Raw genomic sequence first — 144,179 nt, forward strand, 5'->3', positions numbered from 1 at the left:
ACGGGAAAAGTTCCTGAAATGTATTGAATAATAATTTTTTTCATCTAGCTTCATAGACTTTGCTTAATGTAAGTAAAATTTCAGGCACATAGGCTTTATGGGCAAAATATGATCAATAACATTAGCAAAAACTAGAAGCAATTAATTGAATTATTTCCACTTTCCATAATCTCCACTGAAACATGACTAATCTAGAGATTATGATTGTGTTATAGAAACAGTTCAGAACAGACTCTCTTGTGTCAGTTTTCCTCATAAATAAAATATTGTTTTCATTATAAATAAAACATTATAAATACCTTCCCAATAGTTGCTTACACTTTGTTTCCACTCCCATGATCAACAATAGCATTCTGGAAAAATAAAGGAAGTCAAATATTTTTACAACAATTCCATAATATACTTGGATCTAGCCCGATATAGATACAAGGAGACAGCAATATTGGAAATAGAAGTTATTTATATCTGATTTGGAGAGCAAGAGGGGGTGGGGAGAGAGAACATACACGCAGAAGAGCAAAATCTGAGACTCTGTTATATTTATCTTCATCTCCCAGCCCCCACATGCCCTTTTTAAAAAATATTTGAGTTCTTTCCAAAAACACATGAAAATAGATTGAGGAATTTTCTGGATAGACTGTGACCACTGGGGGCATTCTGAAGTAAGTACATGATCAAGAACTGAAAGCAAGAAGAGAAAATCCCTTTTAACTGAATGGAAGGACTCCTAAATCTTACACAGGTTTTTTTCATTGTCAATAAATAACCAATAGAGTCAGTTAAGGAATTTAAATGAAAAGGACATCTGCAGTTTACAGCTTTCCTGGAAAGAAAAATTGATTTTGAAATACAATGATCTCACTATAATCGTTTTATTTTTTTTTTTTAATTTTTTTTAAACGTTTATTTATTTTTGAGACAGAGAGAGACAAAGCATGAACGGGGGAGGGTCAGAGAGAGGGAGACACAGAATCTGAAACAGGCTCCAGGCTCTAAGCTGTCACACAGAGCCCGACGCGGGGCTCGAACTCACGGACCACGAGATCATGACCTGAGCCGAAGTCGGCCACTCAACAGACTGAACCACCCAGGCGCCCCTCACTATAATCGTTTTAATAGAAATTACTCCAGTGGAGCGGGGGGAAGATCTAGATTATAGAGAATGGTCAAATTAAAAATGCTTCCTAAGGGTGTTTTGGCAGCAAAGAAAATTTTGGTAGAATTTCCTTAGGACTCAGGTGATGTGGAGTGGTAGGATTGGATGGTGTCCAGGTGAGAGATTGCTCTTTTCTTTGAAAACATAATAACTGGTTTCCAGTTTTCTATATCTTGGTTCTTTAAATTAAGTCTTAGAAAGTTCTAACTCTTCCATCTTCTTTGTTTTCAGATAAACCAAACACATTATTTTTTTTCTCCCACAGATACTGTTTTCTAACCATCATTTAGTCATCAATCACTTTTTAGTATTTTTTCTTTTTTTCTTTTTAAAGAACAGAACTTTAATATAGTATAGACAAAAGACTATTTGACTCAGAATTATCAAGATTCCCAGGCCATACACTGGACCTACTGAATAGCAATGTTTGGAGATGGATGGGGCCTTATCCACACAACAACTTGAGAACTACTGTCTTTAAAAAATTTTTTTGTAATGTTTATTCACTATTGAGAGAGAGAGAGAGAAAGAGCAAGGGGCAGAGAGAGGGAGACACAGAATCTGAAGCAGGCTCCAGGCTCTGAGCTGTCAGCACAGAGCCAGACATAGGGCCCCAGCTCACAAACCGTGAGATCATGACCTGAGCCAAAGTCAGGCGCCCAACCAACTGAGCCACCCAGGTGCCCCAAGAACTACGATTTTAAAGAATTCCACATCTCTCTATTTGAATTGAAACATTTGAATTGAATTTGACAATTATTTTTTACCATGAGGTTTACTAATTTAGTATAGAAGACATATTATCTTTCTTATAAATTATATTTATTCTCATACTTCCTAATATCACTTAGTCATACTGAAAAGCTATCTCCCTTTTAGTTTTGACATGAGTTATTCCTAAAATTACTGAACTAGTATATGGCAAGTCAATTTCAAAATATCTCACAAATGAAATCTGCTAAGAAAAACATGATCCAACAAGTCAACTTCTTTCTTTGTTTCTTTTATGGAGAGGTCTTGAACAGCCTGTTGGTGGTGGTGGTTTCTTTTTTTTCTCTTATATGTAGAATTCTAAAACTGGGAACTTCTAAAAAGAAGTTATGGGGGCACCTGGGTGGCTTAGTCATTTGAACATCTGACTCTTGATTTTGGCTCAAGCCATGATTCCAGGGTCATGGGATTGATACCTGTGTTGGGCTCCATGCTGATGGCAGAACCTGCTCAAGATTCTCTCTCTTTCTCTCTGGGGTCCTGAGCGTCTGACTTCTGGTTTTGGCTCAAGTCATGATCTTAGGGTTCATCGCATCAAGCCCCAGAGTGGCTCTGTGCTGACAGCGCAGAGCCTGCTTGGGATTCTCTCTCCCTCTCTCTCTGCCCCTCCCCCCACTTGTGCTATCTTTGTACCTCTCAAAATAAATAATAAGCATTTAAAAAAAATTCTCTCTCTCTCTCCCTCTGCTCCTCTCCCCTACTCATGTGCTTGCGCTCTCTCTCAAAAATAAATAAATGAAAAAAAAGAAGTTACGACATATAGCCTATGTAATCTTTATGACATTGGCAGGTATCATTGCAGTAATACACCAAATCTTTCTTTATGAAAGAGCCCAAAGTAGTAGAACTTTATTTTATTCTAATTCGTTTAATTAAATGTTCTACCTACCTAGAAACCAAGTGAAAGTTCCTAAATAATTTCTGACATGAGCTAAATTTTACTTCTGATTCATAATGACTGATTATAACACTATGACAGTTACAGAAAATTAATTAGTTATGAAGAACAAGAACTCTAGAAATAAAAATGCAGAGGCTGAAAATTGAATTATAATCTTTTTTATACCGTGTGGAAATAGTCATATGGAATTTAAAAACTCAGGTCATGGGGCGCCTAGATGGCTCAGTTGGTTAAGCATCCAACTTGGTTTGGGCTCAGGCCATGATTTCGCAGTTCGAGAGTTTGAGCCCTGCATTGGGTTCCACACTGACATCTCAGGGCCTGCTTGGGATTCTCTCTCCTTCTCTTTCTGCCCCTCCCTTGCTCTCTCTCTCTCTCTCTCTCTCTCTCTCTGAAAATGAGTTAATAAAATTTAAAAATAAAACAAAATGAAAATAAAAATTCAGGTCACTAAAATAATACTAAGGAAGCTCTTTGTTACACATTTTCCCCCAAAATATGTCATGTTAAAGCAATATGAATTACATAAAGTACACACACACAATATTTTAGCTGTGATTACAAACTTGCTGAAAAAGCCACTTCCTGTCAAGCATGAAACTTATAAAACTCAAATTTTAATTCTAAAGATTTTGAATCATTTGGGGTGCAGATTAAGAAGGTATATTTTGGGCTCTCCCCAGATGAACTGAATCAGTCTCTAGAGGGTATGTCTTGGGAATCTGCATTTTCATTGCTAAACATTTACTTATTACCCACACCAATAATAGCATTCTGGAGAAAGTGCCAACTTCTTCATTATCTGTGAGATCCAGACCCCCAAGCCGTAGTGCTTCATCCCATCTTAGAGGTGGACATGGGCTGTTTACCAGAAGTCCACAGCTAAAATCTGTGCCACTATTGGGCAACTGCCTTAGGAGGCAATGAATTTTTTTCCCTTTTTTAATCATCTCTTTTGGTGTAGAAATTTATGAGCTGGTGTTATTATCCAGTTACAATTGTTTTACATCCTCTTGGCAAGTTTAATGGTGATTTCAACTACAACTTTCTCACTTCACTGACCTACTGATGGACAAACTTTTTCTCTATTTTCTGATGGATGGAAAGATAGAAAGCAAAAACTTTTGTGTATGATGCGAACTTGTAAGATCTACTCATAGCAACTTTCAGATATACATTACAGTATTGTTAACTTTAGTCATCACACTGTACATTTCATCACCAGAACTTATTCCTAATTTAAATATTAATTTATTATACTGCTGCCTGCTCCTTTCTCTACCAGATGCTGCTGCAGGAAAACACATGTATCTACCTGTTTCTTTTAGCCACTTTTTATAGTGCCATCCAAAATTAAATCAAAATGAATGTGGTTAGAAAAAAAAGTCATTGTGCAAGAGGCGAATGCACACCTCACACTTGGACCAGGAGCTCTGCCGTTTCTCTGTGGACAGTCTGCAGGGTCAGACAAGGTGGCAGTTTCATTAATAATAGTTTATTCGTAAAACTCATCCCCTTTAAGAATTCCTTATAAGGAGATTTCTGAACTTCCCAAACCATCTGTGGGTGCACACACGGTGCCAGGAGTTTGAGGACAGTTGGTTAAACCTTACTTTGAAGCCAGGGTAAGCCTAGTCAGTCCTACTCATACCTTTAGGGAAAATGAAGCTAAGTTATTTTTAGAGGATGATTTCTGTCACAATTGGCTTCCCTGAGGTACATAACCAGAAGACCAGAATTAGAAAAGAGGAAATGAACTTTTGTTCTAATAAGTGTTTGGTATGAAATATTGAATCACCTTCATGGGTTTCTAGGGCCTGAGAAAGTTCCGTTCTTTAAAAAGAAAAAAAAACTACAGTATATATATTACTTAACTGCAAGTTCTCTACTAATTATCAATATTAAAGCCACTCAAGATATTTTTCCCAGTTTTATTGAGATAATTGACATATAATATTGTGTTAGTTTTAGGTGTACAACATGATTGATATATGTATATATTGCAAAATGATCATCATAGTAAGATACATCACCTCACATAATTACAAAGACTTTTGTGTATGGTGAGAACTTTTAAGATCTACTCTTAGCGAATTTCAAATAGACATTACAGTATTAACTTTAGTCATCATACTGTACATTTCGTCACCAGAACTTATTTATAATTGTAAGTTTGTATTTTTTTGAACTGTTTTGCACATTTTGCCCTCCTTTCCCCACCCTCTCCCTGTGGCATCCATCAATCAGTTTTCTGTCTTTTTCTTTTTTTAAATGCAAGCTAATTTAAGACATGCTGTATTGGTGAGGGACCATTTTACAGCCTCTTTATACTGAAGTGTGGTGTGTTGATAAGCTTGGACATATAAGTGTTACTTAAGCAACCATATTGCCAGTTTGTTATTGTTACATACACAAAGGAAAATGGGAGAAAAAAAAGGAAAAATAAAGAAACTTTGATTTGTGAAAAAAAAAAGGTGTGGGGGGGGCGGGGGAGTTGTTCCTGAAGGGCCCTTCAAGAGGCATCGCTCAGGAGACCTCTGAGAACTGAGACCTAAAACTCCGCAGGTCACCGGTCAGGGAAGTTTTAGGCAAAATTCACAGAGGAGCTCCCACCCCTCCCCCCGCCGCCGTTTCCACCCTGGCGCAGGGACCGACGGGACTGGGCCACGGCCCAACTGCCTCAGGGGAAGACGAGGCCCGGAAGCCCCGAGGCCGGTAGGGGCCAGAAGAGGGTTACCGGGAGCCCCCAGGCCTCTACCAGCCGTCGCCCGCAGCCTAGAGCTAACTCCTCTGCCCCGGAAAGGCGGGGCCTCCGCCTTTCCCGCGTACGGGTCTCGCCGCCCCGCTCAGCCTCCTCGTAGGCCTTGCGCCATTGCTACTACTATCGGCCGAACGGGGGCGCGGAGCTGGCCCCGGGGCGGGATGCGGCCTCCCCTGGGTCGGTGGTGGCTGCTAATCTGGCTGCAGCCCTTGTCCGCGCCGCCCGCTGGCGCGGTGCGCGGAGAGGAGGAGGCGGCGGCGGCGTTGGCAGGTAACCGCGGGCACTCGCGGCCGGCGCGCACGCGCGCTCCCGGACTCCTCGGTTCGTAGGCCTTGGCGGCTCGAGGGCGCTCTCCCTGCCCTCGGCGGCGGCGGTAAGGCTCAGGCAGCCCGGTGGGCGCTTTCTCGTCCCCTAAGGCTCGCCGGGCGTGGCCGGCGGCAGGCCCAACATCCCTTATCGCCTGCTTGGGTTTCCCTGGTCTTCTTGCTGTCACTTGGACACTTTTATGATTTTAGGAGTAGAAGCAACCGCCAAGCTCAGTCTAGCCCAGTTTCCTCGTTTACGAAGCAGCAACCAAAGCTCCGAGATGTTTTGATTTGTCTGAGGCCACACAGCTTGTCACTGGCACAGCTGACCCTAGCTAGTCTCCCGACTTTCAACACAAGACTTTTGTATAGTACATCGATTTGTGTTGAAAACCTCAGTATTTCTCTATATAGCTATTACTTTGGACTCAATAGAAGAGCTTTAGCTTTAGAATTAGACCGAAATTCCCCTGCCTCTGACTAGCTCTGCGACCTTGAGCAAGGCACGCTACTGGTCACATGTAAAGCAGATCCTATCTGACGGGATTGTTGTGATGTTTAAAGTGTGCCCGATGTTACATAGGAAACAAGAGATGGTAGCTCCTCATGTTGTTAAGGGCTATCTGTGGAGTGCTCTCAAGATCCTGGCACGGAAGGGAGGTCGCGAGTGCCGACTCCAGAACTTCTAGTAATATGCTATGAGCTTAACATTTCTAGCTCATCCCCACTCCTCGCGTAAAATCCTTTAAAAGATTTCCTGGAATTTCTGTCCACCAGCTTCTCCTCCTCTCATTGGTAACCGCTGTTTGCAAGGGAGGCACCCAAGTGTGATCCTTTAGCCCCTCCAACGAGATCAAGGTTCTTTGTCTAAGGATGAAGACAGTTTTCCGATTCTGCCAGAGCTGCCGACTCATGGGAATCTTGCAGTGCGTTAAACACTTGGGGAACTGTTCGGTACCAGTTTTCATTGAATGGACATTCCTTGAGTGCTTCCTATGTGTTAAAAGTGCTTTAAATGCATAATCTTTTTTAATACCCACAGTAACCCTATGGGCTTAAGTACCATTTACATACCCATTTTACAGATGAGGAAAGTCAGGCTTTAGGAGTAAGAAATGTAACCAGTCTATATACTGATGAAAAAATAAATGACAGATGTTTCTAAGAGGGAGGGTTTCTGGGCATAGCAGCAGCCAGAAAATTGTAAGTAGCCTTGGACCAACACCCAGAACCTTGAGTTCTAGTTACTCATTACATTTCCCCACTCACTTGCAGAATTTACTTTGGTCCCGGCACATAATCTTTATGGACAATGGTTTTCTCATGAGTAAAATAAAGTTCTTCTGTTGCTGAATGGCTTCCAATATTTTCCTCACTTTTTTATTTGCTTCAGACCACCCAATATTTCTCATATTTCTATTACATTTAGTATTAACTATTCTTCCTTCTATTTTGTTAGCCAAAGACCCACGGAAATGCTTATCAGAGCTACTGTTCTGCCCAAGACATGCAGGATGCCCACTGAGTTGATAGAATTCTAGCCCATAGCTAAGAAAAATGGCAATTTACATAGCCTTATAGTAACACTTGCCATTCCAGATATACTATACAGCAGAGGCTATGGAGCATCCTGGATCCTATGAAGGTTCTAAAGACACCACATTGGAACCTCTGGACTAGACTAGGTCTAAGGAACATTGTTGCTCCAAAAGTGGTTTTATGAGTATCCCTGCGGTCAAACAGCTGGTACTTCCTTTCATGAAATAGGGCCCATCTATAACATGAGAAGCTTGGATTAGATGATACTTACTGTTGTAAAATTCTGTCTTGAATGTACACACCCTTCCGTACAATAGAGAACGTTTAGAGCGAGGCCAGCTTTCTGTCACCCTATTTGGATGAAAGTCGGAGGCAAATGACACAGGAGAAGCAGATAGTTGTCTGGCTGAAAGGAAGAGTTATTCATAGTTTGCAGCCAGTGGGAGAGGGCCCTAGAGACCACATGTCCTATGATAAAGTTCAGGCCGCTGGGTTGAATTCCCAGGCTTGAACTATATAGCAATAGGCCATTTGAAACTACAGCTTTCAAGGTTCTTCTCTATGGAGAAGAAAAATCAGTTCTCAAAGTTAAAATTAGCCTGAATGTACATCAGCATGTGCTAATTTCAGATTCATTCTCTATGCACATTCTTGGAGAAATAAAAATCCAGATTGATATTCAAGTCCAGTTAAAAAAAAACTAGGGTTACTAGAATAGGAAAGTTACCTTTGTAACTTTGGTGCTCCATGCTAACTCCTTTGAAACTAGGAATTTATAAAATAATACCCAGAAAAGTCCTTCTTCCTTTGACCTTTCAGGAGCTAAGTTTTGTTGGTTTTCCTTTTTGTTTTTCCTATTCTTCTACCTCCCCTTCTTTGTCCCAAAAGAAAAGCAGTGATAGGCCAGATGGAGAAAATGGCAGTCTAATTTAATAAGTGATTTTATATTATAGTTTCATCTGAAGATATTTATTTCCCATATGAGGGCCATGTAAGGTTAAATTTTTAGGAAGAACGTTGCTGAAATATTTTTATGTTGGAGGTTGTTTAAGATCTGCTAGGATTTGAGGAGTGTTTGTGCTTTTTATTTTTAGCACATGCTATAAGTAGGTTTAAGTACTACCTGCCCTTTTCTGAAGTTTTGACTGAATATTTTTACCTTACATATGACTAAATTCTTTAACTTAAATATATCCTTTTACATTAGGAAAACTAAAAAATGACAAGAGTAGTACAAAGGAGTAATTTTAAATGTAATTTATTAGTTAAAGCAGGTGATACCCATCTGTCCCTTTTTTATATAAGCTATGTAATGTTAAAATTAGATTCATTGAATATTTATAAATTGAGTGGCACTTTTTAAAACATTTTTTTAATATTTATTTATTTTGAGAGAGCAAGCGAGCACACATGTATGAGCACCCACACTGGCAGGAGAGGGGCAGAGAGAGAGAGGGAGCTGTCATGACATAGAACCTCCATCTCAGGAACTGTGAGATCATGACTTGAGCCAAAACCAAGAGTCTGACACTTAACAGACTGAATGACCCAGGCGCCCCTAAATTGAGTGGTATTTAAAATGAACTAAGGGGGCACCTGGGTGGCTCAGTCTGTTGAGCCTCCAACTTCGGCTCAGGTCATGATCTTGTGGTCTGTGAGTTCGAGCCCTGCGTCGGGCTCTGTGCTGACAGCTCAGAGCCTGGAGCTGCTTCGGATTCTGTGTCTCCCTCTCTCTCTGCCCTCTCCAGCTCGTGCTCTGTCTCTCTCCCTTTCTCTCTCATAAACATCAAAAAAAATTTTTTTAAATAAAAAATAAAATGAACTAAGGAATCTCATTGGGTAAGGTAACCCTGACTCAGATCCTTTGGTAATGTAAATAATTGCGCTTCGTCTTAGCCGTTTGGGCACAATTGTCCAGAAATATATTCTACGGAAGTCAGGTTTATTGCAGAATCAAGAGAACCTGCTGAGGACTGCATAGAGTTACAGAAGGCAATGGTCATTTTGCGACTTAGAGTTGCAGACTTGCTGGGGTAGGCATTGTGATGATGGCATGCTGGGCTGGCCCTGTAGATACTCCCTAAGTGCTTAGGAGATGAGGCAGAGCTGGGATAGCCCACACTTCCAGAACTTTCTCTGCCTCTGGAATCAGGTGTGAGGATGTGAATACCCAGGTTATGGGGCACCTTCTAGGGTGGAAGCATATTTCAGCCTCAGGTGGAAGCAGTAGCTGTCCCTAGACAGGTATTGTTCTCTTCTGATCAGATGAATGATTATTATTAAGTTTTTATGAAGCCCCAGAAATTCCCTTTTGTTTTCTTGATTATATTGTGAAGGGATTTTGTTGGTATCATTGTGATATTTTTGGGTTTCCCTACATCTGCCTCCGGGAAGTTCCATCCTAGCAGAATGAACCAGCATGACTGAGGCCACATAAATAAATGATACCTATAGACATCTGGCAGCTTCACAGAGTTCAGGTCTTGAAGTGTCAGGGCTTGAACAGCCAACAGAGTTCAGATTAGCTGGCTATGTTTTCTATTTCCACCCTTAGGTGGAGATGGAGGAGGAAGAAACTGAATAATGAAATGTTTCTAGAAGATTATTTAAGGGAGGAGAGACCTAGGAAAGATAACCTTTATAAACAATCTAAGATTAGAAGATCTTGTTATCTCTAGGAAGGCAGTAGTCCAGCCTACTTAACAATCTCTATTTATTTATTTATTTACTCGCTTATTTTTTATTTTAGAAAGAGTGTGCACACTTGGGCAATAGATAACAATCTTGATTGCTACAGTATCTTACGCTTAGCCTAGCTAGCCCATGGCTTATGGTTTACATGAACTCACTTGAAGTTAGGCATGTTCTTCCTTAGATATTTCGGAGTTCTTGTGTGGATTCAATGAAATTCATCTCAGAAGAGAGTTAATAACAATGAGGGCAGCCAGTGGACACCATGAAATACAAACACCTTATCTATCATATCTCATGTATTATGTAAATTCGACATCAACTTGACCTCAAAAGCCAGAGGCCACTCTGGAGAATTCCAGGGGGAACACTTTGCAACATGCTTTTAGTAGTGTTTCTATTGAAATCAATAGCCAGAGCAACCTACCTCCTTCTGTACTTTACTTAATCCTGTTGAGGACCAAGGAGAAAGAGCAAGTTATTCTCTTCTAACTGGGAGGCCTCCTATGTAGAATACACTGATGTACCATATATGAGTAAAACAAAAACTTATTGCCTCTTGCATCTCTCTGCCCTTCTCTAACCAGTGAGGACAAAGAAGAGAGTCCCTAGTCCAAGGGATCTTAAGGATTACAGCTCTCAACCCTCTAGTTAAGGTATATTGATGATGGAGTAGGGTAGGTTCTGTAGGTCCTGTGCGTTCTGTAGGCGTGATGGCAATGACACAGACTGGATAGGATTTTGTTTACATCATGTTGCTTCAAAGGGAGGGACAAAGTGTACCTCCTTTTATTGTGCTGACTGGTGCTGGCCAGACTTTTACAAAGATTGGTCAGGCTTTCACTGTCTGGGCTATGCATGCCCAAATAACTCACTAACCCTCTGGAATTACAACACACACACAGAAGACAGATATTTAAAGGCTGGAGATACGGTAATGAACTTGCTGTCCCTAACTTCATGGAGAGACAGAGTATAAACGAATAATAACATGAAGAAAAAATAAAGCAGAGTGAGAAGAAAGTAGATAAAAGGGGCTGGAGTGTGCCATTTTAGACAGTGGGGTCAGAGAAGGTCTTCCTGAGAAGGTGACATTTGGGCAAACATATTATCAGAAGGAGCAAGCTCTGCCAAAATCTGGGAAAGGCAGATTTCAGGTCAAGGAATCGGCAAGTAGGAAAACTTGAGGCAGAAATGGTTCAGCATCTTGAGGATGGGAGGATTGGTGTGGCCTGAGTAGCTGAGAGGGGGAGGGATAGAGGAGAGAAGGTCAGAGTACTAGGTCCTTGGAAGGGAGGGTGGATTTTATTATGAATGCAATGAGAAGTCATTGGTTTTGAGCAGGTAAATAATCTGCTCTGATGGATGTTTTTGAAAGATCTATATGCTGATGGGAGAATTGGTCTAGGGAAATGTCATAGGAGCAATTCTGGAAGCAGGGAAACCAGCTAAATGGCTATTACAGTAATCCAAGTGCAAGAAGACTGGTTTGGACAGCAGAGAAGCATTTACTTCTAAATTCAGATCATTGCACTATATTTAAATTGCACCATCTTGCTCTTAAAAGTTACAGATACCAAATGATTTAAGGAGACAGTCTTAGGACCAAGGGGGAGCAAACTCATTTGAAGGCAGTATTTGTTTGTAAAGCTCAGGTCCCAGAAAGAGGATATTCCCTCAAACTACTAACAAGAGTAGTTCACTGTTCTTACAGGAATTGATTCCCTGAAGTAGTGGAGCCCACTAGGAGAGGCGATGCAGGGAGAAGCTCCTGGCATTGAGCACAAGTGTTGTATTAGGAGTAGCCCTGTTTGGGATGAGTACTGGGTGTTGTATGGAAACCAATTTGACAGTAAATTTCATATATTAAAAAATAAAATTAAAAAAAAAAAAATAAAAATAAAAAGGAGTAGCCCTGAAGAAACAACTGGCTGGAAGTTAACATTCTTACAGTGGTCTGGGGCTGCTGGGGTCTGTGGACCTTAAGCCTCACCCCCTTTACCTGCCTGGTTGGAATGCACTCCCATTTCAACAATAGGTAGGGATTCCCCTCTTTTACTGAGGAATATAGATGTCAGTATAAAGTTGTCAACTCTAGCCACCCGGTAGAGACCTGTTCCTGCTCAGAGACCCAACAGGAGGGCTGCGTAGAGGCAGAACATAGGATACCAGAAGGCCAGTCGACAGCCCTCCTTCTAATGCTTGTTCTCACTAGCTGAGGGCTTTTATGTGTTTTAGTTGCTTAGGTGCTCCCAGGTTCTACACTGACTTTGACATTGTCTCTTCTACAGCTAGCTGCCAGCTCTTCAATGTCCAGGAGTGCTTTCTCCCCTGTGTAGCCCTTGGCCAGGAGTCATTTGCATCTCAGATATATCCAAGAATTCGCCTCAGCAGTTGGTTGCTTTGTGTGTTGGTAGCACTGATTCTGCATTCCCCTTTTGGTCTTGTATATAAACAGGCTGTGCCGAGGGATGCATGTTTTAAAAATGTTTAAAAAATGTTTATTTTTGAGAGAGAGGGAGAGACAGAGCGTGAGCAGGGGAGGGCAGAGAGAGGGAGACAGAATCTAAAGCAGGCTCCAGGCTCTGAGCTGTCAGCACCGAGCCTGACATGGGGCTTGAACTCAGAGATAGTGAAATCGTGACCTGAGCTGAAGTCAGCTGCTCAACGGACTGAGCCAGCCAGTGGCCCCCTCACCCCCAGGGCATGTAGTTTTAATTTTTAGTAGTTTGTATTTAGCAGAGAGCTTCTAGAGCTTCCTTTACGTGCCGTTTTGAGACCTGCCTCTTCACCTGGATTCTTGTATTTCCATCTCAGACTCTCAAACTCTGCAAATTTGTTGGTATATTTAAAAAACTGTGCATTTCCTCACAATGTTAAGAGTATAGATTTGGGGTGCCTGGGTGGCTCAGTCGGTTAAGCGTCCGACTTCAGCTCAGGTCACGATCTCGCGGTCTGTGAATTCGAGCCCCGCGTCGGGCTCTGGGCTGATGGCTCAGAGCCTGGAGCCTGCTTCCGATTCTGTGTCTCCCTCTCTCTCTGACCCTCCTCCATTCATGCTCTGTCTCTCTCTGTCTCAAAAATAAATAAAGGTTAAAAAAAAATTTTTTTTAAAGAGTATAGATTAAATGATTTGGCAGTGTCACACTGGAAGATACTGGGTTCTCATGTGACTTTCCTGCTTTGTGTAGCTTTGTGACTTCCATGCAGTTGCATTGGTGGGTATTCTCTGCATCTTCTCCCCAAGTCTGTCTTCACTTCCTTTAAGCTTAATGCTTAGGATGCTTCTAGCTAGGACACAAACCTATGTGGGCTTATTCGATATCATTCCCTGAATGGATGTAATTGTTGACTAGTTTTTAGTTACTTGGTCCTTCCCCAACTGTGGTGCAGCAGATTATTCTAACTTCACTTGATGTTTTTATGGAGCAGCTGACCACACTCTCCTTAGAGGAGTTGGGGGATGGGCATGAGGCCCGTTTCTCTGTGTGCCCATAACATTCTCTGTGCCTGTTTCCTGTTGACACGTGTAGTGGTGACAGACACCCTGTCCTGGATCCAGAAGAATTTATGACTTTCATCTCACTTCACTTTAAATTCGGATACGGAGGCAGCCACAGAATAAAATGAATCCCATTACTTTACAGTTTTCATATGGCATTTACCCTCTCATAAAGCACCTGTCTCTCTTCCTCTGTACATTAGATTATGTTGTGTTGTATTAAATGTTATTTATATGTTGTATATAACATACAGATGCACATATATTTATATATGCAGACACATATGTATCTACTTCTGTCCCCACATTTCTCCTGTGTTGTAGATCTATCCGTCTTCACTTAGTCCCACCAACCAAAACTCAGTTATGTCCCAAATTGAACTCATCCCCCTTTCCCTGCACAGGCTTGCATCTTCTCCAGTGTTCCTTTTCTGGGTGAGGGACCTCACCATCTTTCCACTCACCAGAACTTTCAGGTCGTCTTCTTGCTCTCCCTCATCTAATGAATCTCCAAAGTCTGTTGATTTCAGTCCTAAGTGGTCTTTTATCTGTTCTTTCTCCCTCCTACCTAGTTCATTTCTTGCTTGGGCTCCTTGAGTAGCCTCCTTAGTGGTTCTTCTACTTTTAGTCTTCCTCACCTCTAAAATTGCACATTGCTTTAGAATTCTTTTTCTAAAACACAACTGTGTACCTGTTATTTCCCTATTAAATTGGTTATTCTCTGTTCTCACAGATCCGTTCTGTGCCCCTCTCTTCCCTGCTCGGTGTCTGGCAGTGGACATCTGTGGACTGCATCACCTGGGCTTCTTTGCCCTCCCGCTTCCCATTGCATTTGGCCAGTGAGAGGCACTGATGGGAGGGCAGGAGAGAGAGGTTGAAGTAGTCATATCTTCATCCCACCGTTCCACATTTTGGCAGGGATTGCATCCCATGACGCTACTGTCCTCTGGGCTTCAGCAGCTCTGGTAACGTTGGGCCCTCCCTTTGCCATTTCAGGCAAGGATGTTAAAGGCTTCCTGCTGTTGTTGATGTCTGGGAAGTTCACAGCGCCTTATTGTTAATGCCTTAACTCTGCCCACATCCTCACTGAACTCTTCAGTTAAACCCTTTTGAGTGTCATCAGTTTCCTGCTGAGACTTTGATGCTTACCTAAAATCCTTCAATGCTCTGCTTTCAGCATGAAGTCCATACTCCTTAGAGTAAGTAGTAACTACTGCTTACCTCTCTAGCTGCAGGTGTTGAAGCTGCCACCAATTCTTGCCCTCTACTTCAAGACTGAAGTACCCATTCTGAGTTCTTTTTTTTTTTTTTTACTTTCACTTTTTATTTGAACTCCAGTTCGTTAACATAACAGTGTAATATTAGTTTCAGGTGTAGAATGTAGTGATTCATCACTCACATACAACACCTAGTGCTCATCACAAGTGCCCTCCTTAATACCGATCACCCATTTAACCCATCCTCCTGCCCACCTTCTGTGTTCTTATAGTGCCTTCCATATATCACAAGAGTACTGACACTAGACTAATTTTTTGCCTGTCTCCTGTAGGTTGGAAAGATGGAGGGACTATACTTACTATGTAGGAGAATTCATTTAGAGAATGTAAAATGCATTATTATTGTGAATAAAAGGGGAAAAAAAGATAAGATTGCGGGAAATTAAATATTTAGGAAATATAATCGCTTTTCGATCTCTCAGTTCCAAGGTGTAAAGCTCTGAAGGAAATGGATTTAATTAAAACTTCTGAGTCAGACTGTTACTGCTACAATCGAAATTCCCGAATGGAGTGGAAATACATGTGGTCAACTCTGCAGGTAAGAGCCTATGTTTAAATTATGTCTGAGGAGCTGGGAATTAAAATGTACTTCTTCAAGAATACAAAATCGCTTTTATATGACATAGAGCTGTGTATCAGTATGAAAGCTAGCTTGGGAATCACATCCAGTGGCCCAAGGGAAAGGGATATGTGGAAGGGTACATTAACTCTTCATACGCTTCATCAGCCCTTCCCCAAACTACTCCAAATAAATATGGTTTCTAAGTGAGCACAGTGTGCTTGCTATTCAGATACATACTTTCCAAAATCATTGCTATCCCAAGCCCCTCTCTGATTCTAGGTATGGCCAAGATAATAGTTAATCTCAATAGCCCAGTACTTTTCCTTCATTAATAATACTTATTAAGCACTAGTTAAGTGCCAGGAACTATTATAGGCTCTTAGGATACATCAGTGAACAAAATAGATCCCTGCTCCTGTGATGTTTATACTCCTAGGGATAGGAGATGGGCCATAAATGTAATAGAGAAGAAAATTATACAACTAGTAAGTGCTATGAAAAAAGAAAATGTAGAGTAAGGTAAGCGGAATGAGGGAGGTGAGGGGGCAGTATAAAAAGAGTGATCAGGGTAGTTCTGGTAGAGAAGGTGATATTTAAGAAAGACTGTAATTTTTTTAAATGTTTATTCGTTTTTGAGAGAGAGACACAGAGAGAGAGAGACAGCACAAGTGGAGAAGGAGGGGCAGAGAGAGAGAGAGAGAGACAGGATCCAAAACAGGCTCTAGGCTCTGAGCTGTCAGCACAGAGCCCGACGTGGGGCTCAAACTCATGAACCAGGAGATCATGATCTGATCCAAAGTCAGACACTTAACTGACTGAGCTACCCAGGTGCCCTGAGAAAGATTTTAATGAAGTTAGTGAGTTACCAAGATAATATACCAAGAAAGAGTGTTCTAGGCTGAGGGAAAAAGATGGGACAGCATATCAGAAGGCATATGATGTTGATTTGTACTATTACTGATAATATACACCATTTTGATCACCTGCTTAAGGTGGTGTCGTCAATTTACAATTTTACCACTGGAAAGTGACCATTTTCCCCTTTGTAATAAATGAGTATTTTGAGGAGATACTTTGAAACTATGTAGATACTCTTTTCCTTACCTTTCACCCTGTAGTTTTATTGTCCATTGATGATGCTTGCATGAACCAGTTATCATCATGCTGTTTTATCAAATGGTGATTTTCTAATTCCATTACTCTTTCCTCATTCATCAGTATTCTTCAAGAAGGAAGACTTTTTCCTTCTCCAGTTTATTTATATTCATGTAATATTACAGATTGCCAATTCATTCAGTGGAGTAGAATCTATTACCTCATAATTTATTTTGATATTCAAATTATCCTAGATTTGGCCAGTAGGAGTTCCTTCAAAGTATCTCATGTGGGAGCACCTGGGTGGCTCAGTCGGTTAAGCGTCTGACTTCGGCTCAGGTCATGATCTCACAGTTCATGAGTTTGAGCCCCGTGTCAGACTCTGTGCTGACAGCTCAGAGCCTGGATCCTGCTTCGGATTCTGTGTCTCCCTCTCTCTCTGCCCCTCCTCCACTCACGCTCTCTCTCTAAAAATTAAATAAAAACATTAAAAAAAAAATTTTTTTTAAGTATTTCATGTGTCCTTTTAATTTGTGCCTATCATTTGAGCATCTCTGGCAAACAGGATGCTCCAGGCTTATCTTGTAATTTCCTAAACCCATCTCTGGAATCCTACATTTTTTCAAGGAGCATTCAGAGTTAGGTGTGTTTATTAGTGCTGGGATACCATTGTCATATGCATACACACAGAGACACAGAGACAGATACACCCCTACACCTGCACATGTATCTATTTCTGTCACTGTTTTTTTTTTAATATGTGTTTTTGCAAGAGAGAGAGAGAATCCAAAGCAGGCTCCACACTATCAGCACGAAGCCCACTGTGGGGCTTGAACTCATGAACCATGAGATCATGACCTGAGCCAAAGTTGGATGCTCAACTAACTGAGCCAACCAGGGGCCCCCTGTCACTCTATCTGTTAAGAAACATGCATTCTGGGGCACCTGGGTGGCTCAGTTTGTTGAGCTTCCAACTCTTGATTTCAGCCCAGGTCATGATCCCAGGGTTTTGGACCCAAGCCCTGTATCGGGTTCTGTGCTAAGCATGGAGCCTGCTTGGGATTCTCTCTCCCTCTCCCTGTGCCCCTCTCCCCCACTCACTCACACACACACACACATACACACACACACACACACACACACACACACACACACACATTCTCTCTCTCTCTCTCTGAAATTAAAAACAAAAACAAAAAAACATGCTTTTTGATATCTCCCATACTACTGGGTTCATTCTAATCTCTCTCCTTGTCGTATTTGTAACTTTCTTCTCTGATAATGGGGAACCTGGTTTTCATTATCCTCAGTATATTAATTTATTTGCTTAATGCTAGGGTAGTAATTTGTTTATTTATTATTTCTTTGTCAATGTTTGTTTAGAGTGTTTTATCTCTAGTTTAAGAGTACATAGTCTAATACTATGCCCCAAAATTACTTAGGTTAATTCATTCCCACCCATCCTCCTTCAGTATGGTTATATTATTCATTTGAAATATATTTGGTTTCATTCATTTCCATTTTCATTTGAAATATATTTGTTTTTATTTTTAAGGGTTTTCCCCATCCTAGTTGATTTTCTTATAATTATATTTTAGTATGTGCAATATTAGTATGGTTTAAAATCACAGGTCTACACAGAAGTATCCTCAGAGAAGTGTCACTCCCCCTCATTTCTCTATCCTTCCTATCCAACCCTTGTGGGTAGTCAATATTACTAGCTTCTGTCTTTCCTGTGTTTCTTTTTTCAAAACTAAGCAGTGATGCATGTTTATAGACAGTGCTAAGGAGTGGGTTTAGATGGAGGACCAATGGCTGAGCCTGGGTCAGTCTTATATGAAGAGGTCAGGGAGGAGGAAGAGGCCAACAGAGGAGAGAGAGAGAAGGAGCAACAGGTGAAGATGTCCAGGACGCTGTGGGAAGAAGTGTTACAAGCAGGGCCAAAATGCCATTGGTGGATCAAATATGATGACGGAGAATGCATTTAGCAACATGGAGGTCCCTGGTGACTTTGTCAGGGACAGCCTGTTGGAAACGACACATTGGAAGAGGGTTAAAGAGAGAATGGAGAGGAGAAGAACTGAAGACTGCAGGTATGGGCAACTTTTTAAAAGAATCTGAGTGCACTGGCAAGCAAGGGGATAGCTGGAGGGGAAAGTGGCTTTTTTGTTTTTAAATGGAAAAGCTTCAACATGTTTGTGTCCTGATAGGAATGGTCTAACAGAGAGGGACGAAGTGCTGGTAGGCTGTCCTTGAGTGGACAGAGGTGGATCTGATTCTGTGCCTTGAGAATCTTCTTTAAGTCTCCTCTGTGGCAGAAAGTTCCTCCCCACAGGCAGGAAGCAGAGCACGTGCCTGCAGGTGCTGCCGGGTGGGTGGAGGTGGGGATAGGAACCTGTTGATGTTCTCTTCTGGCTTCTTTCATTTTCAGTGGAGAGTGAGGAAGGGGAGGAGGTATTGGTGTTGAGGAAGGAAAAGCTGTGAAATCTTTGTTGAAGAGAGTGGAGAGTAGATAGGAATGTGGTGTGATCGCCTATAGCTGCAGGTCCCACTTCAGGTTCCCATTCAGGGGCTTGAAGTCAAGCTACTGTGTGTTTATCTAGCACCATTGGGTGGTACAAATGCCAAGAGTAGAATGGGTGGAGAGTTGGATTTTGCAGGTGGATGTGACAAAGCTAGAGCAGTGCAAATGAGTCGGGTACCTGCAAGAGAATGATTTGTAATGATCGATCGTGGAATTTAGCCGGATTAAGAAGGGGCTAAGGACATCAAAGGGGTGAGGAGCAGGGGAAAAATGGCTTGATCCATGGTGGGGTCAAAGGCTTAGTGGGGTCGAGGTACTATACAGGGCATGCTAGAAAGGTAGGAGTTGGTGGTCAGCCAGTGGGATGCATGAAACAACCTGTAGAGGGGCTGTAGTTTGGTATGAACAAGGTCCTGGGTGTGGCCGTGGGAGTAGTTAGCTGAGGTGGGGCAGAGAACAAGCATAAGAGGGTAGGAGCTCAAGATGCTGAGAATCAGAGCATTGGAAGGAGTTTGGCGTACATAATAAACACATTGAACCCTGAGAAATATGACAAGAAATAGTATTAGAGAGAGAGCATCAGTGAGCCAGGAACTAAAGTCCAGGAGAAATGAGTGTAGGTAATGGGTTATATCACCTGATGCCCTGTCTTCAGAGTTGGTGATCTCACTATCCTTTTCAGGCTTGCCTTACTCTTGGACAGAGAAGAGGAATAGAGAGGGAGAAAGGCAGCAGCAGAGTTGTTCTTTAATGAACACTGGATTGTCACTGTTTGCTGGGTACTGTAGCCAGCACTTTGTTGTGAGACTGGAATAGGACCTGTGGTTGGATTCTGGTCCTTCTTCAGGAGGCATGGGGAGAGAAGCCTGAATTACATATGCTCAGCTGATCCAGAAGGAAGTGCTTTTTCTCACAACACAGTAGAAAATGGTAGAGACATAATTCCTGCTCTCATGTTTATAACCAAATAGTTGGCCACCTATTACTTTTGTCATTCTTTTTCACATGTCCCTTGACCACAACAACTTGCTACAGGAGGGAGTTAAGTCACCTACAACTCAGGGGAAGAAATAACCACTTTCAAAAGTCTCTGTGCTCAGTGCGTTTGAACTAAACACAGATCTGTAGGTCCATCCCTGGGATCCCTGGGATCCCTGGGATCGTGTATATCTGAGTGTTCTTTATCCAGTTATCTTGGGCTCTCTTTACTCCTCTGCTTATGATTTGAAGGAGCTTATGAGAAGTTTTAACTTCTGTGTTTATGGATTTCTTTGTTCTTATTTTATAGGTGAAAATTACCAGTTCAGGCCTGCTCAATATTGCATATATCACAGGAAGACATAATTGTCAGTATCCAGAAACCATTCTATCTTTTATCAAATGTGTGATTCATAATTTTTGGACACCAAAGGAGTCTAATGAAGTTACCATAATCATCAATCCATATGGAGAGACCATGTGCTTCTCTGTGAAGCCTGTCAGGAAGATATTTATCTATACAATCAGTGTGAATCGAAACAGTAAGTCTGTTTTCATTATACTTGATTTTATGGATTTAGTTTTTCTGGAGTGACATTTCAATAAAGTGACTTTTCTTTTACCAACTACATTGACACAAAGTCTTTGTTGTGTGTGTGTGTCTTTTTTATTCCAGTTGTGGATTTCAAACTCTTCCTTGTGTTTGTAGCAGGTATTTTCCTCTTCTTTTATGCAAAGACCTTGAGTAGGTAAGTATCCCTTTTTATTGTGTTAATTTTGTAAATTAAAAAGAGTATAGGACAATTTTGACCCTATGCTAAGTATTTCCACACTAGTTTGCAGTTCTTGCTTTAGGTTTTACAAACAGTAGTTCTGAAGATAGTGCTTGAAAGGCCTTTTAAAACCAGAAACAGTACACATGATATGTAACGTATATATTACAGCATGCTTTTACATGCATCATTTTGTGTTACGTATTAATGTACATTTTTTATTTGATCCTCTTAATTATGTGAACTTTGCTAGGGCCGAGATTTATATTCAGGTTTTCTGATGCCAGATGCTTGCTCTCTCTATTAGATTCAAGCTGCCTCCAACATTTGTGGCTCTGATACAGAAGGTTGAGTTTAACAAATATTTGACTCTTGGATAAACATAGCATCCTGATATTTTGTTTATTACAACTTCTCTCATGAAAAAGGAGTCCTTTGCCAATAATATTTTACTTCTTAGCTTGCTATTCTTAATATTGTTCATCTTTCTTGTAATGCAATTAAGTATGTTTAATGTAATCCATGGCCTTTATAAAACCAATATTACTTACATAGCCTGAAGAGTAAAGCTTGGACTCAGAGGAGCTGGGCTATAAGCCTGAATCCTCCAATTGGCAGATACTGACTTATGGAAGGTCTTTAACTTCTTGGTGTCTTAGCTTCCTCCTCTGTAAAATTTTGACATGGATAACTATATTACAGGGCTGTTGTGAATGCATGCAGAGCTCTCAGACAAGTGCCTGCTACATGGTAGGCACTCAGTAATTATTCTTGGATCAGATTCTAAACATAGATAACTCAGACATTTTGTTTTGAGTTAGTGGCAAGCTATTGACTATAAATTTCAAGTATAGAAATTTCATTTTTTTAAGAGCATAGGATCTAATTAAAACTAACATCTGAGTTTTTCTTCTTAGTATTCTTTATAGTTGCTATCGTCAGGTTAAACACAGTTTTTAATACTGAAAGTGCTGCTTGGCATTTAAATGGCTTTTATTTGCTTGTTTTGACAGAAGTCCTATCTTCTTTTACTCTTCTGGGACTGTGCTAGGTGTTCTAATGACGTTAGTCTTTGTCCTGCTTCTGGTGAAAAGGTTTATTCCTAAGGTAGGCATACTGTGTATAAATGAATAAAAGAGGGAAACCATGATCTCATAGACATGAAAAATGGAACAAAGTTAATCACGTTGATTATGACAGTTCCAAATTCAAACTGTATTTCTACACTGTATTACAAAACTGGCTTTAAAATGTATCTTTTTCTAGAGATTCCATTTTTATTTGTTATTATGTATACCCTTAAGTAAATATAACTTTTGGTGATACTTTTTTGAGACCCCATTATTTAAAAACATTTTTTTTTAATGTTTACTTATTTTTGAGAGACAGAGAGAGACACAGTGTGAGTGCGGGGAGGGGAGGGACAGAGAGAGAGGTAGACACAGACTCTGAAGCAGGCTTCAGGCTCTGAGCTGTCAGCACAGAGCCCGATGCAGGGCTCGAACTCAGAAGCTGTGAGATCATGACCTGAGCCAAAGTTGGACGCTTAACCAACTGAGCAACCCGGTTGCCCCAAGACCCTTTTATTTTCAGGTAGTAGATCTTTCTTAGGAGTGGTGGGGGCTGATTCTATGCTGAGTAGAAATTTCTCTTATCTTGACAGAGCTGAGGAATGTCGTGATGCTGAACCATCAAGGCCTTGAGTAACAGTATTGCTACAACTGGGGATTTCTTCATTATTATTAGTTCCGCGAAACACCTTTAATGAAAGAATTCCCTGCACTTAGTTGAGGATAAATATTAGTTAATGTTGATAATGTTGCAGATACTCTGATTAAAGCTTGCAACACCGGCATTATTTTGAGATAAATTTATTCTTTAAAACAGTGCCTCTCCACCTCCACCTTTAGTATACATGCAAGTTACCTGAGTATTATCCTGCTGAAATGCAGGTTGTGATTTGGGAATCTGCCATGGGGCCCAAGAGTCTGCATTCCAGCAAGCTCCCGGGTAATGCCAATGCTGCTGGTTCATGGGCCATAACTTTAACAAGACACCAGAGAGCACCTTGAATTGACCTCAGTGCAGTGTGATGTAGAAGTTTCTAATAATATAAAGGGTTTATTTGTTTCCTCCTATTTTTGTGAGAGTGAATGTGTCATTTATTCTCTTTTATACACAGTATAGCACCTTTTGGGCTCTAATGGTCGGTTGTTGGTTTGCTTCAGTTTATGTTGTATGCCATTTGATGGAAGATCTGAAGTGGCTATGGCATGAAAACAGAATATATATATTAGGTAGGTAATTAAAAATATATATATATACATACATGTATTATTGACAAAGCTGAAAGTATAACTAAGAGGCCTTCCTTTGGAAGTATGTTTCTCTCTACCATCTAAATTTTCCTTTTGAACTAAGGAGAAGTGCTGTTAAAAACATTTTATTTTATTCCCACAGTTGATGATTTCAGTTCATTAGATCTCTCTTTTTCTTTAAGTTTGTTTATTTATTTATTTGGAGAGAGCATAAGTGGGGGAGGTACAGAGAGAGAGAGAGAGAGAGAGAGAGAGAGAGAGAGAGAGAGGAAGGGAGAGAGGGAGGGAGGGAGAGAGGAGAGGAGAGAGACAGAGGGAATCCCAAGCAGGCTTCTCCCTGTCAGCATAGAGCCTGATGGGGGGGCTTGAACTCACAAACGGTGAGATCACAACCCGAGCCGAAATCAAGAGTCGGACACCCAACTGACTGAACCACCCAGGTAACCCTTTTAGATCTCATTTTAGTCTATTTCCCAATGACATCTTTCTTAGTTTTCTGTACTAATGATGAAAAGAGCAAAAAAGTATTTGTCCCTTTTGACTGCTTTTATGCTTTGAATCATGACTCTTTCTTTTTCTTAATGAATTCAGCATGAAAGGTGAAAAATCCTAAATATAAATTACTAATGAAAACTTGAATTTTCAGAAACAGAGAAGCTATTAAGAAACCACTTGTTCTTATTTCCTGAAAGCAAAAACAAATGAACAAGTTTTAAAAATTATTTATTTGTTTTAATTGGGGAATAATGGAGAATGGGAGGGTCAACTTTCTCCTAAGCCCTTAGTGCCAAACTTCTCACATAAGTCCACCCACCCAAAACAGAAGCAATCAATTTTTGTTTTAATTGAAGATTTTTATGTCTTTAGCTCATTTTTCTTTTTATGCTTAAGTATTTTTAAAGTAAATTACAGATATCATGGTATGTTCTTCTAAATATTTCAGTAAACATCTCTAAAAAAAAAAGAGCATTTTCTTCTATAGTTAAATAACTGTTAAATCTTAAAAAAATCAATAATTACATAAATTACTCAGGCCATGTTCAGATTCACCCAGTGTCCTTGATGGTTGGTCTGTATAAGGTGGGATATAGTCCAGTACCATATTTTGCATTTATTATGTCTCGTAGGTCTTTTTTAATCCATAACAATTGCTTTTTTCATCATAGTGCTCTGGTGAAGAGACTAGTTGTCCTGTAGAGTGTCCCAACTGTCTGGATTTTTCTGATTACTCCTTTGTGGTATAATTTAACTTGCTCCTCTCTCCCCTGTATTTCCTAAACTGGAAATTAGATCTTGAGGCTTTCTTAGACACAAGTGAACCATTTTTCATAGTATACATCAGAGGAGATGTGTATTTCACATCAGATCAGAGGGAGGATGCAGAATATCTCATCATCCTGCCATTATTAATGTAGAAACTGAGCACTGTATTAGGGGGGATATAGACTGATCCCTCCACTATATTTTCCTTTTTTGACTAGAAAGTAAAAATGAAAAAATAGGGTTTGTAGCCAACTGTGACATATGCTGAGGCTTATTCCTGACCAAAGGAACTATGGTAACATTTGCCCATCTAGGACTCTGAACTAAAAAATATACATATCATAATAATTTATTATTAGACAACCTTAATTATCACAAAAAGTCAGCACAGTATCTCACATTGAAGGAATAACTACCCCTCGATGTGTTTTTCAGCCTTACTTCTTTGGAAAAAGAAAACACAAATGAAGGTTTTCTGCTTAAGTCAAGGCTCTACCAGGATCTTTCACATAACTTTTCGGGTTCAGATTTTCAAGTTCTTCTGCTTTTACAGGCTATGTTTTGGTAGCTGGATTGCTCAGCTTTGCTGTTTGTTATAAGCATGGGCCCCTGGTTGATGAAAGGAGCATGACTCTTTTGACGTGGACACTGCGGCTCCTCGCCCTGGTTCTGATCTATTGTGGAGTCACCGTGCCCCAGGGCTCCTATGCAGCTCTGATCCTCATCCTGGCTTCCAGGAGTCTACGCTACCCACTGAAGGCGTTCACTTATATGAGGTGGTGCGTATCTTTTTTCTCCTTGTAAATGTGACATTTTGAGTTCTGGTTTTCTTTATTGTTTGGGGAAGTTTCTTGGATGTGTCCTATTTAGTCTCACAATTAACTACATTTCATCTGGGGATTTGGGAGAGAAAGCGGATAGAGAATTTAAGCATCTAATCCCATCTCCATTTCTAGTCTTCATTAATCTTTCAGAGGTCTCCCCCCAAATACTAGGTAATTACAGCTCACCTAGAACTTACTGAGATCAGGGGCAAAATTACTTGGGTTCTGGGTTGCCTACAATTTCTACTTTTATTCTACATTTCCTTTCATTAGGACCCAAGATTGCTTTAAAGGTATTTGTTGTGCTTATGAAATAGAGCTAAATGAATGTATTGTTTATGCTTAGACTTTTTGGGTTTTTTTAGGTTTAAAGTTAAGGCTTAAGGGGCGCCTGGGTGGCTTAGTCGGTTAAGTGTCCAACTTCGGCTCAGGTCATGATCTCCGGTCCATGAGTTTGAGCCCCACGTCGGGCTCTGTGCTGACAGCTCAGAGCCTGGAGCCTGTTTCAGATTCTGTGTCTCCCTCTCTCTGTGACCCTCCCCCATTCATGTTCTGTCTATCTCTGTCTCAAAAATAAATAAAGGTTAAAAAAAAATTTTTTTTAATAAAGTTAAGGCTTAAGCCCTTGAAAAATACAGAAAGAGAGATGAGGTAGCTTCTGTTGTCACAACTGTATTATGTCTCTCCTTAGTCACTGAGCCTGAACACCTGTTTTTGTGTCAGGTGCACAGATGAAGGAGATAGTCCCTACCCTTGAGGTGTACTTGCTGCGCCATCAGCATGCGTTTCTGTATCTTTGGAGTGTTAAAAATATGCCTGTTCAGGGACTGTGGCACATAGAGAGAGTTCAGGAGCATTCCTGAAAGAGATATTACTGGGCTGAATCTTAATGAATTAAAACAGCCGGGTGAATAAATGTGGGAAGGACCTCCCTGACAGGGAGAAAGCCCAGTTTGGTAGCATCATGAGGCAGGCAAGGGAGGTGGCCGTCGGCCAGGTTGTGGAGGCATCACAGGCTGTGTTAAGGAATCTAGTCGGATCCTGTGCACAGTGGAGGCAAGAAGCCATTCTGCAATGCAGTCAGCATTCTCTGCCTGCTGCCTAGACCAGACTTACAAATCCAAATGCTTGGGGCTGGTCCTGACTGGGTGATGCTGAGCAGGGGTGAGTCAGTGGGGCCATCATGAGGACTGTGAGAAATTCTACAATGCAACCTCATCAGTAAGGGGGCAGTTACTACTCAGCTTGAGCTGATTATTACCACATAGGAATATGGGCTCTGCCTTGCCAGATCTTTTGGTTTTTTTTAGAAAAGCTGGAAATATGGATTTGAATGTGAATTCTTATTATTTTTAAATGTTGGCAACTAATCTAAAAATAAAAATACAGTTAACACAATCAAAGCAGAGACCGTGAACCTCACTGGGTGGCAGAATGTGGCCCATCTGCCTTCTGGCACAGAGGGTGGATGTAAGCGGGAGGCCCTGGGACAGTGACATCATAGCAGTCCAGGCAAGAGGTGATGAGGGCCCAGAGTCGGGCAGAGAGACAGTGAGGGAGTGAGGGTGTTAATAAATATTTATGAGGTAAACCTGGCTGAGAGGAAGGAGACTCTGGTAACTATAGTCTATGGATCTGCTACTACACATATAGCCAGTGACAGGACAGGGCCCTTGTGCAGAGAATGTTGGCAAGACTGCAAGGTAGCGAGGCTGGGACAGAGGGGCTGCTGCTAGCTGCTCTCTGCACTGCCTCAGAGGCCAAAGGTGCCTGGGACTATCAGAGGTCCCTCTGCTGGGAGGAGGCTAACCATCCACATTCCCCAGGCCTGGGTCCTTTGCCAGGCTTGTGGCTTGAGGAACGCGGGTTAGCATTTGGGCCCCTTTTGTTTTAAACCTCCAGCTGCCTCACCAAGTGTAAGGTGTGTTCTGTTACCTGTGTGATGGTCCTTTTATGCATTTGCTGTGCGTTCTGTTAACACAAACCTAATAAAATGTTTTGTAACTTCTTTAGCTTTTCATTTTGCTAATGAATAATTATGTGAACAAGTACAAGACAAAACAACAACAAAACAGGAACATAAATAACAAACCAGAGAAATAATACCTTGATTTGTACAGTATTTTAGTTTTACAAAGAGCTGTTTGAATATATCCTAATATATGGTAGCTACTCTCTTGATTATCCTTATTGAACACTTACTATAGGCCACTCGCTTTACACAAAATATCTCATCTAACCTGTATAGTGACCTAATGAGGTTTAGATGTTATATTTAAAAAAAAATTTTTTTAAGTTTATTTATTTATGACAGAGATGGCAAAAGTGCACAAGGGGCAAAGAGCAAGGGAGACACAGAATCTGAAGCAGGCTCTGGGCTAAGCTGTTAGCACAGAGCCCAACACGGGGCTCGAACTCACAAACCACGAGATCATGACCGGAGCCAAAGTTGGACACTTAACCCACTGAGCCACCCAGGTGTCCTGTGAGGTAGATGTTGTTGCTTTCACTTTGTTCATATGAGCCAAGTGAGGGTCAGAGCTGTTAATAGTTGCCTCAGTTGATACAGTGGGTGAAACTCAAAGCCAGGACTGTGTCCAGTCTTCTGCTCAGAGACCAGAGGTTTTCCTCTAGGGAGACCAGGCTAGGTGTTCAGACAAGGAAAAGGAAACAATATTGGTGGTTCCTCAATCCGACTCATCATCCACCACACAATCTTTAAAAGACTTTTCAGGTCCCAACACTCCAGAAAATATATGTTTAACCACCTCCTGGTAATTCTTGTACTTATCCAGATTTGGGAATCTCTGGTTAAATTTTAAACCACCCAAGAACATTTTTAAAAACTCATTGATAAATGTAACATATGTGTTAAAACCTTATCATCATTACCATCTTTATGAGATTCTCCCCTTTAGGACTTTCCTGATTCAAAAAGAAAATTCCAATAATGAGCCCCTTAGCATGTAAGCAAAGGAGGAATTATAAATTATTGTACACAAACGACCTTTGTATGGTATTTACTCCCTGTCTCTAGGATTAGTCAGAATCACCACCACTAGGTGGAGGTGATATCCCACAAATCTTCCTTTTTTTTTTTTTTTTCCCTTTAGGTCTAGCAAGTAAGTGGCCATGAATTCTACCAGGTCTCTGTAAAACGGTATCTCAAAAGATTTGCTTCTGTTAGTGCCCAAGATAATGAGCAGGCTAAGCATAAGGAAACCAGACTTTTAATGGTCTGATTGTGTGATTAAAAATTACTGAGAATACAATTAACATGTTTATCAGAAATTGAGTCGCAAATTCCTAAGAACATTATTTAGGATGGTCCAGGAAGAGAAGAAATGTACTATTAGCCCAAACTGCATGTTCTGTATTCCATAGTCACAGTAAGAACCATAAAAAAGTATAGTGTGGTGTCAAGGAAGTTAAGTATTACTGTTACTTTCTAAGAAATGTAGTTTTATAAATCTTAAGGGTTGAATTGAGCAGTCAAATATGACCAGGAATCTAGCAACCAAATGCCACATGTTTTAGGAAAATGAAGAAATGGTGGACATCCAAGAAGCCAGTGTTTAAGTATCTTACTGAAGATGAATACCGGGAACAGGCTGATGCTGAGACAAGCAGTGCCCTGGAGGAGCTGCGTGGAGCCTGCCGCAGGCCCGACTTCCCCACGTGGCTGGTAGTCTCCAGACTCCAGGCTCCTAACAAGTAAGCCCTGCTCAGCTGCCGGGACCACACTGGGGTTGGGATGATTGTGAAAACACTGTGACGGTTTGCTACAGGTACTTCACATTAGGAACAGACTGCTGCCCAGGAGAACCCATGATGCGGAAACTGTCAGTGGCCCTGCTCTTTCTTCAGTGCTCTGACTTGCACAGAGCTGCTAATGTCAGGACAAATAGTGACCTGATGTTTGATAGGGAAGGTCATAAACATAACTTCCACATGAGAAGTGACCGGTGTTGAAAGTAATTGTCAAAGCTTACCAGGAAAGACATCTTTGTCCCAAAATCTTTTTCCTTACTGCTTCCCTTCCTTCATAGTTTTATCTAAATAACAGTGCCCTCAAATTAAACATTGAAGGGGGAAAGTATTGATGTACTAAAATAATGAATGAATAATGACTCTAATAAGAGAAAAGGAATTAGAAAACAGGACTCGTTAGGAAAGGCAGCAGTCAGTGCTCGTAAGTCGGCCTCCTTCTCTGCTCTTTCTCTGAATATCTACAGAGGGATCACCTAAGCCATTCCCATTTTTACACCCAATGTATAAATGCCATTCTCTATTGATGTAAAGTCAAATTTAATTAAAAAGAGGATAAATAGCAAGAGAACATGTTATCTTCCACATAAACCTTTCTGTGATAACATTAACTTTATTTAAAACAAAAAAACTACTTATTAGATTTGCAGACTTTGTTCTTGGAGGAAGCCACTTGTCGCCTGAAGAAATTAGTCTGCATGAAGAGCAATATGGTTTTGGGGGTGCCTTCTTGGAAGAACAGCTTTTTAACCTGAGGACTGCCTGATGACCACTGACTTCATTTGGACAAGAAATGGGTTAAGGGCAAGGATCCTATTAACATTGGGCAGAACGGTTCTAGGGAACAGTGGCAAAAGCATTTGCTATGGAGAAGAGTCATACTGGAAAGGAAAACTAAACACTATTGAAGATAACTTCTCGTTCTTGGTGAGTTCTGCTACTTATTGTAGTCATCAAGATTTTGTGAGAGTCATTGCCACTTCCCTTGAATGAAGACTTTCATTAGGAGCAAGAGAATCATGTTGATCTTCAAAGAGCAAGTTAACATGAACATCTGCCTTGTCAACACCAGGCATTAAATCTTAACCTCAGAACCTGTGTCTGAAGACTGCATATAAGTGTTGGAAGAGACCTGAGATATGCTGGACCAGTGTTTTCCAAAGTATAATCCACAGGGTGCTAATAAGTGCTAGTCAGTAAAGGGTTTGTGAGGTCAACTAAGATAGAAACAAAGTTAAACAAATGTACCGCAGGACTTCTCAGAGCCTTTAATACTGACGATGGACATTGTCAATCTCCTGGATAGAAACTGTGTGCTGCCATTTCTGACTCAATTTGACCACAGAACCCTTTTCCGTGAGATTGATATTCCTTGGAGCAGTTTGGAAAATGCTAATGATGGCAGAATTGAGATTTGGGGAGGTTCAATAACTTGTCCAAAACTACAAAGCTATTTAGAGGCAGCACTGGGACTAGACATCAGCCCTAATGTTACCTACAACTCAGGGTTAAGAAGAGACCTTCAGAGGTGAGCCTAGGGGCCATCTCCCCACAGCCTTGGATCTCACAGTATTGGTGACTTTTTTATTTTTTAATAATGGACAACTATCTATTTGGTAACTATGATAGAGAAACATTTCCTAAGATTATATTTTAAAGTTTGATAAGATTTTTATAGACATATAAATTTTAGAAAGAATTATTTTCTATAATTTTTTGTATATTGCAATTGAAGACACTTAACCTCTTGTGACATTTTGAGTTGACTGGTCCATTTTTAAAATTTAGTTATATATATTTGTAACAGTTTCCTACACAACAGACTTGTGATCTTTCTTCAGAGAACAAATATTTTTTTCTTGATTCTCCGGAGTGAAATGACCCTGAGCTTTGACCCTGGGGAAAGAAGGCCAAAACTAAGAGCTGAGAAAAGATCTGAACATGGCAAAACAATCTAAGGGTTAAGATGTGCTAAATTGATTCACTTAAAGAAGGTTTTGCTGTGTTGAGTTCTTAAAGAGGCATACAGAATGAGGAATCTCTTTTTACTAGGAGGGATGTGGATACGGAGGAAGGACATTACAGAAAATTTAGGAGCTGCTTTCCTGAGCCAAGATCAGTAGAGTGTTTCTAATTGTTAAAACGAGAGCATGGCTACCCATTTGGAACTTTCTAGGTTGATTTTCAAATAATATTTTCTCTTTGAAGCAGTGTGTCAGTATTTTACAAGTTCCTCTTTTTACAAGACACCTTTCAGTATTAAGAGCTCTGCAGTCTTTGTGAAATGCACTAAATTCAATCTGTGCTTTCACATAGATTGATTTCAAATATCAAAGAATCTTCCATTCAAATTTATGATGATTATGATGATGACTGTTTTGTAAGTGTAAACAGGTCTGACACTTTTGTTACAGTTTTATCTGAATTTTTTATAATTAAATTTATTGCCGGTATATTATGAATGTGTCAGATGCATCAGTGCTGTGCTCACCATGTTCACCTCCCAGGAGGCAGTTTTTGGCAGAATGTGTGTCTGAATGATGTGTGCACAGTCAGCTGCAGTCTGGGCCTTACCTATGCCATGTTGAAGAGGGGCTGGCTGCAGAAGGAGGCCCTAGTGGGTCAAGCTGGGTGGGACCATCACAATAAAAACAGCTAAAGAGAGGAAGAGTACAAGAGTCTTCTGGGATGCTGTTTTTCAGGTTTATTTTAGAGGAAATCATGGATTTGTCAGTTTCTGTTATGTGAGTACTGTGAAAAGCAAAACAGTTACAAGCATTAGTTGTGATACATTTGGTGTATTTCTGTTGTGTTCATTTGATTTGGGGTTTATTATAGTGCTGATCACAGTTCTAATCCCTGTGAAGCAATACACCGATGACTCCCATAGGAGAGCTTTTTTCTCTTCTTTCCTTTCTCCCTTCCCTCCTCTCTCTTCTCTGTCTTCCCCCTCCCACCTCCCTCTCCCTCCTTTATTTAAAGTCCTTTAAACTGTTTAAATGACCATTCAGTAAAATGGCTCTGCCCTTCACGGTTAAAAGTTGGCTTCGTGCTTCATATCGCCATAGGTGTGCAATTATGGAACAGAACAGACGCTTTGTATTAGTGCTTATGCAAGGTGCCTCATAAAAGCTTACTGTTGTTAGCAAGTTGGGGCTATTTGACACCAAAATGTGTGGGTGAGATTTAGCGTAGGGGGCCATGCTTAAACAATTATATCATTCAAATGTTATTTTTAAAATGTTGTAAAACACATTTTACATATCACAAAAATTGCTTTGTGAATTGGTTGTACACTTTGCCAATAATACTAAGGGCTGAATCAGAGGGGAATGTCCATCTGATATTTAGGACAGTATTTCAATTTATGATCTTTTTTAAAAAAATCTAGAAATTTAAGAGATTTCAGTTTTTAAGAGGCTTGGAATAGATGATGGATTATATCAATATATCGAAACAAGTTCATAAATTAAGACCCCTGCAGTTGTGTTAAGAAAAGAAAAAGGATTATTGTGTATGAGGTTATTTCCTAGAGAAGTACAGTCTTTTAAATCAGCCTTTTTTGTCCAGCTGTTGCATAAATAACATAATGGGTGTAGAATTTCGAAGATGCCTGCATTAAGATAGAGAGGTGTTTGTAGGTGACCCCACTGCTGCCTTCTGAGACCCCCACCAGGAGGTATGACACTGATGAGTTTACCACATGAGTTAGCCAATTCATATAGTGTATTTAGTGACTCACAGCCAAAAATAAAACTAGCATAAGAATAAAAACACTTGAATTCATAAGACCAGCAGATTCTCTCCCAGAAGGCAGATCTATGAGGGGTCAAATAGTAGGAATAAGGTTGCTTGAGCAGAAAGAGAACAAAGGGAGTTTGTTACATAATTCAAGTGTTTGATGTCACCAGGCCAAAAAGTCTAATTTAATCCCTCAGTGGGACTATCCTAACGTGATGAGGTACTAAATCTTTTGGCACAGGCCTCCTTTATGCAGACCCTGCCAGCTTTTCCTCTCTGTGGCTGTTGTCACTGACCAGCATCTCCACCCCCTTATACTGGGCATGTTCTTCATTCAGATACGTTCTTAAAATCTTCAGTCTTTCTCTGGCTTAGGAATCTAGTTACCATTTTACGGTAACTGCATATTTTTGCTATGGTGTCTGAATGTGATGCCTTCACAGGTCACAGGAGATTTGGGCTGAGTGTATATTTAGTAGGATACATCTTGGAAGACACATTCAATGGGATAGCTGCTCTTTGTTTACTGTTTCAATTTTTTTTAAATATTTTTAATGTTTATTTATTTTTGAGAGCAAGAGAGACAGAGCGCAAGCAGGGGAGGGGCAGAAAAAGAGGGAGACACAGAATCTGAAACAGGCTCCAGACTCTGAGCTGTCAGCACAGAGCCCGATGCGGGGCTCAAACTCCGGAACAGCGAGATCAGGACCTGAGCCAAAGTCACTCAACCTACTGAGCCACAGAGACACCCCTTGTTTAAATTTTTTTTATTTTGAGAGAGAGTGCGAGCACACACACATGTGAGCACAAGCGGGGGAGGGACAGAGGGAGAGAATCTTAAGCCGGCTTCATACCCAGCAAGGAGCCCCACAGGGGCCCCCCACACAACTGTGAGATCATGACCTGAGCCGAAATCAAGAGCCGGGTGCTTAACCAACTGAGCCACCCACTATTTTAACCACTATTATTTAAATAATTTGGGAGAATCTATTTTTTACATTTGGTCCATTTTCCAGAAAGGAATAATCAAAAGGAGAAAGGGGAGGAGAACCAGCATTTATTGGTGATCTGTCAAGTACTATACTGGGCACTTTCTATGCCTCTTCATTTTGACTTACAATCACTGTAATATACTTTAGCATTATTTCCATTTTTCAACTGAGGACAGACTCGGAGAAGGTTGCTAAAGGACATAGGTAGCTAAAGTGGTATAATCAGAATGTAAAGTTCAGTGTGTCAGGGCCCGTGCCCTTGCTATTTCCTTTCCTGCCATCTTTAAAAAAACAAAGTCAAGTGGCTGATCAGTTGAAGAGATGACTACATCTCCTGAATTTATGTGTGTGCCAACTCTGGGGCAATGGACCAATTCCCCCGCCTCCAAACTACTGCAAATCTGTACTTTTGTACACTAAAAGTAAATTAGAATTGAGTAGCACTGGTCTACACGTTATTTTTTTGAGACCCTTCCCCCCTACCCCCATTGAGATTTTCAGGGAACAAAAAGTTCCTGACCTTTTTAAAATACAAGTTTACAGGTGAAGAGAATAATATCAGCTGACAATTTGGAAAGAGGGTATGTAACTTGTTAAATGATTATAAAACTCTTGCTTACATCTTTTTGACACCTTTTAGACAAAAAAGAAATATTGAAACTGTGGAACAGATATCCTATAACCTCTCCTGTCTATGGCTTTTGCACACGATAGATTTGGCCCTTGTTACTTGTCATTCTTTCCCAGCTCCTCAACTTATATTTTGCTTAATTTTGTCCCTTAATGAACTCATATCTGCAACCAACTTAATGATTATAATTCACGTTGGAACCAAATGCTTGACTATACAACTTACTAGGTGTCGGCAAACATCGTAACATAGCACTGTAGTCTGGGGGAATGCGATCTTATTATAGATGTCAGTGTTAACAAACTATGAAGAGAACGGGGTGCTGGTTGGGGAGATGAGACTGCACTCCTCTTGCCATGGGCTCTTGGCCACACAACGATGGCAGTATCTATAGTGCACACTGTGTCAGGTACCTCTGTGTTTCAACATCAAAACAACCTGAAGGCAGATACTACAATCACCGTCATTTTACAGTGCCTCTGAGGCACAGAGAGGTTGTGAATATATGTAAATTTCCTCTGGCAGAGCTGAGACTCAAGTCCAGACAGTGGCACTCCAGAACCCGCAATTTACCCCCAGCGCTGTCAGGTTCCTGGGTTGCCATCTAAAATCTTCCTGGAGCCACAGTGGTGCAGATGGTCTTGCGTTAGCCACTTGAAGCAGATGAGAGCTGAGTGAGAGCCACCTGGACTGGGCTCATTTCTCCCCCAGTCCAGACGTCAGCATATTTCCAGTTACTCTCTTAAGCCACGGTTTGTCTGGCATAAGGTAAATTACTTTCTGACTTGAGAAACCAGTCTCCCTTTCTCTCACCCCTTTATTTGGTCCCACTGTCTCCCCATCTGCTTGATGGTTTGGAATTCTTGAGTCAGGTAATCTTAGAGCTTTGCGGAAATGGCACAGGAGCGTTTTGGGGCTTCCGAAGTAGCTTTGTCTTATCCCCACGCACCAAAGGACAGAACTTCTAAAGGGAAAATCACTTTTCACTTCCCTGTAGTCAGCTCTGACACAGCATGCCTCATCTTCACAGAATAACATAATTTTAGGGTCCAGCCTCTCATACTGAAGATGAGAGAACGGAGGCCCAGAGATCACCCCAAAGTGATCTCTTCCTCTAGAACTACAGTGTCCAGGTATGGTAGCCATGAGCCTCATGTGACTGTTTAAATAAAATGAGAAATCTAATTCCTCAGATGCACTAGCCACATTGCAAGTGCTTAATAGCCACCTGTGGCTAATGACTACCATACCAGACGGTGCTGCTTTACCAAAGCCGTTGCTCCTGGGTACTGGCTTGTCTTTCCTGACTCCTGTGACATGGGCCTTCAGGGTCCCGGTCAGCCTCCCAAATTTTGTCTACAGGGTTGCCAGACTATCCAAGTCACCTCCAGAGTATAAGGGGTATGACACTCACAACTAACAAAACACCAGGGGTTTGAAGTTACTGGATTTCTAGGTATCTTGGAATATCTAGAAATCCTAATGGAAATAGAACCACATACACGAATCAGGCACAGGTGCAGGCCAGGGCTGCTCTGTAGCTTGTTCTACCACAGCAGAAGCATGGAGTGGCCTCCCCACCTTCTGGGGGAAGGTGCTGGGTGGACCTGAGCTTTGGCATCAGGCAGGTTTCAGTTTGAATCCTGGCTCTGTGATCTCGGTTCCATGAGGTAAGCTCTATTAGCTGCAGACTCTTCCTATTATAGGAGTTCCTATTCTAGGAGCTACACTGGGTTGTTTTAAGGACAAAAAGTTAAATCTCCTCGGCACACAACCAAACCCAGTAACTGTAGATGTGGTTCTCCTTTTCCAAGATTCACTGCTTAACTCCAGATTGGCTTGAAGGAATACTGCTTAGGTAATGGTCCCAGTATCACCAGCAGCCCCCACCCCACTTTACTGGAGGAACTGCAAATCTGGGAAGTGTTGAGGCAATCACTTCCTGTGGCCCATGGTGAGAGTAGTAAGCCAGTAAAGTAGTGTTGTTCTTCCTATGAATAACTTAGGCTATTCCTGAGGTTTACCGGCTAGTGGATCTATGTGTGTTATAATCATCTAATATTCTACTTGAGGCTTTGAATAAATAGTTTGATAATTAGCAACTAGCCTTTTTGGATCCACACAAGCTCAGGACTCCGATAATTTACTCTTTCTACACTCATAAGAGAAAGAGTATGAAATAAGACTTAAGACAGTGATTATATCAGCCCAGGTTTTGTGACAACTCTGGGGATTCCCAAGGAATCTCAACTGGGGTTATAAAAGTATCAATTTAATTTGAATACACTTTAATATTTTTTAAAATGCCACATGGCACTTTGAGGACAGCAAGAAAAAGTTACAGAGTGCAGAACCCCATGAAGGTATCTTCCCTAAAAAGGCTAGAAATTACTGCATCAATGCATCAGCGTTCATAGTAAATGTTCCATAACAAAGGCCTGTTGAATTTGGTCTCAATTATTCCACAGTAAAGGGCTTTTATTTGTTTGGTCACATCTTTATCATTTAAGAAATATTTAAAAATGATATTTATTTTTATTTCAACATGTCAACTGTGCATTTCCAAAACAGCAGGCTTTTCAAAGGAATAAATCAGAACTGTAAACACAAGACACAGTATAAGTTTTTGACTTCCTAAAGTCAGTGTCACAAATCCACATACTGTACATTCATAGGTGAGGTTCAGCCTGTCAGCCACTTCTTTATTTCTATAGTTACATAAGCATAATAAATACATCTGATTTTAAAGGTCACTTAAAATGAGTCATGATAATTTACAGTACAGTACGTTTCAGTTCAAGTGCAAAAATAACTATTTGCTTAATTCTATTTCTTTCCATTATTTAATTTTTAAGCTGTGTTTTGTGGCAAAGCTAAACATCCAAGTATAGACTTTCTTCTCCCAGATGCAGTATTGGGAAGAAGTATGGTGTCGTGGAGAGGCCCTCACTTTACAACTGATCTTGTCTAATCAGGGTCAGGAGGTAAGGTGAGTTTCTCATTTTTAATTCTGTTCTTTTCTTTCCTCTCTCCTGTGCTCACTCACAGTTATTACACATACCATTGACCTTCATTCAGCTAAAGCAGTGCTTTTTCCACAGCCCTCCCCCAAGGCTTCTTAGTATCCTTAGCTTTTCATTTTTAGCAGCAAGCTTTATGCGTGAGTCACCTAGCCACTGTTCTGACTATAGGTATAATATTTACAGTAGCACACCCCTGTCTCATCTGTCCAGTGTCTGACTGTATCTTCATGAAAAGGAATACACTGAGATTATTTCTTTAGTCATTGGAAAATATAGTTACTTCTTAATCCTTTCCATTCCTGGCTTCCTGTTCACCACCTTTTCCCTTCACCAAAAACAAAACAAAAACTTACCCATTGTGTAATTTTTAAAAATTATAATCCCTCTCCCAGGCACTTAAATCTTATACTGTTATTTGTAAATAGTACTGCTTAATTAAAGAAACCCTTAGGAATTCAGTGATTTTTTTAAGAATTCCATCAGCTATTTAGAGCCCAAATCACTATAAAATTGTGAAATAGTGATAGAGGCTATTTACAGTATCAATATATTTGGTAAACCCTTGTCTGTCAAGCCATAGGATACTGAGTTGGTTGGTTTATTTGAAATATTCTGTCCTCTTGTCTTAAAGCCCATTTAAAAACAAAAGGCATTTAAAGCTCAGCTTAGTTTGTGGTAGTCAGTACGGCTTTTGCTGCTCAAAGAATGGACTATTTTCATTATATACGATATACATATAAAAATATATTTGCTAGAGATATGCCAAGTTTCTGATGAAACTTTTTCCTGTTTCTCTGTTTTGTTTTTTAAACAAAAGCATATAAGCTAGTAACTTTTATCTGGCTACTTCTTAAATATGTCTTGTAATTTTTTAAATAGCTCTCTTCAAGAGAAACAAAATTATAGATATATTTTATTTCTTCCCAGTTTGCATTAAGAACCAAATAATTAGAATAAATAATCAAAAGAGGGAAACTGTATCAGCATTCACCTTGAAACACTTTCTTTCCCTCCACTTACTTAGTGTAACTGCTGCTTTCAACCCTAACTGCCCTGGCAAAGAAGTCCTACAGTTCTTAACCTAACCAACCAAAGAACTGAAGTCCTTACCGAACTCTTATTTCCCTTCTGTGATTCCAGTGGGATTATAGAAATTTACCTGTTTCTGCCAATATGTACTGTAGCTTCTGTGTGTGTGTGTGTGTGTGTGTGTGTGTGTGTGTGTGTATGTGTGTGTTTCCATGTTGATGAGTTCAGGTATTTAGAAGAGTATATAGTGCTATGCTTCTCAAGGTGAGGCATGTCTTGGGTTCAGGGAGCCTCTCCCTCTGTCCTGGCAGAGGGGCCCAGTTCCATGCAGGGTGGGAGATGAGTGGGAGCCCTCAGTGTCCCCCAGCGGCAGGCTGAGCCTGCTGGTCCTCCTTCTCCACACGCTGGTCCACACTGGGGTGAGTGGGGCTGCTCTGTGTCCGAGATGCTGCTGCTTGAGGGGATGGCTGGTTTCTGGATGGGTCAGAATGAGTCTCACATGGGACAGGCCGGACTCCACCAGCTAGAGAATTTTCCCGATTCTCACTGGTCCCCTGGAAGGAAAAAAGAAAAGATGTTTTGTAGTCGGTGCTAACAAATAAATCCAACACTTTTTATATGCTTTCAAGTAAGATATAGGGAACATGAGGAGATCATCCTGAAGTAACTTCAAGGAACAAGTAAGAGGAATAAAGATAGAATGTCTTACCTTTCATCTCTTTTCCTATGTGCAACTGCCAAAGCCGCATGAAAAACACAAACACTGTAAGTAGACGTATCTTGTGGATAACGGAACATCACTACCAAAATGCCTGTTACTACTAGGAAAATAATTTACATCGATAAATGTTTACTGAGCCTCCATCACTGTGATAAGTCACTGAGCAAGCAGCATAGAATTGAAACTCAGGTCATTTGCTGAGACTGCAGAATTCAAGAGCTGGAGGCACTTGTCTGACAGAAAGTAAGTAAGGCTTCTCAGCCTCAGACACAAAGCCAGGAAAGAATGTCCTGAAATTAAGAGTCCTGATGTATATTTGGGGATTTAAAGTGCACGCTAAAAGTCAAACAACACAGAACATCTGCATGAAAAAAGAGAATGGCAACAACCACTTAGGTCATACACTGTAAGAAACTAGGAGTACACGCATACCCCAGCGCATCACCCACAGCATGTCTGTAAGATGCCATGTTGCCACATTCCGTGATACATTCTGACTTATACAAATCAGGAAACATGTTTTTCTAAAAACAGATTTTCCGGGGCACCTGGGTGGCTCAGTCGGTTAAGCGTCTCTTGATTTCGGCTCAGGTCGTGATCTCATGGTTCCTGGGATTGAGCCCCGCATTGGGCTCTGCACTGATAGTGCAGAGCCTGCTGGGGATTCTCTCTCTGTGCCCCTCACTGTGAGTGTGTGCTCTCTCTCAAGATAAATAAAGAACCAAAATGGATTTTTCTCTGAATTAGTATATATCATTTCAAATAACTGAGCACCAAAAAAAGTTTTATTTCTGTGATTGATTCTAAAATGTAAAGAAATCTTAATATAATGACTTCTTATTCATAAGAATAACCAAGCCATACCAGCCAGTTTTTATTGATCCTAACATGCCAGAAAAAAAAAAAAGTGCAATGATATATAAGCCTAATAGGCTTCCATAAAAATAAGGTTGAGTACCCAAAGTAATGAAAACATTGCTATTCAACCAGAAGATCTCATCCTTTCTCCTGCTTCACATCCTTTATATGCTCCTCCCACCCTGATACTCTCCATTTTGACTGGGCAGGGGATTCATGTGAGTTTATAATCTTGATAAATGAATAGGATCATGTATACACCAGGATGCATTATGATTATGGGTGAAGAAATCAGATTTGGTTTAAATTATAGAAATATTACATGTTAGTTTGCAAAGTCATGAGAAATTGAACTAACATAGTTCAAACTATTTTTTAAAAAGGAGATTATCCAAATTACTCTTTATTTTTGTCTTTCTTATGTGTCCTCGGAAGCTACTCTAATATATATAGCTGACCATGACTCATCAAGTAAAAGGACATGATTAAACACAAGGAAGTAGACTCATTACTTTAGCCAGACTATTCATAGAAGTCACACTTAATCATTTCCAAAGGCAGTATACAGCTTTAGTTACAATTACCCCCAGTTTTATCAACATGATTTGACTTTACTCAGGAGAGACCACATCTCCAGGGATAAGAAAAATCATACTTTTTATTTTTCACATGAGGCCACCAGCAAAACAACACTTCCACTAAGTTGCGTATCCCATTAGACTCATACAGAATTCATTAATTCATCAGATTATTTATTGAAGTCCTATTATATATAATGTCCCCACTAGAATTTTAGAATTACAGAAATTAATAGTTAACTGTCTCCCATGGCAAGAACCATATATGCTCACTGGAACTGGTACCTGTCAACACTGAAATTTTAAAGAAATATACAATTTATTGGATTTTTAAAATTTTCTTTCTTTCAAGAAATGTCTTCTCTGTGAAGCCTTCCTGTGCTCCATAAGGTGAAATTTTCCCTCTGCACAACCTTGTATACACCTCTATGATGCACTTGTCATAGAATACTAAAATTATTTGTGTGTCTTATTTTGCCCACTAGACCTACCATAAATCTTGGTGAGTGAATAATTAACACAACTGAGCCCACTTAAGGTAGGGACTTTACCTGCAAAGGCTGTATCTCAGGAGCACGGTTGTCTCTTGTTAGCTGCATCATCTCTTTAATTTGGTAGAGTGCGTAGACAAAGGTCACCCAGGGGGAGGAGCTGACGCCCCAGGCTGGCTTGTTCACGTCCTCCTGTTCTTCCTGGTGCTTGGTTTTCTTGGGAGGAAGTCTGGGCTCAATGCGTGGCATGACGTCTTCGGTCTGTTGCTGTACCAAGTCAATGGTGGCTATGGGAACAGGACTAGAGGGCACGGGAATCCTTTCTGCCAACATTGTCTTGTCTGGAGAGAAAATCATGTTTAAATCATTTTTTGGAGTTTTTGTCACAAAATAAGCAGACAATCCCATGAGCCCATGCTAGTGTACTTGGCAACATTAATAAATTGCTATGTATCAGGGGCCTCTTGGTGCAGGTACTGAGCAACAGATGTGATGTTCATCTTGCAGGATCTCTTTATAGGGATTAATAGACATTAACTTGTATTTGTTTATGAAATATATTTTTCATTAAACTTAGATATAACTTAATCTGTGGGCATGGGTTATAATGAATGTGGCCTTAGGCCCACTTACAGGACTGAGTTTTTAAAGATAAGCATCAAAACAGGAAATGCCAGAAATAGCTGCTTCTGTTGGCCTTTTACTGGAGGCATAGACCATTTAGGATCATGAGGAAAAAAAATGTGAGAAAGACCAGTATTGGTCCTCTTTTCTGTATAGCTCGTTAGCATTAAAACCGGCCTTGGAGTTTTCTGTAATAAGCTAGTTTTTCCCTTTACAGAAGCATTTTAGGTACTTGAGGCAAACAAATGCCCCTCAAAGGGTAGGACAAAGAAGATGAGCCTTGTTCTGGGACCCATGAGTTAAGCAAGAATATTTCCATTCTACTAGTTGGCTTTCTTCATTAAAAAAAAAAAAGTTGATTCAACTTGTACATTATATTTGATATAACCTCCTTTGTATATAACAATTTTAATGAAGGCCATGCCTGGTTAAGGGAAAACTTCAAATTTAAATTTTAAGACACTTTTTTCAAATGAAGGCAAAAACATAGTAAGTAATACCACTCCCTATCCCTAGTAGTAAAATTACTGCATAGCTTTATATGTGCAAAATCCCTTTAGAATACCAGAGAAATTTAAAACCAGTACTTCCTATACTACTTTGTACTATAAAACAAAACAAAAACAAGAAAACCCCCAAGCTACTTAAAATGGCCAGTATTCTTTTCAACATAGGACACAGCTTCTCTCTAACAATGGTACACATCAATTCATTTTCTCATACACCACTGAGAAAATCCAGCCAGGCAGGTCTGCTGTGTATTCTGTGACCACCTCTGGGTTTCTCCATGGCTTCAACCTTTAGAACCATTCAGAAAGAATAGACAGGTTTACCTTCCTCCTCACCGGGCACTGCCAGCCACTGGATCAGGGCAAAAAGCAGGAGGATCACCAGGCAGGCCATGCCGATTCCTCGAAAGGTTGCGGCAGCCCCTGTGAAAACAGAGCACTGCATAGAGTAATTCCAGGAACTGCAGAGAGCCCTCATCTACAGCTGTCAATGTGCTGAAGTTCAGGGCAAAGGCAGCAGAGCTTAGGACAAACCAGAGAATGACGAATAGCCAGTGGCTTCATAGAGTGGAAAAACACAGGCCTGGTAGGTCCCAGGAGACCCAGATGCTGGTATTGGATTGGTCATTCATCAAATTTTAAAACTATATTTATAAAGGATTATCTCTGAGTGCCTCTTACCATAAAACTCAGTGGTGCTCTCTTCTTTGAGCACCATTTACCTAACTATTAAACAGCCCTACTAATCTGTACTTGGGATAGCAGAGCTCAAGTAATGCTATAAATTCAGATACCCTGGGCCCACCTTCCATAGATGACTGATCAGTCCAGATCCCTTGAGCAGGGTAATCTTATCTCCACCCCACCCTGTGTATTTCCGATAAGGGAGACCTGACAGGGCAGACAGATTGTGTTATCAAGAGATGTAGTGACATTACCAAAGCCAGAAAATAGCTAGATTTTTCTGGAATAAGGATGAGTTTTCTTTCTTCTAGCATTAATATCAGCAAGGTTAGGGTACTTTGCTTCAATCCAAAAGCACATGCTGTCCATTCATTTGTTTGGCTCCTTTGAGGTATCTGTAGCATCTCATTAGGCTGTTTGTCACAGACGTGTGCACAGTTACAGGCTGGCTCTAATCATCTTAATGACTTAAGAACTCAGCTTTACAATTATGACTACCATGAAAGGGAGGAAGATAATATGAATACTGGAGTTTTAACTTCTGGCAATCTTCAGTAATAATTTAAGTGTTTACTGAGGTGTTGCTAAAAAAAAAATCATGTTTTCAACAACGAAGGAAAGGAAAAGGAGAAAGTCATTCTTACCAAAATAATTGACTAATACGCCTCCGATCATGGCACCACAACCTCTCCCCAAACCTAGGTGAAGGCCCTGCAGGATGCCCTGAGCAGACGTCCTCAGCTCAGGGGGAACTGCTGCACTGAGATAAGAAATGCACGCTGCCCAGATGGCCGCATGTGTCACTCCTGGAGAGGAAGAAGAGTGGGAATGTCTGATCAGCATTGCCTAGGTTACTCTTTTGTGGAGAGTGAATTATTTATTTAATTACACACACACACACACACACACACACACACACACACACACACCCCTACCTAATAAAGACATATATCTGATTTATGGTAAAATATACATAACATAAAATTTACCATCTTTAACCACTTTTAAGCATTAAAGTACATTCAAAGTGGTATGCAACCATCCATCTCCAGATTTTAACACTGCAAACTGAAGCTCTGCACCCATTGAACAATAACTGCCTCTAGGCCCTGGAGACCACTATTCTACTTTCTGTCTCTGAATCTGACTACTCTGGGTACCTCATATAAGTGGAATCATTTATCAGTGGAATCGCTATTTGTCTTTCTGTGTCTGGCTTATCACTTAGCATAATGTCTTCAGAGTTCATCCACGTTTGTAGTAGGTGTCAGAATTCCCCCCTTTTTAATATTCCATTGCAATATTCCATTGCAATAATTTAATATTCCATTCCATTCCATTTGTTTACTCATCTGTTGATGGACATTTCAGTTGTTTCCACCTTTTGGCTACTGTGAATACTGCTGCAATGTTTATGGGTGTTCAATATCTGTTTGAGTCCCTGCTGTCAGTTCTTTGGTGTGTTATACCTAGAAGTGGAATTACTAAGTCATACAGTAATAATATGTTCAACACTTGGAGGAACTACCTGTTTTCCACAGTAGCTGTACCATTTTACATTCCCGTCAGAAATGTGCAAGAGTTAGTTCCAAGTTCTCCACATCCTCACTGGCACTTGTTATTTTCCGTGGTTTTTTTTATAATAGCATTCCTAATGGGTATGAAGTGGTATCTCATTGTGGTTTTGATCTGCATTCCCTACTGGCTAGTGAAGATAAACATTTTTTTTTTTTAATGTGTTTACTGGCCATTTGTATATCTTCTTTGGAGAAATGTCTATTCAAGTCTTTTGCCCATTTTAAAAAATAACTTATTAAAAATTATTTATTTATTGATTTGAGAGAGAGAGATAGAGCATGAGTGGGAGAGGGCCAGAGAGAGGGAGGGAGGGAAAATTCCAAGCAGGCTCCACACTGTTAGAGCAGAGCCTGACGCAGGCTGGAACTCACAAGCCATGAGATCATGACTGGAGCCAGAACCAAGAGTTGGACGCTTAACTGACTGAGCCACCCAGGCACACCAGCTTTTTTTTAAATGTTTATTTACTTATGAGAGAGAGGGAGAGAGAGGGAGAGAGAGGGAGAGAGAGGGAGAGAGAGAGAGAGAGAGAGAGAGGACGAACAAGTAGGGGAGGGGCAGAGAGAGAGAGAGAGGAAAACAAAGAATCCCAAGCAGGCTCCACAAGATCATGACATGAGCCAAAATCAAGAGTTGGATACTTAACCAACTGAGCCACCCAGGCGCCCTGGCCAATTTTTGAACTAGGTTGTGTGGGGAGTTTTGTTGAGTTATAGAAGTTCTTGATATATTTTGGGTTTTAACTCCTTACCGGACACATGTTTTTACCTAAAATTATTTCCATTATGATTAGCACCAAGAATAACATTCTTAGTGGGGCGCCTGGGTGGCTCAGTCGGTTAAGCGGCCGACTTCGGCTCAGGTCGTGATCTCGCGGTCTGTGAGTTCGAGCCCCGCATCAGGCTCTGTGCTGACAGCTCAGAGCCTGGAGCCTGTTTCAGATTCTGTGTCTCCGTCTCTCTGACCCTCCCCCGTTCATGCTCTGTCTCTCTCTGTCTCAAAAATAAATAAACATTAAAAAAAATTTTTTTTAAAGAATAACATTCTTAGAGATACAGCTTTTTACATAATCTGAGATTATTTATTTGGCTATAGTTCTATAAATAAGGCTAATGACTCAAAGGATATAACAATTTTTATACCTTTTATATATAGTTCCAATTGGTTTTCTGAAAGAGTGTAGAGACCATTTGCAATGCTCAATACCAGTTTTATTATATTTTCACCATTTGTCGGAGGGAGGAAAGGATAAAGATAACAGGTGAAAAATAATTTGGGTCATTATTTTAAATGTACAGTAACTGTGCATTGTCTAAATTTAAATCTCTATTAGAACACTGCTTTATATTTAATAAAAAAATAATAAATACATAAATACATGTAATAAAAAGATACTGTCACAAGTTTTACTGAGAAGGGGTTAAGAAATCATCTGATTCTGCCTAGATTAAGTAATGAGCTTGCTGCCTGAAAAATAATCCTAGTTGGAGATACTGTCATCAGAAACTCATAACCTAGGTTTTGAAAAATTAAACTAGAAGATTAATATTCACTTAATATTTAATCTGACATTAGTCTGCTTCTGACAAAAACGGAATAATGGACTGGATTTGCCCTCCTTCTGAAACAACCAAAAATTGGACACAATATATGAAATATAGTTCCCAAGACACTGGATATCAACAATAATGACTGATCTCTGATTGATGGGAAACAAATGAGGAGCCCCAGCTTACTGCCTGGTTAGAGTTCAAAAGCCTCAAGGCAGGGGCGCCTGGGTGGCTCACTCAGTGAAGCGTCGGGCTTTTGGTTTTGGCTCAGGTCATGGTCTCATGGTCATGAGTTAGAGCCCCACTTTGGGCTCCACGCTGGGCATGGAGCCTGCTGAGGATTCTCTCTCTCCCTCTCTCCCTGTCTTTGTGCCCCCGCCCCTTCCCTGCAACAAATAAATAAACTTAAAAAAAAAAAAATAGCTGCAAGGCATAGAGGGGGAGCCACTGAGTTGAGATGAAGCTAACAGTCTGGAGAGACCAAGGCAGCTAGAGTTCTAGGGCAGAGTACCAGAGAGGAGAGAGCTTTACAGAAACTAGAGGGATTGGCAGGTACCCTCAAGGTACTTGAATACCCTCAAGTATTCGGCAGAGTGCTGCAGCAAAAACATAGGTACAAACTATCCACAGCCAGGGAAGAACCATCCAAAAGCACCGCAGACAACAGTACTCAGAACCCATACAGGGCCAGGAATAGTACCTATTTCAACCACACAGGGAAGTTCATGATTGGTAGAGTATTCAAAAGGGTCTTGTGTTAGTATTATGAAAGAATTAGAATTACTGGGAACACTGCTCTGGTCCCACCTAACTAATCTTCAAAAGCAAAGCCCAAAAGGATCATACTATTTCCAAGTAATTTATCTGTGTCCCAGAACAAAGCTGAAGAATATTTATAAGAAATACAAAAATATCTAGCACCCAAAAAAGTAAAATTCGCAATGTCTAGCATACAATTAAACTACCAGGATGATCTGCACTTAAGTGGATTCCACTATTCAATAATGGAATAAACACTATTTTTGCTGGATATGTTAGATTATATGCTCTATAGTTAACTGAAACAATAGAAATAATTTTTATGAAGTTTATATATGTTTCAGTAATCATTTCAACCAGGTTATTTAGATGACTAGAAATAGTATGCATACTTAATTTCCACAGAAGTCAAATGAAATATTTGCTTTATCTGACTAAACAACTGCAGTACCTTAGATAATGCCAGCTTTCTCAGAACTGAGTAATTCCTGGATAGTCTTAATTATAAATGTTGACACAGTAGTACACAATGGAAATACTTTTAAATACTTCCCTTTATATTATTAAAGATCCTGCTAAACTCCATTTCTTCTCAGATACACGTTTTTCTTCATTAACAACACTAAAGAAAAACTCCTATATTCCAAGAAATAAAATGAATGTATTCAAAAAAATTTTTTTAATGTTTATTTTTGAGAGAGCGAGTGAGCACATGAGCAGGGAGGGGCAGAGAGTGAGGGAGACAAAGAATCCCAAATAGACTCCATGCCGTCAGCACAAAGCCCCATGTGGGCTCAAACTCATGAACCACAAAACCACAAGATCATGACCTGAGCTGAAACCAAGAGTTGGACACCTAACCAACTGAGCCTTCCAGGCACCCCAGATATATTCAAAATTAATTAGATTCAATGGTAAAATCCAACACAGAGGTGGAAATCATTTCTTAAAAATGAATCATCAAAGATCTGAAACCACATCAAATGACTGTAAATTAACTTTAATAGTGAAGCCAAATCTATCGTTTCGTCTGTGTCTGAGCAATCAACTGCAGGATTTACAAGCAGACAGAGATGGGCCTATGTATTTATGTGACCAAAACAATAGCAAATATATTTTTGCTGTAATTCTAGATCAACTTTAAGTCTAGCAGTAAATAGGGTTTCTTTCTTTTTGTTCAAAATTCTAAGTGTTTTCTAAAACACTGACTCTTCTAAGATAATTAAAGCATCTTCCAGCAGGATGACTTAAGTCAGGATTCTTAAAGGTTCTAAACTATTAGAATTTAGGGGGTGGTATTAAGTGGCAGTTGTAAAAGCTTCTCTATAGTTAGATTTCTAGAGTTTCTTTACTGCTTTTGAGGACTAATAAGATAATTGGGAACCACATTCCGTAAAGCAACTCAGGGCATTAACTTAAGGCAAATATAGTAAACCTTACAGTAGAAATTTTTTCTTTGGAACCAAATGCAAAAGAATGAAAGCCATTCTGCCTGTATGCTCCAACATTTTCCAGGGAAGATATAAAACTAAAATTGGTTTCTCTGAGATACCTTATTTCAAAATATCATGTAAACAGAAGAATCCATACCACTTCCTAGAGAAGAAACTAGCAAAACTAAAAAATCCACAAGAGGGGACTGGGTTGGTTAATAACACCTTTGTATATAAAAGACAATTATGGAGTTGTGATTCTTATTCTTAAATATGCAGACTTCTAGTAATCATATTAATTATCTGAAACTCTTGACAGTGTTTTTAACTACAGTTGTATTCTGGCCCTCTAATTTCAAAACAAGGAAAAAGCAATCTAGAAACTTAAAAACCCTCTGCCATTTTTCTTATTTGTAAGACAAAGAAAATCGTAGCAATTGTGCTACCTGAAACTCTCCTGTAAGAAGATTTAGGAGGTAAAAGATAGAAGCCGAGAAAAGAAAATGCTTCCATCCACTTTACCTTTTATTAGAGAACTATGAAAAAAGTAGTAGCTGATTATTCTCTATATGATGAAATAAATTATTCAGTGGCATGGGTAAAAGTGTTTTCACACGAGAGCTTTTATAAGTTTTTAAACCTTTTAGCATGAGATAACTAGGTTGATGGATTAGTCTAAGAATAAAAAGATGTTAAAAAAAAAAATAAATAAGAATAAAAAGATGTTGCCCCCTGACTGGTAATAGTAACAAAGGTACTTGAAGTGACTCTCCTTCCTTGGCTACTTGTCAGAAAACTACTGATATTTGTGAATGGCAATTCAAACACCCAACTCACATAAGAGGTGCTTAATATATATGTTTGAGTGGCAATTCAATACCATATGTTAATTGGCAGTGAATGACTCTCAAAGACCACACAAGTCACAGAAGCTTCTTAGTCTCTCAGTCAATTCCTTACCTTTACTAGCGTCCCACACGATTACTTACAAGGCCTAACAGAAACACAGACATAGCTTCACAGGACCTACATCCAAGACCTTAACTGTTTGGGAATACACTACATTTGAATAACCAAGAACCACTGGAAATAAGTATGACTCACATTAAATTTTTTCATTAATGATATAGTAGTCTACCAGGAATTGTGCTGTGTTTTTTTTTTTTTAAGTTTATTTATTTTGAGAGAGAGAGAGCAAGAGCATGCGTGGGCAGAGAAAGAGGGAAAGAGAGAATCCCCAGTAGGCTCTGCACCATCAGCACAGAGCCCAGCGTGGGGCTCAAACCTACAAACCGTGAGTGAGATCATGACCGGAGCCAAAATCAAGAGTTGGACACCCAACCAACTGAGCCACCCAGGTGCTCCTGTGCTAAGTGTTTTATATAGATTATCTCATTTATTCTTCCCAGTAGTAAGTACTATTTTTATTCTCCCTTTTCTAAAAAAGGAAAGTAGGCACAGAGAGATTAAAGTGCCTTGTCCAAAGTCACATAGACAACAGGGTAGTAGAACAGGATTTGAACCGAAGGTATAGAAGTATAGTGCTTAAGTACTATACTATATACCCTCATAACAACTATTGTAAGTATTATATAGTAAACATAACTATTTTGAGAAGCTTTTTGATAATATCAAACATGCCCCCCAAAATCTACTAATTAAAAAAAAATGTATAATCTTACCACCTACTTCCCCTCCTTTTCCAAAGAGCTCAGATCATTGATATTATCAAGTTTTTTATATGTCTCAAATAACTCTTTACCTTGTAATAGTCAAGATTGGTATCTGATCCTGTAACATGAATTTCAAGATTGTTCAGTCTTGTCCCAGAAAAATGCTCTACTGCAATAAATGTATGTAGGTATTAGCAAGAAAAAAATCCTTCCTTCACCAGTAGACAGCTGCTCCTTGTAAAATGCTGCCTGGCTTTTACAAAGCCATCGTAATGGCTGGGAGGGGTGAGAACTGACAATCAAAATACTGGAGAACTGGGATTTTTTCTTTGGTTTTTCTTGCTTTGCCACTGACTTATGCTCACTAAACAAAACATAAGTATCCCCAAAGCACTGGCACACCGAATCAGTTGTGACAGACCCTTTCCATTGATGGACCAAAGCATACATGTCAGTTACTTCAAGGTACTTCTCAAATGCTGGGCTTAAAAAAAAAAAAAAAGTTAAAAAAAGCTTCTGAAAGATCCATATAGTGAAAAGTAAGAGACCGCTCTTTCTAAAAACAACAACAACAAAACAAAAACCAAAAACCAAAATCTCCACTGGGCTGGCAATAAAAGGAGTCTGTATTGGTTAAGGTAATGATAGCTGTTGTAATGGATAAACCTTGGAATCTTAGTGGTTTCATACATTAGATGTTTTATTTTCTTGCTCATCTAAAGCTCAATGGGCATGGGTCAGGAAGAGTAACAGCTGTGCTCCATGTAGTTGTTAGGGATGCAGCCTACAGAGCTTCAGCCATCTTCAACACCTGGTTACCCTGGGTACATATATCCAGCTGGCAAAGTAGGGAGTGGAGGAAGGCACATGGAAAATTTTATGGTCTGGGTTTAGAAGTGAAACACATCATTCCTGCTCACAGCCACTGAACAGAATTAGCCAAATGGTCATACCTAACTGCAAGGGAGGCTGGGAAATAGAGTCCAACTATGTGTCCATGAAGAAAAGGATACATTTCATATCAGGTGAAAAGGATACATTTCACATCAGGTAAAAAGCAAGCCCAGTGTCTCTTCCAAAGTAAGGGCCACCAACAACAATGGACCTTTTAAAAAGAGCACAGAACCTTACAGAGAGCAGTTGACCTATCAGCAGCTGCATGAACCATACGTGTGTTGCACAAAAGACACTTTAAATAAGACATACAACAATATTGTTAAAGATCAGTGCTCCCATATCCACCAACGTATAGCACTACAAGAATCACCTTCATGCTACTCATTCAATAGCACTTACTGAGCACCCAGACTATGTGCCAGAACCCCTGCTCTGCTTTGAGAATCTGATAATGTACACATTAAAACACCTCTTTAACCACCATGGAGTTTATAGTCTAATAGGTGAAAAGGGCCTGGATTTACCTGAAAGAAAAAGACATTGAATTCCTTGAGGAGAATAAACATATCCAGCACCTAGCACAGGGCTTGACACACAATGGCAGCTGAGCAAAAGAATGGTGAAATGAAATGAAGCAGGCAGTGGTCACATGTTGCGGTATAAGGAAAAAGCATTTGGAGATAAAAGGTGCCCTGGGTAAGGTTGGAGAAAGATTCCAAATCCCATGTATGAGTAAAAATGAACAGAGGAGGGGCGCCTGGATGGCCCAGTTGGTTGAGCGTCCAACTTTGGGTCAGGTCATGACCTCATGGTTTGTGAGTTTGAGCCCCGCGTCAGGCTCTCTGCTGTCACTGTGGAGCCCACTTTGGATCCTCCATCTCCCTCTCTCTCTGCCCCTCCCCTGCACATGTGTCCTCTCTTTCTCTCTCTCAAAAATAAATATTTTAAAAAAGAAATGAAGCTTCTGTAAGTCTCTATAAGCTTCACTTTACAAGTTAAAAAAAAAAGACATGTGAGTTGCTTTTTTTTTTAAAAAAAAGGTCTATAACTGATATAACAATATTTTATGGGCCCTTGTGAATTTCACATGGAGGCACCATTGCCTCAGCATACCTTTAAAAAGGTTTTAGGAGGTTACCACCAAAACTGACTGTGTTTAATGTCAAAACTTGCCAACCAGTGTATGCCTCATGCTCAGTGATTCCCCATATCAAGCCACACATGAGAACTGGTGTTACATCAAAGACAGTAAAAATTTCACTTCCCAAAGAAAGCTTTAAGAACAGTGTGCAGTGACTAATCATTTATGGCCAGGCTTTAATGCATAATTGCAATTTAACCTCTTTGAGGAGAATCTTCTAAATTATATTTCCTTTGGTCCTGATTTTTATTTATTTATAATTTTTCATTTTACTTTTGTTATATTATCTAACATTTATTGAAGGTAACTGTGTGCCGTGTAATATGCCAAATACTTCACATGCATCAGTTTATTTAATACTCATATGAGTTTGTTCCATAGCACAAGAGTCTAAGGCTTAGCATCTTGCCTCAAAACACATAGTTTATAGGTGAGAGCTGGAATACAAGACAGTCTAATTCAAGCCTAAGCACTTTATAGTTTCTATATATTATTATATTTTGGTAAGTTGTCTTAAATAATTTATAGAATGAGGTGGGAACATAAGTAAATGATTAAAAACATACTGATGTTTTTATAGATATGCAATGGAGACAGGATGGTATTCTAGGAAAAAAGTTATCATATTGAAGATTCAGCTTTTAAATTTAGTTTTCAATTTTTCTTTACATATTTATAAATTTTTGACATAGAACTTCCTGTATTATTCAAGAACTTTAAAAATTAGAAAATACAATTACAGTACATTTTGCAGATTATAACATCAAGTGTATCTTCCCTATGTGCGTGTTTCTTTGGAGAATTCAAAAAGTGTCAGCATGGTCTTTGAATTTAAGATGTAAACAATATATCTGAACAAGAATTTAGAACAACAGTCATAAGACTACTAGCTGGGCTTGAAAAAAGCATAGAAGACACCAAAGAAGCCCTTGCTGCAGAGATCAAAGACCTAAAAAGTAGTCAAGATGAATTAAAAAATCAATAGCTGAGATGAAAATAAACTAGATACAGTGACAGCAAGGACTGAAGACAGAGGAGAGAATAGGTGAAATAGAAGATAAAACTGTGGCAAATAATGAAGCTGAAAAAAAGAGGGAAGGGAAATTACTAGATCACTAGGGGGCGAATGAGAGAACTAAGTGATTCCATGAAACAAAGCAATATCCGTATCATAGGAGTCCCAGAAGCAGAAGAGCAAGAAAAAGGGGCTGACGGTTTATTTGGATATAACTGAAAACTTCCCTAAACAAGCATCCAACTCCAAGAGGAACAAAGAACCCCCTTCAAAATCAATAAAAACATGTCAACACCATGACGTGTCATAGTGAAATTGGCAAAATACAAAGATAAAGACAGAATTCTGAAAGCAGCCAGGGACAAAAGGTCCTTAACCTACAAGTGTAGACACATAAGGTTGGTAGCAGACCTGTCCACTGAAACTTGGCAGGCCAGAAGGGAGTGGCAGGAAATACTCAATGTGCTGAATAGGAAAAATTTGAAGCCAAGAATCCTTTACCCAGCAAAGCTGTCATTCAGAATAGAAGAGATAAAGACTTTCCCAAACAAAACCTAAAGGAGTTTATAACCACTAAACCAGCCCTGCAAGAAATTCTAAGGGGGACTCTCTGAGTGGAAACCAGCAAAGACTACAAAGGACCAGAGAACATCACCAGAAACACGAAATCTACAGATAGCATAATGGCACTAAATTCATATCTTTCAATAATCACTCTGAATGTAAATGTACTAAATCCCCCAATCAAAAGACACAGGGTATCAGAAGGGATAAAAAAACAAGATTCATCTATATGCTGCCTAAAAGAGGCTCATTTTAGTCCTGAGGACACCTGCAGATTGAAAGTGAGGGGATGGGAAAAAAAAAAAAAAAGTGGGATGGAGAACCATCCATCATGCCAATGGATGTCAAAAGAAAGCTGGAGTAGCCATGCTTATATCAGACAAACTAGATTTTAAAACAAAGACAGTAACAAGATATGAGGAAGGGCATTAAATCATAATTAAGGGGTCTATCCAACAAGAAGATCTAACAATTGTAAATATTTATGCTCCCAACTTGAAACACCCAAATATGTCAATTAATCACAAACATAAACTCATTAATAATAATAACATTATTGTAGGAGACTTTTAATACTCCACTTATAGCAATAGACAGATTCATCTAAGCAGAAAATCCAACAAGGAAACAACAGCTCTGAATGACACACCAGACCAGATGGGCTTAGCAGATATATTCAGAATATTTCATCCTAAAGCAGCAGAATACACATTATTCTAAAGTGCACATAGAACATTCTCCAGAATAGATCATATATTGGGTCGCAAATCAGCCCCCAACAGATACAAAAAGATAGAGATCATACCATGCATATTTTCAGATCACAATGCTACAAAACTTGAAATCAACCACAAGAAAAAATCTGAAAAGCCTTCAAATACCTGGAGGTTAAAGAACATCCTACTAAAGAATGAATGGGTTAACCAGAAAATTAAAGAAGAAATTAAAAAATACATGGAAGCAAATGAAAATGAAAACATGATAGTCCAAAGCCTTCGGGGTGCAGCAAAGGCAGTCCTAAAAGGAAAGTACATTGCAATTCAGGCCTATCTTAAGAAGCAAAAAAAGTCCCAAATACACACTCTAGCCTTACATCTAAAGGAGCTAGAAAAGGAGCAGCAAATAAAGCCCAAAGCCAGCAGAAGAAGGGAAATAATAAAGATTAGAGCAGAAATAATAGAGAATCCAAAAGAGCAGAACAGACCAATGAAACTAAAAGCTGGTATTTTGAAAGAATAAACAAAATTGATAAGCCCCTAGCCAGACTTCTCAAAAAGAAAAGAGAGGACTCAAATGGATAAAATCATGAATAAAAGAAGAAAGATCACAACCAACACCACTGAAATACAAGTTATAAGAGAATACTATGAAAAAACTATATGCCAACAAATTGGACAATCTGTAAGAAATGGACAAATTCCTAGATACTCACACACTACCAAAACTCAAACAGGAAGAAATAGAAAATTTGGACAGGCCCAAAACCAGCAAAGAAATTAAATCGGTTATCAAAAATCTCCCAACATCCCTCTCTAACCTTTTTTTTTTCTTCCCCTCCCCCATAGACTTGCGTTAAGTTTCTCAGGATCCACAGAAGAGTGAAAACATATGGTATCTGTCTTTCTCTATATGATGGGGGGTGGGAGGGAGGGGAGGGTGGGTAATGGGTATTGAGGAGGTTACCTTTTGGGATGAGCACTGGATGTTGTATGGAAACCAATTTGACAATAAATTTCATATTTTAAAAAAAATGCAAAAAATAAAAAAATAAAAATAAAAATCTCCCAACAAATAAGAGTCCTGAGCCAGATACCTTCACAGGGTAATTCTACCAGACTTTTTTTCTTTTAAAGTTTATTTATTTTGAGAAAGAGAGAGAGAGACAGCCAGTAGAGGAGGACCAGAGAGAGAAGGGGATAGAGGATCCACAGAGGTTCTGTGCTGACAGCAGAGAACCTGATGTGGGGTTTGAACTCATGATGAGATCATGACCTAAGCCAAAGCTGGACACTTAACCAGCCGAGCCATCCAGTTACCCCTCCACCAGACATTTAAAGAAGAGTTAACACCTATTCTCCTTAAACTATTCCAAAAAAATAGGACTGGAAGAAAAGCTTCCAAACTCATTCTATGAAGCCAGCATTACCTTGATTCCAAAATAGACAAAGACCCCACTAAAAAGGAGAATTACAGTCAATACCCCTGATGAATCTGGCTGCAAAAATTCTCAACAAGATACTAGCAAATGGAATTGAACAGTATATTAAAAGAATTATTCACCATGATCAAGTGGGATTTATTCCTGGGCTTCAGGACTAGTTTAATAATTCACAAATTAATCAACATGATACATCACATTAATAAAAGAAAGGATAAGAACCATATGATCCTTTCAATAGATATAGAAAAAGCATTTGACAAAATACAGCATCCATTCTTGATAAAAATCCTCAAGAGGATAGAAGGAACATACCTCAACATCATAAAAGCCATATATGAAAGGCCCACAGCTAATATCATCCTCAATGGAGAAAACCTGAGGGCTTTCCCCCTAAGATCAGGAACATGACATAGTTGTCCACTCTCACCACTGTTCAACATAGTACTGGAAGTCCTAGCCTCAACAATCAGACAACAAAAAGAAAGAAAAGGCATCCAAATTGGCAAGGAAGAAGTCAAACTTTACAGATGAAATGATACTCTACATGCAAAACCCAAAAGACTCCACCAAAAAACGGCTAGAGCTGATCCACGAATTCAGCAAAGTCGCAGGATATAGAATCAAGGTACAGAAATTGGTTGCATTTCTATACACCAATAATGAAGGAGGAGAAAGAGAAATCAAGGAATCAATGCTATTTACAATTGTACCAAAAACCACAAGATACCTAGGAACAAACCTAACCAAAGAGGTAAAAGATCTATATGCTGAAAACTACAGAAAGCTTATGAAAGAAACTGAAGACAACACAAAGAAATGCAGAAACATTCCATGCTCATGGGTTGGAAGAACAAATATTGTTAAATGTCTATAGTACACAAAGCAATCTATACATTCAGTGTAGTCTTTATCAAAATAGCACCAGCATTCTTCACAGAGCTAGAACAAACAATCCTAAAATTTGTATGGAACCACAAAGGACCTCAAATAGCCAAAGTATTGTTGAAAAAGAAAACCAAAGCTAGAGGCATCACAATTTCAGACTTTAAACTGTATTACAGCTGTATTACAAAGCTGTAATCATTAAGACAGTATGGTACTGGCATATAAACAGACCCATAGATCAATGGAATAGAAGAGAGAACCCAGAAATGGACCCACAGATACATGGCCAACTAATCTTCAACAAAGCAGGAAAGAGTATCCAATGAAAAAAAGACAGTCTCTTCAGCTGGGAAAACTGGACGACAACATGCGGAAGAGTGAAACCGGACCACTTTCTTACACCATACACAAAAATAAATTCAAAATGGATGAAAGACCTAAATGTGAGACAGGAAACCATCAAAATCCCACAGGAGAAAACAAGCAACAACCTCTTTGACCTAGGCCACAGCAACTTCTTACTTGACATGTCTCCGAAGGGAGGTAAGGGAAATAAAAGTAAAAATGAACTGTTGAGACCTCATCAAGATAAAAAGCTTCCGCACAGTGAAGGAAACAATCAACAAATCAACAAAACTAAAAGGTAACTGAAGTAATGGGAGAAGATGTTTCCAAATGACATATCAGATAAAGGGTTAGTATCCAAAAACTATAGAGAACTTACCAAACTCAACACCCAAAAATCAAATAATCCAATTAAAAAATGGGCAAAAGACATGAATAGACACTTTTCCAAAGAAGACATCCAGATGACTAACAGACACATGAGAAAATGCTCAACATCACTCACTGTCAGGGAAATACAAATCAAAACCACAATGAGATACCACCTCACACCTGTCAGAATAGCTAAAATCAACAACTCATTAAACAACAGATGTTGGCAAGGATGTAGGAAAAGGGGAACCCTTTTGCACTGCTGGTAGGAATGCAAACCTGTGCAGCCACTCTGGAAAACAGTGTGGAGATTCCTTAAACAATTAAAAATAGAACTACCCTATGACCCAGCAATTGCAGTACTAAGTATTTATCCAAAGGATACAGGTGTACTGCTTCAAAGGGGCACATGCACCCTAATGTTTATAGCAGCACTATCAACAATAGCCAAATTATGAAAAGAGTCAAATGTCCATGGACTAATGAATGGATAGAGAATATGTGGTATATCTATATCAATATCAATATAGATATACACATACATACATACAGTGGACTATTACTCAGTGATGAAAAAGAATGAAATCTTGCCATTTGCAACAATGTGGATGGAACTAGAATGTATCATGCTAACCGAAGTAAGTCAGAGAAAGACAAATATGATTTCACTCATATGTGGAATTTAAGAAACAAGACTGATGAAGATAGAGGAAGGGAAGGAAAAACAAGATAAAAACAGAGAGGGAGGCAAACCATAAGAGACTCTTAAATACAGAGAACAAACTGAGAGTTTCTGGAGAGGAGGTGGGTGGTGGTGGGCTGAGTGGGTGATGGGCACTAAAGAGGGCACTTTTAGGGATTAGCACTGGGTGTCATACGTAAGAGATAAATCACTGGGTCCTACTTCTGAAACCAAGACTACACTGTATGTTAACTAATGAATTTAAATAAAAAAAATAAAGAATTAAAACTAAATCATGAAGTTAAACTAGTATTTGTAAAATAATTGGATAGCAATTAAGTACTAAACTATATAACACAGTCCATAAATCTAAGAACAATTCAGAAAAGGAAGAGCCAAGTATGGGATAAAATGCCCAGAACAGGATTCTTGAAGCAGAAGACATTTAAAGTGAATTTTAGGTGGACAAAATAATGCCTATTTCAAAGAAAAAGTTATTTAAGAGTTTTAGTAACTAAATAAACCACGGGAGTGACACAGAATAAAATTGCTCTACTGCAATTTATAAGACAATTCTGATTTAAAAAATGATTTTAACAGTTAATACCAGTGACTTTTATATGTTAGTTTATGAACTGAAAAGCTAAACCCAGAGCATTTTTTCTTTTTTTTTTTTTTTTCCAGAGCATTTTTTCTATCCTACATATTCATGTGGCAAGCGACTTGTGTTTCAAGGGTTAAGCCAGACAGACAATTTCCAATATTGATGCTAACAGACTAGAGTCATGTCTAGAATTGCTGCTGTCAGATAAGGACTGCACTATCCTTTCATAATGTCTCCATGATCTTCCAGAACATAAGAGGAAGGAAAGCACAGTTTTTATTTGGCTGAATTGGCATACTAAATAAGAGCAAAACTTCATAAATATCAGTTCAAGCCCTCCTACTGGTAAAAATGAAGAACATCTTTCATCAAAATCTTAACCCAGCTCCCACTGATAGAGCATCCTGCAGAGAAGGACCTGACACAGACCTCATTTGCACCTGTCAGTGCTTAAACCATTCAAGTACCTCGAAGGACCTCTTTTGTTAGAGCAGCCCTACTACACTGGCCTTACTCGCCTTAAATGCATTCTATAGCAAGAATAATTTTGATCACATTCATCTCAAAGTTAGTAAGGATTCACAACCAATACCTGCATAGGAAGGAGCATAAAATATCTGTTTTTGATCTTTATAACAAATAGATATGCTTGATCACAACCATGAATGTTTAAATGTTTCTTGTACAAAAGTAACAGAGAAAATTCCTATAGGTCTTTAAAAATGAGATCTTGAGAAATATACATAAACTCTCCTACTCCTTCCACTGTACCCAGCAATACTTTTAGGGACTTAGACCCACTGTCTCTTTTTAAAATAAATGGCAGGCTCCTTATGGGCAGGAAATATGTCTTCTGCTTCTCTATATGGTGCTGCCAATTGCTTACAGAACAACATGTTTGCTGCAGATGGTAGCTGAACTGCTAAAAGGATAAGCCTGCAAGAGAATACAAGAATACTGGCCACTAAATATAAAAGATCTTGGGAAAAGAAACATCCTCACAATTCCCACCATTATCCAACAGTCTTACCTGTTACATTCAGTCCCAAAGAGGGAGAGACAGGCAGTGGAAGATAGGGAATAAAGCACATCCCTTGTCTCCTCCTATTCTGTTGTCCACTAGGTGATACTAGTTCTCACGGTGTTCTGGAGATGAGGCAAGGGGTAACAGGATGAAGAGATAGACCTCACCTCTATTTTTTTAAAAGAAGATTGTCTTATATGGCACTGGCTGGGAATGGAAGTGCTGACTATTCACTGTCAAGATGCTCTGCCCCCCCCCCCCCCCCCCAGCCAAGACTAGGTCTCTGGTAATCATCAGTAACAATTGCAGTCAAGGAATGAAGGAGCATCTATTATGATAGTGGGCTTGTCCTATAATTAACTCAGTGTTTTTTCATCATTTTTTCTTGTCTTTCCTACATCCTAAGCAGAGCTGCCTTAAGCACAAAGACTTGAAAGCACTTGGACAACACCTGTAAAGGTGGAAGAATCCAGACTGGCAAAACAAACCTCTTCAGTCAGAAGTGCATTTCTGTGATGCAGGATTTATTCCACGTGGGTGATCCACTATTTTCTGTGGGGAGCGCATGGGTCTAACAAAGGCAAGGGATTTTGTTTCCATTGTACAACCAAAACACACTCAGCACTCACTTCTGCTAGGGTATCAAACGGTCTCCTCCAGTCTTAGACACAAAGAACTCTTAGAAGTGGTCACAGAGCCCTCTGTGAGACAAAGTGACTCTAGGTATTTACAGATCCCCCTTTCACTTGCTTCAGATCAGGAACTAGATTTCTAAGAGCACAGGGGAAAATAAAATGAACGACAGAGGTATAAACTATAGCCTGCCATGGGAAGCAGAATTCCTGTTTGGATTCAAACATGGCCAGCTCCCTAAATCCTGGGATAACCACTCTGAGGTATCCATAGTATTATGTAAATATGTCCTGGATTGGCAGTTTGGGATGATGATGATAAACCCATCAAGCTCTAGCCATGGCATACACTTAGTTTCCCTGAAGTTGCCATTCTGCTCTCCATGTCTTAGCTCTGACACATGGCTCTGTGGCATTTTCTCTATGCCAGAGTGGATTCCTATGCACCCTTCAAACTCCAGCTCATAAGTGATTTCCTTGGGAAATCTTTAAATAATATCTTTATCATTCCACTCCCTGCTCCTTCCAAGGAGCTTCTCTGTTACCTGGTACATTTTTCTGATTCCATCTAACATGCTGTGGTAATTATGTGTTTACATATCCAGCTTCCAGAACAGATGGGGAGACCTTGGGGCCCTAGTTAATATATTATTTTTTATTACATTTTATTACCTTTATTACATTCCCAGCATGCTACCTGACTCTTGTAGTTATTTAATATACCTTTGATAAATTAATAGGAAAAAAGTTTTTTGATTCATACCAACATTTATTTTTTCCCTTTTATAAAATTCCTCTTTTGTTCCTTTAACCATTTAATTAAAAAGCTTCTCTTCTGCTCTCTTTTCTTGAGTCACTTATGTAATTTAATTCACATCAAGTTAAAAGGAGAAAGAAAGATATATGCATATATTATTACAATATGCTTTGTTTTCTGCGGGCATACCAGTTAGCTTTTTAATGTAGAGTCTGCACACTGTGGCATACCAATTAATAAAGAGGCAAGAATCCTGCCTCATACAATAGGACTAAAAATGGGATATCAAAGAACTGTGTTGCATTTGCCATGTTATTACACAAGTCTTTCCTGCAGTCCATATTTAGTGCTTTGTTATTCTTAAATGACACAATGCTGAGATACGTGCTCTGCCTCAAGACTTTCAGAGGAGCACCTGTGTGGCTAAGTTGGTTAAGCATCTGACTTCAGCTTAGCTCATGATCTCATGGTTCGTGAGTTCGAGCCCCTTGTTGGGCTCTGTGCTGATAGCTCAGAGCCTGGAGCCTGCTTTGGATTCTGTGTCTCCCTCTCTCTCTGCACCCACCCCCCCCTCTCAAAAATAAACATAAAAAAAAAAAAAAAGACTCTTTCAGAGTTCTAATTATTATGAACAATAATTTCTTATAAGACCAAATTTCCATTTCCTATTACAAATAAAATCCCCTTTCATCAATTATACTATTGCGCCAGACCTGAGAAAAGCACCTTTAGATTATGTATATATTTTAATTTTATTATAATGTGAATATAAATTATGTTTCCTTTCAATAAGGATAGTTTTTTTTTCCAATGCCACAATGGGATTTGGTGTTTGCATTTTATACATTTTGTTTCATCTTACAGATCATGATGAGAAATTATGTTGATTGTGCTATATTTGTATCCTCAGTGTTGGAAAATAATAATGGCGGTCTCTAAAGCTAATGAAATTGTGTATAATCACATACTATTTAGTACAATTAATGATTTAGGAGCCTGGGATGTCCCAGAAGACCTCAACTCCAATCATCTTGTCCTGAACCTTTATTTTAATCATAATGCCAACCACCAAATGGCTCAGCCAAGCAGCTAACAAGGGTTTTCAATACACAGTCTAGATTATATGAGCTAATATGGCAATGAACTTTGTATAGAAATCCAAGTTTTCATTGCTCCTAAGGCATATGGCCAGAGGTTCCTAAAAATTTTTTTTTCGAAGTTATATGTTGAAGGGAAACAGTCCAATGAAGCAAAGAGAAGAACTCACATCAGGATATTTGAGCAAAGCTTTTAAAAGTTCATGGGAAAATAATAGCTTGACTGTAAAGCTTTAGTTGTAAATCACTAGATGTGATCAAAGTAACTGAAGAAATAAAATAATTATGACAACCTTTTCCAGTATCTATAGTTAACCTACAAACACCAAAATACCAAAGTCTTTAAAAGATAAATCCTTTTATACTTAAAACTACCTTTGGATGTGCATGCCTAACAATTGTACATAACAGTTTATTCCAGAGTTCCTTTTTCTTTGTTTAATCACAAGGGTGTGGGACAAATCCAGCTTTGTTTGGCTCAACAAACACAGAACACTCAGAGTAACTGAAGAGCCAACTCCCCTGATGTCACCTCTTCCTTAACAACCATTTCAAAATCCTATAAAACAGTAGGTCTGCCCTTCCTTCACAGAGTCACATGCTGAAGGCCACTCAACTTTTACACAGTCATAGCTCAGTCAGGTAGAAAAATAATTCTAATTCCAGCTGTTAACTTACCTTGAAGAACTTCCATGGGGAGAACAGTCCAGGCATTTTCCAGGTAGGAAATATAAATATAGCGAGCCGTATTGCAAGCCAGGCCAATGTACAGAACCCTAAAAAAAGGGGGGGTAGGGGAGAAGAAGTTGAGGCCCTGGAATGAGGTATAAAGCATGCAAATATTACCTACGTCTTCCCCTGCCCAAACCATCCATCATCCAGCAGTGTTCAAACTTAGGAGTGGGCAAGCTAAAAGACAATTCAAGTTAACCAGGAACTCTTAGGAGAAAGAAGGCTGCTTCTAACGTATCTGCCGTCAGCCTTTTCAAAAACACTTGTTAATATAAAAGTGACCATCACCCTTCCTGAAACTTAATTAGGAGCAGAGCTGATGCTTTTTTAAGATAGCCTGGGCACACTGCCATGTCTAATGACATTACTGGCTTCCTTCCAGGTGGCCGTAGGGTAAACATGCTGGGATTATAGCTACTTCACTCTGATGGGGGAAGGACAGGATAAAAATGAGAACATGAATATGAACTTGGTCTCACATGCAATATCGAAGACACCCAAGTTTTATAAGGAGACTCTCAAGGTCATCGAAAACTATCATCCGATGATGAATAATAAACAATTTGGAGATCAAATACTTTTTCCTGTCAGTTCAATTGACACATCTTCATTATTTACAAATAAATCCATGATATCATATGCTTACCAAACTAATAAATATATATCAACATCACTTTCCCCCCTCATAAGTACCACCACCAAAATTCTGAGAAAAACAAAATAAATAAAGGCCTTAAGTGGTACGTTACATTCTCTGTCTTTCTGAACTGGATGAGCTGGTTTGGAAGTAAATGGTGGTTGTTTCTTTGTATAAAACACAGCCTGATGGTAGAGATTTCTCTCTTTTTTTTATTTAATCTTTTTTTTTTTTTGAAGTTTAGTTATTGATTTTGAGAGAGAGAGAGAACAAGTGAGCACACACAAGTGGAGGAGGGGCAGAGACAGAGGGAGAGAGAGAGAATCCCAAGCAGACTCTGTGCTGTTAGTACAGAGCACCATGTGGGGCTTGATCTCACAAACCATGAGATCATGACCTGAGCTGAAATCAAGAGTCAGATGCTTAACTGACTGAGCCACCCAGGCACCCCTAGGGATTTCTCTTTCTAACTTGTTTTCCATTTTCTTTAATTTTCTAATCTTAATGCTTTTTTTTTCTTAATTCAAGTGAATGAAAATTCAAAGGTAAAAGAAATAAGCCGATATAACAGTCAGTGGTATTTTCCTCATCTTGCTCAACTATATTTTTATATTAAAATCATCCAATAAACATTGTTCTCTTTTCCCAACACTGGATCAAGGAAAGGAAATGCTTTGAGGCATCCAGCTGATATTAACCACAAATAGGGAACAGAAGGATGGGAAGAAAGACAAAAATGGTTGAGGGGCAGGGATGGGATAGGAAATAGATATTAAAAGAGATTTAGGAGATCTTCAGTGTTGAAAAGGTCTGGGTTATCATATTCTGTGGACATTATGTTCTTTGTACGTGAATGTTTTGAGGAAAAAAGCATATGTTTAGATCCTGTTTGATAAAAATTTCCTGAAGAAACTTGCTATACAGATCCATCAACAAGGGTCCTTCTGCTGGGAAACAACAAAAAGCCCACAGGAAATTAAAATGCAAAATACATCACACAAACATACAAATGACACAACCCATGTCTCCTTTTTAAGTTCTAATCTAACTCTGTTGATGACCTTGACATAGCCTCAGGGGTCAGTGAACATTTTCTGTAAAGGGCCATACGATAAATAGTTTAGGCTTTGTAGGTCTGTTGTCACTACTCAACCTTGCCACTGTAGTGTGAAAGCAGCATGGACAATATGTACATGAGGGAGCATGGATGGCTGTATTCCAGTAAGATTTGAATTATGAACAGTGAAATTTAAATTTCATAGACAGCTGACCTCTAAACAATGCAGGGATTAGAGGTGCCAACCCCCTGCATAGTAGGAAATCCACATATAACTTTTGATTCCCTTGAAACTTAACTACCAATAGCCTACTATTGACTGGAAGCCTTACCAATAACATAAACAGTCAATTAATGTATTTTATATGTTATATGTATTATATACTATATTCTAATAAGATAAAGGAAATGTTACTAAGGAAAACATAAGGAAAATACATTTGCAGTACCATACTATATTTATTGAAAAATTCTGTGTATAAGAGGACCTGTACAGTTCAAACCCATGTTGTTCAAAGGTCAACTGTAGTTTTTATGCAACACAAAATATTATTCTTCTTTGACTTTTTTCAACCACTTAAAAATACAGAAACCACCTTTAGTTCTGGGCCATACAGAAACAGGCAGCAGGCCAGATTTGGCCCAAGGGCTGAAGCCTGCTAAGCCCTGATCTAGCTCATTAGTTCTTGGCTATACATCAGATTTACTCAGGTAACTATTAAAAATGACAGATGTCAAGGCCCATGCTAGTCTCAATAAAGATCTCTCTGGCTGGAACCCACGCACTGTGCTTTAGAAACCTCCCCAGTTTATTCAGATACTAAGCCAGGGTAAAGAACCACTGGTCTAGGTCATGCCACACAGCTTCCCAGTGATATGTCAGTTTAAATATCCCTTTCATGTATTAAAGAGATTCTTAGGTTGCTGAAATACTTTTCAGTGACTATTCAATAAATACATATCTAATTATTTTCCCTTTTCATGGGTCAAAATGCTGCCTTTTTGCTCACAATTCACAATTTTACTCTTGCTGATTTCTTGAAGCAACGGCTACCCCAGAATGGTTGATGAGGACAAAATGATAGTGTTCCTCTCTCTTTTGGAATTCTGGAATAAAAGTACTGTCAGAAAACAAGAGGGTACTTGGATGCTTTCCTTTAAAATAATTACTACTACTACTACTACTAACAACAATAATAATAATGCTACAATTTATTGAGTGCTTATTTTGGGTGATTCACTGTGTTGTAATTATCACAACAAGCCTGCAGAGTAGATGTTATTATCCCTGCTGAAGTCAGACGCTCAATTTTAAGATTAATAACAGGCAGGGGCACCTGGGTGGCTCAGTCGGTTACATGTCCAACTTTGGCTCAGGTCGTGATCCCACGGTTCGTGGGTTCGAGCCCCGCATCAGGCTCTGTGCTGGCAGCTTGGAGCCTGGAGCCTGCTTTGGATTCTGTAGTTCCCTCTCTCTCTGCCCCTCCCCCACTTCTCAAAAATAAATAGACATTAAAAAAATTTTTAAACTGACATTTCATTCACTGTTGTGGGCTGAATTGTGTCCCCCTGAATTTCATATGTTGAAGTCCCAGGTCCTAACCCTCAGTACCTTGGAGTGTGACTATATAAGGAGATACGGCCTTTAAATACGTATACGTATCATTAAATACATATCATTAAATACGACATTTAAATGATATCGCATGGGTGGGTCCTAATCCAGTATGACTGGTGTCCTGATAAGAAGAGAACAGAACAGGTCAGAGACAGGCACAGAGAGAAGGCCGGGATGAAGACAGTGGAAAGTTCCTCGGAAGAAATAAAACCTGCTGACATCTTGATCTTGGACTTTTAGCTTCCAGAACTGTTAAGGAAATAAATTTCTAGTTGTTTAAGCCATCCAATCTGGGGTGCTTTATTGTGGCAGCCCTAGCAAATGAATTCATGCACACCTATGAAATTAAGGATTTGGAATAAAAAGAAATTAAAAATGTTTTACTAGATCATCTTCTGGACGGTCAAATTCTTTATACTGAATATAGAGCACATGTTCAGAGTCCTAGAATATTCCTGAGCACTATGAGGTCTGGAAGTACAGAAGAATAGGGTGAAAAATGCTTCTCACTGAGATACAGATACCTAATGAGCATCTATAATGAAGAAGCTCAGAGACAACCTCATCACTTTCCTATTTCACAACAGGAAGTCAGTAAGTATAAAATTAGGCAAGAAATAAAGGCTATTTTAGAATAGGTGGTTGATATAAGTGAACTTCTCTATAAAGAGGATGAACACGATTGGTAGGAAGCAAATGCTTTAGCAGAAAACAACTACACCATGGAAAACCCAAATCACTTGTCAAACGTGTGACAAGTGTCACCTTGACAAAGTGACCCTGCACCTTGATTCTGTATTTGAGCAAAATATAACAGGAGAAAAAAAGTGTTTATGACATTATAATTTCTTATACAACCACAATTCACAGTATTGGAAGGACAAATTGGTGGTTATTTTATAAAAAAACTAGTACTTTTTTGGGCTCCTGGGTGTCTCAGTTGGTTAAGCATTCAACTCGACTTCAGCTAGGATCATGATTTCACAGTTTGTGGGTTCAAGTCCCACATTGGGCTCTGCACTGACAGTGTGGAGTCTGCTTGGGATTCTCTCTCTCTCTCTGCCCCTCCCGTTCTCTCTCAAAATAATTAAAATAAACTTTTAAAAAATTATGAAAACAATATGATATCCTAGCTACTATTCAATATTATTGCTATCTTTTGAATTTGTTGTGAGATTGAATGTAAGTAAACCATATAGACACAAATAGTTAAGAAAAGGACATAAAAAATCAGCATCACCATTACTGTATTCTTCCTGGACAAAGGAAATGGCAGTCTCTCTCTAGAGACTTCAGGAAAGTGCTTATTTACTCCAAGGACCACTTGGATCATCAGAAAATGTATGTGACACAATGGGAACCTTTGAAACAAAGCAGCTGATAGAAACAAGATTCTATTATAAAACATGTTTCTCTGCAGCCTATCTGGTACAATGTTCTGCTTAGCTCTCTGTCCTCCAGCCACACAAATGCCAAATGGACCCACTGGGCTACTGTCCCAACCTATCCCTCAATATGACCTGATGTCCTACCCTTCCTTCTGATCTCACTCAATTCCTTTATATGTGACCACAGCTGTTATCATGTGCCTCTCCTCATAATTCTTATCTCAGTTGTACCTGTGTGTCAACAACCTGGCTGTATGCTTCATGCGGGGTGAGATCAATCATGTAATACTGGCTAGGTTTTATCCCCAGTGCTTGGCACACAGTAGGCACTCAATAAATATTCAATAACTAGAGGGAAAATATAAATACTTTAAACAGAACATCACTCAACAAATATTTACTGAACACACTGTGCTAAGTGCCAGGGATACGGTGATGAACAAGATAGGAACTATGAAATATATTATGCTTATAATTTTATGTGTGTGTGTGTATGAGAGATAGGTATGTGAAAGAATGATTTGATTTATAAAAAAGACCTGGAACTAGGATGATTAAAAAAATGGATGTCCATATTTGTCACCATTTGTGATTAATGTTAATAGGCTATGGTTGAAGATAATATTAAGTCATTTCTGTGAACAAGCAATAGTTCAATGAACAGCTGTCTGTTGTTTGCTTATCTGAGGGCCTCCTGAAGCATCATGCAGTGAATCTTCAACACATGTGCACTAGCAGATAACAGGGTTCTTGGGTACCCACAGACCCATCTCACTAGAGGACTAAGAGTTAGCATACATGCCACAAAGCTCAAAGAATCAGTGGCACTCTCGTACCAAACACAGCACAGCCAAGGGGATCATCAATAGAGACACCAAGTCACCAAGCTCCTATCACTAAACAGGCGTAGCTGGCTACGGACCCATCCTTGTAGAACAGAGCATAAGAACCATATTGTATGTCCGAAGAGTGATTGAAGGAAAAAGACTATTCATTTACCTATGGTTTGTACAGCTACCAATACTTCCTTTTTTTTCTGCTAGAAAAAGTGAAGTCTGAGCCTCTGTTGGTGTTAAGTCATTCTTTATTTAGCTGCCTTCAAATATTTCCTCTCTCAGTGATTGATAAGCTAAGAGTATAATTATGGCAATCATCAGCTGGCTCACTGTGCTGGTTCCTGGCCATATTTACTCCTCTCTATTGTCCCTTTAGTTTATCTGTCTACTTTTTCTTAAGGTTGTGTGTATCTTAGGTAGAAAAATAAGGATGTTCAAAACAAAACAGAACCTTAATTAATGGAACCCAACTACTTGGAAGACACAATATGCTGTTTTGTTCTAGTTTCCATTTGGGTAAAAGTTAGATGACCAAACACACACACACACACACACACACACACACACACACACATGCACACACCCCATGTAAGTTTTTGTTTAAAAATTTTCCATGAGATGACCTGAGGTATATATAAAATACAAATTCTATCATTTCCAAACAAGAATCATTGACATTTAGTATAGCAGTTAATTTGAAAAAGGCCTCAAGAGTTTTAGCTGACCCTAAGCTAAATTTGAGGGAGTTAAACAAGTTCATCAAAATTCAGGCTGAAGGAGTATCATGACCAAACCAAAAGGAGATAACAGTCTCACTGTTCTTGACTTTGGCCAGACCACAGGAGGAAGTGGGAACAATTAAAGAGATCACTGGCAAAAAAGAAAGGAGCCAGAATAAGGAGGGGAAAGAATAGTGGGGAGTCTGGGATAAGTTGCCCCGTGGAAAATCCATGAGAGAACTGGAGAGACAAAGCTGTATGAGGGACATTCATAAAGGCCTTTTCTGCTGAGGAGGGAAGGGGCTATGTTAACCCTAAGTCAGACCTGTGAGCAGTCAGTACAATAGAAATTGTTTTAGCTGCTAAGCAGAAACTAAGAAAATAAAGCATTCTCTCTTTTCAGCTGGATCTGATCCTGGACCGACCTGGGACTTCCAGCATAGGCATAGGAAGCCTACCCAGTAGAAGGCAGAGCTGGTAGACGAAGAAACCCAGGTTCTGACTGCATCATATGAGCTCTGATTAAATCTACCCCAACAGGTATCTGCTAGACTTTGCAGTTGGACAGTACATTCCTTGTTTTCCTTAAGCCCCTTTGAGTAAGGTTTTCTGCTTCCTCAAGTGAAAGAGTCCTAAGTGAGACAAGATCTTAGCTACCTTGTGAGGTAGCAAGTTCCACATCACTAGAAGCGGCCAAAGACTAAGTAACCATCTGCCGAGGATTAGGGGGAAAGAAATCTAAACTGGGCTCAAGCTAAGCCTATGTGATGGTATTAGTTTGCTAGCTCTACCATAACGAATACCTCAGACTGGGTGATTAAACAGCAGAATTGATTTTCTCACAATTCTGGAGGCTAGAAATCTAAGATCGAGGTATCAGCAGTATTAGTTTCTTCTAAGGCCTCTTTCCTTGGCTTGTAGATGGCTGTCTTCTCCTTGTGTCCTCACATGGTCTTTCTTCAATGTGTGCCTGTGTCCCAATCTCCTTTTCTCATAAGGACACCCATTATATTAGACACTGGTCTACGCTAATGACTTCATTTCAACTACCCTTTAAATTTTTTTAAATGTTTATTTTTGAGAAAGAGAGAGATAGCCCAAGTGTGGGAAGGCAGAGAGCGAGGGGGACAGAGGATCCGAAGCAGGCCCCACGCTGACAGCAGAGAGCCCAACATGGGGCTCAAACCCACAAACCACATGATCATAACCCAAGTCAAAGTCAGACGCTTAACTGACAGAGCCACCCAGGTGCCCCTCAACTTAACTACCTCTTTAAAGACCCTGTCTCCAAATGCAGTCACATTCTGAGGTATTAGAGGTTAGGAGTTCAGTATATGAATTTGGGGGAGGGGACACAATTCAGGCCACAAAAATGATCTCCAAGGTTACTTAGAATTCCAACAAAATTTAGTAAAGAATGCCGTGTTTTACTCAAGAGCTATTTATTCCGTGGATCAGAAATAAAATGTATGATTCCAGTGGTAGCTGCCCTGGGCTTCTGAAGTCAGCATGAGGCTGCACCCTTAGAAAAGAATTGTTAGCAGTTTGTACAACCCAATCCAACTATATTTATTCATTTATGTTATCTAGGGGACTGCTATTTACTTTTCCAGTGGTTGATGTAGAGTGAAAGGCTTTGACAAACAGTGCTAATTAATACGTTTTTACAACAGGCAGCATGGTGGGGCCTAGGCTGCACCTTGTCTGAAGTGATGTCATCCAGGGCACAGACATACTGGCAGTAGACTTTTCTCAGGAATGGTCATAACTGCCTTCACTAGCATTAAATAAAATGCAAATAAAATAAAATGCAAACATCTCAGCAAGGGCAGCCAAGTCTTTTACAAATTCGGAGCCAGTACATGGATAAATGTCCAAGTTTTATAGTTCTAACTTCCATTCAAATCTACTGGCCTTCCAGAAAGAAAATCCTCTATACAGATCCACTATCATAAATCACATTGCCCATCTCTGACCAGACAGTCTGTTGTCATGGCATCGTCTGGATGAGTTTGCATGAATGGCAGTGTGCACATTTCTGATTTCTCAGCAAAACCCATTCAGAGTCTGAGTCCTTGCAGGGGTGGGCAGGGAGCAGTGAGGTCTGATGTGTGGTTTTTCACATACTAAAACCAACCACAGTAGAAAGTTAGATCATTAGAGTCAGAACTCAAAGAAGCCACAGCCATTAAGTCCAACCGTCTTATAAAGACAAGGAAATAGAGGTCCAGACGGGCAGAATGGGGGCCTCAAAATCCATTAGCCAGTGAAAGTCAAGGTCCCTGCTCCCTTGCCCTTTGGCTCTTTTGCTAGATAACAACAATGTGCTGTGTTCCTACTCCAGGGTTCCTACATGAAGTCAGACCTAGACTTCTTCACAGGGCCTGAAGAAACGCCTGTGGATTGGACCAGTAACGACAGGGCCTGGTGACGCTAGTGTGGTTATGCCTATGGTATGGTATGGTTACCATACCATAGCTATGGTAACAGCTATGCGTTTGGATCAAGGAAGTGGGATATATGTTTGAGTTGACTTTAGAAGACAGTTAACATTTTAAACTTTGATGAATCATTAAGAGGAATGGCATAAGAGGAAAGTAGTAAAGCAATGCCAGTCAACAGCTGCCCAATATCCTGGATCAAAAAAGAAAAGTTAAGAGGAAAATTTTGTTATGAGATAAAATGGGTCAAAAACCTATTTCTCCTGAGGTAGCCCCAGAAAGTTCAGGTGTCAATGCTAAGGCAGCACACAAGGTGAGCCAGGATTTCTGTCCCCAAGCAGACAGACTTTGAAACCAAATAATCAGAAATTGACTATCTGGCTTGGGCTGGGTAAGGAACAGAAATTAGGGAGGGGCACCCCCCACACACACACCCCTAACAGGATTGTAAGGGGAGAGCAAAGACAGGGGCTAAGAGTCTCCATCTTGTGTAGGTCCAACCACCGACTCAGGCTGTGTTCATCAACACTTCAGGTCTCTAGACCCGCCTGGGAGGTCTTTGAGATGGGCTTAGCCCACCAGGGGGTTGAAAGTTGCCCGGATCTTTTCCTTTCCTTGATCCCTAAAGTAGCTCCACAGAACCCACTGTGAAGAGTCAACTACTCTACCTACCAACACTGAATTTGAGCTATCTCCCACTCTTTCTCTCTTTCTTGAACTTTCACTAGCTTTCAGACTTAATTCAATGTAATCCCAACTCACAATGCTCAACACTTTCCCTGAAGTGAAAATTAGGTTATGGGTTTTTCAAGAAAGAACAAAAAAATACAATTTCAGTAAACTCCTGCCCCAAACTTGTCAATTAATACATTTTTATGACTAGAAATTTTGTTCCATTCTTTTTCAAAATAGGAAACTGTAACTGAATATTAGACTCTGTCCAAACCCACTCCTCTTCCCCCTCTTTTGTGACATTAAGGAAAAAAGACCATCAACCTCAGTGGCCTTGAGACCTCTGCTTACTGCAGGCCCCTCACCATGCCTAACCCTTCATACTAGTATTTCTATAATGTTCTCCAATTCTTTAGCATTTTTCCCACTTACTATCTCATTTGTTCCTGCCAATAATCTTCTGAAATAGGAAGGGCAAGAGTTCTCATGAATCCTATTTTGCAGCTGAAGAAATCAAGGCCCTGAAAGGTGAACCAAGTTGCCAGAGTCACAAAACTAAACAAATCGCAGAACGAAGACTCAACTTGAGGACTTCTGCTGTCAAATCCTACACCCTTCCCATAGTCAGCAGACCTCCTCCACCCTGACCATGAGGATTGGAGGCAAACAGAGAAATTGAAAGGGTACTCTTTTACACACACACACACACACACACACACACACACACCAATGACCATTCTACCTTAAAAATCTTGTTTCACAAAAATTTGCTGTGATATTCTACTTGCATTTGAAACATACTAGATTTCTAACAAAATCTTGTTGCTAGAACTAAGAATAACTTAATAGTAATAACTTAGTAGTAACGAAAGAGTATTCATAATTAAGAGTAACTTGGTTAAGAGTAATCAAGTAATAATGAAACTAGTCTTCATCTACTTTGATGGATGCCAACATTATTATCTGATTCACTGAAAAGAGTATGGGATCTACCAGCCAGAGACCTGGGCTGAGTCCCCACCCTACCATTCAGAAGGGCAGACCTTGGGCAATCATAGCAAATCTGTTCCTTCTTAGTCATGCATGGTGGATCTGCCCATCCAACCAATGTAAATGCCACCAGGAATGGAGTACACATGCAGAAAAAGAAGTTTACCACTGCTTGACTCACTCTCACAGTCATCCCAATGTTAAGCCACACATCACTCCTACTCCGGTATCCTCTGACTCTTAAGAATCTTTGGGAATCCCAGCCCTCTCTATCCTTCTCAGGCTCTCCTTGCTCTGTTAGGACATAGGTCTTAGTCACCTCAGGCTATCATAACAAAATACTACAGAATGGGTGGCTTAAACAAGAGAAATCTATTTTCTAACAGTTCTGGAACATGGAAATCTGAGAACAGGGTGCCAGCACTGTTGGATTCTGCTGAAAACCCTCTTCCTGACTTGCAGATGGCCACCTTCTCACTGTGTCCTGCCATGGTGGAGAGAAAGAGCCAGAGCAAGCTCTCTAGTGTCTCTTCTTATAAGGGTACTAATCCCATCATGAAGGCCCCACCCTCATGATTTCATATAACCTTAGTCACCTCCCAAAGGCCCCATCTCCAAATACCATCACACTCGGGGTTAGGGCTTCAACATATGGATTTCAGGGTGGACACAATTCAGTGCATAGCAACAGGCTTCTCTGTTCTTTTTTTTTTTTTTTAATTTTTTTTTAAGGTTTATTTATTTTTGAGACAGAAAGAGACAGAGCATGAGCAGGGGAGGGTCAGAGAGAGAAGGAGACACAGAATCTGAAACAGACTCCGGGCTCCGAGCTGTCAGCACGGAGCCCGACGCAGGGCTCGAACTCACGGACCGTGAGATCATGACCTGAGCCGAAGTTGGACGCTCAACCGACTGAGCCACCCAGGCGCCCCTGGGCTTCTCTGTTCTTAATACCCATGTTCTCTGACACAATTAGGAACCTACCCTGGGGCTCCATGAACCCTGGCTGCAGGTTCTCAGGTGCTCCACCCCAGGCCCCCAGGGAGTCAACATGTCTTTTCCACCAATGGAGGTTATCCGGCTCTCATCAAGCCACTGTAAAATGAATATAACAAAACTTAACTGTTTTGTCAAGTGGCTATAACAATAAAAATATTTATGAAAACTGTATAAATTGTAAAGCCTACAATATTATTTCCATTTATTTTTATTGGTGATCTAGAAATCAGAAATGGAAATAATGATTTTCTAATGTAGTCTAATTAGGAAACTGAGAATAAAATGGTTCCCTCTAAAAGATACAAGAATCTGTGGAATAAAGTATATTCCAGTTATCAGTGGCATTCCTCAGTTAAGGCAATAAAAAATAATTTTACCTTCAGGCATGTGTATTAAAAAATAGTAATTGATTTGTTTGCTGGTCTTGATTTGCTTTCTTAGTTTAAATTGCACTTATCAAGTAAGCCCTAAGCACAAAAAATCACACCTAAGCCATTAGGCTATTTGGGGCATCATATTCCCTCCAGTACTATGTTTCTCCAGTCCCATGGAAATGCAGGGGCCACCATTCCTAAGGGTGAATAGTGGCTCACTCTAGGATGAAGGCCTTGAGTTATGAGTGAATAACATCAAGAGAACATTAGAGAAATAATCATCAAGACTTCAGGTTCTGACTTTAGGATATAATTTTCATCCCCATCTTAGAAGCACTGCGTTTGCCTCTTTTCAATAGTCCTGCTCTATGATAGGCACTGCTTCCAGAAGTAACACTGATAGTAACACGTTCCTTATTTGGGGTAAATGGTTTCCCAAAATGGATCTACTAGCTGAAGGGAGGTAGAGAAGGAAGATGGTTACAGAAAACTGAAATCATGGGATGGAGCTAGTTGTCCTACTTACATGCCAGTCAGTGTTCCCCAAAAGACCTCTCTCCAACCTCCTCCTCTCTTCCAAGATCTAGACTTACAAATACAACAGTGGGCATCTCCACTGTCTCAGAGGCTTCACACAAGGTCCATACTCCAGTATCCTCTCCCCGCCTCCCTGGGTTCCCTTCCTTGGTGGGTAGCACCACCACCTATGTGGTATCTAGCTCACAAAATAACTTCTCCCTTGCTCCAGCTACAGTAAATCCTGCCCAAAAGAACTTTCAGTTTTACTTGCTTTATTCTTTTCCCATTCCCAATGTCTTAGGTGCCTAAGTTAACATTTCCGTAGCACCCAACACTTTTGTTTGTTTTATGGTCTTCCACACTATGTGAGCCCCCATGATAGAGGTGCTGTGTCTATCTTGTTCAACATTGTATCCTAGAACAGGATCTGGTCTTTAATAAAGCCTTCTTTTAAAAAAACATTGAGTGAACATAATATTTGTGAATTAACTCTATATGATACACAGCCATCATGAGAAACATTAGTTTTTTCCACTTATATTCAGTGTGAGTTTTATATTACTCTGATCCTCACACTACTGAAAGGCAGCTAATCTGGAGAAATGTGAATTTCATCGGGGGCAAAAGGAATAATTTGAGAGAATGGGGCATTTTAGAGGAATGGAGGTCTTACCAGGAAGATAAAGGAAGGTACTTGAAACAGGTGAAAAAATTGTACTGACACTGGTCATCCACAACAGAAAAGAAGAAGACTGAGAGGTAAGACTGGGTTGCATAAAGGGGCAATACTTGCCACTCTAAGTCTGTGCCCATGAATCTATAAAGTAGCTGAGATCATGAGCTTTGGGATCTGAATGGCTTGGGTTTGAATCTTACCTCTGCTGTTAACTAACTGTGTCACCACGGGCAACTTTTTAACTACTCTGAACCTTTCCTCTTTGAAATAGACCTACCAATGCTTAACTCACAAGGCCACTAAAAGAGTTAAATGAGGGTGTGGCATAGAGTATTTAGCACATGCCTTCGTAAGCACTTTTCTATAATAAGCACTCAAATGGTAGCATACCAACTATTATTATTTTTGTAGTATCATCCTATAATTATATTTTTGTTAAAGTTGGAGATTTTTAAATGTTTAATGTTTATTTTTTGTTTATCCTCTAGATTGCATGGCTATTCTGAATTGTGAAGTTGCTAAAAAAAAAGAAAGAAAGAAAGAAAAAAAAGAGAAGAAAAAGAAAACCCCACAAAAACTCAAAACCTTCATCTGGATTGGTGGAGGGCATTAAATCAACAAAGGTAGTGCATGGATTACCAGTTTATGACTCAAGAAGAAAACAACTTATAATTTCTCTGTAACTCAGAGACTGAAGTAAATTGGGACCCTTCTAAAGTAGAACAAGGTAAATAATGATGATAAATTTACCACTCATATAGATATTTTTAAAAAACACAAAAGCAGAAATCTGTTCATATCACCACTTGCTCAAACTCGCCAATGGCTCCCACTTCTCTTAGATGTGTCACATGCTATCCTTTAATGTGGTCCTCAAGGCCTTGCAGGATCCCTGTCCACCTTGCTGACTTCCCGTTAGTCCTCACTCTCACATTAGGCCATTCACACTTGTGGTTTCCTCGGTGCCCCAAATCTTCACTGGGTGGCTTCTATTCAGGACTCTACTCAAATGTCACTTCTTCAGAGAAAGTCACTTCTTCTAGCCCACCCAAGCTAAAACAGTCTCCTCTACTCAGTCACTCTGTGAACCCTCATCCTGTGTTATTTTTGCCATATATTACTCATTATCCTCAGAAATAAAATAATCTGTTAACTGCTTATTGTCTACCCCAACCGTATGTTAGTTCCTTCCATGAGGAGCCTGTGTTTATCTTACTACACGCTTGATATAGCTCCAGGGTCTAGGAAAGTCTCTGTCATCTAGTATGTGCTTAATAAATACTTGTTGAAGGAGTCAATTAATAATAACAGTAACAATACGACCTACTGTTTATAGTTGAGCACTTAGCATTGCTATCCATTATGTCATTTAATCTTAATCACAATGCTATGAAGCTAAGTACAATTATTAACCCCATTTTATAAATGAGGAACCTAAAAGGCTTAACAAAGCTAAATTGCTGCTTAACCAAGGTCAGACATACAGTAAGTGTGAGATCTGAACCTAGGTCATGCACACACACACACACTCCCTATAGGTAGACTGGCAAAAAGAAGAACAAAAGGAAACAGGATAGCTACCAGACTGCCCCACAATTCTACCAGGGCTTGAAAAGGTGACTGAAGTCAAGGCTAGACCAATTTGCTCCCTTCTCTTTCTCATTCTTCTAAATGGAATGAAATGTCTGGCCAACATTCCACAGTCACAGCCAAGGACTATGGCCAACACTTCATCCATGAGGATTCCTCACGGTACCCAGTGGTCAACTTCAAAACACTGTGGCATGGTTCAAAGATACAGTACCTAGACAAATGTAATAACATTTACTCTTTTTGAAAATGTCTGAGCTTCAATCTGTGGATTATCTTTTTCAGGAAAAGTTAACAAATTACTTTTTGTCTGCTTATAGATTACTATTCAGAGATGCTATTTTCAGCAGAGAAAAGGTGAAGAAAAGACGCTTACTACTTCAGCAATAAGAACGGAGCAGTATTCTTCCTTCCAGTTGGAAAGGCTTTGGAGAGGTATGCTTCGTAGTAAACTTCTAAGAAAATTTCTTTTCTTATCCACTCTTGAAAGTATCCTACACAATTATATAATTGCAGTCTGGTAAATATTTCCATGGAGAAGTAGAAATATAATTAGTCAGATTACTTAGATTTTTGACTGCACACAAAAAAAGGCAGTAAATGGGCACTGTATGACTCAAAATAATTAAACTGCTGGTACAAACACTCATACTTGGGCTTACTGCCTGTAATAAACTGTATGGTCTTTGGGATTTCACTTGTCTTTTTGGTACCTTAATTTCTTTTTGTATATAAAGAAATGTACTTGCTACCCAAAACATGGTTGTTGGGCAGTTTGATATTAATTCCCAATAAGATAGTATAAATTTGCATCTGATCTCATTTGAAAGACCTGAGGCCATGATACTTATATAAAATACACTTTTAGTCATTTATATATATGCTACTTAGGAGTAAACACATGGGCAATGTACATATCAGGGGCACAAATTCTCAATGTTTGACATATTGGTATATAATACGTGTCTATAAAATATATACAGTTACACTAACACACAGTTCTATATAAGTATAATTATAATGATTCACTATAAGTAGACAAGCTTTCAGCTGTTTTCCAACAGAAAATCCAGAAAAAACCTGCAAGGTATATATCTAGCACCAAGAATGGAAAATTATGAGTATTTTTCCATATTTTCTTTAAAAATTAAATATTATGGATAAAGTGGAGGTTCCTCTTGTCCTCTTTGTTCCCCATCCCAGTCACCTCCTTTCTACATCCTGTCCAGGGCTAATAGGAATTTGAAATATATTTTTCCTCTCCAAATTTAAATGTCTTTTGATATAGATATACCCATAAAAATATGTGTAGCTTTTATTTTTTTTTTAATATTTTTAATGTTTATTCATTTTTGAAAGAGAGAGAGAGAGACAGCGTGCCAGTGGAGGAGGGGCAGAGACACACACACACACACACACAGAATCTGAAGCAGGCTGCAGGCTCTGAGCTGTTAGCATAGAGCCCGAATCTGGGTTGAACTCATGAATGGTGAGATCCTGACCTGAGCTTCATGAAGTCAGATGCTTAACCGACTGAGCCACCAAGGCGACCTTAAAATATGTGTAGCTTTTAAAATGCATTGTGAAGGGGCTCCTGGGTGGCTCAGTCTGTTACGCGTCCAACTTCGGCTCAGGTCATGATCTCACGGTCTGTGAGTTCGAGCCCCGCGTTGGGCTCTGTGCTGACAGCTCAGAGCCTGGAGCCTGCTTTGGATTCTGTGTCTCCCTCTCTCTCTGCCCCTCCCCCACTCATGCTCTGTCTCAGAAATAAATAGACATAAAAAAAAAATTAAAAAATAAATAAATAAAATGCATTGTGAAGATATGCATAAATGTACCAAACTATGTATCATTCTGAAACTTGCTTTTTCCCCATTCAATATATTTCTTAAAGATTTTATTTAATGTTTATTTATTTTTTAGAGACAGAGAGAAAAAGAGAGAGCGGGGGAGGGGCTGAGAGAGAGGGAGACACAGAATCTGAAGCAGGCTCCAGGCTCTGAGCTGTCAGCATAGAGCCCTATGTGGGGGTTCACAAACTGTGAAACCTTGAACTGAGCCGAAGTTGGACGCTTAACCAACTGAGCCACCCAGGCACAACCCCCCATTCAACATATTTTTGAGAGCTTTCCATGTTGGCATATTGATCTAGTCCATTCCTTTTACCTTTTGCATAGGCTTCTATCTTATGACTATACCATATTGAACATATTTATTCTCCAGTTGATAGATATTTAGACTCTCTTTTCCACTGTTAGAAAGCTGCATAAGCAAGTAAGTGTCCATGTACATGTCTTTCTGCATGTGTTTAAGTTTTTCCAGATAAGGCTATACCTTAAAATGCAATTTTCATTCCACAGAAAATGTCTCACTTGAGCACCCCAGGGGCTGCAGAACTGGTCCCACAGTGTGGTCTAGGTAATGAATTTGCAGGAGCGGTGTTTACTCTTGCTGGTGCACACCCTGACAGACATCACCTCAGCCTGTGAGATTGCAGGGGCAGGAGGCTGTCCACAACCACAAGTTACAGCTCATACAGAGTGAGTTCTGTTCTCTTTAACTTAGTGAGCACCTGGGTCAACCCAGCCACCAGAGGTAGAAGAGAAAATAAACCAAATATGACACCAATAAATAAAAGTCCTGGATTCACTTACACTACCTTACCATAATGGCCTTTGTTCTGAACTATGAATGGCTCAATTATCAGTAATGCTGTTATTAACAAGTCAGCCTGGTAGCTATAACATGGTAATGCATTTCTTTGCAGAGTTGCTCTTTTCAAGGGACTATAAAAAGCAAATTACTCCCTTTCAACTCTTGATCGTAAGTTCTACTTTTGAGATTCTATAGCTCACAGCTTTTTAATAATGAGAATCTATACTTGCTTGTAACAGCTCTAAAAGGCTTTTCCTATAAAAATGGATATCAATGTCTTTGAAGGTAAAGTGGGAGAGAAATAGAAAAAATAGAAATCTATCACATATAAATAATGACAGTTACAATTATAATCACTCTGTATGTCAGCTATTACAGAAATGGTAGCTTATACTTACCAAACCCTAAAAAATGGCACCAGAGAGTATATAAACAGTCTATAGTCATAAAATGGGGAGGGGGAGGCGGAGAAAAACTCAGTTTGATCAAAATGTTTTTGAAAAGAGTGTTAGTTTTGAAAATTTTGAAAACCACAAACATTTGGGCTTTGCAGGCTTAATGACCTGTACACTTGTGATACTGTGCTAAGCCCCTGCGTTTTTGTCATAGTCAATGGCTCTTGTATAAGCAACATGATATAGCCGAGGATTGACCAAGTAATAATTTTAAAAAATCAACTGAACTCCTAATATATGCCAGCCACTGTGCTAAGCACTTGCCCTACTTTATCTCATTAGTCTTCATTAAAAGAAATAAAAACAACAATTAAGATGTAGGTACTAAAAGTATCCCTATTTACAGATGACAAAACAGAGATGCAAAAACTTACATAACTTGTCCACAGCCACACAGTTCCAAAAGGCAAAGCCGGGCTCTGAAACCAGGCAATGGGACTCTAAGCCTGTGTCTGGAACCACTATGTGGCAGTGCCTTTCATGAATAAGGACAAGAAGAAACCATCCCCTCCCCTCGAGAGAACAGCATTTCCTTTCTCTACTTTTCTTTCTTTCTATTTCTGCTCCTTACATTCCTCTCCCTTTATTTTTCTCTCTTCCTTGTTTATGTTTTAAGTCCACTTATAAACACTCATAGAGGGTGCCTGGCTCAAGAGATGGGATTGGAGAAGAGCTCAGAAGGTCATTTCCTCCTAAAGCAAGATGGAAAAAGGTTACAGTGAATACCATACCGCACACTCCCCCAGCACAAAATATTCTTAAGCATGAGAATACACACTTTAAGCTATAGAGCATAGACCAACATTTCAATAAGAATAAATCTTGGAGACCACCGTAATTGACTTTCCTCAGCCCAATTCTCTTCTTTGACCACAAAATTTCCTTGCTGATCTTATCTGTGTTCACAGTTTCAACTGTCCCAAATCGATATCCCCAATCCTAAGCTTGGAGATACAGCTTAAGCTTCAGGCTTGGAATAATCAACTCTCTGTTAGACATTCCCAAATAGATGTTCCAATTTCAAGCCCAATTATGATTCAGATTGCATTGCCCCGAATCTGCATCTCCTTCCTGAATTTCCTGTTGGATTTAGAGGAACCACTAAACTGGACACTGGATACCCAAACTGGAAACATGGGGAACTCTACTTTATTTCCCACATACAAACCATTCTGTTAATTTTACCTCCCAAATCCATCCCTTCCCTCAATTTCTGTTGGTGCTGCTGTAGTTCAGGTCTGTATCATTTCTCCCTGTTCAGCTCTCCCTTGGACTATTTTAAGAACCCTCTCAGTGGGTTCCCTGCTTCAAAGCTACCTACTGCTTTGCAAGTAAATAAAAATCTATGACGCTCCCCTGCTCTGAACCTTGCAGTGATTCCCTACTGCCTCCAGGATAAAGTTTGCATTCCTAATCCCAGCACCCACCTGGCCTCGAATCTCCCAGTCCTTTCAGTGGTAGGCCCTACATCCCATGAACCAGCAGTTCTCTAAGCCTAAATAGCCGTTCCGCTAAACTGAACAAATATGCAGGGTTTTGATCTTTAAATAAGAGAAATACTTGCTCCTGTAGAGAATGTATTACTTAACTACAAATTTACTGTGAAAATTAAGTCTCCTTTAAAAAATGAGAAGACAGGGGCACCTGGGTGGCTGCGTTTGCGCCCCACGTCAGACACTGCACTGACATTCGGGAACCTGCTTCGAATTCTCAGTCTCCCTCTCTCTGCCCCTCCCTCGTGGCGTTGGTCGGTCGGTCTCTCTCTCTCTCTCTCCCAAAAACATATGAACATTGAAAAAAATGAGAAGAGGAAAAAGTTGCTTAAGGTCCACACTCTTTTTTGCATTTTCACCAAGAACTGCAAGGAAGTGTTGAGAAGCCCAGTCTGGTGAGGGAACTCAGGCAGCCTCTGGCAGGCCCATGGTGGAAGGCTGACGGGAATGGGCATGTTAGCAGGGGTCAGGGCCACCCATGGTGGTGGGCCACAGGGAGGTACAGCAGCTCTGAGAGATGCTGCCTGACAGGGCACAGGGGTCTTCAGAGCTGAGGAGAAAGACTGAGAGTCTGGGGGGCAGGGTAGAGACTGAAGAGGGCTGTGCGGAGAGCCACAGTAGCTGAGCACTGATCTGCCTCTGAGGAAAGTCCCCAAAGCTGGGAAAGATCCACCTGAAAGGACTGAAGAGAACAGTTGCCAAAACTCACAGAAGACACTGCAGGAGCTAAAAAGAAGGAAATGCCCTGGATTTTTTCCCTTCCTCCCTCCCTCCCTCTAGTCCTCCACTTGTGCCTCTCACCAGCTTGGTGGTTAGCAATCTTGGTCACACGATGAAATCAACCAAAACCAACCAGGGAACTTGAAGAAGTGTGAATGCCTGGGTTCACCCTAGGGAGCCGTAAGTAACAGGTCTGAGTGCAGCCTGAGCAGCAGGAGTCCTGAAAGCATTCCTCCTATGTCTGCTGGTTGAGAACTACTGGATGGGCTGAACCCACGCAGAAGCCAGGAGACCAGGTCCTGGGAGAAGCAGCCTGCAGAAATCAGCACCCTGCCACGGAGGGTGAGAATAGGATCTGACAGCCAGCAGATCTAGACTTAGCTAATATAATGGTAGAACAAGGGAGAGGAGAAGCAGCGAAACAAGTAAATAAACACGATCTTCTCTAAATCCTTCAATGGCAGGCTCGAATTCCGCCTCCTCTGTGAAGGCTTCCCCGAGCACCCCACCTCAACAGTAGTGTTTCCTCCTTCTTATAATGCTGATTGCTGTTCCTCCAATGACAAAACTTCACGTCCTATGTCCTGTGTCCTCAGCTGGTAGCCCAGCGTCTTGTTCTCTGTTCTTGGTCTTCTTGCACCAGGAAAACCTGTGCTTTCTTCCTCTTGCTGTTTGCTTCTTTCCCAAGCTGACTGGCTAGCTCGTTGGGATACTTAGCTACTATTAAGTAGTAATTAATGGCTAAGCATGGTTAATCTATAACCCCTTCCAAATGACATTTGAATGGCAAAACTGACCTTGAGTGCAAGAATTTTAGGGCAAAGTCAGAGTTGATTGAGTAGATTTTTGTATCCCTTAAAATTTAAACAAATTTAAATCAAATAACATACGTGATGGCCTAATACTGGATAGCAATGATTTACAAATTTACAAATGATTAATTGCAATGTATTTTGATCTCAGCTCTACTCACAGCTGTTAAAACATTCAGCAGCATAAATGTATCCTTAAGATACATTTATATTTCTAGTTAAAGAAGTCTAGTTATCACCTTTACATAAATTAGCCTAGAAATATACTTGCTGTAAATTCCAAAGTCATGTGATTTCACATCAAAAGAAATTTACCTCTTTTAGTGGAAATAGTCAGCATTATCCTATTTGCCTGAGAAAGCTACTTTCCAGAGAAGAACAAAATCCAAGATCAAAACCAGAAATCACTTCTGTGTGTGTGTGTGTGTGTGTGTGTGTGTGTGTGTGTGGTTAGACTGATAGTTTATCCCCTGAAAAACTGGACCCAAACTGTGTAACTATTAAAATGCTAAGTACTTCAAAAGTGGACATGTTATTTTATTATTTTTTACAATATTTTTCTTCTAATGTTTATTTATTTTTGAAAGAGAGAGAGACAGACAGAGTGAGAGTGGAGAAGGGACAGAAAGAGAGGGAGACACAGAATCTGAAGCAGGCTCCAGGCTCTGAGCTGTCAGTACAGAACCTGAAGCAGGGCTTGAACTCACAAACTGTGAGATCATGACCTGAGCTGAAGTTGGGCACTTAACAGACTGAGCCACCCAGGTGCCCCTGGACATGCTATTTTAAAAAACTGTTTTCTGGTATGATATTTTTCTTCATTATGAATCTATATTAAAAAGTTGTGGAAAATCCACTTTGGGCTACATTAGGGTATTTACCATCTTTATGGTGGTTCAGACTCCTAAAAACAAACAATAAGACAGTCAGAGTATTGAAAAAAAAACTATATGTGCATACATAAGAGCCACAGGGAGATCCCTCCTTATGATCCTATAAGGAATACATAAAAGACTATCAATTCATAGAAACATAATCTCTTTGTCAACTATTGACTGTATGGCAGAATTCCAGTGAAATGTTTACAACTGTCATCATCACACTTTCAAGCCCCCAAATCTCAATCACCACCACCTGACTGGGCTCCCCAAATTCTCATCAAAAGAAACATATCTGGGCGCCTGGGTGGCGCAGTCGGTTAAGCGTCCGACTTCAGCCAGGTCACGATCTCGCGGTCTGTGAGTTCGAGCCCCGCGTCAGGCTCTGGGCTGATGGCTCGGAGCCTGGAGCCTGTTTCAGATTCTGTGTCTCCCTCTCTCTCTGCCCGTCCCCCGTTCATGCTCTGTCTGTCTCTCTCTGTCCCAAAAATAAATAAAAAACGTTGAAAAAAAAAAATTTAAAAAAAAGAAACATATCTGTTTACTTGAACAGTGAGCATAATCTCGCTACAGCTATTAGGATCTTACAAAAGTAGTGAGGATAATACATTTAATGGACAGAATCAAAACCCAAAAGAGGTAAATGACCACAAATTAATGAATGGAATCCCAGGAGACTCTTGGGGGCAGCAATGTGACCACAAGAGCCTTTTTCTTCCATCACATCATTAAATAAGAAAAGGAAGATGTTTTCTGTACATAAAAGCCAGAAAATTAAGGTTAACTGAGCTGTAGGTTTTTAAGTAATAAGTAACTAGTAATGCTCAGGAAAAAAGGAAACACAACTAAAAATGCTCAGGAAATACAAGGGTAAGTTTCATGTAATTACCAAAATTAGTAGTAAATCTCCCAGGATTTTATCATGAAAATATACACCTTAGACAAAAGGCAGAGACAGAGAAGAAACTTCTTTTCTTAGCATGTGAGAAGAGCCTAACAGTTTTTTTGAAAATAGAATGCACACTCATACTCTGTACTGAGTCAATATTCAATTATTCAAATTAATATTCAATATTCAAATTAATTGATTAAACCATGACATCTAGGAACACCACTCACTCATAAGGCCTGAGTACCTCTCTGGGAATAAATGACTGTTATTTTTTTTTTTTAACATTTCACCCACCCCCCCACCACCCCAGGGGGCCAGAGGGGAGGAAGGGAGGCCCGGGTGGCCTCGCCTCCTGCCCACACGTGCCCAGTCCAAATGACTGTGATTTTAAAGATGCTATTAGTTGAGGAGAGAAGTCACTCATACACTCCTGCTGAAGACAAGTATCCTATGCATCATGGTGAATCCACACAGCTCAGAGAATGTAAACACTACCTGGACAAAGTTAAAGGACCTTCCAAGTCTTTAATATTCTAAGACTCTTTTCACATTGGACCCACTGAATATGCCTTGGGGACCCTGTGGGTCTGGGAACCATCTATACAATGCTTGGCTTTGTTTAGTGACAACAAAGGGGTCAAAGATTTGAGAAACAAAAGCAGTAGGACACAGCCTCCCAAAGCAAAAGCAACCAAACAAGAAAAAAATATTCACAATTGTTTGGGGGAAAAGAATGATTCTAGGTTGAAACTTTAAATCAAATTACTTAAGTTATTAACTAATTAAAATCTTCAGTTAATAGAAGAGAAAGGAAAGGAAAAAAGGTCACTGTTTCTCAAATCTTGTCAGTGCCTATTTCTCCTTTTTAATTTCTCACAGAAATAGATTTAATGATTACCACACAGACACACGCAAACACGTGTGGTTGCTCTCTTTCAGTCATAGCAACTTCAAATTTTAGGGTCAGACATGCCATACTTTTCTACTTAAGAAGGCTTAAGTGTAGCTAGCTGTACATTTTAGACCAACAACAGAGAAGAAAGACTTATAAAGAGCAAGGTACTGTTCAATCAACTTCAGACAAACATTAATGGTGAGGAAAATTACACAAGAAACAGCAGGCATTTATAGATTTTTTTTTGGCTAAAAAGATCATACGGGAAATTTAGGTGAAAGAAAGATTTTTAAATGTCCCATGTCTTCAGGGCAGACAAAAATGCAGAGACTGATGTAATAATCAGGGAAAAAAATCATGTAAGAATCTTCTCTATGTAGTATCATGGATTAGGGATTATGATGGGTCATATCACAGCCTAATTAAATAATTTGGATATCTTCATAAAACACCATATATAACAAGGGCTGAGAATAACTGAAGGCTGAAAAAACCTAATCCACTTTATCCACTTAAACCCTCCTTCACAAATGCCTGGGACAAGTGGACCCTTCGAGGTCCACAGCATAATCTAGTTCACTACATTGGTGCTCCTATACCTGAAAACATTTATTCCAAGAGCCTCCTGGCATACAAAGAGGAAGCAGCATTTTTTGTTTGTTTTAGATAATCCAAGTAGGTTCATTACTTCCTTCATTTTGTTTGTATTTTGAGGAGGAAGAGCAACAGGAAATCTCATTCCCGTTCCAGCCTTACCCCAACACAAATTACAGTTTCTATGTGCTAAAAAGAGCTGTGAACTAAAAAGATGAGGTTCAGTTGCTGAGGGGCAGCAATAATAAGCATGTTCTTACCTGATATGGCCAATCAATTCAATAAGCTTGTGACTAAAAAAATAAGCTGTCAGCTCAGACACATGACTCAGGACTGAACAGACCCCAAAGAGAGTTGTAGTTCCATTCAAGTCTTCCAAATGCCAGTAGAGAAAGGTGAACACAAAGCCATATCCAAAACCCATAAACCATGCCACGAACAACACCGAGCCATACTGCACACTGCAAAGCAGTCTGATTAAGTCCCAAAAGTTGAAGGCTTGTGAGTGGCTTGTGGTGGTTGGTGTCTCCTCAGAGGACTCTGTAGAGCTGTTTCTCTCCACTTGAGGGATCTCCACCTCTTTTCCTTTATTTTCATTGTTTTTGAAATGGTTGTAGCGGAACCGGAACTGAGTGGCAACAATCAAAGCCATGGTCATGAGAACCCCAAAGACAATAAAGACGATCTGGTAGTTCCGATATTCAGGGGGTTTACACCCCTTTCCATCAATGATCACTTCTATGTGTGTGTAGTCAATCCCAATGCCCACAGACAGCATCGCCAGGCCCCAGCCCAGGGAGCCCCACATACGCTGCAATCCATAGCGATCTCTGTGTTTTCCCAGATACTGAAGTGTTACAGTGTCCACAATGGTGACAGAAGAGGCACTGAAAAATTCTCCTATTATGACAACTACCAATATCACCAAGAATATAGCCTCAACTTCTTGTTGATCATAAACAAGAGTGACTTGATCAGAAGGTAAAGATTTGGTGGTAGTGACAATAGCGGTGGTCGTCTCTCTGGTTACATTTCCCAGGAAGGCAGGGGTTGCCGTGCTCGGATTCAAGGTCAAGTCCATAATATGGTCAGTAATTTCATCTGTCTGAGGTTGTGGGGTGGGTGCACTGGTCTTGTTTGGAGCTGTCGAAAAGATGACAGTTTCGGTGACATTGGGCTCTGTTTCTAATATCACTGGCCAAGTGGAAGGGAGCAGGCTCCTTTTCTCACGCATTCTTGGTGATGTGGTAATGGAAGAATTGGTTGGCGGGATAGTTAACAGATGACTTGAGTTGGTGGGACGAGACGTTGGGGGAATCTTTGGTACACATCTCAAGGTAGCAGGTTTGACAAATCCAATGCCCAAGTTGAATAAAACCCAACACAAAAGAGAAAAGAGGAGGACAATTTTGCCTTTTCTAAAGCGATCTGCAACTACACCCCAAAATGGGGCACTGCAGAATTCAATGAAGTATCGGATACCTACTAGCAATCCACTCTGGCTTGGTGACATTCCCAGCTGTTTATAATACACAGGCAGAAGTGGGTAAAGAGAGCCATATGCAGAGTAAAAGAAAAAATAGAAGACCTTGGATATCAGAAGATCATTGTTTATTTTAACACAATGTTTCTCTATCCAGTCTACTTCCTCCTCAGGAAGAGCAGATGTTTCTGTGGAGGTGGGTGTTTCATTTGAAGGTGGTTCGGGTTCCCTGGAAATACCATTAAAGGGATCAGCAAGCACGTATTTTCTCTTCTGTTCCTCTTCATCATCGGTTAAGATGGCAACTTTATCATCTGCCGCCATGGCTTCTCACCACCATCAGAAAATTTTAAAGTTTTGTGACTTTCAAAATTTTTATTGTTGATCTGTAAAGTAAAATTTAAAAGATGGCTTAGTATGAAAATAACATTTAAGCACAGAGCTTCATCTTGCAAGAAACTGAGGAGTTTCAAACTACTAAAAATAATAATTATGAGAGAGAATTCTCCCATTTGTCACTTGCAGTCATACAATACTAAAAAAGAAAAATAGCTTTCAAAACATCAAATACTCTTTGTGGCCACTGACTGACAAATTACATGTTCTAATGGCAAGTTTATGGCTCCGGTTCAATCTCAAATCTTTTTCATCGATGTCTAGTGAAAATGTACAAATGACAGGGATTATGTCTAAACCAAATATAGAGAATTGAAAATAAATAGTCCTTATAGTTTATTGGTTTTACTTTTCAAACAAATTCAATGCACTATGAGGTACAGAATTTTTAGGAAATAAAGGTAGCTACAACCATTAAGTTTCTATAGAAAAGTAGAAATAAGCTTTTAACCACAACCACAAATGTAATGAGAATGAGGGAGCAAAATGCACATTTGCAATTGGAGTTGGTCACTACAGCCATGACAGATACCCTGGTAAGGAGACAGTCCTCACACTGTTTATACTGCATATGTTTCTCCAGCTGTGCTTTTATGGATTATAGTTTTTAAAAATGTCAGGAAAAAAATGGCAGATACCATTTATTGAGTGAGCACTTACTCTATGCCAGGCAACACATAAAGATCTTTAAATGTATTAATTCATACTGATCACAAAGTCCCTACTATCTTCTCCATGTTGCAGATGAGAAAAATGAGGCATGGTGAGCTTAAACAACTTGTGTAAGTGGTAGAGTGAGGATTTGAACCCTAATATTATGGCTTTAAGTGTGTGCTCTAATAACCACAATAAACTGCCAAATGTTACATTCTGGGCAATAAAATGTTGCCTTTTTATAAGACAGGGTGTTTCATACAAAAGATAAGTAATATATCAATAGTATAAATTTATAGGAACTGTGCCACATTCCACCAGAATTTCCCTTTCTTCCATTATACAGAGAATTAAAGAGCCAAAAGGTCCTGCTTGCATCAAGATCTGTCATGCTGCAATGAATATATTCTGATGTAGGAGGCATATACATTAAATACGTATTACTTCCTTTCACCTTCTAAGCCAGAGAGAAATAACTTCATTTTGCTACCCCTTGGAATAGATCTTGCTTTCCCTTTTCCCAAAACGAAGACTAACTTTCTGAAAATCTTCCAGAATCATGCCTGTAAACATTTTAAAAATAACTCCTAGGCAGACAATAGAAACACAACTTAATGAGACCCGTGTAGTAAGTCAACTTATCTTTTACCCCCAAAAGCCAGGTGTCAAAATAGCTGTTAAGTTTTGAAAATGTTTGTGTGTTTCTTATGTTTAGATTTAAGAAAATTTTTTATTTGAGGTAAAATTCACATAACATAAAATTAACCATTTTATGTAAATGATTCAGTGGAATTTAGTGCATTCACAATGTGGTGTCGCCCCCACTAGTTCCCAACTCATGTTTTTCCTGGAGTGAAAGGGACCTTTTTTCCCTGCAAAACTTGAAGGAAAAGCAAAATCCAATCTTTTGCTGTCCAGCTGAAAGACTTTCCTCAATGTTCTATATTTATTTTTTTCATCATTAGTGCTTTCACCCATCCCAGTCGGTTCCAATTCCATCTCATCACCTGAAAATAACAATAATTCTCCTTTGGACTTATTTTCTAAATTATTTTCATTTCTGAGCTCAAACTTTAAAAGAAATATTTGTTCTTTTTCAAGTGTATAAAATTTCATGGCACTTCGGGGTGAAGATGGCAGGTTGTGTACATCTGGCCTCCAACCCTAAACCCCACTAAAATGACCACACACACACACACACACACACATATATTTTTAAAGTCAAAATCCAATAGTCCAAGCTAGGAGAATTAAAGCGCCTGTAAATGGAAAAATAAAATAAGATTCTGGAAGCCAGAATACAGTTAGACAATTGGTAAATAACTTAGTAGACCTAAGAAAACAGAAACCTTGGCTGACAGTGGAATAATTTATTACTCAGAATCCTTCAAAAGCTCATAGGTTGGCCATATCAGGTTGAAGTGCAAGGAAGTGTGTGTGTGTGTGAGTGTGTGTGTGTGTGTGTGTGTGTGTGTGTGTGTATGTATAGAGGCAGGGAGGGGAGGCTGCTGTCAATGGAGTTGACTGAAAATCTGAACACCAACTCAGGACACCCAATCCCCTTCTCCACTCCACGTGGCTCACCAAACAAGTAGAGGTTTTTTCCTCTGGAGAGGATAAAACAAGTTCTGTTGTCATACAGAAATAGCTGGAGTTGAGAGTAGGGGTACCATACTGAAAACAGGGCAGGAAGTGAACATATACATGCTGATTCCAAGCCTTAGACCTGTCCCAAATCTCCATCCCATTTCTCTCAGAAGGTTCCCAGAAGCTGGCAAGGCTTTCATCCTCCAGGCAGGAAACTGGAAGGTTCTTCTCTGGAGATGCTGATACTGAAGCCTCCCTAACTAAACATCCCACCAAATCCCTCTACATGGAAGCCCAGCATCATCAAGCCCTGTCACTAGATATGATCAGTCACCCAGAATTATGACATTTGAGGAAAGTATCTTACATGAAAGAACCATGGGGACGCCTGGTGGCTTAGTTGGTTGGGCATCTGACTTTGGCTCAGGTTATGACCTCACAGTTTGTGAATTCAAGCCCCACATTCGGTTCTCTGGTGTCAATGGAGAGCCTGCTTGGGATTCTCTGTCCCCCTTTTTCTGCCCGTCTCCCACTCATGCTCTTTCTTAAAATAAACTTAAAAAAAAAAAAAAAAAAAAAGAACCGAAACAAACAGCAAAAAACAAAAAAAAACCAAAAACAAAAAAACACATGGGGAAAATAGGAGCTATGTGGGGAGGAAAATACTTCTAAATATGTTATCTTCAGCAATAGGAAAAGAAATGCAACTATGAAAAATAATACATATTTTTAAAGAAGGAAGAGGAGGGGAATGAAAGGAATGCCTGAATGAAAAGTTATGGAAATGTTTTTGTGGAAAAAAGAGCATAAATGTCAAAGTAAGGGATGATATAAAAGAAAAATTTGAGGCAACTTCTTAGAGAAAAGAAAAAGAACAACAACAAACAGATCTTCCACTTCACTTCATATACAAAAATCAATTCCATATGGACTGTATATCTGAAAATAAAAGACAGGGGCGCCTGCCTGGCTCAGTTAGTAGAGCATGTGACTCTTGGTCTCAGAGTTGTGAGTTTGAGCCTCATGTTCGAGTAGAGTTTACTTTAAAAATTTTTTAAATAAAACATAAATAAAAGTAAAAGATAAAGTAACATAATTTTAGAATAAAACAGAAAAATATCTTGAAGATTTTAGGATAGAAAAAGACTTATTCATAAATGCAACAATACAACATATTCCCAAAATGGCTAAAATAAATAGGAAAGATAATACCAAGTGTTGGTGAGGAGGCAAAGCAACCGGAATGCTCACAGATTGCTGGTAGGAATGTAAATGGATACGCTACTTTGGTAACAGTTTGGGAATAGCTATCAAACCTGAATGTATACCTGACGACAAGTCCTAGATACGTATTGAGTAGTAATCTATTCACCAAATGATATCTACAAAAAATGTTCACGGCAGAACAATTTTAATGGCTCAAAACTGGGAACAACCTGTCTACAGCAGAATACACAAAGTATGTTATATTCACATAACGAAATACTGGATAGCAGTAAAAATGAACAAACTACAACTTCATGCAATGACCAGGATGAATGTCACAAACGTAATATGGACTGAGAAAAGAAAGAAGCAAAAGAGCACACACTGTATGATTCCATTTATACAGAGTTACAAAAGCAGGCAAACTAACTGATGGTATTAAAGTCAGGATACATTTTTGCTTCCAAAGAGATGAAGTAGACACACTTTTCCATACTGCTCCTGCTGAGTACAACTGGGACATTATATATAAACCAAATACAGAAGACTCTGAAAGACAGACAGAAGGCAGACCTGCTAGGGACCTCGGTACCCAAAGAACATGGGGATGAGTGGGGCTACAGAACTTGGAAATACCAATGAATGCAAACCAAAACCAACCAACCAACCAAACAAACAACAAAAACCAAAGTCCTCTCTGGCTTAAGGATGAGGGAAAATGCAGCCTAGAAAAAATAGAAAGCTTTAGGTAGTAACTGCTCTACTCCAGCCAAATACCACAGAAGGAGATCAGGGTAATGTGGCCTTACTCCCACCTCCACCAACAAAGGCTGCACAGGAGCCCAGACTTCCACCCTCACCAGGCTACAAGAGGGCACCTCAACCCCTAAGCTGAGGTGGCATCAGAGAACACCAAGTAGGGCGCTGGGACTTTCATCACTGCTAGGTGGTGATGAGATCATATCCCCACAACAGCATCAGTGGAGAACACAGGGGGATCCTGGACTTCCACTCCCACCTGTTAGTAACAAGATACCCCTACCTTTCCCACCTGAGGTGGTGTCAGAAGAGGTCTAATAGAGACTCATGACTTTTGCCACCACCCAGCACTACGGTGTCAGTGGAAGCCACACGGGGAGCAGTAACGAGGCATTCCTATTCCTTCCAGCCAGGAAGGTATCGGTGGACACCTAATGGGGTGTCAGAACACCCATCTCTACATCACAGTAACAAGGAGCTCCTTCACCCTCAGGTGTCATGAGGGGCTGAGTGGGGAACCTGGACTTCTACTTCCATCTGGCAGTGCTGAGGCAACATCTCCAATTCCCTTGCTAGAGCATGTCAGAAAAATCCAGCTGGAACAGAAGGCTTAAATACAACCCACAGTTTCATAACATAATACCCAAAGTGTCCAAATTTCAATAAAAAATAATGCATACCAAGAACCCACGAGACTTCAAAAAATGCTTCAGCAAGTGATTACAAACACACTTAAAAAAATGAAAAGAAGAAAGCTGAAGCACAGAAATAGAAAGTCCCAGCAAAAAATGTAATATATAAAGAGAGACAAAATGGAAATTTTAGAACTGGAAAAGACAATAACCAAACTATAAAAAACTCAATGGATGGACTCTACAGCAGAATGGAGGAGAGAGGGAAAATGAGCGAACTGAAAGACAGAACATAGAAATTACATAATCTGAACAACAGAGAGAATAGACTGGAAAAAAAAATTAACAGAGCCTCAAGGACCTGTGGGATCATGAAGATTGAACATTCACGTCATCAAAGTCCTGGAAAGAGAAGAAAAGGGCACAGATGAACTACTCAAAGAAATAAAAGATGAAAATTTTCAAGCTGGCAAAAGACCTACAGATTCAAGATACTGAATGCGCTCCAAACAAGAGAAACCCACACCAAAACACATCATAGTCAAACTGGAAATCAAAGACAAAGAAAAAATCTTGAAAGCAATGACACAGGACTCACAACTTACCAATATTGGAAAAACAAATGATAGCAGATTTCTCATTAGAAACTATATACACCAGAAGGAAGTGGCATGATATATTTTGTGAAAGAAAAGAATTATCAGGGTGCCTCGGTAGCTCAGTCGGTTAAACATCCGACTTCAGCTCAGGTCATGATCACACAGTTTGTGAGTTTGAGCCCCACGTCAGGCTCTGTGCTGACAACTCAGAGCCTGGAAGCTGCTTCAGATTCTGTCTCCCTCTTTCTCTGCCCCTCCCCCACTGGCACTTTGTCTCTCTCCCTCTCAAAAATAAACAAAACATTAAAAATATTTAAAAAAAAGAATTATCAACCCAGAATCTTATATTAAGACAGTGCAAACACCAGAAAACTACAGACCAATATTCCTTATAAACATAGACACAAAAATCCTTAGCAAAATATTAGAAAAGAAAATTTAGCAATATATAAAAAGAATTGTATACTTTGACCAAGTGAGATCTATTCCAAGGATACAACGCTAGTGCAATATTTGAAAATCAATCAATGTAAATCCACATTAAGCTGAAGAAAAAGAGTATCATAATGCTGTTAGTCAATGCAGAAAAAGATTTTGACGAAATTAAATACTCACTCATGAAAAGCCTCAGAAAAACAGGAAGATAGGGAAACTTCCTCAATTGGATAAAGATCATCTACAAAAACGTACAGGTAACATTACACTTAATGGTGAAAGACTTTTTTCTCTAAAGGAGCAAGGCAAGATCATCTGGTCTTACCACTCTTATGCAACATAGTGTTGCATATTTCTTTCTTTTTTGTTCTGTCAAAAATCAAATGGCATTTCAATAAGGACAAAAAAGAAAACAAAAGGTATACAGATCAAAAAGAAAGAAACTGTCTCTATTTGCAGCTGACATGAGACCATGTAGAAAATATCAAGAAATCTACAAAATCTCCTAGAAAGAAGAAATATTTAAATATAAATTGATGCATAGGACTATATGTTAAAAACTATAAAATGCTGATGAAAGAAATAAAAATCTAAATAAATAGTGGGGGCCTGGGTGGCCCAGTCATTAAGCATCTGACTTCAGCTCAGGTCATGATCTCACAGTCCGTGAGTTCGAGTCCCACAATGGGTAAGCTCGAGCCCCACTTTGGGTGAGCATGAGCCCCGCTTCATGTGAGCTCCGCTTCTCTCTCTCTGCTCCTCATTCACTTGCGCCCCCTATCATAAATAAATAGGTTAATTAATTAATTAATTGGAGAGACAGACCACGTTCATGAATTGGAACATTCAACACAGCAAAGATTTCAATTCTCTTAAAATTTATAACAGGTTTAACACAAACCCTACCAAAATCTGAGCAAGGTTTTTTTGTTTTTGTTTTTGTTTTTGAAAGAGACATGATTATTCTAAAATTTACATGAAAAGGGAACAAGAGGGGCGCCTGGGTGGCTCAGTCTGTTAAGCGTCCGACTTCGGCTCAGGTCGTGATGTCGCAGTCCGTGAGTTCGAGCCCCGCGTCGGGCTCTGTGCTGACAGCTCAGAACCTGAAGCCTGCTTCTGATTCTGTGTCTCCCTCTCTCTCTCTGACCCTCCCCCCATTCATGCTCTGTCTCTCTCTGTCTCAAAAATAAATAAACGTTAAAAAAAATTTTTTTTAAATAAAAAAAAAAAAGAAAAGGGAACAAGAATAGCTAAAGCAATTTTGAAAAAGAAGATTTATTATGGCTACACAGTAATCAAGTCTATGTGGCATTGGCAGAAGAACAGACACACTGATCAATGGAACAGAACAGAGAGCCCAGGAATAAATCCACCCAAATATGCCCAACCGATATTTCACAAAGATGCAAAAACAATTTAATGAGAGAAATATAACTTTTTCAATAAATGGTGCTGGAGCAATTAGACATCAATAGGCAAAAATGAACATCAACCTAAGTTTCATGCCTTTTATGAATATTATTAACTCAAAATGGATCATGGATTTAAATGTAAGATGTAAAACTACATGACTTTTAGGGAAAAAACCTGGGAGAAAATCTTCAGGCTCTAAAGCTAGCCAAAGAGTTCTTAGACCTAACACCAAAAGCATGATTTATAAAAGGGAAAATTGATAAATTAGATTTCATCAAAGTTTTAAAAATTTGTTCTGTAGAAGTCTCTACTAAAAGGAGGAAAAGACAAATTATAGACTAGGAGAAAATATTTGCAAGACACACTCAACAAACGGCTAGTATCTAGAATATATAAAGAATTGTCAAAACTCAACAGTAAAAAACAAAAAACAAAAAACAAACCCCAAATAATCCAATTAGAAAATGCACACAAGACATGAAGAGACATTTCATCAAAGTGGAGATACAGGATATACAGATGCATATAGATAGAGGAAAAGATGTTCATGGTCATTAACCATCAGGGAAGTGTAAATTTAATGAAAAGGTATCATGACACATGTTAACAGTGGCTAAAATACAAATAGTGACAACATCAAATTCTGACAAGGATAAAAAAGAAACTAGATTACTCCTACATTGCTGGTGGGGATGTACAGCCACTCTGGAAATAAGTTTGGCAATTTCTTAACAATTTAAACATGTGACTACCACATGACCAAGCAACTGCACTTTTGGGCACTTATCTCAGAGAAATGAAAAAATTTCACACAAAATACTAATACACAAATATTGATAGCACAGGGTGCTTGGGTGGCTCAGTCGGTTGGGCGTCCAACTTTGGCTTGGGTCATGATCTCACGGTCTGTGAGTTCGAGCCCTACATCAGGCTCTGTGCTGACAGCTCAAAGCCTGGAGCCTGTTTCAGCTTCTGTGTCTCCCTCTCTACCCCTCCCCTGCTCACACTCTGTCTCTGTCTCTCTAAAAAATAAATAAACATTAAAAAAAACCCAAATATTTATAGCAGCTTTATTTGTAATACCCCCAAACTGGAAATAACCAGATGCCCTTCAATGGACTAGTTCAACAAACTATGGTACATCCATACCATGGAATATTATGCGGCAATAAAAGGGGAACAAACTATTGGTTCATATAATAACCTGAACAGATCTCAGAGAACTGTAAAGAGTGAAAAAAGTCAATCTTAAAAGATTACATACTGTATGATTCCATTCCTGTATCATCCTTGGAATGATGAAATTACTGAAATGGAGAACACATAAGAGACTTCCAGGAGTTAAGTAGGGAATAGAGGCAAGAGGAAAGTGGCAGAGTGGCTACAGAAGGGAAGCATGAGAAATCCTGGTGGTGACACAGTGTTCTGTATCTCGACCATATAGATGTATCCTGGCTGTGCTACTGCACTAAAGTTGTGCAAGATGTTACCATTGGGGAAAAGTGAGCACAGGATACACAGGCCATCTCTGTATTATTTTTTTACAACTGTATGTGAATCTACAGTTATCTCAAAACAAAAACCTTAGTTTTAATAAAAGTTTTCTTTTTAAAATAGTAGTTACCCTTGGGGGAGGTAGTGACTAGAAGGTGCTCTAGGGTGCTGATAATTTTATAGTTTTTGATCTGGCTCTTTATTATATGGATGGGTTCAATGTGTAAAAGGTCACTGATTTGTATGATTTTTTTCAACAAAAAATGAACTTGACCTAAAATCTGAAGAAGAAAAAAAGAAAACAGATGAAAGTAGGACAGAAATGACATGACAAATATAGGATCATCCAGAAAGTCAAGTATCTACAAACATTAGAACTCCAAGAAGAGAAAATAGAGAAAATTAAGAGAAGGAAATTTTTTTAATTTGAGAAAATTTCTCAGAACTGAAAGCTATGAATTGTCTGACTGAGGCAACCCACTGAGCACCAGGCACAGAGAATAAAACAGACCTGAGCCAAGGCACATCATTAAAATTTCAGAACACTAGGACAAACAGATGACCCCACAAAGTTTCAGAGAATAAAATGTGTCACATACTAAGGATCAAGAACCAGAGATGGCTTCAGATTTCTCAACAGTAACACTGGAAGCTATAGCCAGCTAAATTATTATTCAAGTTTCTAGGTGAAATAAAGAAAGACATTTTACATATGCAGTTTCTCAAAAAAATGTACCTCTCATGTTTCTCAGATTGTGTGTGCCCCGCCCAAAAGGGGGGTGGACTAAATGAAGAAAAAGACAGGGGATATAGGACATTAAAGACCTGATGTGAGGTTGGCACCCTGCATTGGGCTCTGTGCTGACAGGCCTGGAGCCTGTTTCAGATTCTGTGTCTCCCTCTCTCTCTACCCCTCCCCCGCTCATGCTCTGTCTCTCTCGGTCTCAAAAATAAATAAACATTTTTTAAAAATTAAAAAAAAAAAAAAAAGACCTGATGTGGGAGACAGGCAAAGGGACACAAGCACACTGGTGACCAGAGATCCCGGCATGACAGCTGTGCACCAGATGGAGAGGGCAGCAGGTCTAGCAGTGGCAGGTCTGAAGGCTCCCCGAGAGCTCTGACAGCAAAAGGACACTGACAGAATAACAAGACATCTGAATGTGTCAAGAGGAACTCAACGGTGAAGAGACTGGGGATGAATTAGTGGTAAGCAGAGAGAAAGTTAGGTAAGCAAAACATCACAAGAAAACAAAAAGTGGCACAGGAAAAAAAAATAACCATAGTTTACTACATGTCTCAGCTATGATTACACAGTCCTACTAATGTAAAGTCCAACAACAGTGGGAAGATAGGAACTGAGAAGATTGAACAGGTATAGAGAGCTGAGGCAGGAAACAAGAGTTAGTCCCATACCTTCCAAGGTGAGAAGACAGTAGATAATGCCTACATTTAAAAATCAAGAGGGGCGCCTGGGTGGCTCAGTCGGTTGGGTGTCCGACTTCAGCTCAGGTCACGATCTCGCGGTCCATGAGTTCGAGCCCCGCGTCGGGCTCTGGGCTGATGGCTCGGAGCCTGGAGCCTGCTTCCGATTCTGTGTCTCCCTCTCTCTCTGCCCCTCCCCCGTTCATGCTCTGTCTCTCTCTGTCCCAAAGATAAATAAACGTTAAAAAAAAAACAATTAAAAGAAAATCAAGAGCTAAGAATATGAGCATTTTATTTAAAAATACACAGATAAATATCAAAATAGTGGCCTAAAAGGCAAGAAAGTAGTTGCCTCTGGGACAGGAAATGAGGAAAGGTATAGAATCTGGTGTTTTACTTTATAAACTTGTTCATTTTTTTAAAAAAATGTTCATCTTAAAAAAAAACACTTTGTATTCTGCTTTAGAAAATAAAAATTAAGGTGTGCCTGGGTGGGTGGCTCAGTCGGTTAAGTGTCCGGCTCTTGGTTTCAGCTCAGGTCATGATCTCACAGTTCATGAAACTGAGCCCTGCGTTGAGCGCTCTCTCTCTCCCTCTCTCTCTGCCCCTCCCCCACTCACACTTACTCAGGTGCACGCTCTCTCTCTCTCTCTCTCAAAATAAATAAATAAATAAACATAAAGAAAAAAGAAATACACAGTCATATGAGCTTTACCTTTACAAAAGAAAGTAATTTAAAGCAGCTACTTGTACCCTTCTATGACAAACTAAAGATAGTTTTCAGAATTGTACAAAATGCATTCTGACTATGAATTCTAATCAGGTGGCCTTTAATTAATTATCTTCCATAAATCAACCACTGAGTCTTTAACAAGGAGGTCACAGAAGGACACAAAGTCCTTTTAAAAGGGTACAAGTCTCTGAATTGTCCACATGATGATGAGAACTGATGCCCAAATGCTAATTCCACGCTGCAAAATATCTTACGTTAGTGTGTTGATTTAAACCTTGATGAGGGACTTTCTTCCAAAGCATTCTTTCCTCTCTATCTTATTCAAATGATTTTTTATTATCATAAGGTTATGCAAGGTGTCTCCTGTTACAGGAGTCCAGATGTTAAGTAGTCCTCAAAGTATAAACAAATGCAAAGTAGGTAAGGGAATGTTCCTGTATTATAACACCCTGTACCTTTATATGAATGTCACATTCAGTAACTTTTATAAGAATTTGAAATCTAAAAATATACACAAACAAAAACTTTCACTTTCAATTCAGGACATTAATGTTTAGACAATATTTTCAGGTTATACTTAGATTTTGAGGAAAAGGAACCAAAATAATCACAGTTATTTTTTTTAAACTTTTTATTTTTATTTACGTATTATTTTAAGTAGGTTCCGTACCCAATGTGGGGCTCAAACTCACAACCCTGAGATCAAAAGTCACATGTTCTACTGACTGACCCAGCCAGGCACGCCCAAAATAATCACATTTAAAACATAGTGACAAAATACAGTTTAAATATATTCATCTGTGCGATCATAGGATCAGGGACAAAAAGAAGCATATAAACGAAAACAACCTCTGTATTTTAGTAAAATTAAAATATGTCCCAAAGTAGTCCATGCTTTGGCTGAATTAGATTACATTTAATTTGCTATAAGGATTGATAGAGCAAGTATAAAGAGCAGTAAAAATATTTATATGTTGGATGAAGTACTTAATCTCTTTACAAACCAAGGAGGGATTTTGTTTATTAAGTAGTTTAACAACATGAACCCATTAAACTAACATTTTGTTTAAACCTCTGAGTCTTAAAGATTTGTTTAAAAGAGGGGCGCTCAGGTGGTTCAGTTGACTGAGCATCCAACTTCAGCTCAGGTCATGATCTCTCAGTTCGTGGTTTGAGCCCCACATGGGCCAGGCCGTCTGCTGTCAGCACAGACAATGCTTTGGATCCTCTGTTCCCTTCTCTCTGCCCTTCCCCTGCTTGTGTGCTGGCTCTCTCAAAAACTAAATGAACATTAAAAAAAAAAAAAAGCTCATTTGTTTAAAAAAAAATGATTTGTTTAAAAGAAACTTTTTAATGTTTATTTATTTTTTAGAGACAGAAAAACAAAGCGTAAGTGGTGGCGGGGCAGAGAGAAGGACACAGAATCCAAAGCAGGCTCCAGGCTCTGAGCTGTCAGCACAGAGCCCGATGCAGGGCTTGAACTCAAGACCGTGAGATCATGACCTGAGCCGAACTCAGATGCTTAACCAACTGAGCCACCCAGGTGTCCCTAAAAGAAACTTTTAAAAAGGAGAGAAGACATTTCAAATAGTACACAGAATTAAAATTTATTAACTTCTCTGGGAAATCTCTATTGTAGGATTGCTGTTAAGCCAGCTTGGATAAAAAGGGCTTTTATTTATTAGGAAAGCAGAAAAGTTTTCTCATTTAGCACTCTCTAATGCTGGTAACAACACAGCCTTTTAAAACCTGGAAAGACATTCTACCAGTACCTACCCTGAGTCATTCAAATAGCAGGTATTTCTGAATTATTGATGACAGGTGATGAAATAATCCTTGTTAAAATTGATAGCTTTCTTCATTATGTATGTAAATTGAAACTGCTTAAACTTATATTGAGTTATCCACAAATATATGAGTATGGAAATGGATTCAACTTTGAGGGGGGAAAAAAACCCTTAAACTTGAATATGTTCTTTGGAATAATAATTATCAAAGGTCAGGGGCACCTGGGTGGCTCAGTCGGTTAAGCATCGGACTTCAGCTCAGGCCATGATCTTGCTGTTTGTACGTTTGAGCCCCGTGTCGGGCTCTGTGCTAACAGCTCAGAACTTGGAGCCTGCTTTGGATTCTGGGTCTCCGTCTCTCTGCCCCCTCCCACTCATGCTCTGTTTCTGTTTCTCTCTCGCAAAAATGAACATTAACAAAAAAAAATTTAAAACAAATTGCCAAAGGTCAGACTTGCAGGCATTATAACGTAGCAACATAACCACAAGCGATGGAGAGGAAATAATCCCTGGATGACACAGAAAGGACATTTCCCTGGCACCATTGCCATCATAACTCAGTATTGCCCAGAGACCAGTACTGAAGCTGCAAAATGGGAAAATCCACTTTCTGGACCCTCAGAGCTACCTCTACACTGTCAACTGTTATTGATCATTCTCTCTAGCATTGATCAATGTGAGTCCCAGGGCAGGTCTCTAACTACTGCTGCAATCTATTATGAGCACAGACATAGAGAAACCACTCTAAACAAGTCTTAGAGTCCTGGTATTCAGGCACTACATTCTTGAACATTCAGTTCAACCCCCAGAATTTTCCAGAAAGCGCTCTCCTCAGAGGACAGCATTCAATGTCAATTCCAGCAGATCTTTTTCAATAAGGATTGTTTTAGCATCTGCTAGACCTTTTGCCAATGTCATGAAAAAGAAACATAAGGTTGGTTTTATAACAGTTATATAAGCTACAAGGGCATTAAGATGTACAGAGGTGAATGTTTTAGAATCTTCCTCTCTCTTTTGGAGCATTTTGACATGGCTCCTTAATGGCTCAGCCAAACTGTAAGATCAAAACTGGTTCTAGTCCTTCCAGCCCAGCTTGATTCCCCAAAATCCAGCTTGAACCCTCCAGATACTCAGTGGTCCCCACAGTTGCTGCCAACAGTATTCCACTTGGACTGAAACTCCTTCCAGAATCCAGAACCTGCCATCCCTGTTATTCCTGGCGGACCTTTCCCAGGCTCATAGCAAAACCTGTCTGCTGGGTGACAAGCAAACTGATCCATACAGTGGCTAATGCATACCTTGTGGCTGGCCATCTTGACAACATATTTTTACTTTAATAAGGGCTCAGCGGGCTATGTTATCATCACAATTATTACTAACTACAACACAACAACACTTAAGTAATATCTGCTATGGGTTTAAAATGTATTAACTCATTTAATCCCAATAGTTCTCTGGGGTGAGTATGATTACTCTCCCAACTTGACAATGAGGAAAATGGGCCACAGGGAAACTATATGATTAGCCCAAGGTTAACAGGGAGTAAGAAGGAGAGCTGGCATTCAAATCCAGACAGCCTGTGCTCTTAGCATGCTATGTCTCAACTAGACAGGGATGTCAAAAACGTGGTCTTGGGCCTCAAAGACTTGCTTTATAGTTGACAAGTTGAGCCCAAAACACAAGGAAGATTTAAATAAGTCACAAGAATAACAGACGAGAAGCCACATAGCACCCCATAATTAACAGAAAATGTTAACAGACAATGGGATGCTTCTGGGGCTCACAGCAGAGAGCCCAAACTTCAGACAGAGGTTGTCAAGAGAATGAGGGACTTAACTTGAACCCTGAAAGATATGTAGGATTTGCCTTGGGCAAAGATGAAAGGGAAAACTATTCCAGGATGGGGGAAGAGAAGAGATAACAGAAGATCCTTAAAATGGTAACACTGGGGCTGAAGGGCATCTGAGGCTAGCAGATAGCAACAGATCACAGATGGCCCTACAAATCATGCTGAGGGATGACAGGAGAGAACACAAAATACCATATTAGACACTTACAATGAAAATTAAGATGTTCTTTTTTTTTAATCCAACAAACACAAACTTAGCACCAACAATTGGATGGGATGCGTGTTTGGTGATCAGTAATTCAAATGGTGAAGACCCAGTCCCTGCTATCAAGTCCAGTGGTAAGAGAGAGAGGGGTAAGCACAGCCAAATACACGATGCTATATGTTAAAACAGGAGCAAGCAGAGTTGACACAGAAGTCTCTGGGTGGGGCCTTAAGGAAGTCTTCAAGGATGAGAGAGTAATCCACAAGAGGAGCAGGGGAGGGCCTAATCAAGAAGGGCCTTCTACACAACTACTAACAGGTCACTGAGCAGGGGATTAGGGACTGTCAGAGATTAGAATCCTAGCTCTGCCACTGACTAGATCAATGACCTTGGAGAAGCTACTTCTCAAAGTCTCCCCATCTACAAAAGGAGGAACGTAATAATATTTTTCCATTAGGGTAGCCAGGGGGGATGAAAAAGCATAATGCAGTTCAATCTTAGCCTAGTGCCTGATATAATATATAGAACTTGTTGGTATTATTTATTTCGAGAACAGGGAGCCACTGAAGAGAATGAAACAGAATAGAATACAATGGTCACATTTGTATTGTACAAAGATTATTATAGCTTCAGTGCAGAAAACAGAATGGCAGGATTTTGCTACTGCCACCCTACTAAGGTTTTCCTAACATTTGACCTTTTAATGTACTGTTCTTAACCAGTACATTATTTATAAGTACTAATATTCTGTGATAGAATTTACTTTGGATAGTACTCTATGAATTGTACCTAATGCAATATTTTATAACATCTGGAAATAGAATAAACTTAACGATATTTTCCTGACTCCTTTCTCTGCTTCTGGAGACTGGTCTCACACCTGAGCTGTGGTAAGACTTGTGGATAATTTTATTGCTCTTTTTATAAATACTTCCTGTCTTTCCAACTAGATTATAATCTCCTTGAATGAGGAATCTAGTGCTCAGCATATTGCCCTTTACTCTTGTAGGTTCCAATAAAGATTATTTTTGATTACCTGATGATAATATATTGTATATATAATATTTTACTAAAGTTTAATGTGACAGATTAATTTTAGGAAGTACAGAGACAAGTCCCAATTGCTCTCCTGGCTTTGACAAATCAGTGCCTCTTTGAGCCTCCCTTTACTCGTCATAAAATGGGGATCAAAACACAAACCCAAGTCAACTAACTCAGAGGGATTTTAGGGCATAAATGAAATAATGTATTGAAAAAGTATTTTTTCTAACTCAAAACCACATATGTTGCTGGTGATGATTTTGTGATCATGTTCCTCAAGCTGTGATATTTCATTGAAATGCTAGGCCATATTTTACAATTACTCTAGAAACATCCTTCCCAAGTGAGTATTCTAGAACTTTTTGGCACCACCCATGAACTAGGCTAGAATTTTATCCATCAGTGCTTATGGATTTAAGTTTATATCCACTTCCATGTCCTCAGCCTATTTTTGCAGGCGATCAGGTGGGAGAGGATGCACACTGACTCACTAGAGAACACACTGTTGGAGGGGTGTCTGGGTGGTTCAGTCGGTTAAGCTTAAGCATCTAACTTCGGCTCACGTCATGATCTCGCGGTTTGTGAGTTTGAGCCCCGCGTTGGGCTCTGTGCTGACAGCTGGCACCCACGCACCCGAATGCTTCGGATTCTGGGTCTCCCTCTCTCTCTGCCCCTCCACTACTTGTGCTGTCTCTCAAAAATGAATAAATGTAACAAACAAACAAACAAACAAACAAACAAAAACACACTGTTGGATTAGGGACTGGAATGATAATTAGGTATCTCCAGACCAGAAATACCTTTTCATTTAAAATATAGTCACCTGGGGCACCTGGGTGGCTCAGTCGGTTGAGCATCTGACTTCAGCTCAGGTCATGATCTCATGGTTTGTGGGTTCGAGCCCCCATCGGGCTCTGTGCTGAAAGCTCAGAGCCTGGAGCCTGTTTCGGATTCTGTGTCTCCCTCTCTCTCTGCTCCTCCCTTGCTCACACTCTGTCTCTCTCCCTCTCTCAAAAATAAACAAACATTTAAAAAATTTTTTTAAAAATAAAATAAAATGTAATCACCTGTAAGAACATTCTAATTATATTTGTAACATAATAAACATGAAAGATAGGAGCCGAAATCCTACTTCTCTTCATACTGCTAACATACTTCCCTTCATACTGCTAAGAGGGTGAAAGGAACAAGTTATTCTCACCTCTTCTGGGTGTGGATGTGGAGGAGGAAATAGTCTTTAAACCTAAATGTGGCTTTAGTAATAAAAAATGCCAAGGGGATTTTCACTTTCACTTTGCTTAAGACCCAACTAAATGTCATTTAAAAATTGGTAATTTAGGTCCTTAGACTTCATCAACCATCATGGAAGCAGATTCTTGTTTTAGGCTTCTGATTAAATACTGTGCCAGTAGCTTCTAGTATAAATTTGAAGCAGGCCCCAGAACCTCATTTCCTTCTACATTTCAAATAAACTTCCTGCCTTAAAACAAGCCTAGTGTGAAGAACAAGTAACAGTTCAAATCACAACATGAACAGAATGTTTTTTAAAAGATATTTCGATCTTGTGAGTTTCTCCAACAACAACAAAATCCAGTGGATGTTTCAAAATAGGGAGTGAAAGTAACTGAATATGCTGCTGCTGATACTCAAGAAGGAAAATAAAGACGAGTGCCTGGGTGGCTCAGTCAGTTAAGCATCGGACTTCAGCTCAGGTCATGATCTCTCAGTTCAGGAGTTTGAGCCCTGCGTTGGGCTCTGTGCTGACAGTTCAGAGCCTGGAGGCTTTTAGATTCTGTGTCTTCTCTTTCTGCCTCTCCTCCATTCACACTCTGTCTATCTGTTTCTCTCTCAAAAGTGCATAAACATTTTAAAAATTTTTTTAAAAAGGAAGGAAAATGAAGAGATTTAAGGGGGGGCAGGGTCACAGAAGGTTTGTAAAAATAGAACCGAAGTACAGTCATCTCTCCCTAAACAAAGATCAATAGCCAGAAAGGGCAAGGAAATTGCTTGTGTAGGATAACCATACTAATGAATAGGCTGGGTTTCCAATATTCGTTGCACTTCAATTGCTGACACTTAGAAACCGTCTCCCCACTGAACTAATATTCCACACAGTGGCAGTACCCAGATTACTGAAGCACAAGTGCTGAAAGAACCTGGGCGTTACAGAGTTCAGAACTTTTATTTACTTTTAAAGATTTTATTTTTTAAGTAATCTCTACACCCACCGTGAGGCCCAAGCTCACAGTCCTGAGATCAAGAGTCGCACGCTCCACCGACTGAGCCAGCCAGGCACCCCCAGAGTGCATCACGTTTAAGTTAGAGGAAATTCTTTCTATTTTTCAATTCTGGAATGCCAGCAACATGTTTCCCAAGACAGGCCCGTCCAGAGCCTCCCTACTCACCACTCCCCTCTACCCACAGCAGTGGGCACGGATGGAATCCCAGCCACTCGCTTCCTCCAGAGTGACAGTTCCAACCTGTGGGAGCCATGGAGTCTTTGCCAGAAGTCTTTGAAAGCATTAAAACGAATGGGCCACGCCTATGCCTTCTACTCATTTTTGGATGTACACTGATGCTACCATCATGCACTTATTTCTCTAGTAAGTGTTCATGTGATTCTTCTTAGCTTTCTATGCATTTTCTCAGACAAGGGACCCTCCAAGCGTAACTACTTTCATGTAACCCGGTCAGCACCAGAGCCGGCCACGGTGAACCTGGCCACCACCACAAGTCAACACTTAATCTTACGGAATTATTTACTAGTTTAGTGGCTGTAAATGCAATCTTTGTTTCTTTGCCAAGAAGCCAACATGAAAAATCTTAGACTTATCTTTTCAAAGCCTGAAACAAAAGATTTCTAAAAGGTTGATACTGAAAGAAGTTATTTGCTTCAGGTTTTAGAGAAAGATTTTCCTCAATAAATTTTTGCTTGCTATACTTGAGGAGCAACTTATATGGAAGATACAATAGTTTAAAAAAAGATGAATTACAATACTATTAAAATGCTTCTTGGTTTATTTTTCAATCTAGTTATGTGAATGCCTGTTTTATACACAGAGACAGATACAATTTTTTTCAAATCTTTTCAGAAAAGGACTCACTCAGGTAAATATATTGGTATAGGACTATAGGTTCAAGATCTAAAAATACTAGGAACACTGAAAAAGCAGACTGTGTAAAAATAAGAATTATAAGGAGAAATAAAAACACAACTCCAAGTATTAGTAATATAACATTAGGTTAGAGCACTAACATGCACACACACACACGTAAAATAATGTTATAATTACAATGGGTATTTGATGAAAGCTTATTCAGTAAAAGACTGGTGTCATTACTTGACCATTCTGACACCATTAAGACAGCGAGGAAGTTAAGAGGGTTACAGAAAGTATGATCTACCCATAAGATAAGGCATTTTAGGAATTTCTAGGTGCTCAGACACATATTTTATGAGTTTACACTTTGGATCAAAATATAGACTGCAAGATTTAAAATACATTTTTCTACAGACATATAGCTATTATCTATGATTTTTATTTATATCCCCTAAATGCCATTATCTAAAGCAACAATTTATATCCTAACACATTCCAGTATATATAATCTAAAATTGTTTCTTACGCTGTTAGAACTCTTGAGAGTTAGCATGAGCTATAAATTTCTTTCAGAAAATGACTTATTACCTAGCCCATTAAAGTAAAAATACATACATGCCCTAGCAATACTTTTGAAAATGAAAATATTCAGTGCTGGTAAGGATGAAGATTGACAGGCACCCTCATTGTAATTCTCTCATGAGAATGCAAGGATTTAAGTGTAAGGATGTTCATTTCTGTACTTTTCATAATAATCAAAGCTGAAGCACAGGAAGCAATCAGTAACAGGAGCAGTTAAATAAATGTGGCATATCCATGTCAGAGAAAAATACAAACTTATATCCATAGGATAAAAAAATAGAACTTAATAGAACTGAATAGAATATGGAGAAATGCTTATGATATATGCATCACATTAAGTGAAAAAAAAAAAAGCAGGATAAAAACCCCTATGTATTGCAAGAGTTTATACTTGTAAGTCTATGTGCTTCATATGAAATATGTTTAAAAAAAAAACTTGAAGAAAATAACAAAATGTTACTAGGGCTATTTCTGTGAAGTGAGGAGTACTTTAATTTTTTTTCTTACACTTTGCTGGATTTTCCTCCAATAAGCCTTTATCACTTTTAAATATGTTTTATTTTATTTTGAGAGAGGGAGTGTGAGTGGGGAGAGAGGCAGAGGGAGGGAGGGAGGGAGGGAGGGAGGGAGGGAGAGGGAGAGAGAGAGAGAGAGAGAGAGAGAGAGAGAGAGAATTCCAAGCAGGCTGCATGCTCAGTGAGGAGCTGACACAGGGCTTGAGCCCACTACCCTAGGATCATGACCTGAGCCAAAAATCAAGAGCCGGACACTTAACTGACTGAGCCACCCAGGTGCCCTGAGCATTTATCACTTTTTTTTTTTTAACATTTATTTATTTTTGAGACAGAGAGAGACAGAGCATGAACAGGGGAGGGGCAGAGAGAGAGGGAGACACAGAATCTGAAACAGGCTCCGCGCTCTGAGCGGTCAGCCCAGAGCCCGACGCGGGGCTCGAACTCACAGACCATGAGATCATGACCTGAGCCGAAGTCAGACGCTTAACCGAGCAAGCCACCCAGGCGCCCCACATTTATCACTTTTAAAATACATATAAAAGAGGCATTATTTTAAGTACAAGGTAGCTGACTGACAATCAGGGCACCCTTGATTCTGTAGTTTGTAAAAAGTCACAGCAAGTTGCTAAATTGAAGTCGGCTTCTCCTTGGGCTGCTCCTGCTCACTTGAAGAGACAACTGAAAAGGCCTGTTTTAAGGGCTTTGAGACATTCTTTTTTTTTTTTTTTTTCTTAATGTTTATGTATTTTTGAGAGAGAGAATGAGCAGGGGAGGGGCAGAGAGAGAAGGGGACAGAGGATCCGAAGTAGGCTCTGTGCTGACAGCAGAAAGCCCCATGTGGGGGTCAAGCTCACAAACCATGAGATCATGACCTAAGCTGAAGTCGGATGCTCAACCGACTGAGCCACCCAGGCACCCTGGCTTTGAGACATTTCTTAAAAGATTTTATATCTTTGTGAGGGAAAGAGGGGAACTCCTGTGCACTGTTAATGGAATGTAAATTGGTGCAGCCACTATGAAAAACACTGTGGAGATTCCACAAAAAACTGAAAATAGAATTCCCACAGGATCCAGTAATTCTATTGCTGGATGTTTACCCAAAGAAAATGAAAACACAAATTGGAAAAGATATATGCATGTCTGTGTTTACTGTAGCATTATTTACAATAGCCAAGGTATGTAGCCCAAGTGTCCACTAATGAACGGTTAAAGAATATATATAAGTGAAATATACAATATATACAATGAAATATTACTCAGCCGTAAAAAGGAATGAGATCTTGCCAGTCCCAACAACAAGGATGGACCTAGAGGGTCTTATCCTAAGTGAAATAAGTCAGACAGGAAGACAAATACCATATGATTTCACTTACATGTAGAGTTTAAAAAACAAAACAAATGAACAAACAAAAAATAGAATCATACTCATAAATACAGAGAACTGGTGGTTGCCAGAGGGGAGGGATGTTGAAAGGATGGACAAAATAGGTAAAGGGGATTAAGAAATACAAATTTCCACTTATAAAATAAATAAGTCATGGCAATGAAAAGTACAGCATAGGGAATATAGTCAATAATACTGCCACAACTTTGTAAGGAAGCACATGGTAACTATACTTATTGTGGTAACCACTGCTTAAGGTACAGACTTGTTGAATCACTACGCTATACACCTGAAACTAATGTAACACTGTATGTCTGCTATACTTCAACAAAAAATAATTTTAAAAAAGATATCATACCTTCAAAATACAGGGAACCTGGGGCGCCTGGGTGGCTCAGTCAGTTGAGCGGCCGACTTCGGCTCAGGTCATGATCTCACGGTCCGTGAGTTCAAGCCCCGCGTCGGGCTCTGTGCTGACAGCTCGGAGCCTGGAGCCTGTTTCGGATTCTGTGTCTCCCTCTCTCTGACCCTCCCCCGTCCATGCTCTGTCTCTCTCTGTCTCAAAAATAAATAAACGTTAAAAAAAAATATATATATATATATATATATATATATATATATATAGGGAACCTGATTATGTAGTAAATAAATTAAAATGTGTGTTATTTTTACCCTAGGGAAGCATAACAATAAAATCTTTTATTTTTTAATTTTTAAAAAAATTTTAATGTTTATTTTTGAGAGAGAGAGAGACAGAGCGTGTCTCAGAGAGAGACAGGGGAGGGGCAGACAGAGAGGGAGATGCAGAATCTGAAGCAGGCTCCAGGCTCCGAGCTGTTAGCACAGAGCCTGATGCGGGGCTGGAACTCACGAGCTGTGACAGACATCATGACCTGAGTCAAAGTTGGACGCTTAACCAACTGAGCCACCTAGGCACCCCAACAATAAAATTTTTTATTCAAACTCCCTCACAAAGGTGAGTTTGGGTTCCATTTGTCCAATAAACACAACTCCACATAAATTATCTTAAAACAGAATTACGAAGGCACTCATAATAGCTGCAGAAGCTTAACTATGCTGGAGACAGGCCTTGTTTACCTTGGGGCCAATTCTACCTTAACCTTGTCCCTAAAGTACCCAGTGCAGTTACAAGAGAAGAATTTGCCACATGGCTCATAGGGCCCCACTCCTCCACTGTTCCGGGGTTCCTCTGCTGGCCACATCCCTACTCTGCACCCCATGGGCAGAAGGGCCCACAGGGAGGCAGCTTGTGGAAAACAGAGGGCACCGAGCTGTGCAGTGGATGTCTGTCTACAGAGCCACACAGGCAGCTAACTACCACCTCAGGCTCCTTACTCACTTTCCCTTGGCACAGTTAACCCACAAATCAGGCTTGTTGAGACAACACCAGTTCCTCTTTCTAGTTCTCCTTTTATCCTCCACAAAGCCAGGCCAGAGCTCCCTCTGGCCTCTGCTGACTCATGAGGGCCAGTCTCCCACTCTACCCCAATCCCACTCTTGGCCTCAGATCAAAGCGTACCCTCAGAGTTATTCAAGTTGGACTTTCCGGTTTTCTATTTGCAAAATGTTCTCTGAATTTGTCTTCTCAAACACACACCACGACAAATGTCAAAAAAGGTGTCTTAGCCCTCCTTTATTCAATCCTCTCTCATACCTCTGGAATATGGTTTTTCTCAGAGCCTCAATTTCACTCCATCTGGCCCATCCTCTCCCATTCCACCCCTCCCCCGCTGCCTAAGTGCAGCAGCACCACCAGAACCTAAGGGAATACAGGGTTCTCTTTAACATCTCTGAGCCTCAAACCTCCCTTCCACACAATCATCAGCACATCCCCTGCTTAGCTGCATTTACATGACATTAGACCAAGCCGGAAGGAGGCTACTTTTAATACAACACTCTGGGTAGTTTTTGTGGGTACTGAGGTAGGGGTAGGGGTGTGGGTGTGCTGGGAGCTATTTAGAGCCACTGACTAGCAAGACAAGTTTCAATATCTATAGCAAATACATATTAATATATAGGCTCAAGGTTTAGTTGTTTAACATTTCAGTTATTTGTTTTGGTTTGGTTTTCTGCTTTGGGCTCTGCACCAATAAATCACTGTCGTAACAAATGACTCTGAGAGTTTCCAAAAGCTTCCTGGCCAACTAAATTAAGACAGTGCCACTTCACAAAGTGATAAATAAGTGTCTTCTAAATACGGAGAATGAAAACCCAACTACAAAGCAAATGTTAACTGAAATCATCGCTAGGGCCAAGTACTACACACAGTGTGTCCTTCGGGACTTAGGGCAAAAAAAATCAGGCTATACAGGCCCTTTTAAAAAACCCAAACATAAAAAAAATAAATAAAAAATAAATAAATAAATAAATAACCCAAACATAACCTCATAAGGAAAAAAGAAAAGCACCCTCTTTCCATCACCCCATCCCACTTCCTTCAAGTAGTCAATGTCAACGGTTTGCGGACAATGAGGCGAGGCGTATGTGTGCCTGTATGCACCGTTAAGTATCTGCATATAAATCTTTTTCAAATGCCTTTTTCACTTAACTGTATCTTGATTCTTCCCGACAATGTATCAAAGTGGCTAACAGACACATTTACATTTATTCCATCTCTCCCTTTCCCTACAATGCAATTGCTAAGTCAAGACTTACTGAATATCAACAGAAGTAAAACAAAAAATCCTGTCTGCCTAAAACTAAATTTATCTTTGATCATTTTCATGTACTTACACTTGCCTCCAACCTAAAAATGGTGAGAAATGGGTAAATATATTTGCATTAATATGCCTGCAATATAAATATTGATCTTACATAGAAAACTGTTACCATATGTAATACACGTACATTGAAATGTAGCTAATTTTCAAAGGCAGAAAGCAAAAGAGGGCACCGGCTTAGGTGGTGAGGCCCAATGGGTCCTGAATAAGGAGGCACACGTTGTGGAAACTTCCCAGGCTTTGGAGCCAGAAACATGGAGTCAAACCTAATTCCACCTCTCACCGATTATGTGGTTTGTGTACATTCTTTAACTCTTCTCAGCTTCCTTTTCGTCACTCACAATGCTGGGGAAAAGACTCATCTCTCAGAGATCTAGAAATTAAGTGTGTAAGATTGTGTTTTGAACATAGTTAAGTGCTCAAAAAATGCCTTATTACTGTCAACAATCCAGATGGACTTGGCGATCCAATACCTTGTACCACCGAACACATGCAAACCTTGCTGTTTTACCTTTGTGTTTTAGTTTGCCTTATTTGTATAGAAACAGAAAGAGCCTAAATTACTGTAAACATGCCTAGTAGCTTTAATGCCTTATTGAAACAGGATCCTCTGTCCTACTCCCCCAGTGTCATGCACTGGGCTAAACAGCAATGTCCCAGCCTCCTCCTAAGCAATCCTAAATTTCACTTCCAACCTGTGATAAACACAAGCCATCTGACTATCACTAAGTAACTGAAAATATCTTGCATGTCTGCTAATGACCAGCAGCTTAATGTGTCAAAAGTCAATCTTCCCAATGACTAGGGTTCCTATCCTCTCCTTTTAGTTAACAAACAATCGATGATGCATACACCTTTAGCTGGCTCCCAGTCTCTTAGGGAAGGGATGCCCTGCAGACACCAGGAATCTACTAAATACACATATGTTGTTGGTTAACTGTCCACCCATCCCTTATATCCATCTATATTGAAAAGGCTGGATTTCCACAAAATCCTGAACTTCTAGAACAATTAAAGGCAAACCTGGCCACCATACCATCCAACCATCTCCTTCTACATGTGAAAAAACTGAGGCTGGGGAAGATGTGATGTGCCCAAGGACATACAACTATGTAGACACCAATAGGAATTAGAAACTCAACGCCTTAATTTAAGGTTTTTTCTTACAACAATTAGGCAGGGTTTTTTCTGCTCCAGGAGCTCTGTAAGATGTTTACTAAATATTTTTGGATGAAAAGGAAATGTTTGTGGCTGTGAACGTGTATGGGAGAGGCAAAATGCACCGTGTACCTGCCTTAAGGGTAATTAACCCACCAGTCTCTCTACGTGGGGAAGAGGTAGATGAAGGGGTAAGTTGCGTTTGAAATTTTTCAGTATCCTACTTAAATTTAACAGCGAGCTATGTAGGGAATAAATAGGACCGAGAAAGGCTAGTAACCCCCATTAGCACCTCCAAGAGCTCTAGGGACATGTTACACCATGTTAGACTTTAGTTAAGTAAAGAAGCAGGAGGTGGTAGCAGGCATGGGGTGGGGTGCAGGGGGGGGGGTGGTGCGGGGGAGGTATATTTTTGTATTTTTTTCACCTGGGGAATCAGACGCTGTCAATTTCCTCCCCGCACACGGGCGGCCACGTTCTTTCACTGGGGCCGTACGGAGGTTCTCGCCTCCTCCTTTCCCCCAAGGATGTTTATGGCAAGGGCGCCGGTGGGAGCGGGCGGAGAATGGCTTGGCCTTCGGGGCCCAGCCCTCTGCCTGCACCCCCACCCCCACCCCCACCCCCTGCTGCTGCCTGCGCCCGGCTAGGGCTCCCTCCGGCAGCGCCTTTGTTTTCCCTACTCCAGTTACGTTTGCGGAAGTGCTGCCAGCGCCGGGCGCCGGGGGTGCCGGCTGCTGCCTCCCCAGCGCCCTATAAAGATGACAGCCGACACAGAAGCCGAGGGGAGGGAGGCTAGGAGGGAGGGAGCGACGGGCGAGCGGGACTGGGAACCGAGACACCCACACCTGCCCGCCCCGGGAGCAGCGCCTCCGAGGCCCCCTTCCCCCGACAGCAGGTGTGCGCGCGCCGGAGGGGGGCTCTCCGCCCTCAGGCCCGGCCCCCGCAGGGGAAAGCTTGGGTGGGGCTGCTGGGCCGCCCCCGCCGAGCGCCCCCTCCCCGCGCACCGGGCCCCGACTCACCTGCTGCGGGCGGCGCTGGCGTTCAGCTGCGCGGGGCGCGGGGAGCCATCTCCCCCCGGCGCGGGGCGGCGGCTTGGGGCGCCGGGGCGGCGGCTGTCGGGGCGTCGCGCACCATCTCGGGCGGGTCGCTGGCTCCTCGGGGGCTGCGGCGGGCGGGGCGCGGCCGAGGGATGCGGGCCGATTGGGGCGACCCGCAGCGGCGAACCGAGCGCACCCTCCGGGGCGACCTTTCCTCCTCCTCCTCCACGGCCGGGTGCCTCCGCCGCTGGCTACCAGCTGGACCCGCTTCAGGGCTGAGCGCCGAGCACCCGCCGCCAGGTGCAGCGCTCCGCCTCCTGCGGCGGCGGCGGATGCGTCGGCGGCCGCTCCTCCCGGCCTCCCGCCCGCCCCGCCGGCCCCGGGGGACCCCCGGAACCAGCCTTGCCGGGGAAGCGCGCAGGGCTGGGGAAAGCAGACGCAGGTTCTATCCCCGCACCCCAGCCGACCCCACCCCGCCCCGGCTCCCTCCCCAGGCTAGTGATGCAGGCCTCGCTCCCGGGGGAGGGTGCGGGGAGGAGATGGCGGCCTGCTTGGGAATCTACATCCTTGGCGTTTATCGAGCGCTTATTAAGCGCAGACAGAGTGCTGACGCTCTTAGGGAGCTATCTCAGAGCCTCTGGTCCCGAGCATGGCAGACTGTCCTCAGTTGACCAGGGAGAGAGGAAGGGGCAGGGGACTGGAGGCAAACGGCATGGGTTTCTGGACTCGCGGGGGTAGGATACACAGGAGCTACATCAGCGTTTCAAATTGGGAAGGTGTTACTGAGTATCTGGCGCGTTGCTGAAGGAGGTAACCGCGCGTGTCGCACTAAGAACGTAATGCAAGTTGTATTTCTGGTTAGACCCGCTGGGAAGGTGGGGAGAGTGGAGTGGTTGTAAAAGGTAGCATTCCCTCTGTAAGTATTTTTGTGAGCCCTTGATGGGCTCTGGGGGTGCCACGTAGCGTTCGCAGGGAGCTTCTGGTCTTGTCCTGGCAATAAACAACAACGATAATGGCAACTTACATTTATGAACATTTCTAATATATGAAACACTGTTTAAGGGCCATTTAACCTTACCATAGTCCTAAAGGTACAGATAGTACTATTACTTAGAACTGATAAAACCGAGGCTGAAATTTAATGTGACCTATCCAAAAATCACTAAATAAAAGGGAGAGAAGTCTTCTTTCATTTCCAGGATTTAACCACGAAATCCTATTGATGAGATATGATGAGAAACTTTGGGATTTGAGGTCCCTATTTAGAGATAAATTAATAAAACAAAATTACGAATACAAGTCACTGTAGCCCCTCCTGGACCCCAGGAAGAGTTCTGAAGCCTAAGCGACATTAGCCTCATGATAAATCTAGTCGCAGTACTTTTGCAGAAAAGCAAAACAAAGGCCGTGAATGCTGAAATTTCAAATGAAAGAGATTAGGTGGTTGTTAGAGAATGAGATATTTGGGTCTAGTATGGCCTTTAGACGGCTTCCTACTGCATTATTGGAACAGACAGCTCACAAAGTATCCAGTTGGTAGCTATCATGATAGAATTACCATCCTCTTCTGTCTAGCTATTAAAGAAGCAACCTTAAAAAGTGGGGAGAGGAAAGTGAACAGATTCCACATCTAACACCGTTCACGTTCTCTCCTACATATGGAAGGAGGGGGAAAGGAGAACAGGAACAAATTGTAGGAAAATAGGGTAGTTCTTAAACCAAAGATGCTCAAAGGCAGGTCCATGTTGAAAAGTGAAGCCAAATCATCCTAGAGATGTAAGCTGGTGTTTCTATTTCAAGTAGGACGGGATAGCCTCAAGGGTCAGCATAGCAGAAAATCTTGTTTTCATTGGCCCTGTTTGGCAGGATTTTTTTTTTCCTGGCAGCCCCCTCCCTTTTCAGTATAAGATGCACACATGCACCAAAGAAAAGTCTGCTACCCTTCATCTCCCTACCCCCGTGGGGTACCGAATGGGTGTTGTGGTTAGCTTCCAAGTACACTGCCAGGTGGGCTATCCCAGAGGTCCCTGCACAGAAAGGTTCCCCAAATTAAGATGTTGATGTCACATGCTTTTTGAATCAATTTACAATACAGGGTAAGAAACCAGGGGGAAAAGAGAGGGTAGATTAACACACTTAGGATAGGGTACACGTGAGGTGGTATGTTTTATGAAATGTGCCTTTCTCTCCCCTTCTCTCCTTGATTCAGCCTTCCTTGTGTTGTTGGTGGGGTTACAAGGACCATCACTGAGGTGCAACAAGGGGACTTGCCAGATAGGAGATGCCTGGTGCCAGAGCCAACATATGCTTTCTGTACTGAGGCACAGGAACCAGGTGTCTGGCCACCGTTCCTGCTCACCATTTAGCCTGACCAGTAGCTATGGCTTTTAACTGCATTTGTCAGGCAAAGAACAAGTGGAAGCCATGCAGGTATTACCAGTGAGTAGTGATTTTAGCCTTTTTAACCATTTTAATGTATTATTCCTAATATTGAGTGTCTCATGTGCTTCCTGAATGTTTATTGCATCAAGAGTATTTGGTGCGTACTTGGACCTTCTATCCTTTCCTCTGTGTTCAGTTCACATACATACTATGTACTTTCTCTCACAAGCTATTTGCTTCTACTTCAGTTTTATATTTCCCCCTTATAATGTTTGTGTCTCCTATTTCCTTTGGCAGAATTTATTATTCTTAAATAACAAAGCAAACACATCACTATATGTGATAATAATAATAATAGCTAATACAGGACTTACCCTGATGCCAGGCACTTTCCATATATTCATTCATTTAATTCTTACAAGAGTCACATACAAGTAGCTACTGTTATTATCCCATTTTACAAATGAGAAAACCGGTGCCTGTAAAAGTTAAGTGACTTGACCAAGGTCACACCACTAAGTGGTGGAATCCACACGCAAACCAAGGTCATCCAGCTTCAGGGCCCCGGCTCTTAACCAGACCTTCTTCACTCTTAGAAATATTTAGAAATAACCTATATTCACATGTGGAGGGTTGGGGGTTTTACATACATGCAAATGGTGTCATCCGCTTTTCTCTGTCCACCTGTTAGCATCATTGGACACAACAGTAGTCCCCCTTATCAGCGGTTTTGCTTTCCTGAGTTTCCATTACCCGAGGTCTAACCAAGGTCTGGAAGCACATGATCCTTAATAGTAGCCTATGGTACGTTGCAAGGCCTATATCGTTCACCTCACTCTGTCTCCTCACTTAGGCATTTTATCATCTCTCATCATCACAAGGAGGGTGAGTACTATCCAATATTTTGAAAGAGACACCACATTCACATAACTTTTATTACAGTATACTGCTCTAATTGTTCTATTTTAGTATTGGTTAATGTTGTTTATCTCTTACTGTGCTTAATTTATGAATTAAACTTTATCATAAATTTGTATGCATAGGAAAAAACAGTATAGAGTTTGGTACTATCCGCGCTTTTTTTTTTCACCACTTTTTTTTTTAAGTTTATGTATTTATTTTGAGAGAGAGGGAGAGTAAGGGAGAGAGAGAATCCCAAGCAGGCTGTGTGCTGTTAGCACAGAGCCAGATATGGGGCTCTATCCCATGAACCGGGAGATCATGACCTGAGCCTAAATCAAGAGTCAGATGCTTAGTTGACTGAGCCACCCAGGGCCCCCATCTGTTTTTCAAGCATCCATTCAGGGTCTCAAAGTTTATCCCCTGTCGATAAGGGAGGACCTACTGCATTGACTATTCCCTCCTTGAAACTCTCCCTTCCTCTGATTTTTGTGACCCACGTCCCCTGGGTTTTTCTTTTCCTCTTTAGCCACTCCCCTTTGTATACAACACTTGTCTTTTGTTCTAGGCCTTTCTTTCTTCTGTTTTTTTGTTTTTGTTTTTGTTTTTTCCCTGTGCTTGCTCTTCCCTATGCTTCTCTGGGGCAGCTTTTCTCCTGAGTGCCAGATCCATGTGGCCAATTGTCCAGTAGGTTGTTTCACAGGCCCTGAGTCCCACATCAGCCCTTCGTTGGCTTCTGCCCCTCCCCACTCACTCTTACTTCTGGATTCCCAAATGGTCATCCACCCAGTTGTACAGGTGCCTCATACTTGACGCCCCTTTCACCCTTACCCTCATACTCACTGTATTCGTTTCTTATTGCTGCGATACTAAATTACCACACACTTAGCAGATCAAAGCAACACAAATTTACTGTCTTATAGTCTAGAAGTCTGAAGTCCAAAATGGGTGTTACTGAGCTAAAATCAAGGTGTCTTCAAGTGTCTTCCATCTGTAGACTTTACGGAAGAACCCCCTGCTTTACCTTTGCAGATTCTCAAGGTTGCTCACATTCCTTGGCTTATGGAAGGAGCCTTCCTTCCATCTTCAGAGCCCCCCACTCTAACTTCTGCTTCAGTTGTGACATTGCTTCCTGGCTCTGACCTTCCATGCCTCCTTCCTTTAAGGACCCTTGTGATGACACTGGGTTCATCCTGATAATCCAGGATAGTCTTCTCCTATCAGGAGCCTTAACTTTTTTGTTTTTTGAGTTTTTATTTAAATTCCAGTTAGTTAACATACAGAGTAATATTAGCTTCAGGTGTAGGATTTAGTGATTTATCACTGGCATATAGCACCCAGTACAAGTGCCCTCCTTATTACTTATCACCCATTTGGCCCATCCCCCACCCACCTCCCTTCTGGTAACCATCAGTTTCTTCTCTATAGTTAAGAGTCTATTTTTAAGAGCCTTAACTTAATCACACCTGCAAATTCCTTTTGGCCTTGTAAGGTGACATATTCACAGGTTCCTGGGATGAGGACGTTGGCATCCCTAGGGGGCAATGACTTTGCCTGCCACACCCAGTCAACACCAAGCCCTCTGGAGACCATCTTTCAGAATATCTCAGGAATTTGTCTTCTGTTTTCTGTCCCTGTTTTAAGCTCATCCATGAGGTTCTCTCCTCTACCTTATAATAACCATTTATTGGGCCTCTTTGCTTTAATGTGTGCTCTCATCCAATCAGTTTTCCTATTGCAACCCAAATAATGTTTAAAAACATCTGACCTATGTCACTTCTTTGCAGTCCCACGGTGCTGCATAATACCATGGGAGACCACTCATATTGTGTCAGGCCTCCTAGATGTGGTACCAGCAGACCTTACTCCTCTACTTAAATCCCATCCAAAGTCCCTTGACCATAACAAAGAGATTCAAAATTCTAGTAGTTAAATATGATTAAAAATTTTTTTTCTCATGTAACCATCTATAAGTAGGCAGGCCAAGGTTATTAGTGTGTCCCCATCATCCATACAACACATGGATTCCATCTCTCCAAGGTGACTCCTTTAGGTCCCACCATTCCCAGTACATGGGATGGGGAAGCATAAGCCCAGTCACTTAAAGGGAAGCCCCAGTGTTTGTACACATTGTATCCATGCATTTCCCCTTGGCGGAAATGGTCACATATCTACATCTAGGTGCAAAGGAGGGAAGTCTAGTTTAGCTGAGCAGCCATATGCACAGCTAAATTCTATTACTACAAAAGAAATGGTGAGTAGATTTGGGAAGTCAACGAGCAGTCTTGCACAGGCAGGAAAACAAGGTACTATGCAAAAGAAAAATGGAGGGGTGTAATTTAGATTGGAGGATATGAAAGTCCTCTGAGGAAGTAGTAAACTAAGACCTGAGGAGAGGGCCGGGAAGAGTTCTGGGCAGACCTTGCCCCACAGAATAGGCAGCTCTGAGGCAGCAAAGAGTTCAGCTTTGGTGTTTATAGCAGCACTTTCAATGATAGCCGAATTATGGAAAGAGCCTAAATGTCCATCAACTGATGAATGAATAAAGAAATTGTGATGTATATACACAATGGAATACTACTTGGCAATGAGAAAGAATGAAATATGGCCTTTTGTAGCAACGTGGATGGAACTGGAGAGTGTTATGCTAAGTGAAATAAGTCATACAGAGACAGATACCATATGTTTTCACTCTTATGTGGATCCTGAGAAACTTAACAGAAGACCATGGGGGAGGGGAAAGAAAAAAAAAAGTTAGGGAGAGAGCCAAACCATAAGAGACTCTTAAAAACTGAGAATAAACTGAAAGTTGATGGGGAGTGGGAGGGAGGGGAGGATGGGTGATGGGCATTGAGGAGGGCACCTGTTGGGATGAGCACTGGGTGTTGTATGGAAACCAATTTGACAATAAATTTCATATTAAAAAAAAAAGTGAGTGGGGAGCTAAAGGTAAATGTCAAGAGATTAGGTTGGAGAAGTTGGCCGAGGCAGTTTAGGCAGAAACCTGTGCCTCCTGTTAAGCATTTTGGATTTCAATTTACATTCAATGGGATCCATTGAGGGACATTTAAGAGGTCTGATTTGTACCTTTAAAAGATCTGGAAGTGGCTATTATGTGAAGAATGGCACTGAGAGGACAGAAGGAAGTGAGACTCATTTAGAAAACAGCCATTGGTGAGAAGAGAGATTAACAGTAGCTTAGAGCAGAGTGGTAGCGTTGGGGCTGGAGAAAGTGGATGGATTTGAGACAGAGTGTTTGGAAATGTATCAGCACACTTGGTGATGTTTTGGGTGTGGGAGGCAAGGGAAAGGAGGCGGCAAGAATGACTCACAAGTTTCTGGCTCACGCAAACTGGGTGGATGGTGATAACCTTTACTGAGAGGGAGAAGACTGTGGGAGGAGTGGGTTGGAGGGAAGAAAAGAAGAGTTCGCATTTTGGCATACTGCATTGAGATGCTTGTAAGACATGCAGGTGGAACTGTGAAGTAGGCAATTAAATATATGAGTCTAAAGCTCAAAAGAGAGGGCTGGACTCAGCAGGTATCAGCACTGAGGTGCTGTGTATAATCATGGGAATGAAGGGGATCACCTGGAGAGAGAATATATGCGAGAATCTTTGAAAAAGTCAGTTGGTGTGGGAGGAGGGACAAAGAAGGATCAGCCGTAGAAGGAGGAGGAAATTCAGAAAGGTATTGTCACTGAAGCCTAGAGAAGTTTTTTTTAAGCAGGATTGAGTAGATACCACTCCAGCTTCCTTCCTTCAGATGCCATATAAAAACATTATATCCCTGTAGACTAGGCTTTTTGCCCTTTAAGGGCTTCATGTACCTGGTGCCTTCTCTAATATGGCACTTACAAAATAGCATTTTAATGACTTGTTTGTCTTCCATGGTGGACCATGAGCTCCTTAAAAACCGGGAACAGGGGCGCCTGGGTGGCTCAGTCGGTTAAGCATCCGACTTCAGCTCAGGTCACGATCTCGCAGTCCGTGAGTTCGAGCCCCGCGTCGGGCTCTGGGCTGATGGCTCAGAGCCTGGAGCCTGCTTCCGATTCTGTGTCTCCCTCTCTCTCTGCCCCTCCCCCGTTCATGCTCTGTCTCTCTCTGTCTCAAAAATAAATAAAACGTTAAAAAAAAATTAAAAAACAACAACAACAACAAAAACCGGGAACAACATGTCTTGTTCGAGAGTTGTATTATTTGTGTTAGCATAGTAACAGTCAACATATGGTGGTTCAAACACGATGAAAGTGTTTCCCTCCCTTATAAAAGTTTACATAAATAGGTGGCTCAGTGGTGTTGGGGACCAGGAGGTTTATGTTCCTTTGATCTTATTGTTCTGTCACTTTCAACATAAAGCTCTCATCTCAAACTCCAACATGCCTTCTCCAACTCTTCCCATCGTATTCACATTCCAGTCATCGAGAAAGAGAAACAAGAAGGGGAAGGCATGTTCCTTTCTTTTAAGAACATGGCTAGAAGGTACATATTACACTTAAATCCCAGTGGCAGAACTCAGTGTTCAGCCATATCTAGCTGCAAGGAAGCCTGAGAAATATAGTCTTTAGTGGCATATGCACAGATTAAAATTCTATTACCATGACCAGTGGACAGAATAGATACTAGATGCAACTAGCAGCCCTCCCATACCCCTGTTACTGCATCACAGAAGCTGACTCATAGAATTGGCTTGTATGAGCATAGAGAAAGGTGGGAGGATAAACACCAAGCTTTGGAGATTGGTGGTCTCATGTGGGAGGAAACGGAAGGGCCATGGAGGGAGAGGTGATAAATATTTGTCAGATAAATGGATGATAATAAATGTATAAATTGTAGGTGACAAGTGTGATGAGGTTGGTTCCTTTTAGCTCCCGTTGCCACCATCCCTTCTTTCCTTGGCTTTGGCTTCATGGAGAAAGTGCTATTTATACTAGACTCAAAAGATGGCTGAGGTGCCTGGGTGGCTCAGTTGGTTGAGCGTCCAGCTCTTGGTTCTGGATCAGGTCATGATCTCATCGTTTCATAGTTTCAACCCTTGTGTCGGGCTCTGTGCTGGCAGTGCCTGCTTGGGATTCTCTCTTTCTCCATCTCTCTCTGCCTCTCCCCCACTCTCACTGTCTCTCTCAAAAGGTAAATAATTTAACCCACTTATCTATATGTATCTATTTATTTTTTTTTAAGTGGCCTAAAATATAAATAGGAAAGACGGCTAACTTCTAGAAATCCTTTATTATGGTATCCTTTTGCTTAATTCTCAGAATTTTCCAGGTGGGTAAGCATATCAACCTACAAATAATGATACTGTAGTCTCTTTTCCAATATTTATATCTGTTTTTGAAAATATCATTACATTGATGAAACAATCATAAATACTCATGATGATCAATAGTTGTCCCCTTGTGTTATTACTTTTTTTTTTACTATGAGTGCCCCTCTTGCTTCACTATTGAGAATAAGACTAGCTAGTACTTTGAGGTATATAATTTTTCATTAGGTTACTAAAATATCCCTCTGTATATTTTTCAAGTTTAAATAAGAGTTTATGACACAGTAAGAGTTTTTTAAATTGTAATAGGTGTTTAAATGTAATTTTCTTCATGTATTTTCAAAGATGTTTTCTTGTCTGTTCACAGTCCAGTAGCACATCATCATCATATGTGTTTGTTAGACAATAATAAATTCACTGGAGTGTACCATAAAGTTAAGCCCCAGATATACAAGGAAACATAAAATTCAGGTCTTTTCCATCAAGAGGCTTGTGATTTACTTACTAGCAGAGACATGGCTTAAAAAAGATTGATTATAGGGGCACCTGGGTGGCTCAGTCAGTTGAGCGACCGACTTCGGCTCAGGTCATGATCTCACGGTTTGTGAGTTCAAGCCCCGGCATCGGGCTCCGTGCTGACAGCTCAGAGCCTGGAGCCTGCTTCTGATTCTGTGTCTCCCTCCCTCTCTCTGCCCCTCCCTCACTCATGCTCTGTCTCTCTCTGTCTCAGAAATAAATAAACATTAAAAAAAATCTAAAAATAAAAGATTATTATAGGAGGTAGCATATCCTATGAGTGGCACACAGATGAACATTTCAAAAATATCACTTCCATCTTGTTCCTTTCCAATTAAGAAAAATTCATTAGATTTTTATGGCTTAATGCATAAAGTTCCAAATTTTTCACCACCTTCAGTCAAACAGTAAGTCTTGCCAATTTTATTTCCTTGTCATTCTGTAACATGCTTCATCTTGCCCGTCCCTACCTATACTACTCTAAGGTCTTCATGAAAAAGTGTCCAAAATGGCTTCCCTGTCTCCAGCCTTGAAAATCTGTCCAACACAAACCAAGGCACTAAATGTGGATCACAGTTACATAATTTTTTTAAAGTATACTTATTTCTTAATCTTTTTAAAAAAAATCATTATTTTTATTTATTTTTTGAGAGACTGTGCATGCACACAAGCAGGGGAGGGGCAGAGGTAGAGAGAGAGAGAGAGAGGGAGGGAGGGAGGGAGGGAGAGAACGAGAGAATCTTAGGCAGGCTCCACGCCCAGTGCAGAGCCTGATGCAGGGCTCAGTTTCATGACCTCGATATCATGACCTGAGCTGAAATCAAGAGTTGGTTGTTTAACCACTTGAGCCACCCAGGTGCCCTTTATTTCTTAATATTTAAATCTTTTTCTTAGAGTATATGACCTGTAGAAGGTCATAAGGGTACAAATTCAATAAACCATAAGAGTAAAATTCAGTAATTTATAATAAATGTAATAAAAACTCTGTGTTATCACTACCACTAGCAGGAAATTGAATATTACCAACACCACAAAAGGTCCCCCTGTAACCCTTACAAATTACTACCCCACCCTTCTCCCCAAAGGTAACCATCATTCTCATTTGTAATCCCACAGATTTGTTTTGCCTGTTTTAGAACTTTGTATAAAAGGAATCAACGTATGTAGTCTTTTATATTTGATTTCTTTTGCTCAAAATTACATTGCTGTCTGTAGTTACTTCATTTCCAGTATACAAAGATGCCACATTATTTTTTTATTCTTCAGTTGCTGGACATTTGGATTATTTACATTCCTTCACAATTATAAATAATGCTGCCATGAACATTGCTGTACTTGTTTTTTGGTTCACATATATATGAATTTCTATCCTATATACCTAGAAGTGTAATTGCTAAATTACAGAATATGTAGGTTTTCACCTTTATTAGTTAGTACCAAAAAGATTCCCAAGGGGGTTTCAGGAATGTATACTCCTTGCCCTGACTTGGTATTTTCAGTCTTCTTTTTTTTTTTTTTTTTTTTTTTAAATCTTTTATTTTGAGATAAATTTTGAAATAAATTTATACTTACAGGGAAATTATAAAAATAGAACAGAGAGCTCAACCAGCTTCCTCCAATGCTAGCATCTTACATAATGATAGTACAATGATCAAAACAAAGACACTGACATTGCTGAACCCTGATACAGATGCTATTTGGATCTCACTGGTCTTTCCACCAACATCCTTTTTTCTGTTCCAGGATCGAATCCCGGATTGTACATAACACTTGTGTCTCCCTAGTCTCCTTCAATCTGTGATTGCTCCTCAATTTTCCCTGTTCCTTCCTTTACCTTGTTATTAGTACTAGGATACTAGTCAGGTAGTTTATAGAATGATTCTCAATTTAGTTTTACTGATACTTTCTCATGGTTAGAGTGAGGCCATATCTTTGGAGGAAGAATGTCACTGAGGTATGTGCCCTTCTCAGATCATATCAGGAAGCACACACATCCTATGATATTAATCTTGATCCCTTGAGAAGGGTGATGTCTACTAGATTTCTCTCTTTCACTTTCTAATCAACAGTATTTGGAAGGAGACACTTTGATGCTTAATGCAAATATGCCATTTCCTCTTAAACCTTTGTTCATTCATTTTAGCTTCCATTGGTTGTTCCTACTGGCAGCTTTTATTACTGTGATGTTCTAATGGAGATTTCCTATTTTCCTTATTACCTATACACGTATTAATTGGAATTCTCTTGCAGAAAAGAGTTTTCCCTTCTTCTCCACTTATTTACTTATTTATTTGTATCAGTATTGACTCATGGATATTTATTCTATTCTTTGACTTAAAATTCAATTTTTTCATTATTTATTTTCATTCTCAAATTGTTCTGTATTTAGCCATTGGGTATTCTTTTCAGGTTGACTTCTGTGATTTTTTTCAGGGTGGAAGTTGAGTATAATTTATTTACAGCAGAATTTTAAACATATAAATAACCATGAACTTCGGCAAAATATTTTCTAAAATCAGTCCTCACGTTAGTTGCTTCATAAACTTATTTTTTTTAATTGTGGTAAAAAATGCATAACATAGGATTTACCATTGTAACTATTTGAAGCACATAGTTTGGTAGCATTAAGTGTGTTCACATTGTTGTGCGACCATCACCATCATCCATCCTTATAGCTGTTTCATCTTCTGAAACTGAAACTACAAACATATTAAGCAATAACTTCCATCTTCTCCTCCTTTCAGACCCTGGAACCCATCATTCTACTTTATGAATTTGACTACTCTAGGTACTTTATATAAGGGAAATCATACAGTATTTGTCCTTTTGTGTCTGGCTGGGTTCACTTAGCATGATTTTCTCAGGGTTCATCCATGTTGTAGTGTGTGTTGAAATGTCTTTCCTTTATAAGGTTGACTAATATTCCATTTTAGTATATACCACATTGTGTTTATTTCTGTGCCTGTTTGTTTGTTTGTTTGTTTATTTTTAGGAGCTTCGGCATCACAAGATGCTCTAGACCCATCTCACGTATTCCAGCACTAGAACCAACTTCTCCAAAGAGCTGTCTTTTTGTTGAAGGATGGTGTTTAGAAACCAACTGATTGTGGCCATTATAACTGGGATATCACTGCTTCTAGGCCCTATCAGTGGACGGAGTAGGAAATGTATGTATGTTTACTAATCCATTTATCCATACATGTCTGCATTTATTTCTGTACCTGTCTAACTGTATATATAATTAAAAACAAAACAGCACATGAGTTCATACTGATACTTTCAATTCCAATCCAGCTTATTTATAACTATTTGTGCTTATTTATAACTTTCTTTGCCAGTGAGAAACCTGGCTTGCTTTATCTACAAGAGACTTACTTATTTATCCCAAGTCAGTATGCATGATTCAAATAGTTTAAGTAGTTTCACTAATACCCCAGAGAAGTAAGTTTACCAACTAGAGTACAGTGTGTGTGTGTGTGTGTGTGTGTGTGTGTGTGTGTGTGTGTTTTAATGTTTATTTATTTTTGAGAGAGAGAGAGAGACAGACAAAGAGACAGAGCACGAGGGTGGGGAGGGGTAGAGAGAGAAGGAGACACAGAATCCAAAGCAGTCTCCAGGCTTTGAGCTACCACACAGAGCCTGATGCAGGGCTCAAGCTCACAGACCGTGAGATCATGACATAAGTTGAAGTTGGACACTTAACCAGCTGAGCCCCCAGGTCCCCTGAGCACAGTGTTTTGGAAATTTTTTGATTAGCCTTACAATATCCAGTTAAAACACTGTTTTCCAAAGCTCCTTAGGTCAGTTCCTTTCTTATCAACCTTTCAACGTGGTTACTCGTGTATAACGCGATTAGATTAATTTGTAATGCAATTGGAATCACTTGCCAAAATGTTGCATTTTATCTTGAATTGCCCTCCCACATTCTATTTTTTATTTACATACAATAGGATTCATTAATTTTGGTGGATTGTTCTGTAGCTTTTTAAAAAATGCAAAGAGTCATGTACCTATCAGCTCAGCAACGGAAAGAACAGTTCCATCCCTTAAAAATGCCCTTGTGCTATGTCACTTTGTACTTAACCCCCCTAACTCCTGGCAACCACTTATCCTAACAGTGCCTATAGATTGCCTTTTCTAGAATGTCATGTAAATGGAATCATACAAAATGTAACCTTTTAGGTCTGACTTCTTTCAGTTAGCAAATTCTGTTTAGGATCCACTGAATCAATCATTTATTCCTTTTATTGTTGAGTAGTGTTCCATTTCATCCACTCACTGATTGAAGGATATCTGAGCTGTTTCCAGTTATTGGTTATTATTAATAAGACTTCTGTAAATGTGTGTATACACATTTTGTGTAAAGAAAGGCTTTCGGTTCACTCGAGTAAATACGTAAGAGTGGAGTTGCTGGGGCACGTGGGGCACATATTTAAGTTTATAAGAAATAGCCAAACCGTTTTCGGTGCAGCTGTGACATTGGCATTTTTTGCCAGCAATACGTGGCAAGACTTTGCCAGCACTTGTCATTTACAATGTGTTTATTTTAACCCTTCTAATAGGTGTGCAGGGCATATCATTACGGTTTTCATTTGCCTTTCCCTACAACTAAAAATATTGTGCATCTTTACATATGCTTATATTTCTCTTCTTTGGTAAGGTGTCAAATCTTTCACCCATTTTTTAAAAATTGAATACATTTAGGCAACTTTATTTTTATTTTATTTTATTTTATTTTATTTTATTTTATTTTATTTTAGAGAGAGCGAGAGAGCATGCAAGTAGAGAAGAGGGGCAAAGGGGAGAGACAGAGAGAGAGAGAGAGAGAGAGAGAGAAGAGAAGAATCCCAAGCAGGCTCCATGCTCAGTGCAGAGCCCCCATTGTGGGGCTTGATTCCAGGACCCTAGAATCATAACCTGAGCCAAAATCAAGAGTGGATGCTCAACTGACTGAGCCACTCATGCACCCCTAGGCTACTTTTATTAAAATGAAAACAAACAAAAAAAAGGCTTTCTAGGTACCAGGCACTTTGGCATACATTAGTAAATTGGGAATGGGGATAGGATACAGAAATGAATTCAGAGGCATGGTATCTACCTTCAAGGAACCAATTGTCTAATGAGGGAGGCACTATATAAAGAAATCACTGTAATTATAAGCACAAGAAGGTTTTGATTGCTACCACCTAGTTCCCAGGAACTAGGACCTATGACAGGGACTTAATATATACAGATGCTGATATATATGCACAAACTCTAATTTTTACAACATTTTCAGGTAGTTACTACTATTCCCATTTTGCAGAAGAAAAAAGTGAGGTCACCGATTTTAAACTCTCTAAGGTCACATAGCTAGATTGATGAGAACATGCTATCCATTATATCTTGTTAGGTTTCTTTTGAGGCTTAGGAACATTTCTGTTGGAAAGTTTATTTAAAAGAAATAAATATTTCTTTTTTTAAAGTGAAGTATAATTGACCTACAATATCCTATTAGTTTCAGGTGTAGATCATACTCATTCAATATTTTTCTGCATTATGAAATGATCCCCATGATAAATTTAGTTACTATCTGTTACCTTACAAAGCTATTACAATATTATAACTATATTCTTTATGGTGTAGATTATATCCCATGACTTATTTATTTTGTAAGTGGAAGTTTGTACCTCTTAATCCCCTGCACATATATTACTGGCCCTTCCAATCCCCTTCCCTTCTGGTAACCAGTGGTATCCATGTTTGTGTATCTATGAGTCTATTTCTGTTTTGTCTTGTTTGTTCCTTAGTTTTTTAGATTCCACATATAAGTGATGTCGTATAGTATTTTTCTTTCTCTGACTTATTTCACTTAGCATAATACCTTCTAGGTCCATCCTTGTTATCACAAATGGCAAGATTTCATTCTTTTTTATGGCTAATATTTCACTATATATATTCACATTTTCTTTATCCATTTATCTATTAGTGGACACTTTCTCTTGCCCATTTTTATTGGGTTGTTTATATTCTTATTATTGAATTTTGAGAGTTCCTTATATATTCTGGATATAAGTCCTCTACCAGATATGTGATTTGCAAATGTTACTACAAGTCCATAGGTTGTCTTCTCATTCTTTTAACAGTGCTTTTTGCAGGGCAGAGTTTTTAATTTTTATAAAATCCAATTTATCAACTTTTTAATTTTATGGATTATACTTTTGGTGTCCTATCCAAAAAATCTTTGCCAAATCAATAAAATTAATGGTTGGTTCTTTGAAAAGATCAATAAAATTGATAATCTTCTAACCAAATAGAACAGGAGATAAAAAGAGAAGATACAAGTTACCAGTATAAAAAAAAATGAGAGGGTATCATTACCAATCCTATTGAAAGGATAATAATATTATGAACAATTATATACTAATAAATTTGTCAACTTAAATGAAATACGCAAATTTTTTCAAAGATATAAACTATTAAAGCTACTTGAACAAGAAATAGAGAACACAATTAGACATATATCTATTAAAGAAATTAAATTTGTACTTTAATACTTTCTCACAAAGAGAATTCTAGGCCTAGATGGTAAGTTTTACCAAAGGTTTAACTAAGAAATAATACCACTTCTGTACAATTACTTTCAAAAATCGAAGAGGAGGAAACTCTTCCCAACTCAATTTATGAGGCTAAAATTACCGTGATCCTAAAACCAGACAAAAATATTATAAGAAAGTAAAACTACAGGCCAATATCCCTAACACAGATGCAAAAATTCTTAATGAAATTTTAACAAATTGCATCCAGCAATATATTAAAAATCACAACACACTCTGACCACTGGGGTTTATTCCAAGAATGCAAGGTTGGATCAATATTTAAAATCCAATCAATGTAATTCATTATGTGAGCAGAATAAAAAAGAAATGTGATTATCTCAACAGAACAAGCTGACAGACTCCAACAACTATTCAATTTAATAGTTCTATTTAATATAACGCTAGAAAAATAAAAAGCATGACAGTTGGAAAGAGAAAAAAGTAAAATGGTCTTTATTCATAGGTGACATGTTTGTCTATATAGAAAATTCTAAACAATCTATAATGAAAGAACTGAAAGAACTAATTAGTGAGAATATCCAGTTTGCAAGATAAAAAAACAACTTAAAAATGAATCATATTTTCCTGTATGAGCAGTGAATGACAAGTAATTTACATTTATGAGATAATACCATTTATATGATATCAAAAATATAAAATACTTATTTTTGACCTGTTAAAAACTTTTTGTTAAAAAACTTTTTAGTGTTAAAGATTACAACACACTGCTGAGAGAAATTAAAGAAAATCTAAATGAATGGAAGTAATCAACCATAATACTGGATTAGAGTCAGTATTCTTAAGATGTCAGTTCTCCCCTCATCTACAGATTAAACACAACTCCAGTCAAAATCTCCACAAGCTTTTTTGTAGGAATTGACAAACTGATTCTAAATTTACACAGATGTGAAGGATCTAGTATGCAGAACAACTGTGAAAAAGAACAAAGTTGGAGACTTACACTATCTAATTTCCAAACTTATTATAAACCTACAGTAATCAAGACAGTGTGGTATTGGTATAAAGATAATGAAGAGACAAATGGGACAGAATGGAGAGTCCAGAAAGAGACACACACATATACAATTGATTTTCAGTGAAGCTACCAAGGTGATTCTATAAAGAAAGGATAATGTTTCCAACACAGGTGCTGGAACAATTGATTATTCACATTTAAAAAGTGCTCCTGGCTTGCTCAGTCAGCGGAGCACGTGACTTTCGATCTTTGAGTTGTGAGTTCAAGTCCCACATTGGGCATGGAACCTACTTAAAAAAAAAAACAAAAGTAAAAATAAAAAAAATAAAAAGTAGGCCTCAACTTTACCTCATACCCCCTATAAAATTAACTCAAAATCAATTATATATCTAAATATAATAGATAAAACCATAAAACTTCCAGAGGAAAACTTCATTTACATTTAATTTGGCAACTTTTCTTAAGTATAATATTAAAAATACAAACTATAAAATAATAAATTGGACTTTATCAAAATTAAGAACTTTTGCTCTCCAAAATACAATGTTCTAAAAATGAAAAGGGAAGGCATAGGATAGGGGAAATATTTTCAAACATATATCCAACACATGACTTGCACCTAGAATATGTAAGAACTCTCACAACTCAACAATATCAAGACAAACAATCCAATTTAAAAATGAGCAAAAGATTTCAAATATACTTTACCATGGAAAATATGTCAATGGCAAATAAGCACATGAAAAGGTGCTCAATATCATTAGCTGCTAATCTTTTTTTTTTTTAATGTTTATTTTTGTATTTTGAGAGACAGCGTGCACACAGATGGGGCAGAGAGAGAGGGAGAGAGAGAATCCCAAGCAGGTTTTGTGCTGTCAGCACAGAGCCCAATGTGGGGCTCCATCTCAAGAACTGCAAGATCATGACCTGAACAGAAATAAAAAGTCAGACACTTAACCAACTGGGCCACCCAGGTGCCCACTTAGAGCAATCTTTGAACTGGGTACAATTTTGCCTCTGCACCCCAGAGACATTTGGCAACGTCTGGAGACATTTTTGATTGTCACAACTGGGTTCAAGGGTACTACTGGCATGTAGTGAGTAGAGGCTAGGGATGCACAGGACAGGCCCCCACACAAAGAATTATTTGGTCTAAGATGTCAATAGTAGTAAGGTTGAGAAACTCTGCACTAGAGAAATGCAAATCAAAAACTCAGTGATATACCAGTATGCGTGTAATAGAATAAGTAAACAAATAAATAAATGGTGAATTAAAAGACTGGACATACCAAGTATTGAAGGGAATGTGGAGTAAGCAGAACCTCACACAGAGCTGGTAGGAATACAAAATAGTTAAACCACTTTGAAAAATAATTTGGGGGCACCTGGGTGGCTCAGTCAGTTGAGTGACAGACTTTGGCTCAGGTCATGATCTGAGGGTTTGTGAGTTCGAGCCCCACGTCCGGCTGTGTGCTGACAGCCCGGAGCCTGGAGCCTGCTTTGGATTCTGTGTCTCCCTCTTTCTGCCCCTCCTCTGCTCATGCTCTGTCACTGTCTCTGTCTCTCAAAAATAAATAAACGTTAAAAAATTTTTAAAAAAAGAAAAAAAATAATTTGGCAGTTTCTTTAAAAGTTAATCATAAACCTACTCCAGCTATTCTATTCCTAGGTATTTCTCCAAGAGAAATGAAGACATATGTTCACATAATGACTTATACATGAATGTACATAGCAGCTTTATTTGTAACAGCCAAGAACTGGAAACAACCTAAATGTTCATCAGTACGAGAACAGATAAACAAATTGTGGTTTATTCATACAATGGAATACTACTCAGCAGTAAAAAGAAACAACTACTGATATATGCATTAATAAATATATAAACATATATGGATGAATATCAAAAATAATTATCTTGAGTGAAAGAAGCCAGACACTCCCCTCCAAAAAAGGAGAGTCCAGTAGAGCTCCATTTATAAAAACTAAAAAATGCAAACTGACCTATAGGAACAGAAAGCAGATCCGTGGTTGCCTGGGAATGGAAATGAGAGGGGAAGGAAGGGAAGAATTATAAAGGGGCATGAAGAAAAGTTGGAGGATGATGGATATGTTCATTATCTTAATTGTGGTGACGGCTTTAGGAGTGGTTTACAAAAACTTATCAAATTGTACACTTTAAATATATGCAATTTATTGCATATCAATTATACCTTTGCAAAGCTGTGGAGGCAGGGAGGCTGTGACTCATGTTCTGTGTGAACGAGTAAAATCACCCCTTTCCTCCTGGCCACTACAGACTGGACCACAGTCCAGTCTTATTTTATAAGCCCAGTGCAACTCTGCAATACTGGACTGAAAGGGAGTCAATGCCTCAGGGTATTCGTGACTTAAAACTCTGTCCAAGAGGAGTGCCCCAGATTGGTTGCTTCCAAAGGACTCGAGATATTATACAAGAAATTAGGAAACTTCCCTTCCTTGCTATATAAAGTTACCATTTATTTTTAGAATAAACTCTCGTTACTAAGGCTAATCTGTGCATGTTAAGGAGCCAGAAAAGTACACCTACTCATAATCATCCTCCATATGCTTGCTGAAGTGTTCTTCCAGAACTTCTAGCCAATGCAGTAAGAAAATAAAAGATGAGCTATACATATTGGAAAGGAAGAAATGAAATTGTTTTATGTATACTATTTGATTATATATCTAGAAAATTCAGGGGAATCAAACTGAAGAATTATTAGAACTATAAAATAAGTTGTTATGTAATATGGCAAGGTATAAAATTTATATACAGAATTCACTATTTCCTAAATACCATTTAAAGAATAAACATAGTATGGGTTAATAAAAATAGTATGGGGGGGAAATGACACCATTCAGAACAACAAGAAAATTCTCACTATCTTGGTCACTTTCTCTGAACATTTTCTAGTTCTGTATCCTTCGCAAAGTGTTATCTTGGGTATCAACTGGAATGTATTTATAATCCTAAAGCCTTTCTAGAGAAGCTGTTGCTGTGATATCCAAAGTGTCATCATTTCCTCTTGATTCATTGTAATGCCCCCATTTGTATTTCACTCAGCAGATCAGTTGAAAACAATGTTCTGCATGCCACAGACCATAGCCCAATCCATCATACCATTTGGTTGTCTAGGAGTTTACTAATGAGTTAATTTATATAAAATGATCCTTCTTCATATTGAATATTTTTCTATATGATGGTGGACTTACTATAATTCAGGAGAGCTGTGTAGGTAAAACAGTATGTTTGTAATTATGGACTTAAATTAAAAAGACAACAACAGAAGTACCTGGATGGCTCAATCGGTTAAGTGTCCAACTTTGACTCAGGTCATGATCTCATGGTTTGTGAGTTAGAGCCCCACATTGGCCTCTGCACTGACAGGAGACTGTTTGGGGTTCTCTCCCTCTCCCTCTCTCACTGTCCCTCTGCATGCCAAATAAATAAATAAACTTAAAAAAAAAGAAAAAGACAACAACAAAGAAACACATATTTGTATACTCACCAACTTGTGCTAAAATAGAATTTAAAACTTTTGCTATATGGTATTTTAGAATATATGTCAAAACAAAAGTATGAAATAATTGAACTATTCTGAATGATTTAAAGTCAAATAGTATTTTTGTTTCTGTTGATTTTTGCTTTTATTTTTTAAGTTTTTTTTTTTTTTTTAATTCCAGTTAGTTAGGGGCATCTGGGTGGCTCAGTCACTTGAGTGTCTGAGTGTCTGACTTCAGCTCAGGTCATGATCTAGCAGTTTGTGAGTTCGAGCCCTGTGTCGGGCAGTGTGCTGACAGCTCAGAGCCTGGAGCCTGCTTCAGATTCTGTGTCTCCCTCTCTCTCTGCCCCTACCCCCCTCATGCTCTGTCTCTCTCTGTCTCAGAAATAAATAAACCTTAAAAAAAATTAAAACAAAAATTCCAGTTAGTTAATATACAGTGTAATATTAGTTTCAGATGTATAATATAGTGATTCAGTACTTCATACAACACCTGGTGCTCATCACAAGTGTACTCTTTTTTTTTTTTTTTTTGAAGTTTATTCATTTTTGAGAGGGAGAGAATAAGTGTGAGCAGGAGAGGGGCAGAGAGAGAGGGAGACACAGAGTCCAAAGCAGTCTCCAGGCTCTGAGCTGTCAGCACAGAGCCTGACACAGGGCTTGAACTCATGAACTGTGAGATCATTACCTGAGCCAAAGTCAGATGCTTAACCACCTAACTGACTGAGCCCACCCAGTGCCCCACAAAAAGTGTACTCCTTAATCCCCTCACCTATTTCACCCAGATATCTCCCCACCAACCTCCCTTCTGGTAACCCTCAGTTTGTTCTCTATAGTTGAGTCTGTTTCTTGGTTTGCCTCTTTCTTTTTATTTTCTCTTTGCTTGTTTGTTTTGTTTCTTAAATTCCACATATGAGTGAAATCATATGGTATTTGTCTTTCTCTGACTGGCTTATTTCGCTTAGCGTAATACTCTCTAGCTCCATCCATGCAATTGCAAATTGATGCAATCTTCTTTATCCATTCATCTATCGATAGGCACTTGGGCTGTTTCCATAGTGGACACTTGAACTTGAGCTCTTTTCCATACTTTGGCTGTTGTGGATAATGCTGCTATAAACATAGGGGTGCATGATCCCTTTGAGTGGTGTTTTTATATTCTTTGGATAAATACCGAGTAGTGCAATTGCTGCGTTGTAGGGTAGTTCTATTTTTAACTTTTTGAGGAACCTCCATACTGTTTTCCAAAGTGGCTGCACCAGTTTACATTTCCACCAACAGTGCAAGAGAGTTCCTTTTCCTCCACATCCTTGCCAACACCTGTTGTTTCTTGTTTTGAGGTTTTGTTTTGTTTTGTTTTTGGATAGGCTTCATGCCTGGTGCAGAGCCCAACACAGGGCTTGAACTCACAACCCTGAGGTCAATACCCAAGCTGAGATCAAGAGTTGGACACTTAACTGACTGAGCCACCCAGGCACCTCTCTTGTGTTTTTTATTTTAGCCATTCTGACAGGTGTGAGGTGATATCTCATTGTAGTTTTGAATTGTGTTTCCCTGATGATCAGTGATATGGAGCATCTTTTTTTAATGTTTATTTATTTATTTATTTTAAGAGAGAGAGAGAAAGAGAGACAGAGTGTGAGCAGGAGAGGGGCAAAGAGAGAGGAAGACACAGAATCGGAAGCAGACTCCAGGCTCTGAACTGTCAGACACAGGCCTCAAACTCACAAACTGTGAGATCATGACCTGAGCCAAAGTCAGACACCTAACCGACTGAGCCACCCAGGTGCCCCTTGAGCATCTTTTAATGTGTCTGTTGTCCATCTGGATGTCTTTTTGGAAAAATGTCTATTCATGTCTAATGCCCATTTTTAATTGGATTATTTATTTTTTGGCTGTTAAGTTTTATAAGTTCTTTATATATTTTGGATACTAACCCTTTATCAGATATGTCATTTGCAAATATCTTCTCCCTTTCCGTAGGTTGCCTTTTAGTTCTGTTGTATTTATTATTAAAAACGTCCCAACTGTTCACTCTGGGACCTTAAGGCCTGAGGACACTGAATTCCCTCACTTTATGTAGATAACTGAACCTCTATTGTTATAAGAGTCTCTTATATAAAATGAATGAACTTGGAATTGGTCATCTTTAAGGTCTCTTTATATACACATTGTTGTGATTCCCTGTAGTCTGTACATATCAAGTGTTTTCATCTCTGCTTTAAAAAAAATATGCAGTAAACAATGTTTCTCTTTAAAACAAAAGGCCTGGGAGGGTAAACAAGTTTTTTGTCGCTGTTGTTGAAAATTTTATTGGAATAAATATTGTTAAAATGTCAATACTACCCAAAGCTATCTACACATTCAGTGCAATCCCAATCAAAATTGCACCAGCATTCTTCTCGAAGCTAGAACAAGCAATCCTAAAATTCATATGGAACCACAAAAGGCTCCGAATAGCCAAAGTAATATTGAAGAAGACCACCAAAGCAGGAGGCATCACAATCCCAGACTTTAGCCTCTACTACAAAGCTGTCATCATCAAGACAGCATGGTAATGGCACAAAAACAGACACATAGACCAATGGAATAGAATAGAAAGCCCAGAACTAGACCCACAAACGTATGGCCAACTAATCTTTGACAAAGCAGGAAAGAATATCCAATGGAAAAAAAAAGACAGTCTCTTTAACAAATGATGCTGGGAGAACTGGACAGCAACATGCAGAAGAATGAAACTAGACCACTTTCTTACACCATTCACAAAAATAAACTCAAAATGGATAAAGGACCTGAATGTGAGACAGGAAACCATCAAAACCCTAGAGGAGAAAGCAGGAAAACACCTCTCTGACGTCAGCCATAGCAATCTCTTACTTGACACATCCCCAAAGGCAAGGGAAGTAAAAGCAAAAATGAACTACTGGGACCTTATGAAGATAAAAAGCTTCTGCACAGCAAAGGAAACAACCAACAAAACTAAAAGGCAACCAACAGAATGGGAAAAGATATTTGCAAATGACGTATCGGACAAAGGGCTAGTATCCAAAATCTATAAAGAGCTCACCAAACTCCACACCCAGAAAACAAACAACTCAGTGAAGAAATGGGCAGGAAACATGAATAGACACTTCTCTAAAGAAGACATCCGGATGGCCAACAGACACATTAAAAGATGCACATGAAAAGATGCTCATGAAAAGATGCTCATGAAAAGATGCTCAACGTCGCTCCTTATCAGGGAAATACAAATCAAAACCACACTCAGATATCACCTCACGCCAGTCAGAGTGGCCAAAATGAACAAATCAGGAGACTATAGATGTGGAGGGGATGTGGAGAAACGGGAACCCTCTTGCACTGTTGGTGGGAATGCAAATTGGTGCAGCCACTCTGGAAAACAGTGTGGAGGTTCCTCAGAAAATTAAAAATGACCTACCCTATGACCCAGCAATAGCACTGCTTAGGAATTTACCCAAGGGATACAGGAGTACTGATGCATAGGGGCACTTGTACCCCAATGTTTATAGCAGCACTCTCAACAATAGCCAAATTGTGGGAAGAGCCTAAATGTCCATCAACTGATGAACGGATAAAGAAACTGTGGTTTATATACACAATGGAGTACTACATGGCAATGAGAAAGAACGAAATATGGCCCTTTGTAGCAACGTGGATGGAACTGGAGAGTGTGATGCTAAGTGAAATAAGCCATACAGAGAAAGACAGATACCATATGTTTTCACTCTTATGTGGATCCTGAGAAACATAACAGAAACCCATGGGGGAGGGGAAGGAAAAAAAAAAAGAGGTTAGAGTGGGAGAGAGCCAAAGCATAAGAGACTCTTAAAAACTGAGAACAAACTGAGGGTTGATGGGGGGTGGGAGGGAGGGGAGGGTGGGTGATGGGTATTGAAGAGGGCATCTTTTGGGATGAGCACTGGGTATTGTATGGAAATCAATTTGACAATAAATTTCATATATTAAAATAAATAAATACCCCCCCAAAAAATACATTGAAAATTTTATTGTAATATCACTAGTCTTCTGTGTATCCTATATTGAAAATATTATTGACATGGCACATAGAGAATGTAAAAGGAATCATAATTCCATCTATTGTCACTTAACTAGATTGGAATTTGACTCTCTACTAAATTTAATATTGCTAAGGGGTGCCTGGGTGGCTTAGTTTGTTAAGCTTCCAAATTCGGCTCAGGTCATGATCTCACGGTTTGTGGGTTCGAGCCCAGTGTTGGGCTCTGTGCTGACAGCTCAGAGCCTGGAGCCTGCTTCAGATTCTGTCTCTGTCTTTCTCTGCCTCTCCCCACTCACACTCTAACTCTGTCTCTCAAAAATAAATAAAATATTTAAAAAGAAATAAAAAAACTTTAAATTTAATATTGCTAAAATAAAATAGGAGTAAAGTTTACATCCTTAAATACCAGGTCATCATTTTTATCACTGACAATAAGTAATGAAATACCAATTGTTAAAAGTTTTCTTTTTAAGTTTCTATTTTTACTTATTTTGAGAGAGAGAGAGACAGAGTGCATGCGAGTGAGGAAGGGGAAGAGAGAAAGGGCAAGAGAGAGAATCCCAAGCAGAATCCCATGCCATCTGCCATGGCAGCATGGAGCCTGATGTGGGGCTCGATCTTACAAACCTTGAGATCATGACCTGAACAGAAATCAAGGGTCAGACACTCAACCAACTGAGCCACCCAGGCACCCCTGAAATATCAATTACTGAACAATTATTTAGTTAATATTTATTGGGTGCTCAAAGTTATGGTACAGTCCTTATTGAAATGGAATAATACAGAGCACACATACACACACACAGAAACAAAATAGGCCATGATATTAAAATTTTTTTAGGTTTATTTATTTTTGAGAGAGAGAGAGAGAGAGGGAGACAGAATCCAAAGCAGGTTCCAGGCTTCAAGCTCCAGGCTCCAAGCTCCAGGCTCTCAGCTGTCAGCACAGAGCCCAATGTGGGGCTTGAACCCAGAAACTGTGAGATCATGACTTGAGCTGAAGTTGGACACTTAACTGACTGAGCCCCTTAAAATATTTTCCCATAATACCACATGTATTGCTCTTTTGGAGATTACTAGATATAGGAAGATAGCTCCAGTGTCTTAACATTCACGTCAAATACTTCTGGACATACTCATTCATTTGACCAATATTTACTAAGTGCCCATTTTGAAACTCACACTGTTCTAGGTGCTGGGAATCCAGCCACATATGTTTAAAAAGTCCCTACTTTCATCAAGCTTACATTCCAGAGGGTATATATGACTTGTAGTCCAAATGTTACTTTTTTCTTAAAGAAATGTTGTATCAACTTTATTTCACTGTTTATCCTAATTATAAAATATATAATTCTTGTATATTGGAAACAAAATGATACAGAAAATGAAGATTCTTTTATAATCCTATCCACTGGCATAATTACTATGAATAGTTTGGTGTATTTATTTACAGACTTTTAGAATAATTTTTTTTTTAATTTGCAAACGGAATCACTTTTATAAACTGTTTTCTTCACTTAGCAACACTGTGCACCATTACCCTATACCATGAGTATGTTTGCATAACAAGGCATCTAAACATAACTTTTTCTTTTTATTGGTTGCATAATATACTGTGCAATATATGTAGACTGCAAGTTATTTTAGCCATTCTTTTATTAATAATCATTGAGGTTATTTCCAGTTTGCCCACTATGATTAGTGTTTTGCCCCAAAATCTTTGCTTACCCCAGGGTATTCTCAAATTCACCATGTGGGACCTAGAGACAGAGGGAGCTCCAGCTTATGGCTGTCTCACTGGACTTAGGGAGACAGAAATTGGAGTTTAAGGATTGGGCAGCCAATATCTGAGGGCTTAAGAGCCCAGAGAAAAGAATAGAGAACAGTGAGTCTGGTGCTTTGCATGCAATTTCCCTTCAAGGCTTTCTTTTGCAATGCCCATACATGCTATGGGCAAAATGATGAGACACCCAGCAAAAAGCAGCTACATGCTAAGAGTCTCAAAATCTAAGAAAAGATTTTGACAGCCTCTCCTATTTTTCTTCATTTCCTTTGCAGGGGGTAGGGGGGAAGCAGGAAGAAAGTCTTGTAGAAAAGCTAAAGCCTAGGAGCTAACAGAAAGTCACCAGAGGGTTTTGAGGGGAATGAGAGCCTGACTTGGAATCAATTGTACAATACTGGCATCAAAAGGGCTCCTTGTGGGGGTGCCTTGGTGGCTAAGTCAGTTAAGCATCCGACTTTGGCTGTAGTCATGATGTCACAGCTCATGAGTTCGAGCCCCACCTCTGTGCTGACAGCTTGGAGCCTGGAGCCTGCTTCGGATTCTGTGTGTCCCTCTCTCTCTCTGCCCCTACCCCACTCACGCTCAGTCTATCTCTCAAAAATAAATAAAACGTCAAAAAAAAATAAAAAAAAAAAAAGGGTCCCTTGTGACTGTCCCGCCAATGAAGAGACTGCAGCACAGGGAGTTGTCCCGCCCACAGTCACGTATCACCCACAGCTGCAGATTTAACTCTGACCCACAGTGTAGCTTTTCTTGAACTATACAGGTTCCTCAAAGCCATGTTGCAGTATGTGTGTAAGAGTGAGTCAGAGGCAAGGAGAGGTCTGGCCCAAAGTGGTGACCTGGAGGTTTGAAGGATAAAAGGGTGCTAGAGGCCAGGAGATGGGGAGAGACTGGGAAGAAAGAGCTCAAGGGTGAAAATGGGACTCCAGAGTTTGTAAGGGCAGGATCTGGAAGAGGAGGCCTGGACTCAGGAAATTAGAATGCTAGAGGAAGAGGGGGAGGGCAGACTGGGAAAGAGGATCGCTTTGGAAGCGGCTGAGTTCCATGGCCTGGCCAGGCATGGAGGTGGAAATGGCCAGCAGGCACTGAGAAATATAGGTCCAGGGTTTGAAAGAGAAATTAGGATTTTTCCCTATTCCAATCCATGCCCTTTCTTTATTCCCTCCTCTTTTCCATCTTTCTTTTTAGAAATTTGGGAATCAAATTCATAGTTGAAGTTGCAGAAATGAATGAGATCTTTAAGTGAAAAACTACATAAAGAAAATATTTTTTTTTAAGCATGGTATGTTAGAATTTTATAATTTAAAAAACCCAATATAGGGGCACCTGGCTGGCTTAGTCAGAGGAGCATAACTCTTGATCTTGGGGTCATGAATTTGAGCCCCATGTTGGGTATAGAGATTACTTAAATGAATAAATTTTTAGAAAATTTTATAAAGGAAAAGAATTACAAAATTGTGAAAACTAAATTACTAAAAATCCCACAAACCATAAAACAAAACAACAACAGAAACAACAAATATAGATGATCTGATTCATCATGAAAACTAGGGATCATGCCTCAGATCCTAGGAAAAGGGTCATCTAGATTTTACTAGCCCCTGCCCAACGCCTGTAGGATAAATGGTAGTTAGAGTGCAGTTCATTCACGGCGCCCGGGTTGCTCCGTCGGGGAGCATGACACTTTGGCTCAGGTCGTGATCTCACGGTTCATGGGGTTCTCTTGGGTTCAAGCCCCACATTGGGCTTCGCATTGACAGCACGGAGCCGGCTTTGGATCTCCTGTCTCCCCCTCTCTCTCTGCCCCTCCCCTGCTCTCTCTCTCTCTCTCTCTCTCAAAAATAAACATTAAAAAAAAAGAATGTAGTCCATTCCATGGTTGGACATCTAAAATCTTTCAAAATGCTTTTTGTATTGAGTTCAAACTTGCTTCTCTGTAATGTGTTTGCTGGTTCTTTAATACAAATAGTTAAACTTTTTTTTTACTTTGCATAATAAAATGGTATAATTCAAGGAATACAGTAGACTTCACTAATTACTTACAATTGGCCAACTAATCATCAGCATGTAGTTAGTTCTAAAGAAGAGCAGTAGAATATTAAAACAACCTGATTTACTTTTTTCACATATTAGATTGGAAAATTGATGTTATCTAGTGTCGGCAAGGATGTGGGAAATGAACATTCTCATCCTCTGCTGATAAGGTGTCATTTGGTATACCTTTTCTGGAGGACCCTTTTTCAATAGGCAGCCAAATTTAGAATGTCCATTTTTCATCTAGTAATTTCGCTTCTAGGAATTTATCTTAATGTAATAATTAGAAAAATGTTCAAATATACACATTCTTCAAGTATATTCATTGGCTTTTTGTATTGCAGATGTTTTAATTGAAGTATAACATACATATAGTAAAATATACAAAATTTATACAGCTCCATGAACTTTTACAAAATAAACACTCCTGTGTACCTGCCATCAAGGCATAAAACATTACTGGCACCCCAACAAGCTCTCTCCTACCCTTCTCTAGTCATGGAGTCCCCAAAGGTAACTACTACTCTCATTTAGATTAGGTTCCCAAGGAGGCAGCCTCAGATATACTGTGTAACAGGGACCAATGATTGTGGGAGGAGGGAAGAGATGAGGAGGGGAGGGAGGGGAAGGAAAGAAACAGGACTCAGCGGAAGTAGAAGTTAGGTTGAATTGCAATGTCAGCAAAGTCTTAACTAACTCTACAGGAGCTCTGAAGCTCAGAGCCCCCAGGACTGGCAATGTGATCTTCAGTCAGTTGAGGCATTTCCTCCTGAGGAGGGATCTTGATGGTGCTTTCCCTTAGTTTTGCTTGGTTTTGAACATCATATGAATGGTATCATATAGTACATGCTTTTTCTCTGTTGCTTCTTTCATTCAGCATAATGTATGTGAGATTAGTCCATACTGTTTCATTCTATTTCAGTATACAGTGACATATTTACTTATTCTACTGTAGTCGAGCATTTGCTTAGTTTTCAGCGTTTGGCTATTTTGAATACTGTTGCTATGGATATTCTTGTAAATGTCACTTGATGTATATTTACATGCATTTCTGTTGGGCATATACCTAGAAAAGGGTCATAGAACACACATATGTTCAGCTTTATTAAATATTTTTCCTAAGTGGCTGTTCAGATATGTGTTAAATATTTTTCTAAAGTAGTTGTACAAATTTATGCTCCCACCAGCAATGTAAGAGATTTTAGTTGTTCCAAGTTCTAATACATATTATTCTGCTGGGTGTAGTGGCATGTCTATGTGGTTTTT

At 39.8% G+C, this 144,179-nt stretch overlaps 2 protein-coding genes and 1 long non-coding RNA gene across 8 annotated transcripts; 2 read left to right on the forward strand and 1 right to left on the reverse strand.

Annotated features, from left to right (window-relative positions):
• Window positions 1-5,512: 5,512 nt before the first annotated feature.
• Window positions 5,513-70,168, forward strand: NEMP2 (nuclear envelope integral membrane protein 2). 4 transcript variants are annotated; one of them, XM_049615319.1, is made up of 10 exons: window positions 5,513-5,859; window positions 15,326-15,441; window positions 20,373-20,604; window positions 20,739-20,811; window positions 21,849-21,942; window positions 23,018-23,132; window positions 24,970-25,195; window positions 28,778-28,954; window positions 55,065-55,110; window positions 59,982-60,222. In XM_049615319.1, exons 1-9 carry the CDS (start codon window positions 5,751-5,753, stop codon window positions 55,099-55,101), a joined length of 1,179 nt encoding a protein of 392 aa, XP_049471276.1. In that variant the 5' UTR covers window positions 5,513-5,750; the 3' UTR covers window positions 55,102-55,110; window positions 59,982-60,222. The 4 variants fall into 4 exon arrangements, with proteins under 4 accessions (XP_049471276.1, XP_049471278.1, XP_049471277.1 ...); XM_049615321.1 differs by lacking the exons at window positions 55,065-55,110; window positions 59,982-60,222 and adding an exon at window positions 69,449-70,168; XM_049615320.1 differs by lacking the exon at window positions 55,065-55,110.
• MFSD6 (major facilitator superfamily domain containing 6) lies at window positions 35,583-115,386 on the reverse strand. Of its 3 annotated transcripts, XM_049615315.1 has the most exons (7): window positions 114,899-115,385; window positions 86,961-88,569; window positions 62,737-62,834; window positions 43,534-43,695; window positions 42,530-42,628; window positions 41,133-41,413; window positions 35,583-38,978 (listed from the first exon to the last, which is right to left on the reverse strand). In XM_049615315.1, exons 2-7 carry the CDS (start codon window positions 88,505-88,507, stop codon window positions 38,778-38,780), a joined length of 2,388 nt encoding a protein of 795 aa, XP_049471272.1. In that variant the 5' UTR covers window positions 88,508-88,569; window positions 114,899-115,385; the 3' UTR covers window positions 35,583-38,777. The 3 variants fall into 3 exon arrangements, with proteins under 3 accessions (XP_049471272.1, XP_049471273.1, XP_049471274.1); XM_049615316.1 differs by lacking the exon at window positions 114,899-115,385 and having other exon boundaries at window positions 86,961-88,624; XM_049615317.1 differs by lacking the exon at window positions 35,583-38,978 and having other exon boundaries at window positions 40,872-41,413; window positions 114,899-115,386.
• On the forward strand, window positions 75,597-79,840 carry LOC125911461 (uncharacterized). Its single transcript, XR_007454327.1, has 3 exons — window positions 75,597-76,443; window positions 77,627-77,741; window positions 79,667-79,840. It is a non-coding gene; the product is annotated as an uncharacterized LOC125911461 (long non-coding RNA).
• Window positions 115,387-144,179: the final 28,793 nt, after the last annotated feature.

Source organism: Panthera uncia, assembly GCF_023721935.1.
Source record: "Panthera uncia isolate 11264 chromosome C1 unlocalized genomic scaffold, Puncia_PCG_1.0 HiC_scaffold_3, whole genome shotgun sequence".
Taxonomy (NCBI): domain Eukaryota; kingdom Metazoa; phylum Chordata; class Mammalia; order Carnivora; family Felidae; genus Panthera; species Panthera uncia.

What these genes read in the sequence shown, in the direction of transcription:
- MFSD6 (XM_049615315.1), bottom strand. Translation starts at nt 88,507, where the DNA reads ATGGCGGCAGATGATAAAGTTGCCATCTTAACCGATGATGAAGAGGAA. An exon ending in GAATTGATTGGCCATATCAG is followed by an intron (nt 62,835 to 86,960) that starts GTAAGAACATGC and finishes CCCTTTTTTTAG; the next exon opens with GGTTCTGTACATTGGCCTGG. An exon ending in CGTATTAGTCAATTATTTTG is followed by an intron (nt 42,629 to 43,533) that starts GTAAGAATGACT and finishes CTGTTTTCACAG; the next exon opens with GGGCTGCCGCAACCTTTCGA.
- NEMP2 (XM_049615318.1), top strand. Translation starts at nt 5,751, where the DNA reads ATGCGGCCTCCCCTGGGTCGGTGGTGGCTGCTAATCTGGCTGCAGCCC. An exon ending in GCGTTCACTTATATGAGGTG is followed by an intron (nt 25,196 to 28,777) that starts GTGCGTATCTTT and finishes CACATGTTTTAG; the next exon opens with GAAAATGAAGAAATGGTGGA. An exon ending in AGACTCCAGGCTCCTAACAA is followed by an intron (nt 28,955 to 29,650) that starts GTAAGCCCTGCT and finishes ACTACTTATTAG; the next exon opens with ATTTGCAGACTTTGTTCTTG.